The sequence below is a fragment of the Acomys minous genome (genome assembly GCF_964271855.1).
Source record: "Acomys minous genome assembly, chromosome: 13".
Taxonomy (NCBI): Eukaryota; Metazoa; Chordata; class Mammalia; order Rodentia; family Muridae; genus Acomys; species Acomys minous.
In genome coordinates, this window is record NC_140495.1 from 85,038,364 (window position 1) to 85,152,860 (window position 114,497).

At 44.3% G+C, this 114,497-nt stretch overlaps 1 protein-coding gene and 2 long non-coding RNA genes across 3 annotated transcripts; 1 reads left to right on the plus strand and 2 right to left on the minus strand.

The window, feature by feature from the left end:
• The first annotated feature begins 4,607 nt into the window (after positions 1–4,607).
• KAT2B (lysine acetyltransferase 2B) lies at positions 4,608–109,567 on the plus strand. The gene is made up of 18 exons (XM_084753678.1): positions 4,608–5,238; positions 45,161–45,287; positions 59,681–59,826; positions 65,441–65,533; positions 67,289–67,470; positions 72,866–73,057; positions 77,655–77,761; positions 81,141–81,263; positions 83,303–83,439; positions 87,756–87,964; positions 89,402–89,528; positions 94,954–95,064; positions 95,652–95,795; positions 99,000–99,114; positions 101,041–101,077; positions 101,286–101,349; positions 101,447–101,531; positions 107,516–109,567. The coding sequence occupies exons 1-18, from the start codon at positions 4,990–4,992 to the stop codon at positions 107,707–107,709; spliced, it is 2,442 nt and encodes an 813-aa protein (XP_084609804.1). The 5' UTR covers positions 4,608–4,989; the 3' UTR covers positions 107,710–109,567.
• Positions 21,799–28,431, minus strand: LOC311581450. The gene is made up of 3 exons (XR_014773775.1): positions 27,479–28,431; positions 27,287–27,361; positions 21,799–24,860 (listed from the first exon to the last, which is right to left on the minus strand). It is a non-coding gene; the product is annotated as an uncharacterized lncRNA (long non-coding RNA).
• LOC311581449 lies at positions 70,320–77,644 on the minus strand. The gene is made up of 3 exons (XR_014773774.1): positions 77,424–77,644; positions 75,289–75,467; positions 70,320–71,447 (listed from the first exon to the last, which is right to left on the minus strand). It is a non-coding gene; the product is annotated as an uncharacterized lncRNA (long non-coding RNA).
• Positions 109,568–114,497: the final 4,930 nt, after the last annotated feature.

The following is a 114,497-nucleotide window of genomic DNA, read 5'->3' on the forward strand; positions in this document are numbered from 1 at the left end:
GGCTACGGGGCTGTAGCATTGCAGGTATATCGCTTGTAAATCTGTGAGGTTTTCTGACTTATTCATTAAAGTGTAACTTTTTTTCTCTTTTTCTTTTTCTTCCTCTCCCCTTTTCTTTTCTTTCTTTCTTTCTTTCTTCTTTTTTTGAAACAGAATTACTAGTCTGGTTTGACTTGAAACTCCCTATGATAATCAGGCTGGCTTTGAGTGAGAGATCTGCCTGCTTCTGCCTCCTAGTGCTGGGATTAAACACCCCCAGCGTCTGTATCTTGTCTAAGCATGCTTTCCTTAACACTTTAGGCTTTCCCTCAGCATACTGGGGCTTCCTTAACTCTTTCTCTTAAGTCTCCCTTCCTTCCATGTGGTGCTTTGTCCAGCCATGTGTCTGACCTTCATGCCAGCTTCCATGTCAAGGTCTTTTTTTCTTCCTCTTCTATTCTCCAGGTGGGGACCTGATGTTCCACGTATCATCAGGATTGCTGGCATGTATCGCCATGCCTGAGAGAGTCTTCCTTCTTTTAAGAGTTTATTTAGTGGGACTGGAAAGATGGTCCAGTGGTTAAGAGCACTGGATGATCTACCAAAGGACCTGGGTTCAATTCCCAGCACCTACTTGGGAGCTCACAAGTGTGTGTAACTCCAGTTCCAGGGGACCTGACACCCTCACATACAAGCAGGCAGAACACCACTGTACATAAAATAAGAGTAATTAATTAAAAATGAAAAATTACTTAAATGAATATATTTTTGGTTTTTAAACAGGGTTTTGCTATGTAGAGCGAGCTGTCCCAGAACACTCTATGCACAGCAGGCTGGCCTCAAACTCAAACTCAAGCCTTTTGGTTCTCAAGAAAGCCAATTGTTATTGTTTTGAGACAAAGTCTCATTATGTGGTCTGACTGGCCTGGAATTTACTAAGTTGACTAGGCTAGCCTTGAACAGAAAGAGATCCACCTCCCACCTTGGCTTCCCTTACCGGAAAGGCACGCACCACATCTGCCCCTTCATCCCCCAGGCCCCCTTTGAGATAATACTTACATCTAGTGGCACATACAAATCTCAAGTGGGCCTTTCCATCAGTGTCACAAATGGCCAGAGGGTGGAACCCAATACCTTGTCATCCTTTGTTAATGTTGTGATATAAAGTGATATAAGAAGCCTGGTCAAAATAAAAGACAAAAATGTGAAAAAAAGAAGTCTGATGTGAGAACCATTGTCGCTTAGCCATGTTAGGTAGCTGGATGGGCATCAGCAGGCCAGTTCTTAAAGACAGACACCCCACCCCACCCCAATTCCTTGGACTCCATCTTCTATTTACATGGCATCAGGACTTGGCATTTCAATTAAGTAATTTAAAGATAGGATCCCATTATGTAGCACTGCCTGGCTTCATGCTCACCAGGTAACCCACTCTGGCTTGAATTTGCTAGTCTGTCTCTGCTACCAAAATCCTGGGATTGCAATTGTGTGTCGTCCTACTCCCCCACCCCCACCCTCACAACCATTTTGTAGAAAAGGAAGTATCACAATTTAAATCTAAGAATTTAAAATACTCTGCGAAAGAGAGGAAGGCAGAAGTAGAAGAGCTTTGTTGAGGTCCGTTTTGGAAAGGGCTGTCCGTTTTCTCCTAAAGCTTTGCTGGTTAAAAAGGATTGTTTTAGATTTATTGATTTTTATGTGTATGCCTGTTTTGCCCGCATGCATGGTACCCATGGAAGTCAGACGAAGAGTGGGTCCCATGGAGCTAGAGTTAGGATGGTTTTGAACTGCCCTATGTGTGCTGGGAATCGAACCTGAGTTGTCTGCTAAAGCAACAAGTGTTCTGAACTGCTGACCCACCAGCACCAAGCTTGGCTATTTTACATGTTTATTTTTATTGAGACAGAATCTTACTATGTATCCCAGGCTGGCCTGCCCTCCTGAGTGCTGGGATTATAAGGCATGCGCCACCATACCTGGCTACATTACACACACACACACACACACACACACACACACACACACACACACAGAGAGAGAGAGAGAGAAGGGAATTAAGAACTCAGCTGTATCTTTGACTCTGGGTGGAGATAAAACATTTTACTAAAACAAAACACAAAGGTTACAAATAGAAGCTATTGTCCTTTCCCAACTGTCAATCACTACAGGCTACAAAAGCCTTTGGTAATCCTTTCAGAGGCAGGCAGATCTATTTGTGTTTGAGGCCAACCTGGTCTACAGGGTTAGTTCAGGACAGCCAGGCAACACACACACACACACACACACACACACACACACACACAACCCTACCTCAAAAAACAAAAGCAATATCACCCGGTCAGGTGATCTCACAAACACTTTAAGGAGATGGGAAAAATTCTTAAAGGAGATGACGTTCTTTTCTTTCCTTTTCCTTTCTTTCTCCACCTTTCTTCCTACCCCACCCCCACCAGCCTAAGACGAGGTTTCTTCTGTGTAGCCACGGCTATCCTGGACTCACTCTGTAGACCAGGCTGGCCTTGAACAGAGATCTGCCTGCCTCTGCCTCTGCCTCCCTGAGTGCTGAGATCAAAGGTGTATAGGACCACGCCTGGCTGAGCTGCTCTTCTTACAGCTAGCTACCCATGAGCCCTTCTCTCTGTTCAGCTTTTTCGAGATCTGCACTGCTAACCTTGCCTGCATTTCTGACCTAGAAAGTCAAAAGGTTTATCTTTTACTTTCCCACCCGTGTAAGCATACTTCCCTTGACCCTCCGGGGCATTCTCCACTTTTCTCTGAAGGATACACCCTCAACCCACCCTTCATTACAGCTGTTTACACCCCACCCCCACCCGAATTGCAGAACAGGCTTACTTTTCTGGACTCTTAAAAAGGGAGCCAGCTTCTCTCTTCCTCCTCTCAATTCTCCTCTGGGCGGCTGCAAGGATTCCTTCTGAATCCACTTAAAAATTCTTGCCTTTAATCCCAGCACTCTGGAGGCAGAAGCAGGCAGATCTCTGTGAGTTTGAGGCTAGCCTGGTCTACAAAGAGTGTCCAGGACAGCCAAGGCTACACAGAGAAACCCTGTCTGGAAAAACCAAAACCCAAAACCAACCAAAGAAACAAAAACCCTTAGACACTAAGAACATACAAGAGACCCTAGATTCCTCATTACAGCTTACCGTGGTTTAATGACATTACTGTAAAAACTCACAGAACACCAGAGAGCAACCTTAGAGAGGACAGTGCTGTCAAACTTGACATTGCTTTTTTAAAAAAATTTGTTTATTTCTTTGTTTGTTTTTCTGAGACAAGGTTTCACTGTGTAGCCTTGGCTGTCCTGGGCTTGCTTTGTAGACCAGGTTGGCCTCGAACACTCAGCAATCCGCCTGCCTCTGCCTCTGGAGTGCTGGGATTAAAGGCGTGCGCCACCACACCAGGCTTTTATTTGTTTATATACAGGTTCCCACTCTGTATCCTTGGTTGACCTTGAACTCCTTTATGTAGACCAGAATGCCTCAAACTCACAGAGACTTGCCTGTCTGCTTCTGCAGATCTGAGATCATTATGCCTGGCTTTTTGGGGGGTAGAGGGGGGTGGGGATGGGGCAAGAGTCTTACTCTGTTGAGCTTCCATACTGGGCTAAGGCCAAGCTTAGGGAGACACGTTGGTCAGATGCAACCTAGTAAGAGGCTGCCATTTCACGGCGACAGGCTTCACTCCTGAGAGAAGATACTTCCCCGACACCACCACCACCACCCCGCTCTTAGAACCTGAAGGCGCATTCACACGTGAGCCTGAGTTAAAAGGACACAGACGTATCTGGAGAAACGTATCTCGAAAAACAAACTGCAGTTTCCAACAGGACGGGCAAGGGAGTATTTGCAAGGGAAAGCTAATCCTTTATGGCTGAAGTTTGGCAGGGGCAAGCAAGCTTGTGAGGCAACCAACCAATCACAAACTCATTACGCCCCTTGTCCCACTTTATGACTACGCTTGCTCCGCAGAATCAGGGCACTTGCCAGGTGCCGACTGGCAATGCAGAGCTTTTCAAGTCGCTCTGAGAGGGGGGACCCGTGGTGAACAACTTCAGCAAGCGCCTCCTGCCATCAACTATAGGGACAGCAGTTTTGCTTGTGAAGTTTAAGCAAAAATCAGCATTACTCTCCCGGATACTGTCTTTCTGGTTAAATTGCTCGCTGGGGTTTCGCCTTTAAAAAAAACATAACAGACAATAAAGTAGCAGGAGACTGTAATCCTGCCAACCCGGGTAAACCCTGCAGGCAGATTCACTTAAAACTTTTTCCACAAGCTTAGTTTTAGTTTTGCTGACCTGTAACGTTCTCTAACCACATATATGGTTATTACTAATAACCATGTTATTAATATTATATGACAATATTATTATTATTCATTTTAACAGAACACGTTGAGTCTTCTCTTTCTTTGGTCATATTCGGTTCGGAAACTACCAGGGTGAGATGATGGGGAAGAAATCTTAAAAGAAAAAGTTTAATCCAAAGTCTTTAAAAAGAAAGAAAGAAAGAAAAAAAAAAGCAACCCCTCACGCCATGATTTTGGTGAATTAGCAACAAAGAGGAGGATTGGCCGCTGACGGGTACTTCTGGAAAACAATTTTTTCCTCTGGCTCCCGCTAGGGTGGAGGAAGTTGGGTCTCGGAGCGGGAGGGTGTCAGGCCCAGGGACGCCAGCAGCTCAGGGCGGCAGGTGCCTGGGCTGCAGCGGCCGGGCCTCGCGGGTCGCCGGTCACCTACGGGCTCTGGCGCGCCGGGCGGGCGGCCACGCTCGCAGCAGCATGCCGGAGGCCCAGGAAAGCAGAGCGCGGCCAGGGCGCTCCGGGCAGCTAGCGTCCTAGCCGCCCCGGGAGGCGCGGGGGCCTGCGGTCGCTGGCGGCCGAGCGCGGCGGGGGCGGGGAGGGCGCAGGGCGGCGGCCGCGGGGGGAGGGAGGGTCTCGGCTCCGCCACCGGCGCCCGCGGGGACCCTGGCGGCGGCGGGTGACAGTCGGGGCGGCATGGCTGAGGCTGGCGGGGCCGGGCCCCCAGCACTGCCGCCCGCGCCTCCGCACGGCTCCCCCCGAACCCTGGCCACCGCCGCCGGGAGCTCTGCTTCCTGCGGGCCGGCGACCGCGGTGGCCGCGGCAGGCACGGCCGAGGGACCGGGAGGAGGCGGCTCGGCCCGGATCGCCGTGAAGAAGGCGCAGCTGCGCTCCGCTCCGCGGGCGAAGAAACTGGAGAAACTCGGCGTGTACTCCGCCTGCAAGGTACCCGCTGGGACGCGCGCGATCGCGGGGTCACGGGCGGGCCCGGGCCCCCTCCCCTCCCCCACCCCGCTCCGCTCCCTGCCTCCCGCCGGCACCGCGGAAGTGCTGCTTTCGCTGCGCGCGCTCTGCCGCTGCGGCTCGCACGGCGTCTTGCTAGGGCTAGGGGTTGGGGTCTTCCAGATCTGGCCTCCTCCCTCTTCTGGGAAGGATGAGTCTTGGCTTCCGAGCGCTCGGGCTATCTTGGGGCTTTTTTTTTTTTCTTCTCTGTGGGAGCTCGCAGGAGCCCTTTCACAGAAAACATAACTGTGTTTGGTGTGGCGGACCAGTGGCGGCTGGGAAACAGCTTTTTTGGGGGTGGGAGTCGGGGGTGTCTGAGAGTGTCTCCCTGTGCTCGCCCTCCCCCACCGCCTCGCTAGGAGGAGCTGGGTTCCAGAGTGTGCGCGCCGAAGAGTCCTGGAATCCAGGCGCTTTAGGGGAGCGAAGGGGCGGAGCACGGGGTGGAAGGTGGGCACAACCCCAAGCCCGGGTCTTTTGGCGCCTGGCGGCCTCGGCTGTGTGGCGACAGCCCTGTCATTATTGTGTTATTACTTGTTTAGTGAAAGCGCGATCCTGGCCGCTGAGGGTGTAAACAGGGTTTGGCAGAGTGACAGCACAGGCGGCGAGCGCTTCTGCTCAGTTTGTGAACAGTTTTGTTTGTTTATGTGTTTGTTTTTTGTCTTTTCCATTCACACCCCCGCCTCCGAGGGCTCTGGGTACCCCGAGGCCTCCAGTTGTAGACGCACGTGTAGGGGGCTCTGCTCCTCAGGCCGCAGGGGAGAGCGGCCCAGCGTTGTAGACAGGGGCTTTGTTTTGACAGGGTGACAGCAGAAGTGGGCGGAGACTTGGCCTTGTCAGCTCTGGCGGCCTGTGGCTGGGGCCAGGAAGAGAAGCACTCACTCACACCTCCCGTGTTGGTGCTCCCGCTTGCCTCAAAAGGGGTCAAATCACCAGCATCCACGTTCCCACCAACCCCACTGTACAGCGAGGATGGATGACATCCCTTCCGGGGAATGTTGGTTATAGTGTTTACTGGAGCTTCGAGGGAGTTGGATCGTCTCAAGCATGACCTTTCCATGTGGCATCTCCTGTTTATCCATGCCACCATACCATTTAGTACGTGCATCCACTGTGTCTTTCTGAGTGGGCTCCAGTTCAGCGCTTTGTAAACGTTGGTGCGTGCTGGTATCGCTGGTGATAATGCCTATGGTGAGTTAGGAGGTCTGGGGTGGAGTCCGAGGTCCCGCATTTCTAACAAAGCCCTAGGAGATGCCAGTGGCAATTGAGAATGCTTTCCACGAAACAAGCCTATTAGTACTTTTGAAATCTGCAGGGGAGCTGTGAAAATACTAAAGTCACATGGTATATCCTAAGGAGTGCAAAAAAGATGAATCGTGAGTCTGAGTCTCAGAAATGGGAAAGGCTCCACTCCAACACTACACACTAAGGAACTCTGGTGTAGCATGCAGGCACAAGGGCTACAGAGTGGCAGGCACAACTCAGAGCAAGTTCAAGGACTTCATAGGCTTGGCTCCGGCAGCTGCTCTGGGTTCTTTTGAGTGCTGGGATTAAAGGTGTGCATCCCCCCCCCCCCCACGCCCAGCCCCTTCCCGAGGTTGTTGTCCGCATTGCATTCTTTTTAAACTTTCCCCAGGTCTTCCTATAAAATCTAGGATGGCAGCCACGTGTGGTGGTGCACACCTTTAATCCCAGCACCAGGGGAGGCAGAGGCAGGCGGATTACTGCGAGTTCCAGGCCAGCCTGGTCTGCAAAGTGAGTCTAGGACAGCCACACTACACAGAGAGACCCTGTCTTGCAAAAGACAAAAAACAAACAAACAAATTCAGGATGGCCCTGAACTCCTCTCTGCCTAGGATCACAGCCCTACCACCATGCTCCTCCACTGGCCTTGACCTTCCCCCCCCCCCAATGATTTAAACTACTCATTAGTGAAACATAACTTCAAGTGTATAATTCTAGTGTTTCTTGGCCATATTTCCTGACATTCTCATAGGAAAGAAAAAAACCTACCGTTCAAGCCCTTTCTGTTTTTTGAGAAACTCTGAAAATATGGGAGTTCAGTGTGTATGTGGTGTATAGGTGTTGGTAAAGAGGCAGCGATACAGCCACCCCTAAAGGCCCTGATGACCATAGGAAAACATGCCACACCAAAACCACTCCAGAAGCACGTTATTGGAAACACGTTACCGCCAGGCAGGATTCGGGTCCCCTAAGCCACAAATGTGCACCTTCTGCGCATGCGCTTGGTCGACCTATAAAGGGAATCTCCCCCCCAAGTGTACACCTGCACATGCGTGTGCACTTTCTGTGCATGCGACCCTCATGGAGACCCGTCTCCAGAGGCTGTCTCTGCATTCCCTTACTGTAATAAAGCTCTTAAGTGGATATACCACGGGGAGTGATTTCCGTACAGCCCCGCCACATACATCCTAATAGTGGGTATGCGTTTGTCAGAGTACCTATGTTGAGGTCAGTTCTGGGATTTGAGCTCAGGTTGTCAAGCTTTTGACGTGAGCGCTTTACCTCCTGAGCCATCTCACCGGCCTGCAAGTGTGCATTCTTGTTTGCTGATTTATTCAGTCAATGTTATGAGGGATTCTAAACGGGAGCCAGGCATTGAGCCAGGCGCTGGCCTTACCACACCAGGACCTGTTGGGAGTGTGTATGTAAGGGTGCTGAACCAGTTACCATGGAGCCCAGTGACGCCTTCTTGGAGTGTAGTAGGGCTGGGAGTTGGGGAACTCGGGGGACTGTAGTCCGGAAGGTTACTTCCTGGAGGAAGTGTCATCCTGACTTAGAGCTTTTGGCAGACTGGGGCTGGGTGGGGTAAGGGTTTCTAGCTGTGAAGAGAAACTGAAAGCACTTTTGAAGACTTGACGCTGGGCCAGCCAGAGCCCGCCCTCCTTTGCCTGGGGCCTCTGCATTGGGGGAGGGGCGTGTGTGGCCTAGTGGAGACTTGGGATCCCAGAGGAGTGGAAGTGTGTGCCAGGGCTCTCCAGTGTTCAGATTGCTATCTTTTCTTTAAGCTGGCCTAATTGGGTCTGACAAGGCTTCCCACACAATCTGTGGCCTTTTTCTAGCTTGTCTTTATGCTTAATTTGAGCAAGCTACAAAAGACAGATGACTCTACCTTTGCCAATGGCTCCTGAGCCAGTGGGAGGACAGGAAGCTGGGGGGAAAAAAAAGTCTGGGAAGACTTAGTTTCCTGGGGGCCATTGAAAGAAAGCAGTCCTGGGAACTTAGACAAGATCTGGCCTTTACACTTTATGGACCAGTGTAAACTACAGCTACAAAGGAAATGGGGGAAGTCAGTGTGTAACAAACAAACTTGTTTTACAGGATCCAGCCTAGAGTTTTTTGAACTGTGCCTGGTAAGGTTGCATCAGTGCCACTTGGCTTGTGTGACACAGTCAGAGTGATAAGGAAAATACAGTTTTGACCTTGCTGACTTCTTTTTTTTTCTTCTTCTTCTAAGACAGGGTTTCTCTGTGTAGCCTTGATTGTCCTGGACTGGCTTGGTAGACCAGGTTGGCCTCGAACTCACAGTGATTCTCCTGACTCTGCCTCCCGAGTGCTGGGATTAAAGGTGTGGGCCACCAGTACCTGTTTGACCTTGTCAACTTCTGATCCATAAGTTTCCCCTTTCCTGGGTCCATATTCTGTGTCACTGGGCCTTGTTGAACAGGTTTTTGTTGTTGTTTGTTTTGTTTTGTTTTCCATGTCTGGTCTTTGCATGGTTCCTCTGGGATCTGAAACTCTTTTTCTGGTCTTGAAAAATAATTCCCTATCCTGGAGAAATAGCTAGTCACAAGGTACTCTCAGGGTTCAGTATTGATCTCACATGCAAACACACACATCAAACCCCAACAAAACCCAAATAAACACAAGCCTTGATCTTAGATATCTTGTTTTTCCTTTATTTCCCTATCCAACATTTCCATTAGGAATTACCCAGAAGCCTCATTCTAGCTAATTTGATTGTGATCACTGTTAACAATAAGACCACTACCACAGTCTTAAGCCAAATTTGAAGAAAAATTAAATACTGGCCAGGTGGATGGATTCTGGCCAAGTCCATACCTGGGTTCCCAGGAAAATGGCCACAAGTCCTCTTTTGCAGGGGCTTAAAAAGGGCAAATCCTATAATCCATTGCATTTGGCATCAGGTCCAACTGGAAGCAAGCATTTATACTCATGCATTTTCTGCCTACATACCGCCAGTCTATATCCAATCACGGGCAAGTGTATCTCCTGCCCACATGTGATCAAGCACATCTGGTGCAGATGGGTAAAACAACCATAGGACAAACAGATGGGTCTTCTTCTTTTTCTGGATGGTGTCTGTCAGCCAAGCGGAGATCTGCTGAGATCGATAAACACTAGGGATATAAGTTAAAGTTTACGAAAACCGTCAGGCCTACAGACCTAGTCACTGGGTCATAGGAGGAGTTCTATGACAGGATAGCTCCCATCCTTAGGAACAGACAGGGGAAACTTAGGCTGTACTTCTCTGAAGTCCATTTGACCTGTGGGAGCCTGATCTTATTATTTCCTGAAGCTTCCATGATTTTTTTCTTTTTTCTTTTTCCGTTTACAAAAGGAGATACAAGATTTAGATGTATTAGCATTAATCTGTACTGAAATCCACACTGTAGAAAAAGCAGCATTACCAGCTTATCAGAACTCCATTGGTCAATGTTGAAACACTAGTCCTTTGAAATCTTAGTATAACAGTAGCATAGAAAGGGAAAGAAGTCTAAAACATCTACTATTTTTCATATACCATAAATCACTTTAAAAAATTTTTTAAAAATCACTTTCTTATACCTTTACAACTTGCATTTGTACATCTTAAATCATTTTCTTAGACCCTCAGAACTTTCTTAAGCTTTCATATCGTCAGACCTTTATATACCTTTAGAACACTTTCTTAGACCCTCAGAACCTACATAGACTTTACGCTTTTTTCTTTCCATCTAATCATTTACTGAGAACGGTCATTGTGAAGCAAGTTCTTTATAATAAAGGGACAATAAGAGGCTACATCTGAAACCTGTTATAAGGCAAACCTGCCCGCCTTCTCTTAACAAGAGATCTAGTAGCTCTAGAAAAAGCTAGGCTTGATTTTTGCATATGAAATGAACTAATGCAGCCTTGGAGAAGAATCTGGTTGCCTGTTGCTGCTGAGTTGACCAAGCTACAGTTAGCCTAGCCATCAATGCCATCAGAGATAAATCATAGCAGAAAATATAACCCAAATGGACTATGTATCTATTTAAATGACAGAGACTTACCCATTACTTAGACATCCCAGGCACTTGTGCTCTCCTAGGCTTAGCTGGGGACAGAGGTCCCAGGGCAGCATCAATCTTTGGCCTCCAGACCTAGGGGACTTGAGAAACTTCCTGTGGGGGAGGAACTTCAGGAACTGACCCTACTTTGTCTATGCAAAGGGAGCCAATCATCCTGTTTGTCCACAGTTTGAGCATGGTCCTGGTGGCAGGGGAGGCATTTGGGGTACTCTGGTCCCGTGGTTAGTGTTACCACAATCAAGGAGAGTGGTTGCTGTTGTGCCTCATCATCTTCTTTGAGGACTTTGGGGGTCCATGCTATGAGCCAGGGCCTCTGTGATTGTAAACTTTTTCCATTAAATATTTTAAATGTCTTTTTCAGCAGATCTCTGACGAGTTTGAGGACCATTATCTATCTGAGCTAAACAATAGCATTGCTTGTTTTTAGGTACTTGCTTAGACTTTACCTTGAAAATATACAGAAGGCTAAAGAAGGCTAATTTCTGTAATTAATTACATTAGTACTTAGCTCATTAAAGAAGGTGACTGACCAAATAACTTTCATGTCATAATCATCTTTAACAGTTCACAGTAACTTAGTAGCTTTTATAAGATTAGGATTTTATAGCTTTATCTTTGTTAAGTTTGAGCCTTAAAAATATCAATTTCTAGTATCAAAATAAAACCTTAAACTCATCAACACAGTCCACAGATAGACTGGGAACTTTCCTGATCCTTTTATCATATGTCATTACATCACTCTTATATGATTCAGTTTATCAAAATAACTAAAACTTAACAAAGCTTAACAAAGCATGCTAAGACAGGGAGGCCAAACATACATTCTTCTTTTTTTTTTTTTCCCAAACATACATTCTTAAGCCTGAGTAGACCTTAGGTAAGGAGAGACATTCTCCAAGCCACTAGTACTCCACCTTCCCAATGCTGCGACCCTTCCCAATGCTGTAAGCATTCAGCATACTTCTCCATGTTCTGGTGACATGGTCCCTTTAAGATTATCTATGCATAGACCTTTTTATGTCTCAACCCTGTGTTGTGAGTTTTAAATTATCTTTTTTCCACAAATTTAAAAACTATTTATTTATGATCATGTGTACAGTGCTCTGCCTGTACGTATGTATACCTGCAGTCCAGAAGAGCGCATCAGATCACATTATAGATGGCTGTGAGCCACCATGTGGTTGCTGGGAATTCAACTCACGACCTCTTGAAGAGCAGACAGTGCTCTTAACTGCTGAGCCATCTCTCCAGCCCTTTCACAGATTTGTTTGTTTGTTTCTTTTGTTTTGTTTTTCAAGACAGGGTTTTTCTGTGTAGCCTTGCCTGTCCTGGACTCACTTTGTAGACCAGGTTGGCCTCGAACTCACAGCGATCCGCCTGCCTCTGCCTCCGAGTGCTGGGATTAAAGGTGTGCGCCACCACTGCCCGGCATTTCACAGATTTTTTAAAACCATGCACAATAATGTTATAAATCTTGAGGTACAGAGTGTTCATATAAACCGAATATATTATTATTTTGGTTTTTTGAGACAAGGTTTCTCCGTGTAGCTTTGGCTATCCTAGATTCACTCTGTAGACGAGGTTGGCCTAGAACTCACAGTAATCCACCCGCCTCTGCCTCCTGAGGGCTGGATTAAAGCATGCCTGGTGAGGAACTTATTCTTAACTGAAAACAGAACACTTAACCTGCAATATCTTTCTCGTTTTGGTCTCACAATATGCGATTTTATTACTTTCTGAGATAGGGGGCTCTCTCTATGTAGCCCTAACTGTCCTGGAACTGCATTTGTGGACCAGGCTTGCCTTGACCTCACAAAGATCCTCCTGTCTCTGCCTCCTGAGTACTGTAATTGAAGGGGTGCACCACCTTTCCCAGCCTTATTTGTTTGTTTTAATCCAGGCTGACTATGAACTCAAGACCTCACAGTCTCAGCTTGGGAAGTGCTGGCATTAGTGGCTTACCCCAAAGTATAATTTTCTACTATGTTTAGAATGACTGACTGGATTCTGTGAGGAGGTTATAGACGGAGCGAATGAGCTAAAGACGAGAAGGTGGAGGAAATGACCCACTTCAGCCACCGTGGCCTCTCAGCTTGGCTGTATCTTAACAATTTCATGAAGTGGCCCCCTTTCTCCCCATACAGGCCACTTATAGGTACCCACAGGTGTTGATGAGATTTTTTTTAATGTAATGAAAGAGTGCGAGTGTGTGTGTGTGTGTGTGTGTGTGTGTGTGTGTGTGTGTGTGTGTGTGTCTTGGTAATTATAACCCTTGAGGTTAGACACAGGAAGAGCATCATAAGTTTGAGGTGAGCCTAGTCTACATACCAATTGCAAAGCCGGCCTGAGCCACACGGGACCCTACCTGAAGCAAAACAAACCACACCAACAAATTAAAAAGAGAGAAGCTCAAGTGCGTGTAGTATGAAATGCCGAGGCTCCTTAATTAAACATAATAAACCTACTGTAAGACAAAAGCCATTACGGATCCTTCAAAAAATCAGTGTGTGTGTGTGTGTATGTGTGTGTGTGTGTGTGTGTGTGTGTGGTGAAGGACAACTTTGTGGAGCTACTCCTCTTTTACTTTTAGTTTTGCTCGGCAAACATTTTTACCTACTGAGTCATCTTACTGGCCCGTGACTGACCCTTCTTGCAGGAGTGTCATTTACGAATGAGGGGAAGTGCGGGAATTTGATCTTGGGATCCACGTAAAGGTGGAAGAAAATAACTGACTCCATATTTGTGCCCTTGCATATGTGTCCTCCTCCTTAATGCATACACATACAGTCGTGATGATGCTGATGATGGCTGGAGAGATGGCTCAGTGGTTAAGAGCTCCAATTGGCCTTCCAAAGGGCATGAGTTTGGCTCCCAGCAGCCATGCCTTGGGGTTCACAGCTAGCTTGGAACTCCAGCTCCAGAGGATCTGATGCTGCACTCTTTCGGCCCCCAAAGGTGCCTGCACATTCTCATACATACATGGATACAAATTAAAAAGTAAATGTAAAGTAGCACTAACTGTGGGATAGAAAGGGATGTGTCTTCATAGGAGGATATGTGTCTTCCTGTGGCTGAGGCTGGTGGGTGGATCACACCTGAGCAAACCTTGTAGCTTCAGAGAGAGGATTGGGGTGTGTGTGTGTGTGTGTGTGTGTGTGTGTGTGTGTGTGTGTGTGTGTGTGTGTGTGTCTTTTGACTCTTTGAGGTTGGACTCATATATTTCAGATGGCTCTCTTACTCCTGACCTACTTCTGCCTCCCTGCACTGGGGCTCAGGGCACCTCCCCCACACCAGGCTGCAACTTTCTATTTAAAGTATCATCCCTTCCTCTGGGAGGGGGGGGGGTGCATTTAGTTCCTCTCCCTGGTGGCATATGGCGGTGTCCTGAAGTAGAGCCATTTTCTGTCGTTGTCTCTGAGAGGAGGGATGGCTGAAGCCTCCCAGGTAGAGAGCAGAGGACAGCATGACACAACAAAGAATAATCTGGCTCAAAATGTCAACAGACAAGAGCTGAAAATTCTGCTTTGGAGGAAAAAAAAAAGCATATTCAAAAATCTCATAAACACCTTATCAGGGTAGCCCTGTCCTGGAACTCACTGTGTAGGCTTGCCTAGGACTCGGAGATCTACCTGCCTTTGCCACCTTTACCCCTACTGCTGGGATTAAAGGTGTGCCCCAGCACTGCCCAGCTACTCAACTCTTCTTTCTATCGTGAGTGTGTGTGTGTGTGTGTGTGTGTGTGTGTGTGTGTGTGTGTGTGTGTTTGTGTGTGGTGTTTGTGACAGCAAAGGACATCTAGTGTCCATTTTTATCATGCTTTGCCTTAGTTCCTTGGGACAGACTCTCCCTGAACCCGGAGCGAAGCTGTCAGCCAGCCAGCAAGTCTCCAGGAGCCTCCTGTCTCTACCACCCTCAGCCTGGCTTCTGCTTAGGCTTAGGTACTGAGGGTTTGAATGTAGCTCCCCATGCCTGCCCAGCAAACATCTTACCCACTGAGCCATCTCTCAGACCTGTAGACACATTTAAAAACAGCTTTATTTTCCTGTAAATCAAGGATCATTGCAGGTAAGAGGAGGATGTCCACAGTGAATCTAAGTCATAGAGACCTGCCTTTGCCTCCGTAAGGGCTGGGATTAAAGGGCCGTGTCACCACTGCTTAAGGTTTTTGATTTTGAGATAGGGTCTCATTATGTAGCCCTGGTTGGCCTGTAACTCGTAACTTGTAGGGATTTGCCTGCCCTTCTTTTTCCACTGCTACAGGCATATACTATCACGTCCTTTTTATTTCCTTTTGAGGTAGAGTCTCATATAGTGGCTTCAACTTTATTAAGTAGTCCAGGCATTGAACCCTTGACTCTCTCTCTCTTTCTCTCTCTCTCTCTCTTTAATTACTTAATGTGTTTGCATGCTCTATCTGCTTGAACACCTACATGCCAAGAGAGGCCATCAGCTCTCATTATAGATGGGTGTGAGCCACCAGTGTGGTTTCTGGGAATTGAACTCAGGACCTCTCAGAAGAGCAGCCAGTGCTCTTAACCGCTGAGCCATCGCTCCAGCCCAGAACTCTTGACTCTCTTGAAGCCACTTCAGAATGCTGCTGCGGTTATGGGCTTGAACCACCACACCTGGTTTTAGGTAGTACTGTTGATTAAACCCTATGCCACCTGGGTTTGCTTCTTCCTCCTGGCATTCAAGGCTCCTTGAGACCCACTGGTCGAGCTGGCCTGGAGGGAGGGAAGCCTAGCTGGGCATGGGTGAATGAAGTGCAGGATCTAGGTCAGCAAGAATCAGACTTCTCAGAGACAGCTTCAGTGAGACAGCTTGTTTCATTGCGGGGGTGGGGGATAGAGAGGCTATTTGATGTGCTGCTAGAAATTATCTTGTAAGAGGAAAGGAAGTTTAACCTGGTCGCCAGGCTATGGGACCTCCTCAGGAGGACAAAGGCAGAGGCGCAGGGCTATGTGTGCTGGGGCCTGCAGCCTTGGAACACGGAGGGAGCATTCCTACTCCTGCACATCTCAGGGTGAAATTTCTGGGGTTTGGACTTGTCTCGACCCAACTCTTGACCCAGACAGGCTCCCCCCATGGAGGAGTAGCAGCTCCCGTAGCCACACCATCCTTTGACCCACCATGCTGTGCTTTGTGTGAGACAGACGAATAGTTGGGACTTCTTTCTTAGAGGAAAGATCCCAGGATGTGCTGCAGTTCTTCCCCCTCCCCCCCCAGAAGGAGGTAGCTTTTGTTTTGTTTCACATTTTTTATTTGTTTTTGTTTTGAGACTAGACCTCTCTCTACATAGCCCTGTCTGTTCTGGAATTTACTATGTAGGGTATGCTAGCTTTGAACTCACAGAAATCCTCCTGTCTCTGCATCTTTAGTGCTGGGATTAAAGGTTTGTGTCACCAAGGCTGGCCTGTTTTGTGCTTTTCAAGACTGGTTCTTGCTGCTTAGTCCAGAATGAACTCAGACATGCCCAAGCTATACTTATTTTCTTTAAATTATGCTTATTCTTATTATTTGTGTTTTATGGTGTGTGTGTGTGTGTGTGTGTGTGTGTGTGTGTGTGTGTGTGTGTGTGTACACAGGCTGAGTTCAGGGGACAACTGGTAGAGTTAGTGCTCTCCTTTCATCTTTAAGTGGGTTCTGGGTTAGAACTTACCCACACTTTATCTGCTGAGCCTTGTGGGAAAAGGATAAACTTGGTGTTTCCCAAAGGAACAAAGCAAGAGTAACTTTGCAAGGCATTTTCTTTTTACAAAATGGGTTCTCCAGAATCCAAACTGGGCTAGTGAGCACAGTCAGCCAAGATGGTGTCTGTCTTTTATCCCTGTGGTAGGGGGTGACTGCCTCTCATCCCAGGGGTGGGACTTGGATTTTACAACCTGACTCTATTAGCTAATCAGCAAAAAGGGGTTGGGGGGGGGGGTGCAGAGATTTGGGAAATGTGGGCCCTTATGAGCTAAGTAGTTTGGACAGAAAAGAAGAGTTTCTCACCGTCCCTTATTTTATTCTTAAAGGTGTTCAGGCAGCCAAGTGTAGTGGCTTGTACCTGTAATCTAACAACTCAGGAAGTTGAGGCAAAGGGAACTCTGCAAGTTCAGGGCCAATATGAGCCACAGGCCAGCCAGAGTCCTCACTGCAAACAAACAAATGAACAAACAAGGAAGCAACGAACAGAAAGAAAACAAAACAATGAGCCATGTTCCGTTGATGTCAGTGTTTTGCCCTGGCTGTTATCTGTCTTCATTTGATAACCCTGGCTGAGAAGATGTCCAGGAGAGACATTTTGCTGGTGGAGAAACAGACACCCAAAGAGTTCAGAGACCCCTCCAGCTGCTTGACTGCTCTCGAAAGGCTATGCTCACACGGAGTGTCTTTCCTGGGCATCCGTTTGCCTCTTCTTCTAGAACTTTTTCAAGGTGAAGAAGGTCCTTCTTCCTTTAAAGGTTCTTCGAGGCACTCTGCTCTCACCTGGCCTATCTGAAGAGGTGTGGTCCAAGGCTTTTCTGTGCTGTGGATCCTGCCCACACTCGGTATTCTTTATTACTAGAGTGAACCTGTGCACAGTCCTGAAGGCAAGTGAAGACTCCTGGCAGAAGGACATACACCATGGTGCGTTGCAGCACAAACAAAAACAAAACGAAGTCATTGAAAATAATTCCTCCTTCCTCACCCCCAGCCCCCACCCCAATCTCATGTTGCCCAGGTTGGTCCTTTTTTATTATTTTATTTTATTTTTATTTTTTTTTTGTTTTTCACACCCAGCCTAGGTTGGTTTTAATGTATAGTGGAGAGTGGTCTTGCGTTACTGATCCCTGATTCTGCCTCCGAAGTGCTGGGATTATAGGTATATGCCACCAAGTCCTACTTTGGAAAGAGAAAAGGGTTAGACACGGTAGCTCAGACCTTTAATTCCAACACTCAAGAGGCAGAGTCAGGCAGTTTTCTGTGAGTTTAAGGCAAGCCTGGTCTACACAGGGAGTTCTAGGCCAGTCAGATCTACAAAGTGAGCCACAGCCTCTAAACAAATAGGACTTTTACATTTATTATGCGTTCACCATTGTGTTCAAAGCCAGGCACTGGTGGTACGCACCGCAAATCCCAGCACTCGGGAAACAGGTGAATCTCCCTGGGTTTGAGGCCAGCCTTGACTTCAGAGTGAGTTCCAGAAGAGCCAGGGCTATACATAGGAAAAAACAAACAAATAAACAAACAAAAATAATACTGTGTTCAAAACATAAGTTAGTTGTCCAGAGCTTCTTTTGTGTGTGTGTGTGTGTGTGTGTGTGTTGCTGTGACCCAGACCAAGGGCCTTGTTAATTGTAGGCAAGCACTCTACTATTGAGCTAGCACTTACTTTTTTTTTCCTTTTCCTTTTTCTTTTTTTCTTTTGGTTTTCGAGACAGGGTTTCCCTGTGTAGCCTTGGCTGTCCTGGACTCACTTTGCAGACCAGGCTGGCCCCGAACTCACAACGTTCCACCTGCCTCTGCCTCCCTAGTGCTGGGATCCTTTTTCTATTTTTTCTTTTATTTTTTTAATTTTTGTTTTTTTTGGGGTTTTTCAAGACAGGGTTTCTCTGTGTAACCTTGGCTGTCCTGGACTCATTTTGTAGACCAGGCTGGCCTTGAACTCACAGAGATCTGCCTGCCTCTGCCTCCCAGGTGGTGGGATTAAAGGCGTGCGCCACCACCCCTGGCCCCCTTTTTCTATTTTAAAGACTTCTTTATTGTGTTTATACCACATGTGTTTGGTACTTCTTGGAGAAGAAGACACTGAGTCCCCTGGAACTGAACTTACAGATCTGCCTGACTTGGGGGCGGAGGACCAAACTCCGATCCTTTGACACAACAACAGAAAGCACTCTGAATGGCTGAGCAGCCCCTGCATCCTCTCTTTTGAAGACAGGATGTCACTGTGGAGTCCAGCTGTCCTCTGGCCTCTGCCCTCAAAGTGCTGATTGCAGTCACACACTACAACTGAAGTCGTAATATTGACAGGAGGGTCCAACTGTGCATCTGCCCTCAGAGAAAGCTTGCCGATCTTCCCAGACCCTCTGCGGACTCTGCCCCTTCCCACTCCAGTCATCCTGACAGTGACTCTCTTGCCTGAGATGATCTTTGTGTGTTCCTAAAATTCCCACAAAGTGGGATCAGTTGGTAGAGGGCTTGCTTATCGTGTGCATGAAGCCCTTGGATTTCATCCCCAGCACCCTCAGGATCCTGTCAGCTTCTGCTCATAATCCTAGCACTCAGCAGGTGAAGGAAGGAGTATCAGGAGTTCGAGGTCATCCTCCGTTAATTTGAGATCGGCCTAGGATACACATCTCTCTCACACACAAAGGCATCATTTGGTCTGAACGCGCTGTTTGTGAATGCAGCCAGGTTGTCATGTGTAACAGTATCTTAGTTTTCAAGATTTTTTTGTTTCATGTATATGAGTTTTTGCTTAAATATATGCGTACAAAGTATGCGTGGCCTAAAGAGGGGGTCAGGTCCCCTGGAACAGGAGTTATAGAGGTTTGTGAATCTCCATGTGGGTGCCAGGAACCAAACCTGGGTCCTTTTCAAGAGCACTGAGTATTCCTGACTGCTGAGCCATGGTTTACCAGTAGTTTATACTAACGTGTACTTTTTATTGGTTTTATTTTGTTTGTTTGTTCAAGAGAGGGTTTCTCTGTGTAGCCCTGGCTGTCCTGGGACTTGCTGTAGACCAGGCTGGCCTCGAACTCATAGAGATCCGACTTCCTCTGCCTCCCAAGTGCTAAGATGAGAGGGGCGTGGCACCATCACCTAGCTATAATTATACTTCATTATAATAATCATTAGAATATAATTATAATTGCTCTTTTTATTTGTTAATGTTTTGGTTTGTTTTTTGAGACAGGATTTCTCTGTATTAACAGCCCTGGCTGCCCTGGACTCACTTTGTAGACCAGGCTGGCCTCGAACTCACAATGATCTGCCTGCCTTTGCTTCCCAGTGCTGGGATTAAAGGTGTGTGCTACCACACTCACCTTGCTTTTAAGTTAAAAAAAAAAAAGTTAAAATTTCCAGCCATTTCCAAAATGAAAATCAATGGAAAAAGTCAGAGAATTGATTTCATTAAAAAGAAAAAAAACCCTTAATTTTAGTTTGTTTGGTCTTTTGAAGTAGAGTTTTGTTATGAAGCCCAAACTGGGAGTCACAGTCCTTCTGGCCCAGCCGCTGAGATGACAGTTCCGAGTTACCTCCCTCCAGGCACCTAGACTGGAATTTACTTTGGTTTTGAAAGAGCAGATGGAAAATTGACATTCAGCTCTACTGAGAAGGCCTTGTGAGGCAGGAATGTGGACAAGAAATCAAGGTGTGCTTAACCACACTGATGTGAGCAGTAATGGAATGCTGGGAGACAGCTGGGAGGCTGGTGGGTGAGCGAGGTGATGTCACAGTTGGTGGAATGCCAGCTACCAAACTTCCTTCTGCCAGGCATCGTGGTCCCTTGTCCTTGGTAGTGGTGAGTCCTGAAATGTCAACTAGCATGTGTGAAGTCCTACTGCCCCTGGTACCGGAAGCTGACTAGAACTGTTACCCATCACCTTTCAGAAGCTGTGGAGAACATGAGGGTGGCCTGGGGTGGGGGTGGGGGGATGGGGAGGGTGGCGGCTTTCCCGAGAGGCTGCCAGAAGCCAGCACACAAAGCGAGGCGAGCAACAGCACCTCTGTGATGTTGGCCTCCTGGGTGGAGATTCTGGAAAGAGAGCACCCATCCCCACATTCTCTTCAGCTGATGCCAGGCTCCGGGATGCCGCTGTCTCAGGAATGGCACAGAGAAGTGGGATTACTCTACAGCTACTCACAGCCTTTTCCATAATTAAGAGTTAGGTTGAATTAAGATGAGCTTCCTGAATGGCGTCATGTGATTACCCATCCCTTTGTATCTGGCGCTATTCACCAAGTGTGATTTTCAGTGCTGGGCTGACTTAGTGTGTGCACAGTTCTGGCTTTTACTGCTATTGCTGGCATTCATTTAACTCACGTAACTAGCTTCAGTTTCTTTAATTACATATTTTAAATTTATTTTGTGTGTGCGGGTATGTGTCGTGTGTGCAAGCCACAGCCTGCATGTGGAGGCCTAAGGAAAATTTCCTGGAGCAGTTCTTTCCCTCTACTGTGTGGGTCCCATGGATCAAATTCAGGCCCATCAAGAGGCACCCTCATCCACCGAGCCATACACATGGTCCTGAATCCCTTACTTTGAGGTTGCTGCTGTCTCTGACATCAGATTGTACCTGGGTTACATTCTCTTTGCACACAAACAGGCACACTAGCACACATACAGGCACACTAGCACACAAACAGGCACACTAGCACACAAACAGGCACACTAACACACATACAGGCACACTAGCACACAAACAGGCACACTAGCACACATACAGGCACACTAGCACACAAACAGGCACACTAGCACACATACAGGCACACTAGCACACAAACAGGCACACTAGCACACAAACAGGCACACTAGCACACATACAGGCACACTAGCACACAAACAGGCACACTAACACACATACAGGCACACTAGCACACATACAGGCACACTAGCACACAAACAGGCACACTAGCACACAAACAGGCACACTAGCACACATACAGGCACACTAGCACACAAACAGGCACACTAGCACACATACAGGCACACTAGCACACATACAGGCACACTAGCACACATACAGGCACACTAGCACACAAACAGGCACACTAGCACACAAACAGGCACACTAGCACACAAACAGGCACACTAGCACACAAACAGGCACACTAGCACACCTCCCTGCCTCTTCCCTTTGTTTCCTTGCTGGGAATGGAACTCTGAAGGGTCATGTGCATACGAGGCAAGTGTTCTGCCACCGAGCTGTATTGCGTCTTTTTCCTGTGTTTATTTCTGTATCTTGTTCCCAAACTTCCTTCTCATATGTTCTCAAAATTCCAACATCTTAGAAGCCTTTGACTCCTCTTCCCTACTGCCTGTGTAAATGAGGAGCACGCTACCCATCACCACTCTATAATAGTACCTGTCCCCTCATTTTCCCTACAATAGTTGGGGTCATCATATATGTGGATATGTGTAGGTATTCAATAGGTTTGTTATATATTATATATATATTAATATATATATAATCTTGATATATATATATATAATCTTGTTGTGTGGAGGATGGAGCCCAGGACATCTCGAAGGTCAAGGAACTGCTCCCCTCCTGAACTACACCCCTAGAAATCAAAATTCTTGCCCATGTTCTAAGCTCCATGAAGCAGCAGCTTTGGACTTATTTCACATAGCACGAAGACTCTATCTCATACATATGAGGCACCCAAAAATAGCTATTGAATAAAATGACAATTTTATATTCAGAGGCTTTGTGAGACTAGAGGAAAGAAAATGCTTCATTTTTTTTCCCCTGGTTTTTCTTTTCTTTTTTTCTTTTGGTTTTTCGAGACTGGGTCCTAGCTTCACTTTGTAGACCAGGCTGGCCTCAAACTCACAGCTATCTGCCTGCCTCTGCCTCCTGAGTGCTGGGATTAAAGGTGTGTGCTACCACATCCAGCTATTTTCTGGTTTTTTTGGTACAGGATTTTTCTGTGTAATAGTCCTGGCACTTGCTTTGTAGACCAGACTGGCTTTGAACTCACAGAGATCCACCTGTCTCTGCCTTCTGAGTACTTGGACTCAAGGCATATACCAATACGCCTGGCAAAAAAACACTTTTAAAGATGGGGCAGGTAGCCACATATGGTGATGTACACCTGTAATCCTGATAACTCAGTACTGAGGCAGGGGATTGCCCAAAGTTTGAGGCTAACCTGGCCTTCATAGTGAGGTCCAGGCCATTCTGGATTGCAGAGGGAGATTCTGTCTTGAAACAAAACAGAGAGAAATGGAAACTCTAAGAGGCTTTGTAGCTGTGGGTCCAAAACAGAAGAGCTGGCAGCTTGGGCTGAGGTATCTCCCAAGTGTGGTTGTATTTGCTCATGGCTGGCTTTCTTTTGTCTGTTCAGCTAGGATGTCATTATTTAGTCCAGGCCGGGTCTTCAATGCTGGCGGTACAGACTAGTGCCACCTGCCCAGCTTTTTGTTGTTGGTTGTTATTCCGAACATGGTGGGGCTGGAGAGATGGCTCAGCCACTAAAGCCTAGGCTCACACTCAAAAATATAAGAGGACAGGGTCTTCTCTGCGGTGTCTGCTGCCTCTAAACCCACTCTGCCTACTCTGTCATCTGGCCTCAGGTTAGATTCGATAACAATGCTTTTCTCTCATTGCCTGGTTTTCTGCTACAAGGCCAAGCAAAAAGAAGATAGAACCATATTTTAATTCTTCTCAGAACAAATATTGTGAGTTTCTATCAGGTGGGGTGGCACAGCCCTAGAATCCCACCTAGGGCAAGTCAGGGGAATCTCAAGCTTGACGCAAGCCTAGTCCACAAAGGAAGAGTTTATGTCAAAAACAAACAAACAAACAAACAAACAAACACTAAGTTCAACAGCAACAAAAAGATGAATTCATGGGAGTACTGTGTCCTTGTCTGTATATTAGAATCATAGAAAATATGACATCATAACTGTTTTGAAAGGCATGGAGGTACATGCCTTTAATCCCAGCACCCAGAAACAAGGGCGGGTGGATCTCTGGGAATTCCAGCCTGTCAGAACTACATAGAGAAGCCCTGTCTCAGAAAGTCAACCAACCAACCAAAATAAACCTATATACTACGCAAAAGGTTCTTCTAGAAAATTTAAAAGTCTATATACGTTGGCAAAATAGAAACAACAACCATTGTGAATAAAGCTACATTGTATAGCTCCTATTTATACTTTTTTTTTTTGTATATTGCTCTTTTTAAGTAATGTTGTTACTAAGTTGTCTTTGCTTTTGTTTGTTTGTTTGTTTGTTTGTTTAGGAGTCAGCCATTCTTCTTTCATCCCTCCCTCCCTCTGCTCCCCAACTTCTTCTTCACTTTTTGAGGCAAGGTCACATGTGAACCCAGTCAGGCCTCAGACTTTCTATGTAGCCAAGGTTGGCTTTGGGCTTCTGACCCTCTTGCCTCCCTCTTCGTGCATTCTGACATTGCAGACATAGACCGCCATGCCCAGATTTATCATTTCTAAGTCATGAGTATACTGAGTTTGGAAAAAGAGTGAACCATGCATGCCCTTAGAATGAACATCACCTAAAGTCTGAAGGAGGCATAGAACTATCTTTTCAGTTGCCTCGGAGAACAATAGGGTCATGGTGCTAAATTCCATGTAGATCACGTTTCCCAATTTCCATTAGCTACATGCTTTGGTGCAGCCATCTGGGAAAACCGCCCCCCTCCCCTTGCTGTGCAGGAGATTCCAAGACAGAACCCAGACCAAGGAATGTCAGTGACTGTCTCAGTGACGGATGGTGGCAACGCTAATTGTGTCTGCTCCAACAAGCTGGTGTTGAAACAGGCTGGCAGAATGCCAAGGAAGCCAAGGTCAGCATACTTTGAAATAACAAATGATTCATGCAACCCAGGATTGCACCAGCGCCAGGAATGACTACCTGACTCTTCTTGAATCTGAACAGTGCCTAGGCCCAGTATTGCTATGTGTGTAAAAGGAGGCAAAAGCCACAGGAGCCTCTTGCTAGAGGAAGAGAAAAATTAAAGTGAAAAATCAAATTTAAAGTCTTTGCTGAGAGAGCCATCTTGAGTCAGGGGCAGGTGGAAGTGTTGAAGACGGTGAGGTGAATTGACAGAGAAAACAAAGAAAATGAAAAGAGCAAATCCTCAGGGTGGTTAGAACAGAGACCTGGTTCAAAAAAAATTTTTTTAAATTACTACATAGCAGTTTATTAAGTGAGCATGGGGAGAGAAGGAAAGGGAGAGGGGTATCCCAGAGAGAGAGAGAGAGAGAGAGAGAGAGAGAGAGAGAGAGAGAGAGAGAGAGAGAGAGGAAGGGAGGAGGGGAGAGGAAGAGGGAGACAGGTGAGAGACAGATGAGAGAGAAAGAGGGTAAGAGGCAAGAGCCCCGTTCAGATTTTAACGTGCTGCTTTCAATCTGTGTGGCCCAGGGAGGCCGGCTTCTTTGCCTGTTGCCAGACTTGGCTTTCATAGCTGTGGAGCATAGGTAGCGACACCAGCTTTTCCATTCACTCAGCATTGTTACTCAGAGTGCCAGGCATTGATGTAGATCCTGTGGGGGTGTGGTGACAGATGGGTCCTTATTCTTGTAGAGCTTGCTTTCTGGTGGCAGAAGCAGATGGTAAAAAAGAAAATAACAGAACGTGGTAAGTGCCACACAGAAGGAAAACAGAGAAGTTAATAACAGTGCTTAGGGAATTCCTTCCTTCCATACCCAGCAGGGATTGTGCAAAAGAAAAAAAAATTTTTTTTTTAAAGTTGAGTGTGCTGGGGATTGAACCTCGGGCCTTACACATTCTAAGCGAGCTATATTCCAAGGTTGAGGCATGATGCTACTTGTGTGGCTCTTACTGGCTTACTGTATAGAGTATACATAGTTACTCACTATGTAGGGTAGGCTGGTCTTGAACTTGTGGCCATCCTGCCTGAGCCTTGCAGGTGCCTGCATCACTGATGTGCCTCACCAGGCCCAGACGAGGGCATGCCTGTCATTCAGGAGATTTCCCGCCTGCTGCTCTTCAACCCTAGGAAACTGCTTTTGAATTGGCTCTTGAGTTGTGCCACTTGGTGGTGATGACCTCGTCATTCCAGCTGCTCCATTAAGTGGATTAAAAAAAAAATTCCTATTGGAGCCACAGAATGAATTTAAGGCGAGCTGGGGCCCAATTTAGATGTGATTTCAAAGAAAACACAGTAAAAAGAGGTGGGACAACCCTGGGTTCCATTGCTAGTACCACTACCACTGCCATCACTAGAAAAATAGAATCACACAGTACACTTTTAACTTCAATTCAGCAGTGGTTTTGGGGTTCACACTTGTGGCTGCATTCATCACAAGCCACTTTCTTTTGGGGGGTGCAGGGGGAAAATTGAGACAGGGTCTCATGTAGCCTAGATTGACCTCTAACTGCCGGTGTAGCCAGGGTGACCTTGAACCCCTGGTTCTGCTTTGCTTGCTGCCTTTACCTGCTGAATGATGCATTACAGGTTGTATGCCACCCTGCCCGGCTTTGTGTTCTTGCACTTTACGAAGGATGTGCCACAAGACCCTTTTTATTTAATTTTTTTTTTTTTTTTTGGTTTTTCTAGAGAGGTTTTCTCTGTATAGACTGTCCTAGACTTGCTTTGTCGACCAGGCTGGCCTCGAACTCACAGAGATCCACCTGCCTCTGCCTCCCGAGTGCTGGAACTAAAGGCGTGCGCCACCACCGCCCAGCCACAAGACACTTTCAAGTGCCAGAGCTAAGTTCTGGACTTGGTTTTGGCCCCTTGCTCTTTAACACTTATGTAAACTCAGGCCAGCCACACCCTTCTCAATCACTGAGTTGTTCATCTGGCCTTCCTATGGGGATGTTGGAAAAATAAGGTGATTTACACCATAGTTGGTTGTCTACTTGTTGGTTAAGAGGTGTATTTCATTTATATGGGTTTTTTTTTTTTTGCACGTATGTATGCATCAATATACATGCCTGGTGACCATAGAGGCCAGATGAGTGTATCACATCTCTTGAGACTGAAGTTAAAGGTGACTGTGAATCACCATTTGAGTGCTGGGTACTGATCCTCTGTCCCCGGTAAGAACAAGTGCTCTGATCTGCTGAACCAGATTTCCAGTCCCTAATGGGGATTTGTTGTTGTTTTTTGAGACAGAGTTTCTCCGTGTAGCCTTGGCTGTTCTAAAACTTTCTCTGTAGACCAGGCTGTCTTTGAACTCACAAAAAAACCCACCTACCTTGGCTTCCCAAATCTGAGGATTAAAGGCATTCACTATTACTTCCCTGAAGTCTTTCTTTCTTTCTTTCTTTCTTTCTTTCTTTCTTTCTTTCTTTCTCATCTTACTATGCTGGGCATGGTGGCTCATGCCTTTAAAAGCCCAAATTGGGAGGCAGCTGGCAGATTTCTATGGGTTCAAGGCCAGCCTAGTCTATGTAGCCAGTTCCAGGACAGCCAGGGCTATATAGTGAGATCTTGTCTAAAAAGAAAATCACTTTATTCTAATGAACTCCCAAAAACACCACATAGTTGAATCATAGTAGCTAGTTAAGCACCTGCCGAGTCCCAAACTCTGAGTCTCAGTGAACTTCTACACAAAAAGGTCATTCTGAAGAGTTTTAAACTTTCACTATCAATTACATTTTTTATGGATTTCACAAAAAAAAAAAAAAAGAAAAGAAAGAAAGAAAGAAAGAAAGAAAGAAAGAAAGAAAAAAGGAAAAGGCCTGGCATGGTGGCTCATGCCTTTAATCCCAGCACTTGGGAGGCAGAGGCAGGTGAATCGCTGTGAGTTCAAGGACAGCCTGGTCTACAGAGTGAGTCTAGGACAGCCAAGACCACATAGAGAAACCCTGTCTCAAAAAATCAAAACAAACAAACAAAAAACAAAAAACAAAAAAAAGAAAAGAAAAGAAAACAAAACAAAACAAAAACCAACAACACCCCCAATAACAAAAACAAAAACTAAAACAAAAAACTAAAAAAAAAAACAAAACAAAAAAAACCCATCATAGTTGAAATTAGAAAATAATTACCTTTTACTCTCGTTCTTTTGTGTTGCATTCATCCATCATTGTCTGCTACTGCCTTTTGTTGGCCTTTCTTCTTTCCTTTAAAAAAATATTAGTTTGAGACTTTTTAATTAGAGCAAGATTTTTAGTATTTTTTTAATAAAAAAATTGTGTGTGTGTGTGTGTGTGTGTGTGTGTGTACATGTGTGTACGTACGTTTGTCAAGTGGAGGGATGGGGTGGAGGTGTGTGGGCAGAAGGGAGGAAGCATCCTTCCAACCATGGTGGCTTGGAGGAGTCCTTGGCAGCAAAAGTGCCAACCATGGAAGTCTTAGAATCAGACGGTGGTGGGGTGAGGCACTGAGTCACAGTGTTACCGAGCCCTAGAAGCTGCAAGGGGCTGCTGGTGCTGAAGACAAACCCTGCTGCAGAGCTCTGGGCAGAAAGCCGCTGTAGGCTGTTGGCAATGTGGGTTGCGAGATCTGCTTCACGGGTTGGGCTGGTTATGTGGCTTTCATGAGAACTTGAGCTTCCAAAGCAACCACAGGGAAGGCTGGAGTCCACTCACCCCACCGCCCTGGTGTCCAAACATCAGACGCAGGAGGGAGATGGTTCATCAGTCAGTCAGCTGTATGTCTGTCTAAGTGACTGAGCGCCAAGCCGACAGCTGGGGGAAGCTGTTCCCGGAGTTGAAAACTCGGCTGCATGTTTCAGCGTCCTCACAGATAGAAGCCAAGTGTAGCCAAGTGGTGTGTGTGTGTGTGTGTGTGTGTGTGTGTGTGTGTGTGTGTGTGTGTGTGTGTGTTAACTGAAAAGGAATCCCAATTGAAAACTAGCAAGTTTGGAATCACTCTCCATTCGGAGCCCCAAGGCAGGAGGATTGCTGGGTTACATAGTGAGTTCTAGGCCAGACTAAAATACAATATGTGACCCTATGTCAAATTTTCACCCCTCCTCAAAGGGGGGAAAATAAGAATTCCAATGAGAAGGTGAGGCAGGAACATCAGGGGCTAGCCTGGGCTACATAGTGGGACCCTGTGTATATGCTACTGGTGATGAGGCATTGTCTTTGATTCAGTCTCCAGCATACCAGCCACAGCTACATGAGCAAATGTTCATTCTTATGAAAGCCATGTCATGCCCAGAAGTGTTTCGCTGGCCTCATCTCCGTCTCCTGACTTTTTTTTTATTATTTTTTATTAATTTATTCTTGTTACATCTCAATGGTTATCCCATCCCTTGTATCCTTCCATTCTTCCCTCCCTCCCATTTCCTTACTCCCCTCCCCTATGACTGTGCCTGAGGGGGACCTCCTCCCCCTGTATATGCTCATAGGGTATCAAGTCTCTTCTTGGTAGCATCTCCTGATTCTTAACAGTCATCCCACCCCCCCTCTTCCCTGTTGTTCTCTGAGCCTTGGGGGAGGTGATATAGATGTTTAGTTAGGATGGAGCACCCAACAGTTACGCATTCAGGCTACTCTGTACCAGTTCTCAGGGTTCTGCATTAACTGTTGTCTTCTACAAAAAGAAGTTTCTCTGAACAGGCCAAGAACATCACTAATCCATGGTACCAAACATAATATTTATGGTGTTATGTGACTTCATATCCACTTAGGGAAACATCAGGAGCATTGACCTCTCCTAGGTTTTGACAATATTAAATCAAGAAGGAAACTGGGCTTATAGGTCATCCTTGCAATTGAGCAGTTGGGAGGCTAAGCCAAAAGGAACACAAGTGTGAAGCCGGCTTGGGCTACACTATTAAAAAAAAAAAAAGAAAGAAAAGAAAAAGAAAGAAAGAAAAGAAAGAAAAGTGGGAGAAGAGAAGGAAGAAGAAGAAGTAGTTTTTTGGGCTAAAGATGTGGCAAGCTTGAGACCTCCGTCCAATGCCCAGAGAGGGGAGGGATGGGGCGAATGTGATCACAGTACTTGCTATATGGCTGCAATTATCAACAGATATCATACGTGTGACTTGAGACATTTTTTACATGGCAGTCAGTGACACAGAGAAAGTGCTTGCTTTGCAAGCTTGATGACTTGACACATGGTGAAAAGAGAGAACCAACTTCTCAAAGTTGTTCACTGCCTTCCACGTGTATGCTGTGGCATGTATTATTTTACACCTCCCTTTCCCCTCCTAGCCATCGTGGGTTTGTTTGTTTGTTTGTTTGTTTGTTTCTTTCTTTCTTTCTAGACAGGGTCTCACTGTGTTGCTCATGTGGGCCTCTTGCATGCTAGGATTAAAGGCATGTGCCTGCATGCTGGGCAATATATACAATTTTAAAAAGTCCTCATGGGAAAAAAAGTGATTCTTACTAGGAAACTGTCTGCATTGATGGTACTTGGGATTAAATAGAAGGTTCAATCTATATTAGACAAGCTTTCTGCCTCTGGGCCATAGCCACAGTACTGGAGATTTTTTTTTTTAAAAGAAGTTTAAAAGAGAGTTTGAGTGTTTTGCCTTCATGACGATATATGCGCTGCCTGCACACCTAGTGTCCGTGGAGGCCAGACAGGACATTGGATCTCCTGGAACTGAAATTACAGATGATTGTGAGCACCATGTGGGTGCTGGGAACCAAAGTTGGGTTTGCAGCAAGATCAGCACGTACTCATAACCTCTGAACCATCTCTTCAGAACCACAGAGCTTTTTAGAATGTAGAGCCTTAGCATGTTATGAGAGCTTATCCCTGTAATTCCAACACTTGTGGCAATGAGACTTGAGGAGGAAAGGATTTATGGAATCTTAAACACTTTTCAGTCCATCATCCAGGGCAGCGAAGGCAGGACCCCGGAAGCAGGAACTGATGCAGATGCCATGACATCCTCAACCTTCTTTCTTTTCTTTTCTTTTTTAAGTTTTTCTTTTTCGGTTTTTTGAGACAGGGTCTCTCTGTGTAGCCTTGGCTGTCCTGGACTTGCTTTATAGACCAGGGTGGTCTCGAACTGACAACAGTTCCACTGCCTCTGCCTCCTGAGTGCTGGGATTAAAGGCGTGAGCCACCACACCCAACTCAACCTGCTTTCTTATATACCACAGGATCACCTGACCAGGGTTGGCACTACTCACAGTGTGCTGTGTTCTCTCTCATCAGTCTCCGGCAGGAATTAAGAAACCACCTGCCTCTGCCTCCCAAGTGCTGGGATTAAAGGCATGTGCCATGATGCCTGGCCCTGAAACTGCTGTTTTTTTATGCAGACATTTTTTTTTTTCAGTTGTTCTTCCTAGATAACTAGCTTGTATCAAGTTGACAAAAACAAAACAAAACAGAACAAAACAACAACAACAAACTATCCAGGACAAGTGCTGTGAGTTCTAATCTAGCCTGGACTACAGAATGATACTCTTAGAAAACTACCATCATGACCATTTTAAGTCTATAGTTCAGTAACATTAAGGAACGTAAACTGGCCAGGTGGTGGTGGTGCACAACTTTAATCCTAGTACTTCGGGGGCAGAGGCAGGCGGATCTCTCTGAGTTTGAGGCCAACCTGGACTACAGAGTGAATTCCAGGACAGCCAGAGCTGTTACACAGAGAAATCCTGTCTTGAGAAATAAAAACAAAAACAAAACGAAAACAAAAAACCCCAAACAAACAAACACACTGAAAACCCAAAAGAAAGAAAGAGCTGGAGGGATAACTCATTAAGAGAATTGGATGCTCATGCTCTTGCGGAGGACCTATGTTCAGTTCCCAGCATTAGTCAGACCACTCACAACTACCTATAACTCAATATAGGTACTTAGATTAATAGATTGATAGATAGATAGAGCTTACTACTTCAATTTCTTTCCTTTTCCTTCTTTCTTTCTGGTTTTTGTTTTGTTTTGTTTTGTTTTTCGAGACAGGGTCTCTCTGTGTAGCCTTGGCTGTCCTGGACTCACTTTGTAGACCAGGCTGGCCTCGAACTCACAGTGATCCACCTGCCTCTGCCTCCCGAGTGCTGGGACTAAAGGCGTGCGCCACCACGCCCGGCTTCTTTCTGGTTTTTTTGAGACAGGGTTTCTCTGTGTAGACCTGGCTATCCTGTACTTGCTTTGTGGATCAGGCTGGCCTTGAACTCACAGAGATCTGCCTGCTTCTGCCTCCTGAGTGCTGGGATTAAAGGCGTGGGCCGCCACACCCAGCTGGAAATGCCGTTTTTAATTTCTAAGATACTGTTCTATTGTTGTCCACTGACAGTTCCCACCTGAAGTTTTTTTCCACAGCACCTCCAGCTGTGCTCTGGTTTCTCCCTTGCAGCTTGCTGACAGTAGTTTGGGTTTGCATTTCCTAGCTGTTAATGATACTGAGCATGTCTTCATGTTATTTTTTTTAAAGGTTTAATTTTTAATTGTGTGTGTGTGTGTGTCTGAGAATATATGCCATATGTGTGTGGGTGTCTAGCAAGGCCAGACGAGAGCATCAGATCAGGAGCTAGAGATACAGTGGATGAGTTGCCTCCCTGGAGGTACTGAACCCAGATCCTCTGCGTGAGCAGCAAGTGCTCTTATCTGCTGAGCCATCTCTCCAGTCCGCCATGTTGATACTCTTGCCTTAGGCTCCTGCTCCTGGCATGAGTCACCGTGCTTGGCATCTTCTTTTTTTTTTCCTCCCTAGCTCAAGGTTCATCTTTAGACTTCACATGTGCAGCAATTACTGTGACACTGAGGTATATCCTCAACTCCCCCTTCCTTTAAGTTTAAAAAAAAAATTAAAAGAAATGTTTATATGTATTTTGCTGGCATTCCTGTGCACCATGTGTGTTCTGTGCCCATGGAGTCCAGAAGAGGGTATTGCATTCCCAGGAACTGGGGTTACAGACGTTCATGAACTTTCCTGTGGGTGTTGGGGACATACTATTTAAACATCAGATTTGGCCAGTGAGATGGCTCGTGGCTCTGTAGGGTGAAGTAAGAAAGTCGTTGCATTCACTGCATATCCAGGATCCTCTTATGCGGATAAAACGACGTTTTGTCTCAGGCTTCCTTCCGGAGAGCATTTTCTTCTGCTTGGATATGTCTTCTCTGCACAGACTTGCTCTTGGGGAGATGACGTCACCTGGACAGCTAGCTCCTCCCTTGGTGGCAAGGTTGCTGGCTGCTATGGGAATTGGCTTGGCAGAGGGCTCCCTGAAAGGTTGCTCTTCAGCTGTTACTCAGTTAAGGCCACCAGGCTAACCCTGCTAGGAGTTCTCTTAGACAGCAGCCATCATGTTTAATTACCAGGAGCTATAGGAGAGTGTTTCCAAGGGGACCCCTTATCTCTGACAGCAGCGGCTGGCCTGTAACGTTTAGGAGAAGAGATGAAGGCCAAAGTGGAGCGCTTGGCAGCTGTGGCTTAAAGCACAGGTCAGAAATGTTTTCTTGGCAGCCAAGGGCAAGGCATCTCACAGTTTTGTTGTTTTATTTTATTTTATTACTTATTTAATTTCTGGTGCTGGGATTGGAGCACAGGGCCTCATACATTCTAGGCAAATGATGTATCACTGAGAGACACTCCGTCTTGCACTGACTGTTTCTTAAAGGACTTGCTTACCTTTTTCCTTGGTAGACAGTACATTGCACACATTATCAAGTCTGCATGCTCAGGTTGACATTTCCCCGGGCATGTGCAGGTGCCAGAAAGTGCTGTCCATACCTCACCCAGAGAAAGAATCCTTACAAATGAGCATATCTCAAGGAAAACCCTGTTCATCATGGGATGGCCTTAACCACTTAGGGATATTGAAGCTTTCTACCCTAAACTATAACGTCCACAGTGAAGACGAGGAGTCTGAGGTGGTTTTCCTTTATATTCCCCTGCAGTGATTACTTAAAGTTATAATGTGAGCCATGTATGCAATTTGATTATTTTTGGAGCTGAGGGTGGTGTAGAACTCACGATGCAGTCCAAACTGGCCTCAGAGTCATGACAGTCTTCCTGCCTCAGATCCATAAGCATGAAGCATTGTGCCTGAACTTGGTCTAGTTACCTCATGGATCAGTCTCTTAGAGCCACCTCACACATGATCACAAAGTTCGTTGCTTGAAATTATAGCTTCTGCGCTGGCTGAGCAGAGTTAGCAAGGCTGACTGCTTCTGAAGTCTCCTCCCCTTCTAAGGCTCCGCCTCCTCTCCCTAAAGGCCCTCCCCTTTTACAAAGGCCCTCCCCCTCCCTGCGACCCCTTTCTTTCCTCTTTCCTTCCCTAACCTTTTCCTTTTCTTCCTTTTCTCAGCAGGTGGCATCGCTTGGCAATCCTTGGCATGCTTTTGTTTGTCTGGTTTACCACTCCAATCTTTGCCTGTGTCTGCAGTTGCCCTTCTTACCACCTGTGTCTTTGTGTCCAAATCTTTTAGCTTTAGAGGGCACTGTTCAACCCAAAATATCACATTAAAAAAAATGAGAGGACTGGGGTGTGGCCCAGTTGTACAAGCCTTGTCTAACCTGTTGATCACTTGGGTTAATCCCCAGCAGGAGGAGAAGGAGATGTGCACAGGTATAATATAATATAATATAATATAATATAATATAATATAATATAATATAATATAATATAATAATATAACATAATATAATATAATATAATAATATAATATAATATAATATAATATAATATATCTCTCTCTGTGTGTTTATATAAATTTAAATTGGCGAGAGAGAGAAATAGAACTTAAATTTCTTTCTTTCTTTCCTTCTTTCTTTCTTTCTTTCTTTCTTTTTTTCAAGTCAGGGTTTCTCTATGGAGCTCTAGCTGTCCTGGACTCACTTTGTAGACCAGGCTGGACTTGAACTCACAAAGATCCGCCTGCCTCTGCCTCCTCAGGGTTGGGATTAAAGGCGTGTGCCACCAGCCAGCTGTAAAATTATTATTTTAAAATGTTATTTACCACAGCCCACCTGTAAATATGTTATTTATCTGTGTACATGTGGGAGTGTATTATACCACAGTGCACGTGTATAGATGACTTTTGAGAATCTCTCCCTCCACCACATGGGTCCTACAGATGGTACCCAAGTTGTCAGGCTTGGTGGCAGGCACCTTTACCACTAAGCCATCTTGCTGGCCCAATGATTGTTTGTGTTAGACAGAGGCTTGCTGTGTAGTGTAGAGTGGCCTTGAACCCACTGTCATCCTTCCTCAGTCTCCTGAGTGCCAAGATTATATGAGTCACCACGCTCAGTTAAATAAGGTTAAAACATTAAAAATTATATGTTTTTCAAGTAGTGTATATATATATGGCGTGTATGTGTGGCGTGTGTGTATGTATGTATGTATGTATGTATGGTGTGTATGCATGTATGTATGTATGGTGTGTATGCATGTATGTATGGTGTGTATGCATGTATGTATGTATGTACGGTGTGTATGCATGTATGTACATGTCTGCATGTGTACCACAGTGTTTCTGGGGTGACTAGATGAGCACCTGTGTGAGTTAGTTCTCTTCTACTCTGTGGGTTCTAAGGATGAAGCTCAGGCCATCAGGCTTGGTGGCGAGCACGCTTACCCACCGAGCCATCTTGCTGACCCCATATATTTTAATATTCTTTGTGGTAACATCTCCACCAGGATTGCCGTCTCCCCTCCCCCCTTTCCCTTCCTCCTTCCCTTCTTCTTCCCCTCTGTTAAGCTTATTTGTTTTTGCACTGCTAAGGAATTAAGCTCAGGCATGCTACCTAATGCTATGACACTGAGCTATAATCCCAGCGTCCCAGCTCGCTCCCTTTTTTCCTTTCTTATTTTTATTAATTTATTTATCGAGACAGGGTCTTGTTATGAAGCCCCGGTTGTCCTGGAACTCTCTATGTAGACCAGGCTGTCGTTGAACTCTCAGAGATCCACAGGCTTCTGCCTCCATAGTTCTAGGATGAAAGCTGACCACTACCATACTTGGCCTTGTTTGCTTGTTTTCTTGAGGCAGGGTCTCAACCCTCTCAAGTGCTCAGATTATATTTGAGCACTGCCATGCATGCTTTGTTTGTTCTAGGGAGCCAACCCAGGGTCTCACACATGCAAGATAAGACTGTACCACTGAGCCACATCCCCACCAGGCTGTCACTTTTCCAGGATGCCCTAGCCCTGTGGCTCTCTCCTTGCCTTGCACTGGTGAGTGCCACGAGGCCACAAAACCACTGGGCCATCATTGTCCTACCCCTGTGGCTCTCTCTTCTTGCCTTGCACTGGGAAGTGCCACGAGGCCACAAAACCACCGGGCCATCATCGTTCTGTTTTATGCCCTCTCCCTCGTGTCTTCTTTCGCTTTAGGAATTTTCTGTTTATTTAGAAAAAAATTTTACTCATTCTAAACAATAGAAACCAAAACTGACTTTGTGAAAACTACTGGAGTAGAGATATTTGGTAGGGAAGCGCTAGGGTTTGCACGGAAGAATCCCTGGACATGTTTAAGTGCCAGAATTCAGTGTGTGGTAGGATGGATTCAGCATTCTATCACGGCGGCTCAAATAAGTGTGGTTAATATTTGGATGAATAGGAGAATTGTAAGACTTGATTGTTATAAATCCCCCTGCTGTGAGATTTGTGACTCAAGGTTTATGAGCCCTGGTGAACAAGGCTATTATTATTCGTGTAGAGGCGAGTAGAGGTGTAAGCTTGTCTCCCTCGGTTGATTGCACTTTCAGTTCACTGCAGTAATGAAGTGATCTGTGGCTCTGAACGTCTGCAGGGTCTTATCCAAGACTTAAAAAGCTGTGAGTTGTTCACTTGCATTTTAATGAGTAAGGCAAGATTTTTCATTTTGGTTTTTAATTCTTATTTATTTTTACATGCATGAGTGTTTTGCCTACATGTATAATCTGATGCTCACAGAGGCCAAAAAAGATTGTTAGATTCCCCAAGACTGGAGTCACTGAAGGTTGTGAGCCACCATGTGGGTGCTGGGAATTGAACCCAGGACCTCTGGGAGAGCAGCCAGTGCTCCAAACTGCTGAACTATCTCTCCAGCCTCTTAAAATTATTTAATTTGTTTTTATTTATTTTTAATTTTATGAACATGGGCGTTTTATCTGCATGAATGGATGTATATCATGAGTCAGTTGGGCTTTTATAAGCAACCCCACAGAGAGAAAAGTTTTGGATCCTTGAATTATCTCTCCTCTCCTAGTACTGGGGATTAAACCTAGTGTCTCTAATACACTAGGCTAGCGCTGTGCCACTGAGCCAATCTGCCCTTTTAAAATGTTTTTGTCTTGAGAGAGAGACAGCATCACTAAATTACCCAGGCTGGCCTTGAACCCACTCTGCAGCTCTGGTGAGCTTGAATTTACAACCCTCTTGTTCTGTCTGCTTCCCGAGAAGCTAATAATTCAGGCATGTGCAACCAAGCTCAGCCAGGTCCTTAAATTCTTTTTTTGCTATTGTTGGCAACTGAATCATGTGTGTGTATGTGTCTGATATATATATATACACACACACACATACTTATTCAAGGAGGCCAGAGCCTCTGTCACTTTCTGCCTTAATTCCCTTGAGACACTCCTTCACTGAATCTGCAGTAGCTATATGTTTGTTTTGTTTTTTGTTTTTTGTTTTTTGTTTCTCCACATCAACACCTACCTGGCTTTTTATATGGTGCTGCTGGGAATTTGAACTCAGGTACTCCTGTTAGTACCACAAGGGCTCTTACTTGTTAAACCATCTCCCCAGTTCCTGGATCCTTGAATTCTATTTTTATGTGTGCATTTGTTTTTTGTTTTTGTTTTTGTTTGTTTTTGAGACGCTATCTCTCTGTGTACCCCTGGAACTTGCTATGTAGACCAGGTTGGCCACAAAGTTAGAGATCTACCTACCTCTGCCTTTCAAGTGCTGTTATTAAAGAAAGATATGTGGCACCACTCCCGGCTTTGAATCCTTAAGTTTTGTGCTTGACAAGGATACAGCTTCCTCCTTCACCTCTAGCAGGGATGAGTGACAGCTGCTAGTTATGGTTGGTTTTTTTCTTGTCCATCCAAGTTTCTACCAGTTTGCTCTCTGCAAGAAGATACAGGCTATGGCTGCTAGTGTCTGAGAAGCAAAATTGCTAAGCATGTAGAAAGTTAAAGTTATGGGGTGAGGGACTCTACACAGAAGGAAAGCACTTCCTAACATGGGCAAGGTCCTGGGACACCCTACACACTTTGCACAATTTTCAGAATACATGGATGTGGTTCCCATGGGGGGGGAAACTTTCAGTGACATGATTCCTAGGAGTTCAGACTTGTTCCTCCTATTCAGCTAAACCTGAACCCCAAACTAAACTTTAGGTCTAATGACAAAAGCTTTGACTCGAACACTTGCCATCTTTGTGATAGCCCGAGGAGAATTCAGTGACCTCTATTTATTTGGTATGTATGTATGTGTGTGTGTATGTATGTATGTATGTATGTATGTATGTATGTGTTTTTAGTTTTTCAAGACAAGGTTTTTCTATGTGGCTTTGGCTGTTTGGGAACCTGCTCTATAGACCAGGCTGGCTTTGAACTCAGAGATTCACTGGCTTCTGCCTCATGAATGTTGTGAGTAGAAGATTAACGTGTGCCACCACACCCAGCTCCAGCACTTGCTATTTTAAAATTTATCTCACTCACGTTGTGTCTTTCCCGGCCTTGGTCTAAGCACTGGTTTTCCTTCCATATGCCAGAGGGTTTTAATTATCTGTTGGATTGATGGGGGTGTGCTCTCGTTGTCACAGACCTCTCGGTCGATTCTGAACTGAAAGAAAAAGGAAATAAGATGATTCTTCATGGAAATTAGCAACAGAAAAGGTATAGATAGGTTCTTTCAAGCCCCAGTGACTGTTGTCAAAGGAGAGGAAGTGTGGCTGCTGGGTTGGGTGACGATGGGAGAAGGCAGGTGTGGAAGACGGGAAGCTGAAGGGCACCCACCATTTCATACCCTGGCGTTCCGTTTGAGAGGATGCATCGTAGTGAAGGAAGAGGTTGTAGTTGCTCATGCAGCCTCAGAGGGTTCCTTCCTTTTTCCACCTCCCTCCATCTTGTCTTTCCTACCTTCCCGGGCTGCACTGCAGCCCACCAGCTGTGGGGGCACGCCTTCCTCCTTGCGGTCCACCCCACAGTGCGCTATCTCTTTTGCTTTCAACCAGCTCAGCTGAAATTCTCTTTTTCTTTCTTTCTTGACAGCACTAATGCTTTGAAATATAATTTGCTCATTTTGTGCTGTCTGGTGGCTCTGCTGGACCAGAAAGGGCTCTTTGTTTCCTTTCACAGATAGCAAAAATGCTGCAGTTTTCCATTGCAACCTGGGTTTTTTTTTTTTTTTTTTTTTTACTCCCTCTCACAATTGTGGCAACCATGATACCCCGAGTGAGCAGAAACACGAAGTCTGTTCTTAGCCAAGGAAATCAGTGTAAGATGGACTGGAGAGTCAAGGGTAAGAGAAGGAGGGACAGGCGAGGACTATTCATATCGCCTTCCGGGAATGGGCAGAAGATTTCTGGGTGAATTTAAACTTTGCTGTAGATGTAGTTTGTTTGTTTGTTTGTTTGTTTGTTTGTTTGTTTTTAGCTATTTTATTGGGTTCTTATAACTACCACCCTTCTCCACATCAATCTCCTCAAACCCCCCAACACTAGGCAAGCGATAAAGAAAGTTAGAAGGAAATGAGATGTAGACCTTTTTGGACTACTTCCTGCTGAGCAGGGGCATCAGGCTCCTATGGGAAAGCCCAGTCTTCTTTATCAGACTATCCAGAAATCCATCAATAGCAGGTACAGCAGCAGCAGCAGCAGCGGGGCCGGCGGCAGGGGGAGCAACAGCTGCCGCGGGCCCTCTCGAAGCTCTTCCGGTTATACTTTCTCCAGAGTCCCCAGAATTAAACTATCTGCAGCTGGCAAAAATCATGCCCCTACCGGAGCATGAGACAGTCATAGTTAATGGCTGTGGACAATTTGAGGCAGCCCTGTATTCCAAACCTGGGATTAAAACAAAACTGTATTCACAAAACATAATTGAGTTTTAAAAGAAACCAAAATTCTCACTACATTTCCCACGTTTAGTCCTCAAAAAATGGCTTTTTTCTCTAACAATAAGCTATGTACAGTAAGAACAATTATGAGAGCTATCAAGTAAGAATTATATTTACAACTGGGTGGTGGTGGCGCACGCCTTTAATCCCAGCACTTGGGAGGCAGAGGCAGGCGGATCGCTGTGGCTTTGAGTTCGAGGCCAGCCTGGTCTACAAAGTGAGTCCAGGATAGTGAAGCCTATATATATATATATGTCTAATCTATATTTATTTGGCAACCATGGAGAAAACATTTCACTATTTATCCTATCCTGATGAGTCCAAAGTTCTGTACTTAAATCAGTTTATTATCATAACTTGTATTTATCAACCTAAAAACATCTTCTTAGACACAAAATTACTTTATTAGATCCTAAACAACTTAAGCTTTTTATGCTTTTAACCTTTAATAAGGAAAACTATAAGACTATAACTATCTAGTCTTCAATCACATCAAGGACAAGGCTAAATTTTACCTAAATAAACAGAAGTACAGAGCAAGCAGTTTTCACTCCCCTGTATCATTGGCCCATCCATTCTTTGGCCTTCAGGTCCAGATTATTTGACAGACTTATCTTTGAAGCAGGAGTTTTGAAGGACTGGCCTATCTTGTCTTGGCAAAGTTGGACAGCCAATTTTCCAGTGCCCTTCTTGGCCAGAGTTTGGACAGCACGCTGTCAGAAGTCAAGATAAGGGCAGTCCCTCTACCCCCATCCCCCCGCCAGTGTCTAGCTTTGCCAAATTTAAAGCAAATTCCATGAGCATATTCTTTGGTTCCCATCATCTTCTTTGAAGTAGATTGAGGTTACTACCAGGAGCAGATGTGTCTCTCTGTCAGAAAAGCCTTTATTATTATTATTATTATCATTATTATTATTATTATTATTATTATTATATTTTAAAACATTTTTATGTGAATGCCTGTGTGATATAGTATGTCTGTGTAAGGGTGTCAAATCCCATGGAAATGGAGTGACAGACAGTTGTAATTCACCATGTGGGTGCTGGAAGTTGAACTTGGGTTATCTGGGAGAACAGCCAGTATTCTAAGCCACTGAGCTATCTCTCCAGCCCCACCTTTTATTATTAAAATACCTTAAACACCCTATCATATTGATTTCTGAAGTGTTGAAGACCATCTATCTATCTATAGTATATCTGAATAGACAGACATTGTTTGCTTCTAACTAACTATTTGCTTAACTTTGAAAACATATACAGGATGTTAAATAAAGTTTATTTCGGTAGTTAACTAAACTAGCCCCTAACAAGACTGCAAGTAAGATTATTTTTAGATACTAACTACTAACTTGCATTTCTAATTCTCCTAAACATTTTTGCAATAATAGCTTCTATAAGACTAGAATTTTACATTACATTTTAAATGAGTTGCATATGTACAATGCATTAAGCAAAAGTTGAACAAAATAACCTTAAATTACTATCAATATACAATTGTCCATACCAATGTAAAGTACTTGGGACTTGTTGCTTTCTAGTCTAAAAGGAGATACAACAATCTACGTTTTGTTTGATCGTCCCTACATTCTTCCCCTTTAAAAAAAATCTATCTTCTTTCTGCCTCTTTTCTCCTAACACTAGATAGGAGAGAAAGAAGAACAGAGAGGAGAAAAAAGAAAGAGATATAGCTTCCTTTACTTTGTATCCTCCCTAACCATGACTGATAACAAGTTGTAACCAGCCCCGCTAAACAACAACAAACATTTATAACCAATGGAATGATCAGCACCCACCCCACCCCCACTCCAGGGGGGCGGGAATTGGGACATTGTATTCTTAAAATTGCTTCATTATATCTGAGGGCTAAGGCATCTTTTGGGGACCCTAAAAACACTGGGATATTGGCCAAATTCTGTGAGAGCTAGCTGTGCCTTTTGCGGTCCTGTGTGATAGGAGAGCGCAGGGCTTAACTGAAGTTATGACTGAAGTAGTCTGTGAGGCTGGACCATTTGAGCTAGCTGCTTTGGAGATGACTGAGGCAGTCTGTGAGACTGGGTTACCTGGGGTACTTGTTTTGTCTTATAGGTGTCTGGTATTTTTGCTCTGAAGACACACAACTTTTAAAGATAGTATTGTAGGTACATTTTTACATTAACATGTATGGAATGTCCAGTGTGCACAAATAAGCCGATTTTTCTGCTCTGTGTTTGAGTAGGTGGAGGGCATCTGTCGATCTTATAAGTACATTTGAACTGGGTAATCAATCTAACTGTGATATAAATCTCCATCCATGCTATATGATGGGGTGGCATGTAATAATAAATCACGAGGACCAGGTTGCCAATAAGATTCATTGGCCAATCAGAGACATTTATGTATCAGCCAGTAGGAGGTCTCCCTAGGTCAAACCTAGCTTTTATAGGTTTTGATGGTAACCATATTTCCTCATTCCCTGTAGAAGCATAAACAAACCCATGTCTCCAATGCCAAACTATTGTAGACTTCCATTCTGCTGTTAGCACATCTTTGTAGCATATACGTTGATTTAATTCCAGGGTTTTTTTTTTTTTCTTCCTATAACTCAATGTCTCTCAGCTGCTGTTGTTCCTTTTTCATTAACATTAAGAAACTTTAAAGTTAACAAACACTATTTAGTCTCTTCCTTTATTCTTCCTTTTTGTTTTATAAGCATTCCTTTTAAAGTACGATTTGATCTTTCTACACCTGCTTGACTGGCAAGGTTTTGTTGTATGCTTGTAATGTGCTTTATTTTATGATATGCAAATAATTGCTTCATATTATTGGGATCTGTATGTGGGATATTATCACTCTTGTTCAGGTATCTCCATAATTGCCATTATTTCCAATTACTATGTAATTGCAGAGTCAGCCTTCTCAGAACTCAAAGCTGTTGTCCATCGAAGCTCCAAGTGTGTATCAGTGATAACGATGCACAAACTTTAGTTTTCCAAATTCTGCAAAAACGAAACACATGCATCTGCCAAATTTTATTTCTTATATAATTTTTGGTTGTGAGCCTAGCCTTTAACAGCTGAGCCATCTCTCCAGGCTCAGATTTCATTTCTTTTGATATTCCTAGGATTATTTCCGGTGGGTAATGAAGTCTGGTTATATAGAGAACCAGTGGGACATTTTCTTTTAATTTCCTTGGCTTGTTGACAAGTGATAGAATTATTTTTTTCTTTAAACCTTTACTGTTAACATGGTTTTTTTCATGAAGTTTCGAGCACTTCTAACACATTTCCTATTAATAATTGGTCAGCTTCCTTATTGCCTTGTGCCAGTGGACCTGGCAAACCTATGTGAGGCTGAATATGAGTAATATATAATGGATAGTTTCTATTTCTGACTGCAATGGCATAAATAACAAAGTTAATTCTGAATTATCAGGAATAAGTCCAGCAGTTCTGTATACAAAACAATTCTTTCTGCATATTAAGAGTCAGTAATTACATCGAGATTAAGGACTATCTAATGATACCATGAAGACTGCATACAACTCTGATCTTTGAACTGAGGTATATGGACATTGGGTCACTTTGGTTATTTTCTTATGATTTATAACCTGCCAGTTCTAACCTATTTACATCAGTATAGGATGTAGGTGCTTTGGGAATTTGAATTCCCTTTACAATTCGCGGGTGAAACCAATTAGTTATTTTTATAAACTGCAGATGCTTGCTTTTAGGATATTTGCTATTAATGTCTCCCAAATAGTTACTTGTTTTAAAACAAAGTCCAAAATGCTTGATTTTACCAATAAAGACTTAGGTGCCAGATGCTGGGGTGAAAGCTTACTGGCTTAGAGAAATAGAGAAAACACCAGCTGACTTTCCTGCTCAGCCAAACTTTCCTGCTTTCCCAAAAGGAAAAAGCCCTTTCTCCTTCAGGCTGTCTTAAAACACTTCAAACTAAATATCCCTCCTTTGTACTTGCTGTGTGTCTCTCTATTCATCCTCTGAACTTCCTCTTTTTTTTTTTTTTTTTTTTTTTTTTTTCTTTTCAAGACAGGGTTTCTCTGTGTAACAGCTCTGGCTGTCTTGGAACTTGCTCTGTAGCTCAGGCTGGCCTCTGACTCACTGAGATCCACCTGCCTCTGCCTTTCAAGTGCTGGGATTAAAGGAATGTGCCACCACTGCCTAGCTCTTCCTCTTTGTTTTTTTCCTATGTTTACTCCCTGTTACCTGTTCCATGTCTTGACCTACGGTTGACTTTATTTAATCCTGTTTACAGAAAGCTCTTGGATTAGAGGATGTGTGCTCTACACACAATCTTGAGGTTCACAGTGTGATCAAATATCCCGCAACATTTTTCCCTTTTTGTCTAAATAAAGGGCCCTTTCTCTAACATCAATAAACTATATGCTATCTGGTAATAATTACACTCACAATATCTATTCAATTATGAAACAAACAAAACAAAAGCAAAACCACAGGGGAATTCCATGGGCTGGTAGACTTCTATGTGTTGGGTCTCTTTGGACTACCAGTTGCTAATCAGGGCTGTCGGGCTCTGAGGGGCAAGTGTAATCTCCCTTATCAGAATATCCAGCAATCCTGCAAACCAGCAATAGCAAACAGCAGCAGCAGGAACCAGCAGCATCGAGGGGAGCAGTGGCCATCACAGGTCTTCTCAAGGCTTTCCCCATATATAGCTTCTACAGAGTCTTCAGAATTAAACTATCTGCAGCTGGCAAAAATCACACCCCTCCTAGAGCAAGAGACAATCATTGTTAGTGGCTGTGGACAATCTGAAGTAGTCTAACATCCCCCAATTGAGATTAAAACAAAAACCTAGCATGACTGGGTTTTTAAAGAAACCAAAATTTTCACTATACTCTGCCTATAGCCAGGCAGTGGTGACGCACACCTTTAATTCCAGCACTTGAGAGGCAGATTCAGGTGAATCTCTGAGTTCGAGGCCAGCCTGGTGTACAGAGCAAGTTACAGGATGCCCATAGCTATACAGAGAAATACTGTCTCAAAACACCAAAACCAGCCAACCAACCAACAAACCAACCAAAAAAAAAGCCTGAAAAAGAACAAAACTTCTGCTTCTTTTCTCTCCTCTTTTGGACCTTTCTAGTTGTTGCTGTGGCAACTGTCAACTGTTTAGGTTCAGTAGTTTTAGCTTGTCCTGAGAAAGGGATACTGGCCTTCAGGCATCCTGTCCTCAGAGACAAACAAGATTAGGGTCAGTAGAAGTGGATTTAGGGTACTGAGTGGAGGCCAGGGTTAAGTTGAGTGGCTTTGCTCGATCCATCTTTACCTTATTATTGTTTTAAAAAATTGCATGGTATATGTGTGCATATGTGCATATCTGTCTGTCTGTCTGTCTCTGTATGTCTGTGTGTCTCTCTGTGGGTATGTGCACATGAGTGCAGATTCTGGCAGAGTCCAGATGAGGGTGTGTCAGATCTTCTGGAGCTATTCACTTTACTTTTTGAATTGGTCTTTGACTGCAGTTGGAGCCCATGGTTTTGGCTAGTAGACATATTGCGAACATTTGTAAATGATATCAGGGAAGAACCAGGGTTTCCAGGAGTAACAGGGACCATTCAGTTTAAGGTTACTGCCTGAGTGCCTCCCTGTCACACACACGGCAGGGCAAGCCTGGGAGAGTAAATGACGCATCCTTCTTGTTTATAAATTACACTGTGCATGTGCGAGTCCCTGTCTCTCTTTTTTTTTGTTGTTGTTGTTTGTTTTTGTTTTTTTCCCGAGACAGGGTTTCTCTGTGTAGCCTTGGCTGTCCTGGACTCGCTTTGTAGACCAGGCTGGCCTCAAACTCACAGCGATCTGCCTGCCTCTGCCTCCTGAGTGCTAGGATTAAAGGCGTGCGCCACCACGCCCGGCTCCCTGTGTCTTTTTAAAACTGTCTATGGCTGCCCGTTACAGAGTTCTCTGTTTCTCCCTTTGTCTCCTCTTGTAGGCAGAGGAGTCCTGTAAATGCAACGGCTGGAAGAACCCCAATCCGTCTCCTACTCCACCCAGAGCCGACCTTCAGCAAATAATCGTCAGCTTGACGGAATCCTGCCGAAGCTGTAGCCATGCCCTTGGTAAGTTTCCAAAATCTGCCAGGAGCCATTCCACAGTGGCCTGACAGTCACACTACTGGATCCTGGGCAAAGCAAATTTGAGTGCGACTTCACTGACAAGGGCTCAGAGTCTGCCAGGAAGTGCAGCAGGCATGAGGCAAACCCCATCTGTCTGCACTGCCCTCGCCTTTGTCACTTTCACCATATTACAGGAGCTGGAGCACATGGAGGGATCCATCTGAGATGTGACATCAGTGCTTTGCTGTGTAAGATAGATGAGTGATGCTCCTGATTTGTCCTAGTGGGGCGGGGGGGGGGGGGAGGGGGGGGCGGTGCTGTAGGGCTTTGACACCAGACTTGAAACTTATATAATAATTGTAATGACATTAATCATTAATTAATGAATTGAGACAGTGTTTCTCTGTGAAGCACTGGCTGTCCTGGAACTCTATCTATAGGTCAGACTTGACTCAAACTTGGTCATCCCAAGTGCTGGGAGTAAAGGTGTGTGCTACCATGCCTGGCGATATTTATTTATGTTGAGTGTGTGTCTGTGTAGGACATGTTTGTGCTGGAGACTATGGAGGACCGAAGAGGCTGCTAGTTTCTTTGGGACTAGAGTTACAGATGGTTGTGAACTGTCATGCGAGTGTTGGGAATCGAACCCAGGTCTCTGCAAGAGAAGCCAGTAGTGCTTTTAACTGGCTGAGGCCCACTCTAGTTTTCCTAACACGTTTTGGTATTGAGGATGAAGCCCATGGCTTTGCATATACGAAGCACATGCCTGGACACTGAACTCACAAACTTCAGTCCTAGATGATTCATCTCTGTTTTTTCTTACACACACACACACACACACACACACACACACACACACACACACACACAACCCTTGCCTCTCAGGTTTCACTTTATAGCCAGTCTTGTTTCAACTTCATGATGTTGTATTTCACTTCCCAAGTGCTGGCATCACAGGTATGTGCAAACTCTGTTTCAGATCAAGTTCAGCGGGGAACTGGTTGTTCTTAGGTACCAGATTGTCTGACTTAATGACCAGTATGACAAGGACCTCGCACTGGGCAAAATGGGATCACCATTTACTCCTTTTACCCACTATCTGTAAAAGAGTGGCATTTTTGCCTTTGTCTTTCTCTCCAGTTTGCTGTTGGTTCAAATGGTGGAGCCTCACGTCTGAGGCCAGCCCACTCCTTTTAATTTTTTTGGACATAGACAGGCTTTCTCTGTGGGTAGCTTCAGCTGTTCTGGAACTCACTCTGTAGACTCGGCTGGCCTTGCACTCACCGAGCGATCCACTTGTCTCTACCTCCCGAGTGCTGGGATTAATGGAGTGCACCTCCACCACCTGGCATATTTATTAATTTTTAAAATAAATTTATTCATTCACTTTACATCCTGATAGCAGCCCCTCCCTCCTCTCCTCCCAGCCCCACCCCTCCATCCCTCTTCCTCATTTCCCTAGTCCTCAAGAAAGAGAGCCCTCAGCTATCCACCCACCTCTGCTCATCAGGTTGCCTCAGGACTGAGCACATCCTCTTCCCCTGTGGGCTAGCAAGGCACCCCTCTAGTGGGAAGTGGTCATAAAGCAGGCAATAGAGTCCACGTCAGAGAAAGCCCCCGCTCCCATTACTAGGGGACCCACATGAAGCCCAAGCTGCCCATTTGCTGCATCGGTGTAGGGGGCCTAGGTCCAGTCCATGCGTGGTCCTTGGTTGGTGCCTCAGTCTCCACAAGCCTCTGGACCCTGGTTAGTTGGCTCTGTTGGTCTCGTGGAGCTTCTGTCACCTCCAGGTCTTTCTATCCATCCCCCCCATTTTTCCACAAGACTCCCTATGATTCACCCAATGTTTGGTTGTCAGCCTGGCATACTCTTAAACTGAGTCGGATGCTTTCTTTTGTTCTCTGCAAGAGGGTGTTTCAGTATTGACATTTCAATACTTGCAAAGTAAAAGAGCAGACAGTGGTGTGATCTTCCCTGGAAGTGGCTGCACTGGAGCACTCCCCAAAAGGAAACAGAGCCTAGATTTCACAGAAGAAGTCAGCACACTAATAAGTGCGTTATTGTGTTGACTGAACCGGTGTCAAAAATAACTCAAGCTGTGATTAGCAGAAAAATGCTTTCATTACAAAAACATCGTGTTCCAGGCTAAAGGCTGTGGTATTTTTAAGCAGTGCAAAGCAAAGATTCCAAAAGTTCCAGAGATGTCTTAGTTTGTGAAATGCCAATTTTATAACCCATCTGTGAGGTAATGGACTGGGTGCTCTTCAAATTGAGTCACCTGGGAAATATGATGCAGTTAATAATGGAGTTCAAGAAATCTATGCCTGGGCTGAGCTGTGCCCATATTGATTGGGAAATCCTATTATTGCAAATCAATTGCCATTAGAAAACAAAGATCTTTTTTTTTTTCCCTGATGGGAATTGTCTGGTTCTATGCATGAAAGCACACATGCCTGCCAGAAATGGTGCAAGTGACAAAATCCAGCTGTCTTTGTTTCCTTTCATGTTTCTGAACAAACATTGGCAGCAAATACCCTTATTTTTCAATAGATAGTGAAGAAAAATAAATATGCAGTTATTTTATTTTAGGTCTGTTTTATCTTCTTCTTCTCCTTCTTTTTCTTTTCCTTCTCCTTCTCCTCCTCTTCCTCCTCCTCCTCCTTCTCTGCTAGGAATCTAGCTGAGGATATTGTGTCAATTACATAAGTGCTATGCTACTTATCTACACTCCAGCAGTGTGTGTGAGTGTGTGTGAGTGTGTGTGAGTGTGTGTGAGTGTGTGTGCGCGTGTGCACGCACATATATATGTTTGCATGTGTATCTTTATAGCTTCATGTCCTTTATACTTGCAAATTTATACCTGAAATCAACCTGTGCATAAATTAAGATGTACTCTAAGATTAAGTTAAAAGAATTTTGTGAAATGCTTACTTATTTAAGTATGTTTGATTTACTCTGACTGTTTCATATGTGTGTACCTATGTTGGTCATATTCAGTCTCAGCTCTTCTCCTGACTCCTCCCAATTCCCCAGATACTCTACCTCCTACTTCCGTGTCCTCTCCTTCTTTGCTGTGACCTACTGAGTTCAGTTAGTGCTGCGTGCTGGCATGTTGACAAAGTGGTCCTTTACAAAGGCAGGGCAGCTATGCAGTACACCGTGGCCTTTCTGAGCACGTCCCCATTTGATCAATTTAGAGTAGGACACTGTAAACCTTCATAATGCTGTCACCCTTTAATACGGTTCCTCATCTTGTGCAACCCCAACCATAAAAATTATTTTGTTGCTGTGTCATGACTGTAATTTTGCCACTGCTATGAATCATAATGTAAATATCTGATATGCGGGATATGTGACCCCGTGAAAGGGTTGTTGGACCCCCAAAGGGGTCATGCCCCACAGGTTAAGAATAACGGCTATAAAGGAAAGTATAAATTTTTATTCTTTTTTTGGTCAGAGACAGGGTAACTCTGAGGCTACAGTTCTTAGAGTCCCACTCATATCCTCCTCAAAGCCTACCCTGACTTAGGTTTCCAGTTTGTCACAGAGGTGCCCCCACCCACAGATTCTCTTTTCTCTGCAGACCTCCTATCTTCCTGTCTCCACTCTCCCCAGGTCTGATCTCTACCCTCATATCTCTTTGTGCACCCTCTTCTACAATGCACCCTCTCTTCATCCACTACTGATATCTATTCTATTTCTCTTTCCAAATGTGATTTAGGTATCCTCCCTTGGGTCCTCCTTATTACTTATCTTTTTTGGGTCTGTGCATTGTAATATGTTTATCCTGTATTATATGGCTAAAATCGGCTTATAAGTGAGTACATACTATGTGTGTCTTCCTGAGTCTGGGCTACCTCACTCAGGATAATCATTTTTAGTTCCATCCATTTGCCTGAAAATTTTGTGACTTCTTTGCTTTTAATAGCTGAGTAGTATTCCATTGTGTAAATGTACCACAGTTTCGTTTATCTGTTCTTCGGTTGAGGGGCATCTAGGTTGATTACAGGTTCTGGCTATTATGAATAAAGCTGCTATGAACATAGTTGAGCAAATGTTCTTGTTATATGGTGGAACATTTTTTGGATGTATGCCCAGGAGTGGTATAGCTGGGTCTTGAGGTATCACTATTCCCAAATTTCTGGGAAAACACCAGATTGATTTTCAAAGTGGTTGTACAAGTTTGTGCTCCCACCAGCAATGGAGGAGTGCTCCCCTTACTCTGCTTCCTTGCCAGCATGTGTTGTCACTTGAGTTTTTGATCTTAGCCATTCTGACTGGTATAAGATGGAATCTCAGAGTTGTTTTGATTTGCATTTCCCTGATGACTAATGACATTGAGCATTTCTTAAAGTGCTTCTCTGCCATTCAAGATTGCTCTGTTGAGAATTCTGTTTAGCTCTGTACCCCATTTTAAAAACTGGATTATTTTGTTTGTTGGTGTTTAATGTTTTGAGTTATTTATATATTTTGGATATTAGCCCTTTGTCAGATGTAGGATTGGTGAAGATGTTTTCCTAATTTGTAGACTGTCACTTCATTCTAGTGACAACGACTTTTGCCTTACAGAAGCTTTTCAGTTTCATGAGGTCCCATTTATCATTTGTTGCTCTTAGTGCCTGAGCTGTTGGTGTTCTGTTCAGGAAGTTGTCTCCTGTGCCAATGAGTTCAGGGTTCTTCCTCACTTTCTCTTCTGATAGATTTAGTGTATCTGGTTTTATGTAGAGGTCTTTGATCTACTTGAACTTGACTTTTCTGCAGGGTGATAAATATAGATCTTTGTATTTTTCTACATATAGACATCTGGTTAGACAAGGACCATTTATTGAAGATGCTTTCTATTTTCCATTGAATAGTTTTGGCTCCTTTGTCAAAAATCAAGTGCCCATATGTGTGTGGGTTCATTTCTGGGTCTTCTATTTGATTCCATTGATTAATCAGTTTGTTTTTATGCCAGTACCATGCAATTTTTATTACACTTGTTCTGTAGTGTAGCTTGAAGTCAGGAATGGAGATACCTCCAGAAGTTCTTTTATTATATAAGATTGTTTCAGCTATTCTGGGTTTTCTTGTTTTTCTATATGAAGTTTCAAGGTCTGTAAAGAATTGTGTTGGTATTTTGATGGGGATTACATTGAATCTGTAGATTGCTTTTGTTAACACTATGCTAATCTTACCAGTTTATGAGCATGGGGCATCATTCTGCTTCAATTTTTTCTTCAGAGACGTGAAGTTCTTGTCATACAGATCTTTGACTTTTTAGCAAGTTCTTAGGCATTTAATCTTATCTTAGTTTTACAAATTTCTCTCTCTCTCTCTCTCTCTCTCTCTCTCTCTCTCTCTCTCTCTCTCTCTCTGTGTGTGTGTGTGTGTGTATGTGTGTGTGTGTTGGTGTGTGTGTTGGTGTGTATGTGTGTGTTGCTGGGAGTTCCAACACTCCTCATTCTACCCACCTTCAGGGTATTGTTATTGTTTAGCATGGTCTTTGGGCATTTATTCTTATCATAAAATCTTTTGTTCCTTTGGAGGGGGAGGGTCTCATGTAGCTCTGTGTGGCCTTGCATTTCAGGTCTTCCTGACTCCTCCCAAGTTCAGGGAGTAAAAGGGTACCCGGTCACACCCAGCCACCTGGAAGTGCGTCCAGACAGCATGCAGGTTGCAGGGCCCCAGGATCACAGGCTGGATCAGAAAACTTAGTTTTCTTGTCTTCCTGTACAGTGCTTTTCCTGAAGACTACCTACCACCCTCCCTCCCTCCCTCCCTCCCTCCTCCCCAGCTTCATGTCTGATTGCCCACACCCCTTGCCATCCTGTCTTCCTTTTGTTTTCTGCAGGGAATTCTTCTCCTCCCAAGCCTAACAGTGCTAGAGGAAATACAGGTGTTCTTAGAGTCTGCTGGATACCAAGTTTCCCTGTGTGGTTACAAATCCATACCTGTTGTTTTTCTGAACTGTGATTAAAGGCTGACCGTTGCTTGCAGATTAGAATGCGTTTTTAGCTCCGCCTATACTTTCATGTTTGATTGTTGGCTTCTTGTTTGTTGTTTTGTTTTATTTTAGAACAGGGTCTTGTCTAGCTTAGGTTGGCTGCGCTGCCTGAACCTGCTCTGCCTCACACGTGTTGGAGCTAGAGAAGCACTCACCACACCCTTCTTCTTCTACTTCTTCTTCTTTTTTTCTTTTTTTTTAATACCATTTTTCAGAGCAGTTATGGGAACATTTACATCTGAAAGTTAGCTCCCATGGGTTTCCATTGACCACAGTCCTCTAATGGGCTCACTCTTAGACTTCCTTTACTCCATTTCAAATCTATGGTTACACAAGAGAAACACTTTTTATTTGTTTGTTTTTTCGAGACAGGGTTTCTCTGTGTTAGCCTTAGCTGTCCTGAACTTGCTCTGTAGACCAGGCTGGCCTTGAACTCACAGCCACCCGCCTGCCTCTGCCTCCTGAGTGCTGGGGTTAACGGTGTGCACCACCACGCCCAGCTGAGAATGAATTTTTAAATGATCAACTTTTTGCCCATTAGTATGTAACCAGTTTTCATTGCAGGTGTTAATTTTCTAACCTTTGGATAGTGCAGGCATTAATTTTACCTCTTCTAGCTAAAGAGAAAAACCTGATGTGTAGGCAGTGAGGTGGCACATGACTTTAATCCCTGTACTCAGGAGGCAGCAGCAGGTAGGGCTTTGTGAGTTCAAGTCCAGCCCGGCCTTATTATTAAGTTCTAGGGCAGCCAGAGTTACATGATAAGGCCCCGGGGGCTGGGCGTAGTGGCGCACGCCTTTAGTCCCAGCACTCGGGAGGCAGAAGCAGGTGGATCTTTGTGAGTTCGAGGCTGGCCTGGTCTACAAAGTGAGTCCAGGACAGCCAGGGCTACACAGAGAGACCCTGTCTCGGAAAAAAACCAAACCAAACCAAACCAAAACAAAACAAAAAAAACCCAAAACAAAACCAAAAAACAACCCCCCAAAAAACATGATAAGACCCCTTTAAAAAAACAAAACCAGACACATTTGCTTCCAGTTCAGTAGGCCTCAAAAGAATTGACAGGATGGCCTTGAGAGGCAAAGTTGACTATATTTAGTCAGTAGAGCTTAGCAAGGACCATAGCACACAGTGACCATGAGCTATGAGTCCACTGCAAGGCAGCCGCCGCACTGTGATTCTCAGCAGCAGGCACATAGTAGGTACCTCGTGGCTCTCTGGTGTTTGTAATGTCACATAGCATTGAGAGGTGCCAAGGCACACTCATCTGAAGAGCTGTCCCAACATGCCTAGTTCCCCGGTCTCGGAGGTGTTTCCACCTTAGCCCACCTGCACGAAGTGGGGCATGTGGCCACAAGGAGGGAATCCTTTTTAGGAGTTGAGGTGCAGCCAGTCTTGAGTAATTCTTCTTCGGATTTTCAGGTAAGGTATCACTATGTAACATAATGTGAGCTTCGACTCATGAGTCTTCTGTCACAGCCTCCTGCATCCCTGGCCAAAGTGGGATAGTTAGACCCATATTTTGAAACAGGCTTTTGGAAGACTATTTGATTTAAGCAGGGCTCAATAGACTTGACTATTAAGTTCAGATGTATTAAAAATAATTAGCTGAAAGGCTGGAGAGATGGTTCATTGATGAAGAGCACCGGGGCTGATCTTCAAGAGGTTGTGAGTTCAATTCCCAGCAACTACATGGTGGCTCGCAACCATCTGTAATGGAATCTGATTCTCTCTCTCTCTCTCTCTTGTTCCCCATGGCTTGCTCAGCCTATGGTCTTATAGAACCCAGGACCACCAGCTCAGGGATCGCTCCACCCACAATGGTCTGGGGCCCCTCCCATCAATCACTAAATAAGAAAATGCCCTACAGCTGGATCTTACAGAGACATATTTTCAACTGAAGTTTCCTCATTTAAAACAATGTTAGCTTGTCGACATAAAGCTAATAAAACTATCCAGCACAAATACTGTGTGTGTGTTTGTGTGTGTGTGTGTGTGTGTATGTGTGTGTGTGAGAGAGAGACAGAGACAGAGAAAGACAGAGACAGAGAGATACTGTGTGTGTGTGTATGTGTGTGTAAGAGAGAGAGATACTGTGTATGTGAGAGAGACAGAAACAGAGATCCTGTGTGTGTGAGAGACAGAGACAGAGAGATGCTGTATGCATATGAGAGACAGAGAGAGATACTGTGTGTGTGTGTGTGTGTGTAAGAGAGAGAGAGAGAGAGAGAGAGAGAGAGAGAGAGAGAGAGAGAGAGAGAAAGAGAGAGAGAGATACTGTGTATGTGTGAGAAAGACAGACAGAGAGAAAAACAGAGAGATAATCTGTGTGTGTGAGACAGAGAGAGAGACAGAGAAAGATACTGTGTATGAGAAGAGAGAGAGAGAGAGAGAGAGAGAGAGAGAGAGAGAGAGAAAATAAAAATTGAAACAAATAAGACAAAATGTTTCCAACAAGCAATACCTAGGGGAAGGTCATAAGAAATATTCCTCAGCAATGTTCTCAGCTGTTTAAATATTTTATGACTGGTTTTCTCTGTGTAGCCTTGGCTGTCCTGGAACTCAACTCTGTAGACCAGGCTGGCCTCGAACTCTGAGATCTGCCTGCCCCTGCCTCCCGAGTGCTGGGATGAAAGGTGTGCGCAAGCACTGCCCAGCCATGCCTTTACATTTTTCATGTTCAAATATTTAGAGTTACTAAAGAGACAGCTCAGCAACTAAGAGCCCTTGCTGCTCTTGTAGATGACCTAAAGTCAGTCTCCTGCACCAACACCATGGCTCGCGACCTTCTGAACTCTACTTCCAGGGGACCTGATGTAGCTTTCTCACCTCCCTAGGAACCACATGCCTATGACACAAATACATACATACATAAAATTAAAATAAATAAAAACTTTTAAACCATTTTCAGAAGAGTCTGATGGGACACACCCTTAAGTCCAGCACTGGTAGTAACAAGGCAGTAAGCAGCACCTCGCCATGGCCTCTGCCTCAGCTCCTGCCTCCAAGTTCCTGCCTTGCTTGAGTTCCTTCAGTGATAGACTATGCATGTGGTTGTGTAAGGCAAAAATTAACCCTTTCTTCCCCAAGTTGCTTTTGGTGTTGTTTCGTGACAGCAATAGAAACTCTAATTAGGACAACATCTTTATGTAACCTCTGTTCAATTCACAATTGGAGTAAGCTTAACATTAATATAATATGTGTATTAGTTGTCTTGTATTTTCAGTTTTCCTTAATTTAAAACAGTTTCTTTGTCTTTTTAAAAAAGTGATGCTGACAGTTTCACAGAGGCATGTTTTAAAATTTGACGACATACTCATTAAAGCGCTAGGATAGTGGCATATGCCTTTTGTCTAGCACTGCAGAGGTAGAGGCAAGGGGACTGCTGTGAATTTGAGGCCAGCCAGGTTTACACAGGCTACACAGAGAAAGCAACAGAAAGAACATGGTGCTCAGGGTGGTTCCTTCCTCTAAACTCTTGGTTCTTTAAGGAGATACTATTGAAAGGCCTAAAAGGAAGGCCCAACTATAGAGTTGATGTTCTAAACAATAATTTTAAGCTCCTTCCTTCCTTCCTTCCTTCCTTCCTTCCTTCCTTCCTTCCTTTCTTCCTTCCCTCCTACCTTTTTATTTTATTTTATTTATTTTTTATTATGAGACAGGGTTTCTCTGTGTAACAAATCTGCTTGCCCTGAAATGCACTTTGTAGACCAGGCTGACCTCAAATTCACAAACATCCTCTTGCTTCTACCTCCCAAGTGCTGGGATTAAAGGCATATACCACCGTGCCTGGCTTTAATGTTTTTTAAATAAGTGAATAATTTTTTCCCATATTTTATTTTAATTTTTTGCAGGGGTGGTGGGAGGTTCCAAGGGTCAGGGGATTGACCTGGGAGGCCTGGGAAGTGAGTGTGATTGGGTGCATGATGTGAAATCCCCAAATAATCAATAAAATTATTACGTAAAAATCATTCATTTATTTAATCACATGAAAAATTTGCTGGAATATGTGTATGTGCACTGCATACATGGAGACAAGATGGAGGTGTGAGAACAGCATCCCACCTACCCAGACTGGAATAACAAAATGAGCTGCCACATGGGTAGGAACTGAACCCAGGTTCTTTGGAAGAGCAGCCAGGGCTCTTAACCACAGAGCCATCTCTCCAGCCTCCAGATTTAAAATTTCTATACCACCAAATATATTTGGCCAAACACAGGCCCTCACAAACCCCGTAAACCTCTGCCCAGCATATGACAGATAAACCATTAGTGCCTGAGTTATTTTAAGGCACTAGGAAAATGACTAGCATCCTCATAAAGCAATCAGAGGAACGGCAGTCCTAGAGAAGACTGTATCTTGTGGAAAAGCAATGGACAGCACCCAAAGCAGCCAATCAATGCACAGAACACCAGCAGTCATTACTGTTGCACAGTATGAGCTGCTATGAGAGCAAGCCCAGATAAGGGCAGTGGTGAGGGGTCAGGAGATTCTCCTACACTGCTGCTACACTGTACTCATGAAAATTTCTTGAGGAGTTAGGGAACACTCATCAAACCTTAAAATAGCACACCCCAGCCAGGCTCGGCAGGAGTGGGGATCTGGCAGGGCTATAGAGTTGACGGCAGCCAGGACAAAGTCGTACACACGGAGCCATTGTCAGGGGGAAAACCAAACCAAACAGAAGTCTGGGCACCAAGGTACATGCTGGTAATTCTTGCACTTTGGAGACAGAGGCAGGAGAATTGACTCAAATTTGAGGCCAGTAGGTGAGCCTGGTTTACTAGCAAGTTTTAGGGTAGCCAAACCTACACTGTCTCAAGAAAATAAACCAAACAGCAGCCCAGAAAAGGAACTGACTAAATTTCCATTATTTCCAGGACTATACATGGTTTGTATCTGTGTCAAGTTATAAATGTTTATAAACAGAAAAGTTAATGTTCAAAGCTGGGTATGATGGTACATACCTTTAGACACAGAACTTGGGTGTCAGAGGCAGGCAGATCCTGTGAGTTTGAGGCTAGCCTGGTCTACATAGTGAGATTTTTGTCTCAACAAACAAACAAATCCAAAGAAAAATAGTTTGTTGTGATAACATAGCCCTTTAATCCCAGCACTCGGGAGGCAGAGTCAGGCAGATCTCTGAGTTCAAGGCCAGCCTGATCTACAAAGGTAGTTCCAGGACAGCCAGGGCTACACAAGGTGTCCTGTCTTAAAAAAAAAAAAAGTAAAACAAAATTTAGAAATTACATATACATTTTGAAGATTTTATTTTATATTTGACTACAGTATGTGGCCATATCACTTTTGACAATATGCTTAGAATTAGATTTCATTTAAGGGGAACAATGTGATGTCACTTTTTTTTTTTTCTTTTTCCTTCAGGATTTTCCTTGAGGTCAGTTGGAAGCCTTTGAGGACCAGACCTCATTTTGGAGATAACTAGGCTAAAAATTTTATGTCAGTTAATTGTAGAAATAATACTTTGCTTTCCTTCTTTTTCTTTCTTTCTTTTTTCTTTTTCTTTTTGGTCTCTCAGGCTGGCCTGGTGCTTGTCATCCCCTGCCTAAGCCTCTTGGGTTTATAGGTGTGTGCCTTTCAGCTTTCATCACTAGCTAGCTCCTTCAGATGTTCATCTTTGGGAACCTCCAGCCTCCCTATCCACAAAACATAAGGGTACCACCAGCAAGGCAAATTGGGCTCTAAGACAATGTGACAGTTATCTAGAAATGGCAGCTGGCCTGTCTCTGTTTTCACCTTCTTCCCTGTCAGCCACCAGGTTCATTCATTCTTTGTCACCTTCCGAAACCACTGAATTTTCTTAAGTTCCAGACCCGTCCTCTTTGTTTCTAAGGTAGTCTAAACATGGTGCTGCTCAAACAGCCACTTCTCTCCAAGATCCTAAGATCGCTTCCTTGAGTTACTCTCTCCTTCAAAGTGGCTACGGGGAGGGGGTGGGGGTGGGGGGAGGGGTTGTTTCGGTTTGCAAGCACCCAGAAACCATCAGCTGAGGTGGCCGGGATGGGGTGGAGGCGGGGAGGAACGTCACATTTAAACCACACTTCTCATTCTTGGAGACCATTTGCTAGAATTGGACACGATTAAACTTATCTCCGGACTCCAGGCAGTCAGTTATCCCCTCATCATGCATGCCAGCACTCAGGTGTGCCTCCCTCTGACTGCAGGGCAAAACTGTTGACTGACAAGCAACTTGTATTAAGCCCCAAAGAACCACTAATTACAAAAAAAAAAAAAAAAAAAAAAAGGCTTAATCTTTAAGTTTCAGAAAACTTTTTTAGTTTATTTATTTTTATTTATTTTATATTTATGGGTGTTTTGCCATGTATGTCTGTGCACCACCTGTCTCCTGGTGCCTGTGGAGGTCAGATGAGGCCATCAAATCCCCTGGAACTAGGCTTACAGTTGGTTGTGAACCTTCATGTGGGTGCTGGGAATTGAACCTGCGTCCTGGAAGAGCAACTAGTGCTTTTAAGTGCCGAGTCGTCTCTTCTAAAGATTTTTGATGTAAGCAGTCATTCTTCAGTTGTTGTTGTTGTTGTTGTTGTTTGTTTTAAGTCTAGTTTTGTTTTTGTTTGCACGACTGCTGAGGATTGAGCTCAGGGACTCATGCATGCTAGGTGAGTGCTGCAGGAAACCACGCCACTCCTCAGAAGGCATGCTTTTTAAAACCTGGCTCTTGGGGCTGGAGAAATTGCTCAGCCATCGAGAGAACTTTCTACTCTAGTAGAGGACCCAGGTCCAATTCTCAAATTATAAATGTTTGCTAATCCTAGCACCCTCTCTTCTGGACTCCTTGGATAACAGGCAGGTGTATGATATATGCACATATATATGCAGGCAAACACACACACACACACACACACAAAAGAATAAATAAATAAATTTAAAAGTCAAAGAAATGGTTCTTTATGTATTGTGTGCTTGAAAACTGCCAAGAAGCTGGGCGTGGTGGCGCATGCCTTAAATCCCAGCACTCAGGAGGCAGAGGCAGGTGAATTGTCGTGAGTTCAAGACCAGCCTGGTCTACAAAATGAGTCTAGGACAGCCAAGGCTACAGACAGAAACCCTGTCTTGAAAAACCAAAAACCAAACCAAAACAAACCAAACCAAAACAAAAAACTGCCAAGAAAATAGATTTTAAAACTACAAAAACTGGGCAGCCCCCCCCCCCATATGTACAAACATATACCAGGCAAACATGGAAGCAGAGGCAGGCAGATCTCTCAGAGTTTAGAGCCAGAATGGCTTACATAGTGAATTCTTGCCAGTCAGGACTATGTAGTGAGAGACCATGTCTCAAACAAATATAACAACCCCTTCCCCTCCTCACCCCCCAAAGAAAAAACCAAGTAAATTTCAGCATGCAAATTTCTCGTGATTAACCTGATACAAGAGAGCTCAGTGTGTGACACATGAGGTGACATAAGATGGTTCCAAGTGTGAGCTGGGGAAACGCAGAGCCTATGTTGTCCACCACAGCAGCAAACCTCTCACACAGGAGCACCCAAGAGGCTTTTCTTTTTTATAATTTTTATAAAATTATATATCCTTTTTATATAAAATTTTATATAAATACTTTAATATAAATTTTATATAAATACTTTAATATAAATTTTATATAAAATATATATCTTTTATAATTTTATAATTTTTAATAATTTTAACTTAGCCTACAAGTAATGGGTTTCATTATGGGATTTTCATATGTATGTATCAGGACCCCACTGAGTCAGAGTCTTGTTCTGTAATCCAGGCTCTTCCTGAACTCCCCTGCCTCAGGCTCCTCCTCAATTCAATAGTGCAAAAGATGCAATGTCGGTGCTTGAGAGAGAGAGAGAGAGAGAATGGGTGCGCTGCAGTGTGCTTGTGGAAACATCTGTTTGAAGTTGGTTCTCTCCTTCTACAGTGTGAGACAAAGAGATTGAACTGAGGGTGTCAATCTTGACAGTAAATACCTTTACCTCCTGAGCCAGCTCACTGTAAGCCACTGCTCTTTACAGTGTGTGTGTGTGTGTGTGTGTGTGTGTGTGTGTAGGTGTGAGCATGCCAGGGCACATGTGAGGAGTTGGGAGGACAGCTTTTAGGAGTCTGTTCTTTCCTTCCATGGTGAGTTCTGGGGATTGAGCTCGGGTCATCAGGCTTGTGTGGCAAGCATGTTCATCTACTGAGCCATTTTGACGACCTCACTGTTCTATGTTTTTATATTTGGGATCTGGCCTTGTAGTTCATGTTTGCCTGGCATGTGTATCCCAGCTGTCTCAGCCTGCCAAGGCTTGGGGTAACAGGCAAGTGCCAGTACGCTAGCTGATAACCTTCTGCTTTACTGTGGATGATGTTTGTGACTGTCACTTGACTTCTTACACGTCGTCCTTTGGTCTCACCTTAAGCTGCTCACGTTTCCCACTTGGAGAATGTGTCAGAGGAGGAAATGAACAGACTTCTGGGAATCGTGTTGGACGTAGAGTACCTCTTCACCTGTGTCCACAAAGAAGAAGACGCAGATACCAAACAAGTTTATTTCTACCTATTCAAGGTGAGGCTTTAACATTTTATGTATTTATTTTTATTTCGTTTAATTACTTATTTGTGTGTGTGTGTGTGAGTGTATACACATGTACTCACATATGTCATGGAGATCAGTCTGTGGGAGTCATTTTTCTCTTTCACTCACTGGAGTTAACTCAGGTTGTCAGCTTTGATAGCAAGTGCCTTTCCTTGCTGAGCTGTCATGCTGGCCCCTTGTTATTGTTTTTAAAGATTTGTGTGTGTGTGTGTGTGTGTGTGTGTGTGTGTGTGTGTGTGTGTATGTATGTGCACATGAGCATAGGTGCGTACGAAGACCAGAGAGGCTGTTGGATTCCCTGCAGTTATAGGCAATTGTGAATGGTCCAACATAGACGTTGGGAACTGAATCAGGTTCTTTAGAAGAACAGCAAGTGCTCTTAACCACTGAGTCATCTCTCCAGCTCCTATTCATTCATTCATTCATTCACTCACTCATTCATTCACTCACTGTCTTCTGTAGTCCATGCTGGCCACAAACTCCCTTTGTAGCTGAAGTTTGCTTTAAACTCTTTAGTTTCCTGCCTCTACCTAGAATCTAGGTGCTAACATTTCATTTACAGGCCACTGTACTCAGTGTGAAGGGAGAGTCTTGCATTTCTAAAGTCTTTTATTTTCCTGTCATGGTTCAGATGAGCCCAATTCCATGTGCGGTTTGTAGGTAGAGGGCGCTCAGCTCTACTTCTGTGGTGTTACTTCGAGAGCCTGTAAAAGGAGCTGTCTGTGGATGCCCTCACACGCATGTGCAGGATTGAACATGGTGATTCACATAGGCCTATAGATTTCTTTCCACCCACCAATCAGGTGTTTATCACAGTCTGAACCGTAGATGGCCATTGACCATGGTATCTTAGGGTCAGAGCTGTAAGAAGACAGAGTTCCCCCACGTGGAGACACATGTCAGTCAAGGAGATAGATGCTCAGTGAACAGCAGTTCTGCAGTGTGAAAGCCCACGAGGGGGAAAGGAGCCATGATTGCTCTGGGCGCTTTCCAGGTGGAGAGGCTGTGGTGTTTGCAGGCACAGCAGTGAAGCCGTGGAGGTGAAGGCTGGAGAGAGGTGGCAGTGGAAGCAAGCAGAGCTTCTGGAACTTCTGGGGAGGCCAGATTGTCACTGATGACCGCTGCCACTTCCTGGAGCTGATTCTTCCTTGTGTCTTTTCTTTGTTCACATAGCTGTTCATAGGTGCTGACAGGGAACACTTTGCTCCAGCCAGATTCTCAAAGGAGGCAGCAGAAGGACAGTTAAAACAAGAAGCCTGGGGTCTGGAGAGATCACTCAGGGGTTAAGAGCACCTAGTATTCTTTTCAGGGAACCTTGGTTCACTTCCCAGCATCCGTGTTGGGTGGTTCACAGCTGCCTGGAACTCTAGCTCCAGGATGCACTCTTCTGCAGGCACCTGTACATATGTGTGCAAATACATACATGCAGCCAAACATGCATACACATGAACTTTTTAAAAAAGATTTATTTCTTTATTATATATACAGTGTTCTGCTTTCATGTACACCTGCATGCCAGAAGAGGGCACCAGATCTCATTATAGATGGTTGTGAGCCACCATGTGCTTGTTGCTGGGGATTGAACTCAGGACTTTTGGAAGAGCAGCCTGTGCTCTTAACCTCTGAGCCATCTCACCAGCCTGCATACACATAAACATAAAAAAAGATCTCACAAGGAAACACACACACACACACACACACACACACACACACACACACACAAATCTGTTTTTGACTTCTTTGCAGATGACATTGTATTGTGCAATCCTTGTAAAGATGTTAGGAAACACATCAAAACAGAAGGTGTGGCCAGGAAACATGTGCCAAAGTCTGTATTTTCTTTCAGATGTTACTTTTTTGTTTTTTGTTTTAAGATTAGTTTTGTAACAATATCTCCCAGTGTTTCCCAGACTGACTTTAAACTCTTGCCTCCGTCATTCTAGTGCTGGGGTTGCACTGCCAGCAAAGTCCACCATGCGTAATTATTTATATAAATCATTGTGAAACCAACTAACATCCCATCCCTGGTCACTCTCTTTTTCTTTCTCTGTAGTGCTCTTTATGTGTGTGACTGTTTTGCTCTCCTGTACGTCTGTGTATCACATGAGTGCAAGGCACATACCAGACAACTGCTCTACCACTTAGCTATGTCCCCAGCCTGCGAAAGCATTCTTCTTTTAATAAGAACTACGGCACTTAAATTATTTCTAGTTTTAGTTTTTACTCCTTGTGATACTGCGGATTGAAACCAGGGCCAAATTGAACTGCCTTCCAGCCTCAGCTTATTGTTATTTTTTTTTAAAATATATATGATAAAGAGAAGACTGGGTGTGGTGGTACACGCCTTTAATCCCAGCACTTGGGAGGCAGAGGCAGATGGATCGCTGTGAGTTCAATGCCGGCCTGGTCTACAAAGCAAGTCCAGGACAGCCAAGGCTCCACAGAGAAACCCTGTCTTGAAAACAAACAAACAAACAAACACACTGAGAGCTAAGTTATCCACCGAGTTCCCTCACTGTCATGGCTCCTCAGTGGGTTCTCATAGGCCTTGTCTTTATTTGGCCTGTAATTTTCCTTCCTCCCTCCTTCCTTCCCTCTGTCCCTCCATCCTTTTCCTTCTTTCTCTTTTATTAACTGAAGGATTAGAGGTGAATAGAAGACAGAAGGAAGAAGCGGGGATGCATTTTTAAAGGTTTTAAGGTACGAGGGGGATATTCCAGAACGGGATGAGGTGGACGGGCTAGTGACTCATGTTGCATCAGCAGGTTAGGCCACGCAGGTGGCGGCTTCCTGACACAGCTGTGAGGCCTGAGTCATCTGACTGAATCCTGCCAGGCTCTGGTGCTTCTTTGGAGAAGGATCTTAGCTGAGGGAAAACAAGGACTGCATCACTTCAGCTACTGTTTGTCTTGGAGCAAGTGCCCCAGCGGCTTTTGCTGCCCCACAAGTGAAGGTGCTGTCAGGCTTTCCAACCTGTTGGCCATGTGGCCTGCCGCCAGAAGAGCAAGCCAGCAAGCATTGCCCCAGGTCATAGTGCTGTGGCCTTTGCCCTCCCTCCTATTCAAACAATAGCACAGATACATTTGTTTCTAAAATCAGAATCCAAGATAGCCAGTGCTCTCTTTTCTTTTAACCATCCCCTTTTCTTTCTTGTCTTTAGACTAGGTCTTTCTATGTAGTTTAGGCTGATCTTTTTATTGTTGTTTGAAACTGTGTCTTGGTAAGTAGCTGTGGCTAGCCTGGAACTCAAGGTATCACAGACTAGCTTTGACTATGTAGCAGCCCTTATGGCCTCAGTCTCCTGAGTGCTGGGATGGTAGCAGGCGTCATTATGCCCAGTTGCCCGCCCTCTCACTTTATATCTGAGGAAACAGGCTCATTGTCTCCCAGTTTACATCAGTTTACCAGAACATTCCAACGGATCCAGTTCCCAAGTAGCTAAGTGACTAAGAACAAAGCTCTGAAAATAAACACAGGCAACTGGAATTGCTTGTTTTTAAAAATCACGCTAAATCCTGTTTAGTTTTGTTTTAAGATGGAGTCTCGTGTAGCTTCAAGCTCACTCTGTAGTTGAGGATGACCTAAGCATTCTGATCCTCCTGCTGTCACCTCAGAGGTGCTGGGATTCCTCCAGGCAGGCCCACCACAGCTGACACCTGATTGATCTTTATCACAAGCGGAAACAACACAACTCTTACCTTTATTATAATTGTGTGTGTGTGTGTGTGTGTGTGTGTGTGTGTGTGTGTGTGTGTGTGTGTGTGAAGACGGACACAGCACATTGAAAGTACCAGTAACTGGTCCACACTCGTAACTTGTATGGAGCCTCCTAGAAGGTGCTCTGTGGTGACATTGTCCCTTTTCAGTGCCTTTTCCTGTCTGTTTGCTCTTTGGAGGCTTTGGATCTTAGGGCAGAAACCAAGGCAGTGCATTTGGTTTGTGGGCACCGAGAACACATGCCTGCTGCCTATGGATGGAGAAGTTCAGTCTCTTGGATTCCTCAGAGAACAGTTGCCCTCTTTCACTTCTGGCAAGGCGAAAGTGGAGGAAAGGAAAGAGAAAATAAGTGCATGGCCTACACGTGAAGGAAGCTATGGGCGATGTCAGCTAAGATGGAATGGAAAGTCTTTCTTTCTTTCTTTCTTTCTTTCTTTCTTCCTTCCTTCCTTTCTTTCTTTCTTTCTTTCCTTCTTTCAAAGTTGGAATTTATTGAGAAAAGGGGGCTGGCAAGATGGCACACTGGGCGAAGGTGCTTGCAGCCAAGCACAATGACTTGAGTTCAGTCCCCAGGAGTCACACTGTAGAAGGCAAGAATTGACTCTCTCAAGCTGTCCTCTGACTTCCACACATGCAACTGTGGTTCATGCACACACACACACACACACACACACACACACACACACACACACAAATGAATGTAAGAAACATTTTTAGATTTTTAAAAAAATATTTATTTATTTGAAATCTGGCTTTACTCTGTGGCTGGCTTCAAATTCATCATGTAACCAATGAGGACCTTGAATTTTATGGAAATCCTCCGGGCTCAGTCTTCCAAGTCCTGGGATTATAGGTGTGAGTCACCACACTCAGCCTAAGAAAGAGTGTTTAAAATAGACTTAAATATAAGCACCAAGGGAAGGAAAAGAAGGGGCCGTTGTTCACACCCAAGTGTGGGTTTCTTCAGAGTCCTCAGGGTTGAACTAATCTTCAGCTCAGTTCTGAGTAAATGGCTCTGTCCCCTTTCCCTCAGTTTGCTCTTTGGAGACTTGCATCCAAGGGCAGCTATTAAAGGCAGTGTATTTGGTTTGTGGGCACTGAGAACATGCACCTGGGATCTACAGATGGAGGAGAAATGGAAAAAGACAGAAGTAGAGAAAGCTCCCTTCAAGCTTCTGAGCCCATACTTGTAGGCTCCACGGGCTGCACAGCTGCCGCGGATGGCAATTTCATTTGCCTTTATTCCTGCGGAGTGGATCCTGGGTTTTCAATGCTTGAGACTCTCAGACTTCAGCTACGTGTGGTGGCCTCAGTGACTCTCTATGACCTTTAGGGTCCTTAGCAAGCAAAAATCTGAGCAAAGGAGAAACTGAGGGAAGAGTAGAGTGTGGGGATCAGTCCAGGCTCCTCAGAATCGAGGGGTGTCTAGCTCTGTTCAAAGTCATGAAGGCAAGTTTGTGGTATCTAGGAGTTTGCATGTTTGACTTTTAAGCATTAGTTCTCATGTGGTTAAATAGAGTATAGTTGGTGACTTCACTTAAAGACTAGGCAGGCATATGTGGGTTGGGGGCTGGGAAGGAAGGGAGAGACGCAATGTGGTGTGTGTGTTCATGTGCGTGCTTACATGCACGCACACACGTTGGTTTTAAAGACCAGATACGGTGCTACATGCCTGTAATCCCTGTGCTTGGGAAGCTGAGGCTGAGAGAGAAGGGCCCATGACTCTGAAGTCAGCCTGGACTTACATAGGGAGATCCTATCTCAGGAACCCCAAAGCTGAACCACATACCCACAAACATACCAGAAAAAAAAAACTTTTCAAACTAAAGTTTGTTGTTTTTTTTTTTTTTAAATGATTTCTTTGCAGCTCTTGAGAAAGTCAATTTTGCAAAGAGGAAAACCTGTGGTTGAAGGCTCCTTGGAGAAGACGCCCCCATTTGAAAAGCCCAGTATTGAACAGGTAAAAACATTTTGGGGGAGCTCTTTTTACATGAATTTAAGGCTGAAGGCCCTCCCAACTTTTGTTGGCTGGGGCTCAAACCCAGAACCAATAGTCAATATATTCCATTAAGCTACACTCTAACTTGAACTTTTATGTTTCCATCCACATTTCTATATAGTTCACCCATTCCCCCACCCTGCTTCAAGATGTTTACACAAGGACTATAGAAACCACCTCGGACACTCTGGGTCCCATGTTCATGCCAACTTTAATAAATAATCTGGCTTTTGTCTTTTGGGAGTGTTGTGCAGTGAGACTCTGTTTGTAGAGAAAAATGAATAGAATGTGTAGTTGGTAAGAATTTGTAAAATGTGCCCTTTCTTGTTCTTGATGTCTTAAAATTAAGTCCTCCCCCCCCCCTTTTTTTTTAAATTTGGCACTGTCTGAGAAAGCCTATTGAGGAGAGGGAATCCATTAATGATGTGGAAAACATTGTAAATCAAGGGGTGGGGGCTAATTCTGATTCTAGCTTTGTTTCTGTTGCTGTGATTAAAATACCTGATTTTAACAAGCAGTTTTGGAGGAGAAAGAGGTTTGTTCAGCTTACAATCCAGGTTACAGTCCTTCATGTAGGGAAGTGTCGCCATGGTAGGTCACTCCAAGAAGCTAATCATATGACATTCGCAGTCAAGAGCAGAGAGAAATGAATACATGCAGGCTTGCTGTGTTCAGCTTAGTTTCTGTACTCTTGAACAGATCAGGACCTCAGTTATAGGGAATGGTGCCACCTGCAGTGGGCTGGTTCATCAATAAACTGGGTTAAGACCATTTCCTGAAGACATGCCCGAAGGCCAACCAATATAGACAGTCACTCTTGAAGACTCCCTTTCCAGAGGATTCTAGGCCATGTTAAGTTGGCGGAGCTAACTGTCACAGCATGATACTAGAGTTGTTATAAATAAGTGACTTTTTGTAAGTAAGTTTTTTGGGAGAATACATTTTTCTTTTCTTTTTTTTCCCACCTTCTCCTCATCTCCTTTGTTTTGTTTTGTTTTGTTTTGTTTTTGTTGTTTTTTTTGAAACAGGGTTTTTCTGTGTAGCCCTGGCTGTCCTGCCACCCACTTTGCAGACCAGACTTGTCTCAGTTTCAAGAGATCCGTCTGCCTCTGCCCCGCCACCACTTGGCTGAGAATAAGTTTCGTATTGATTCTAAAACTAATAAGAGTTCTTGCTCTTTTATGTGATGAAATGGGAGTATTCTCTAGAAAGTTCAGATTAATCTAACAACTCTCTTGGAAAAGTACATATGTCGGAGCCTTTTTTTCTTCCTCTGATATTCTTGTTAAAACTACAAGAGTGCTAGTAAACTGTACATTTTAGTGTTTAGTTCAATGAAAATTAGGTAGCAAACTTTAAAAAAAAAAGTCACACACAGAAACATTTATCCAAGAACGTCATTTTTCATGTGTTCTTGTTTAAGGGGTTTTTGATCCTTCTAATATATGTCCATAATTTTCTCTTTGACGCTTTGGGATTGAAGTGGGAACAAATCTTAATTCATTTTTGTCATTTCTTCTTCCATTGTGACCAGAGGGGACATTTTTCCTTGGCAGGACTGTTTCTCTTGAAGGAAAGTGAAGACATTTGTTTGTCTGCTGAGAACTGCCTGGTTTTGTTTTTTTGTTTTGCTAATAACCACTGGGGTAACTGGTTGTGTTCAGACTCAGCGTGGCCGTATAGCCGCATGAACACGCTGCCTTCCCATCTTTCCAGGGTGTGAATAACTTCGTACAGTATAAGTTTAGTCACTTGCCGTCGAAAGAGAGGCAGACGACAGTTGAGCTGGCCAAGATGTTTCTGAGCCGCATCAACTACTGGCACCTGGAGGCTCCATCTCAGCGGAGGCTTCGGTCTCCCAACGATGACATCTCTGGATACAAGGAGAACTACACAAGGTAACTGAGTTCCAGTACTATACCCTGGCACCAGAGAGAACCTTCCAGACGTGAAATTACTATTGGCTTCTTCGAGAGGGTTGCCCAGTTATTATCTCCGTCTACTCAGACAGCACGCCTATGGAGCTTAATTTTCAAGTCCTTTTTTTTTTTTAAATCATCTATCTGATGTCTGATTGTCTGTCTGTCTATCTGTCTGTCTGTCTGTCTGTCTGTCTCACCTATCTATCTGCCGTGCCACTTGCATGGAGGTCGGAGAACAACTTGTAGGACTTGGCTCTTTCCTTCCACTATGTAATACAGAGGGATGCTACCTAATCCTTAGGTTCGGTGGCAAGCGCCATTCTGCACTGAGCCTTCTCCTCAGTCCTGATAGTATTTTGGATACATTAAATTAAATAAACTTACTTTAACCTGAATTTATTTATTCAATGTGGCTACTATCTAACTTAAAATAACTACATGAGCTGGTGGCATGTGCCTTTAATCCCAACACCTGGGAGGCAGAAGCAGGTGGATCTCTGAGGAGACTAGTAGGGTTTACATTAGTGAGTTCCAGGTCAACCTGAGCTACATAATGAGACCCTGTCTCAAAGGAAAACAAAAATACAAGCTTGTAGTGTATTGTGTTTGTTTGTTTGTTTTTTCCCGAGACAGGGTGTCTCTGTGTAGCTTTAGCTGTCCTGGACTCACTTTGTAGACCAGGCTAACCTTGAACTCACAGTGACCTGCTTGCTTCCCTGAGTACTGGGATTAACGGTGCATGCCACCACCACCATGCCCATTGATAGGAAAACAGTGGAAGAGTCTTTGGCTGCTCAGCAACCCCAGCCAACAGCTGAAGGTGGAGCCAACCATGCAAAGTGAAACTGCCCAGAGAGGCAGTGGATAAGTCCCTGTAGGCATTGGGACCTGTTCTTTTTCTAGATCAAGAGCCTCTTTTTTATAACAGGAAGTGAAGCGAGGGTGGACGCACTAGACTCCATGCCCTTTGATGAGGAAAGGGAAGAAGAAAGGAGAAGAGCTCCACAAAGTTGGGAGCAGTTAAAAAAAAACCAACATGCTTATGAAACTCACCATTAGCATGAAAATGAGGCAAACTGGATTCTCCGTGGTAAATGCTGGACTCAGAGATGATGGTCCTAATCTCAGAGCAAACCTGCCAAGCTTTATTCAATGGGGGGGCGGTGGGGAGGAAGCAACCCGACATGACACACACTTGTAATCTTAACCCTGGGGGAGGTGTGTGAAGCCAGGAGGGTCAGGAGTTCAAGGCCAGATTGAGCTACAGGAGGGCCCCCCTCAAAATACAAAATAAATGAAGCCTGTTTAACAGCATTGCTTGTTCCTATTATGAATAAAAGACAAAGCATTTTAAGTTTTAAATTACACTTTAGCCAGTTGTGGTGGCCCACCCATTTAATCCCAATAGAGGTAGGTGGATCTCTGAGCTTGAGGCCAGCTTGCTCTACACGGTTAGTTCCAGGCCAGCCAGGACTGCACAGAGAAAGATCTTTAAACAAACAAACAACCCACCATCACCACCACCACCATCACCACCACCACCACCACCAACCAAACCAAACCAAACAAAACAAAACAGGGAATAAAAACTTTTATTAAAACATTAAAAAAAATATTTTATTTATTTTATGTATATGAGTACCCTATCTACATGTACACCTGAATGCCAGAAGAGGACATTAGATTGTATAGATGGTTGTGAGCCACCATGTGGTTGCTGGGAATTGAACTCAGGACCTCAGGAAGAGAAGACAGTGCTCTTAACCTCTGAGCCATTTCTCCAGCCCTATTAAAACATTTTTAAGATATCATTTTTTGTAGTGTAAATGCCACCTTCTTGAGAGTCAGATGCCTGAAAGGCACTTCAGACCTAAGTTAGCACTGCCTAGATAACAGAAACAGATGTGAACCCCACACGGCAGCCCCATGTGAATGAGTGCTTACATTGAAAACAATAACAATGATGGAACATGCTTTTAACCCCAGCACTTGGGCCATTGATGCAGGGAGGCTCTTGTCTTCAAAGCCAGCTTGCGTGAGAGCCAATTTTTTTTACTCTTTATAAAAAATATTGCCACTTATCTAGGTATATCAATGTGGAGACTCCCCAGACACTGTATTAAAAGTGTGCTGGAATTCTGAAGTGCGCTATCAAGTCTGGTTTCTACAGGGTTGAGAATTGAATCATGGGCCTGCATGCAAAGCAAGCACTGTACCCTCTATGGCACAACCCCAGCCCTGCTTTCGTATGTTGTAATGCCAAATCTTACATAGTGTCAGGATAATCAGAGTTGCATGGAGTTGAACTTCTGATTTACTAAGATTCGTGACCAGCTTGCTCACACAATTATATTTTCATGATTGGTTACTGAGCTGGCCTCCTCCCATCTTCAGTTACTCTTCCTACTTTACTATGTGAGCGCACTTAACATCCAATAAGGTTGGCTTCAAAAGAGAAGAATTTTGGAATTACAGAATAAACAATTCTTCTTCTTCTTCTTCTTCTTCTTCTTCTTCTTCTTCTTCTTCTTCTTCTTCTTCTTCTTCTTCTTCTTCAACAGGGTCACTATTTCAATAAATAAGTAAAATTCAAAATTATTACAAAATAATACTTGAACATGAAATAGTAAGAGAGAAAGTTGACCAGCACTCAGGAGCAGAGGATGGATATCGAGTTTAAGGCTAGTCTGGTTTAGTTCTAGGATAGCCAGGGATACACAGAGATGGAGGGAGAGGGAGTTTGTTTGTTATAGGACAGCTGGGGGTGGTGGGGAGAGGGAGAGGAGAGGAGAGGGGAGGGAGGGAGGGAGAGAGGGAGGGAGGGAGGGAGGGAAGAGAAAAGGAAACAGAAGTAGCATAGAGTTTTAAGATCGTGAATCTGCGGAACTACAATGGGGTGTAAAGTGAATAAATTAAAAAAAAAAAAAAGAAACAAAACAAAGATAGTGAATCTGGGAAGGTTGCTGAGTGGTTAGGAGCACATCCTGCTCTTGCAGAGGACCTGCCTTTGGTTCCCAGCATTTGTATTTGGTGGCTCATCACCACCTGTAACTCCATTTCCAAGGGATCTGACACTCTCTCGCTCTTCAGGCACCAGGTACACATGATACATATAACCACATACAGGCAAAACAGCTACACACATAAAATAAAATTTAAAAAGAAAAGATTATGGATCAAGGCAGATACAATAATGCTAACATGTGTCTTCCTAAGCGGTGACTCACGTCTGTAACCCCAGTGCCCAGGCGTCTGAGGTAGCAGGATTGCTGTGAGTTCAAGGCCAGGCTAGACTACAGAGTAAGACTGTCTCAAAGTATAGGGCCTGGGTGGGGAGCAAGCAGAAAGCCTTTTCCTTTTCCTCTACCTGGCTTCTCTCTTTCCCTTCCTCTCTCTCTCTCTCTCTCTCTCTCTCTCTCTCTCTCTCTCTCCCCTTTCCCGCATAGCTCAGATTGGTGTTGGACTTACCAACCTCCTGCCTTAGCTTTCCAAGTAAGGGGAATTATAGGTGTGTGCTGTCATGAAAGTCTTCCTGCAAAGAGAACTCCATCGCCACCCCACATAGGGTAGTATGGGGGTTAGATACAGAATGAGGTTTAAAAAAAAAAAAAAGAGGCCACAGAAATATGCCACAGCATGCTGCTCTTGCCCTCACTTCATCTTACCTGCTAGCATCCTCACCGAAGGCAGGAAGGGCTTTGATGTTTGGAAAGAAGCCCTGTCCTGGAAGAGGATGGTTTGCAAAATGACGCATTCCCACGGGGTTTCCCTAGTTCAGAGCTGCACTCTGGGATGCCCGTGATGTGCACTTGCTGCGGTTCCTGCGACTTTCAGAGCCCACATCTGTAGACTGAAAATCCAGGGCTGTTTCTGAATTTTTTTCATTTTTCTAGCATTAGTGTTGAGAGAAGCTTTCTAACTCAGATGGCCCCTGCTGACAGTTCACTGCAGACCTGTAGACAGATGAAGCCAGCCAAGTTACCCTCCCAGCCCACAGTGCAGAAAGCAGTTTTGACTTTGAGCTGGCAGAGTGGACCCAGGACAGATGGTCAAAGCTTACTTCCTGAACCTAACTAGGTTTTGAACAGTCTTAAGGTTCTTTATCTTCTCCCACAGCCTCAGTGATAAAAGAATGTTATCTACGTAGCTCATTCCCTCCCTCCCTCCCTCACTCACTCATATATCATGAGAGAGAGAGAGAGAGAGAGAGAGAGAGAGAGAGAGAGAGAGAGAGAGAGAGAGAGAGGTGGGGGAGGGGGAAGGAGAGAGTGCATGTGTGTATGTGTGTGTGTCTGGGTCCCAGCGATGGATCTTTAGTTGTTAGGCTTAGCAGCAAGTGACTTCCCTTTTGAGTGATCTCACAAAAAGAAATTGCTTTTTCTTTTTGTTTCTTACTTATATAGTTTATTTATTTTTTTTCCGTTTCAGTTTTGGGAATCAAACCCAGGATCTTGCTAATGCTAAATACGCTTCAGCTCTGAGCTACATCCCAGATCTTGCTTTACATACATCCTTCTTTAAAGTGTTTTTTAGTTTTAAGTATGTTATGCATTGAAACATCTTACACTTACCAAAGAATTTAAAGAAAGAAGTCATTTCCCAACTCTCTATCATAAGATAATGTTTTTTAGGCCACTTAGATGTGATACAAACATTTTTTAGATGCTTACCAATGTTTAAGAATAAGAATAATAGGTTTTCTTATTGCTGTGATCTATTTGAATCTGCCTTTACAAGAACAATGATAGGAATATACCTCACAATGCATCTTATTATGCCACGTTTTGACTTCCCAAGATTCAGCGACCCAGGCAGCCACACTTCCTTGGTGTTCGATGAGTTAGGTACAGATTATTCTCCACGGACCACAGACACTTCCCGGCAGGAATGTTGTGCTCAATCTTCAGTACTCATCCGCTTTAGCAACCTAAGTGCTGGGATTATAGGTCATTGCTCCTGGCCTATAATTTCATATAAACTCAAATTACATTTTGTACCTTATATACATGCTGTCTCATTCCACAGAGAATCCAGTAAAGTAGCTGTCACTTGTCCCTTGTTTTATAGGCAAGAAAGTGGGCAGTGAGCAAAGTAATATTTCCATGTAGGTAGTCAACTGGCCAAGCAGTATTGGATTCCAGGCTCTCTGCATAATGACAGAATAGGAGGAGGCCTGCAGAGAGTCACAGGGCCTGCATGAGGGCCAGCTGGTCTCATCCTGGGCTCACTACTTGGTAGTGATCTTGTTGGATGATCTTGTTGTCTGCCATTGAAGGCCTAGTTCCTTCAACTGAGCCTCGTTGTCTAGAAGGTCACTGTGATGGGCTGTTTTTGATGACCTATGGATGGCACTTGTGTCCTCTTCCTGCAGGTGGTTGTGCTACTGCAATGTACCGCAGTTCTGTGATAGCCTACCTCGGTACGAAACCACAAAGGTATTTGGGAGAACATTGCTTCGCTCGGTCTTCACCATCATGAGACGGCAACTCCTGGAACAAGCCAGACAGGAAAAAGACAAGCTGCCTCTTGAGAAACGCACGCTAATCCTCACACATTTCCCAAAGTAAGGGGGTGTGCTTGTGGGGCTTTGCTTCATTCCAGGGCCTGAAGTTGTGGAGAACATGCCGAAGCCTACTTAAGTACCAAAAATCATGAACATCAGGGAAAGCATCCTGAGAGAAAGAACCCTCAGTTCTCAGGAGATTTCTCTGCATTGCAGACAGTAAACCAGTACTTTGTCTTCTTCTTCTTCTTCTTCTTCTTCTTCTTCTTCTTCTTCTTCTTCTTCTTCTTCTTCTTCTTCTTCTTCTTCTTCTTTCTTTCTTCTTTTTCTTCCTTCTTCTTCTTCTTCTTCCTCTTCTTCTTCTTCCTTCTCCTCCTCCTCCGCTTCCTCCTCTTCTTCCTCTTGTCTTCTTCTTCCTCTTCCTCTTCCTCCTTCATCTCCTCCTCTTCCTCCTCCTTCTCCCCCTTCTCCTTCTCCTTCATCTTCTTTTTCGAGACAGGGCTTCTCCGTAAACCAGGCTGGCTCAGACTCATTGCCTGCCTGATTCTGCTTCCTGAGTGCAAAAAGTGCTCTCACCTCTACTCTTTTATTGTACATCCCCTCTTGCATACTAATTTCTTTTCTATATTCACATATTCCTGTTTCGATGTGTGCCAGGGCTGACTGTGTGGCTAGGGCGTTGAAACTCTTTGCTGGACTCCCCAGTGGGCTCGCAACTGAACACAGTATCTCTTCCCCCCAAGTGTCAATCAGTACCAATAGTTTATTTATCATTAGGGGATAAGCCCAACCCCATCTGAGATTTGCTGTTGAGAGGGCCAGTTTTGTGCAGACCCTGCCATCATTTTGCTCTATGTATTTCATCTTTTAGCCAGGATGATAAAGACGGCCGAGAGAGAGAGCATGTAGGTGCAGTTTCTGTCCGTTCAGGGTGCACAGAAAAAAGCATTTTTCCAGTTCTTTCTGAGACCTGGTAAAGTCCTGGCTCTCATCCTTTCAAAAGCAGGCTGCCAAAGCTGGGGTGAATGCTTCCTTCAGTTCAGCTTTGTATGTCTGAACTGTTGTGTGTAGGATACACACACGTATCTGTGACCCTGGGCTCTTGCTTTGTTGGATACACAGTCTTTCAGAAAATAGAGTGAAGCAATAGGAAGTTGAAGTGCTATATCCGATGCTTGGGGTGAAACCTAGGGCCTCACGTGGTAGGTATGCACTTTGCCACTGAACTGTAGCTGTGAGGTTAAGCTAAGATATTGGCTGCTGGAGGAGGGGCTGAGGATGAGTGAAGGGACAGCGCATGGCTTGTTGAGCAAAGTTAGCAATGCATAAATGAGGTAGGGTTTTCTCTGGGTGGGTGGGTGGAGGTTTTTGTTTTTGTTTTGTTTTCTTAAATTCTGCCTAGATTGGTGCATAGTAAAAAAAAGAGTAAACGTTTAAAAACTACCAGGAGAGATGTAGCTTTTCCTCCCTGTCCCAATGAAAACTGTTGATTTGGGACATACTGGGAGAGGCAGTTTTGTATTCTTTGATCAAAGATTATTGAGATTATGCTTTTGGGAAAACTAAGGTTTATTTTTAATTGTGTGTGTGTGTGTGTGTGTGTGTGTGTGTTTCTGGGCAGGTATGTGTATGTAAGCACTGATGACTGAGAAGGCAAGAGGTTCGGCGGGGGGGTTGGGGGGTGGGGGGGTGGGTTCCGAGAGCTGGAATTTCAGGCAGTTGTGAGCACGCTTGATGTGGGTTCTGGGAATTGAATTTGGGACCTCTCTACAAGAGCAGTGTATGCTCTTAAGTGCTGAGCCATCTCTCCAGCCACAGAAAAAAATCAATTTTTGTTATCAAGATACTATTACTGAATCATCCAATTTGTATATCAGGAAAGGTGTTGCGAATTCCTGTTTTGAGACAAGTTCTGACTCTGTAGTCTAGTCTACCTTTGAACTCATCGTTCCCCCCCCCCCAACTGAGCCTTCCTAATGCTGCGACTGCAGGCGTGGATTACCAAATTTGGCTCTAAACATCGTTTTCACTGCCCCCCTCCATTTATTTATTTAATCACTTTACCATAGTTTTATTTTATTTTTTTTTAAGAATAAGTTAGGTCCAGAGATGGGTGTTAGGGATCAACTAAATTGAAATATGTATCAAAGCTCTATATGGAAACCTGTTTCTTTGTAAGCCAATTTAAAAAGCAAAAGTAAAGTAGGAAAAAAAAAAAAGGTTCAAGGACTAGGGATGTCCCTCAGTGATAGAATTTTTTTGTCTCCCAGGGGTTTTGTCCTCAGCCTTACCTGTGTTTGCGTGAGCACTCAAACCCGCACAATAGCGATTGTTTTCTGATTGAGATTACCGAGCTCTCCTTGGCTGTTTAATCTGAATCCAAAGGTTGACTTAAGAGATGCTGTGGATGACGTTGCGAGGCTTGAACAGAGCAGCCAACATCTGCAGTACCAAGCTTCTCTAAGAAAGTCTGCATATGAGATGGAGGCATGAGCACCAGGGAGCAAGACTCCAGTCATGAAATATATAGGATTCTAGTTAAAGGTAGAGGTCTTAGGCTACCCTGGATAGAAGGGGCACAGTTCCGATGCTGCTGCATCGCACAGGCCACGGTTCAGTCGCTTTAAGCTCCTTTCTTCCATGCTAAAGACGTTTCACACTTAATGTTTCTAATTAGCCACTTAAGGAGAATTTTGCCCTCAGACCATAGCTATTCGTCCCTGTCAAGGGATAAGTAGTGTCCCCGAGCCCCACACCCACTATAGTGCTAATGGAAACTTTTTAATTACTTTGCATAGTGACAGGTTTTTTTTTCTTCCCATAGCAAAATTATTTTGCTCTTTGTAGATAGATATTTGCTAATTACAGTGTGTGGTTCCCCAAGCTTGCAGTTTCCGGCATGCTTGTGCAATGAGCTGAGAAATCAAGCTGCTTTCTTTTCTTCTTTGTTTCTAATGGTAGGTTAAAACTACCATCCACTTTTCTTTTTAGATTCCCCTTTATAGAATATGACAACATTTGAGGCTGTTGGAGCTTGAGACCTAGAGTTTTGGCTACGGAACCACACGTGTTGAAAGTCTGATACGCTCTTTCAGTCTCTGCCTATATGTGTCAGACAGAGCCAGAATCTACTTTATATGCTGCTTTTTCATTCAGTGCTTACCTTCTCTCTCTCTCTCTCTCTCTCTCTCTCTCTCTCTCTCTCTCTCTCCCTCTCCTCTCCTCTCTTACATCCTGAGCACAGTTTTTTTCTCTCTCTACGCTTCCCACTTTCCTTGATCCCCCATATTATTTACTTTGTGAGACAGAGTCTCACTATGCAGCCCTGATTTCTTGATGGTCTGGAAGCTGCTGTGTAGATTAGGCTGCCTTGATTCTCCTGCTTCTGCCTCCAGAGTGCTGTGGTCAAGGAAGTGTCCCCAGCTACATAGGCAGCTGGAATTTGCTGTGAGCCTCACCAAGGGATACATCATCTAATTAGTCCTCTGTAGCAAGTGTCCTACCAAGCTAAGCAGGGTTAAAGGGAGATGCTGGAGAAACACTTTGCTGTATTTGAATACACAGGAGCGTCCATCTGAAATCATCACTCGAGTCCATAGTTCTAATGTATTTTTATAGTTGAAAGTGGGAACCCTATTCTAGGATGGTTGCTACAGATGACTGAGGCTTTTGTTTTCTGGCAATAAATTAAATTAATGGTTTATTTATTTATTTATTTATTTATTATGTATACAGTGCAGTATATCTGCAGACCAGAGAAAGCATCAGATCACATTATAGATGGTTGTGAGCCACCATGTGGTTGCTGGGAATTGAACTCAGGACCTCTGGAAGAGCAGTCAGTGCCCTTAACCTCCGAGCCATCTCTCCAGCCCGGTTTATTTTTTGGACAACTTGGAAAGTTGTTATTTTATTTCTGTGGCTATTTTGCCTGACTATATATCTGTATGCTATGTGCATACCAGGTGCCCAAGGAAGCCAGAAGAGAGCATCAGATCGTCGGGAACTGAAGTTAGAAATGCTTTCGAGCCACCATGAGGGTGCTGTGAATTAAACCTGGGTCTTCTGAAGGAGCTGCCAATGCTCCTGACTGTTCAGCCATTTTTCCTGCCCCAGTTTTTAACTAAAAAAATATTGTTATTAATTCTTTGAGAATTTCATGTATTTTGATCATTTTAATACCCACTAACTCCTCCCAGGGCCACCCCCACCTCTCTACCACCCTTTGTGTCCTCTTTTACTCTTAAATGACCCATCAAGTCTAATTTGTGCTGCCCCTATACTTATCTTTGTGGGGCATCCACTGGAACATGGTTGACCCACCAGGCACCACACCCTAAAACTGACTTTCCCCTACCCAGAAGCCATCAACTGTCAGTAACTCCTCAGCTAGGGTGGGGGCTGTGAGCCCTGCCCCCACTCCTACCTGGAATATTGACGGGCTTGGTTTTGTACAGGTCGTGTATAGGCAGCCACAGATGCTGTGACTTCCTGGGTGTGGTGGTTCTTCCTGTCTGGAGAATGGTGTATCGGTTCAGTCCTTCCTGACAAATGCTTCTTACAGCCTTTTAGTTCCCTCTTCCAAGATGGCCTCCGAGCCTTGGGGAAAACTTAGAGTTTTCAGAAGCTCACTCTTGTGATTTATTTTTGTGCCTAGGTTTCTATCCATGTTGGAAGAAGAAGTGTATAGTCAAAACTCTCCTATCTGGGATCAGGATTTTCTCTCAGCTTCTTCCAGAACCAGCCCACTAGGAATCCAAACAGGTACAATTCGTTTTATATACATTGGAGAGAAACTATGAACGTCAGGCCAGGTTGTTAGTCGTAGTTAAGTTGTCATTTATTTGTATTTCTCATAAGGAAATAGATGCCCGGAACCTCTAAGTTTTGAATCTACATCACTATTAATATATAATATAATAAAATAAATAACAAATACGTACTAAGTCAAATTCTGTGTGTCTGTGCTGATGAGCACTACAAACACAAATCAATCAGGCAAAGCCGCATTAAGGACAGGAAGTCTTAGTTTGCGTAGGACCAAATTCCAGGTAGCTCAGCTCTGTCATGAGATGCTGGCTTTTTGAAGATGCTTCTGTTAGCAATTGTATTCATTTTCTTTTCTGTTGCTGAAATAAAGTACTCTGACAAAAAGCAATCTAGGGGATAAAGGGTTTGTTTTGGCTTGTAATTCCGGAAGACCAGTCTATCATCCCCGGGAAGCCATGGCAGCAGGCAGGGGAAGGCACGGTAGCAGGCACAGGAAGCTGTCTGATCACATTTCATCCTTACACAGAAAGTGGAGAGAGAGAGAGAAAAAACAGGGGTCCGGACATAAAAATCTCAAAGGCTCCCCACAGTCAGTAAGGGTACTTCCTGTAGCAAGTACACTGTACATCTGACTTTTGTTTTCAAATAAAGTGTGTTGGTGGTTTCCATCATACGTTGTAGGATGCTGTTTTTATAGTGATTTTACAACCATCTAGACCAGCCCCACAAGCTGGGTAATTGTTCAGCTCTGTGAGTCTATGGTGGACATTTCGTATTAAAACCACACTAGCAGTCATTGGCAAGCTGTGTCCAGGAGTCAAGCCTCGGTCTGGCTTTTTCAACTGCCAGAACGATGTTGGGATGGCGGGCGAAAGAAGGTGATGACGATTTCAGTATGTGAAGTATTTCTCAACGGGGCCAGGTTGTTCTCGATATTATCTTTACCAGTGCCAAGTCCATCTTTATAATGCTTTGACACACACATCCAGTTGGAGTGACATTGCTGCCTAGTCCTTTGGTGAAAGATCTCTGGAAAATATCTCCTCGTGTGTGTGAAAACTCTTTTTGACCTTTGCCTGATGAAACTCCTCTTCTTCTTCACTTGCGGCCAGGTTACCTGCCATAGCTCAGGACGGACGAGGCAGAGGTTGTCTCTGTGGCTACGATTGTACCTTTAAGCTAGACCATCCGCTCTGGCGTTACGTGAAGCCAGTCAGCAGTGCACTGTCATCTCCTGCTCTACTGTAATTGTGATATGTTCTTTGCTGGCAGAGTAGAGTGTAATCACCTAAATTGCCACGTCTACACGCCAGTGCCTCAGTGACACATGGCTGTCATAACAGTGACTCTGAGGATCTGTCAGCTCTTCCAGTGTCTTCTGGATCCCAGAGCTGCTCTTTGATTGCTTCTTTATACTTGGGGAGTCAGGAGCCTGCACACCAGAAGCCTGTGTGCTACCTTTGCTCTTTAGCGTATTCCGAGCCTTCTTTTAGAGGTGCACGGGCCTTCTTTAAGAGGTGCAGAGGGCAGAATCTCTGCACGCTGCCCAGACCAGCCTTTAACTCTTGGGCTGAAGCAACTTTCTGTCAAGTAGCTAGGACTGCAGGCGCTAGTGTACCCCATTTTTATTGATCCAGTTGACTACAGTTAGAAGTGTCAGAGGCTGGTGGCTCATTGTCAGCTGGCTGGCTGATTCCATCCTCCGACTAGGGTGCTGGGAATATCTACAGACTGACCCACTACTGCCCAAGACACCTCAGGGAATGGTCTCTTTGGGTACCAATGCTGCAGTGTGACTGAGAGTATTCACTACCTACCATTTTTCACCTCTTCAGCTACAAACCAGCGGCACACCCAGCAAGACCCCACCCTACCACGTGCAGTGGAAACCATCAACCCAGTTTATTTGGAAATAAAACTCAGATGTACAGAGCAGTCACAAGCTTAAAACAAGACATCCAGTCTTAGGAATCGACACACTTAAAATAAATAAGAATTTCTCCCTTCCCACCCATCCCTTCCCATTCACTTTGTGTATGTGTCCTCTGTCTCAACACACACACACTACACACACACACACACACTACACACACACACACACACTCACCCCTCCCCAAAACCCTGCTATGTCAACTTTTTTGTTGCTGTGATGAAATACCATGACTAAATGCAACGTATAAAGGAAGAATTTATTTTGGCTTACTCTTCCAGAGGACACGAGTCCATGATTGCTAGAAAGGTGCGGAGGCTGGTGGCTAGCGCAGGACTCTGGCTAGTCACATGTCATTCTTATGGGAAGCAGAGGAGGTGGGAAGGGAAAGGGGTGAGGCTGTAAGCCTTCAAAGCCTGCCTTCAGTGCTGTACTTTCTTCAGCAAAGCTGCACCTTAGTGCTAAATAACGTCGGCAAACAGCACCAGCAACCAGATATAAAAGAGCCTATGGGGAACATCTCTCACTCAAACTACCACACCTACTGTGTGTTGTGTATTTTCTCAGAAAGCAATTCACAATTACAAGTAATCCTACTTATCCTCTCAGAGGAAAGGGCTTTCTCTTACATGGGGATGGTGCTCTTGTTAAGGCCAGTAAGTGTATCTCCATGCAATGTCATCTAATGGATAGGCTGCCTATAATTTTTGCCTCTTTTCTTGGTAAAAACAGCATATTAATAGTTTTCATAACCTCTGGACCCCGGTGATGAGGTTTGTTTATTACTATCGGTATGGGGCTTGATTACTTGTCAAAGTGGATTCCTCTGGCTTTCTTCATTTCAAGGAACATTCTTCAAGGGAACAACTTTTAGGCTCTGTCAACACCCCACCGTTGTCAATTACACTCACAAAGCTCAGCTTCCACACCCAATCTTTCTTTAACTAGTTTTATCATGATGGCTACCATTATTTATTGAATGATTGATTTGATTTTTGTTGTTGTTGTTTTGTTTTGTTTGAGACAGGGTTTCTCTGGGTAGCCTAGGCTGTCCTGGACTCACATCGTAGACCAGGCTAGCCTTGAATTCACAGAGATCTGCCTGCCTCTACCTCCCCAAGTGCTAGGATTACCGGCTTGCGTCACAGTGCCTGGTTGATTTGATTAAAAGAGCAAACATCCATCCTTATTTATTTTATAGCACAAGTCTGTAATGCAAAGAGCTTTACCTTCTTGTTTGCTCACTATTTTGTCAGCACAGGCCTTGATACATCATAATTCTGCTCAGTGAGTTATAATCCGTGGCTGTCTAGTACCTTGATACTCTGTGGTTTTATTTTAGCATGGTGTTGATGGTGTTGGGCGGTCATAGGATCGTCTCATGTGTACTTGTTGTCAAAGAAAGGAGCCACCTAACGCCCTCTTTTCTTTTTCTCGGGGCAGTCATCAGTCCTCCTGTTACTGGGACAGCATCATTCAGTTCAAACTCCACCCCCCACGAGCAGGTCAATGGAGGGAGAACAAGTCCTGGCTGCAGAGGCTCTTCTGGGCTTGAAGCAAACCCAGGTAAGCTACCAAGGGAGGAAGCGGGCAGAGCCCCAGAGCTAGATTCAGACCCACTACCAGTTGTGTTTCCCTAACACATTAACGGCTGGATGTCACTGTGCAGTAGACTTTGGTGGTGTGTTGCTGTGTAGCAAACAGACCCACAGTGCAGCACTCTCACTATAAAAACTTGATATTACAGCACCCATGTGCTGTACGTCTTTTGGTAGTCATCAGGTTTCTGCTAGTTTCACATGGGCTTACAACTCTGCTGTCTTCATTGTGCATGTGGCTTGGCTAAATCGCTTAAGGGGAAGTAGCGTTCTTTGACATGTGTTTCTTCCTCCTCTGGGGACGTTGTGCCGTACACAACATGTTCTTGAGACACTAGTATGATCACCACAGGTCATTCTGAGATGCGCAGTATTGTCTGTAGGTGGCACCCCTTGTTGCTACCCAGCCCACAGCCCTTACAGTGCACTAAATACAGTGCACCTCTTTTCTTTCTGAAAACAAGAGAAATATTCAGTATCTTGGGGGTGGAGAATCTGCTCATTCTGGCATCCACATGTCACATGGTTTCACTTGGACCATCTTGACTGCCCATCCTCCAAGAATAACAGAAACCAAGCTCTAAGTCTGCAAGAAGCACAGGCTATGGCCTGGAAAGATGGCTCAGCTTTTCAGAGCACTGGCTGCTCTTGCAGCAGGCTCTTGTTTGGTTCCTAGTACCCATTTCAGACAGCTCACAGTTGACTGTAGCTCCAGGTCCGTGAGATCTAATGCCTTCATCTGTCCTCTGTGGGCATGCCCTGCCCTGCCCCTCCCCCAGCACATATGCACACATGCAGGCAAACATACACATAAAGAATACCTTTAGAGGACTGGAGAGGTGGGTCAGCGGTTAAGAGCACTGGCTGTACCTTCCAAAGGTCCTGAGTTCAAGTCCCAGCAGCTACATGTTGGCTTACAACCATCTGTAATGAGATCTGGTGCCATCTTCTGGCCTGTACGCATGCATGCATGCAGGCAGAACACTGTATACATACATAATAAATACATAAATACCTTTAGAAACTGAAGAGGTGACTCAGTGGTTAAAAGCCCTGACTGCTCTTCCAGAGAATGCGGGTTCAATTCCCAGCACTGACTCAGTACTGTCTGTAGCTCCAGTTCCAGAAGATTTGACAGTCTGACACAGACATTCATACAGGTAAATCACCAATGCACATGAAATAAAAGTAAATTTAAAAAGAAACATGCTGACTTGTGCTGTTAAAGCACATTTTACTGATTTCGTATGTTCTTTTCTCAGAGGAATAGCTACAAGTCTAGTTTAAATAGCTTTCTCACTGCTGGGTTTGTCAGATTTAAAAATAAAAAAATTTTTATTAAATAATAATAAAAAAGAAACATGCTTTAATAACTCACATGTCCAGTTGAAAACCATCTTTAGGAAACAGGCAATCAAAATAATAAAAAAAAAAAAAAGAAAGAAAAGAAAATAGGCAATCTTTAAAGTGGACCTGGGGGGACTGGTGAGATGGCTCAGCAGTTAAGAGCACTGACTGCTCTTCCAAAGGACCAGGGTTCAATTCCCATCACTCACATGACAGTTCACAATTGTCTGCAACTCCAAGATCTGACACCTTCACACAGACATACATGCCACCAATGCACATAAAATAAAAAAAAGTAAGTAAATTAAAAAAAAATAAAGGTGACCTGGCACTGGAAATGGTGGTGGTCTCTTTTCTCTTATACTACCGTCCTCCCTCCTCCTAAAAGCTGGGGACAGCCATCAGTGCTATTAGAAATTTCGATGTGAGAGCAGTGTGATAGCATACACCTATTACCCCAGCTTTCAGGAGGTGGAAACAGTATTGTCACAAGTTTGAAGATAACCTGAGCCATACGTAGTGCGAGACCAGCCAGGGATACATGGCAAGACCTTGTCTCACCCCTACATCCCCATCCCAAAATGTTAGATTCATCAGTATGTATTCTCCATTTCAAGCCACCCATTTTTTTTTTTTTTGCCTTTATTTTGAACATCACAGGAGAAAAGAGGAAAATGAACAACTCGCATGCTCCAGAGGAGGCCAAGAGATCCCGAGTGATGGGGGATATTCCTGTGGAATTGATCAATGAGGTCATGTCTACCATCACAGACCCTGCAGTGATGCTTGGGCCAGAGGTCAGCACGGGGGGACCAGGCAGGCAGCTGGGAGGGCCGCTGTCAGAGATGAGGGTGGGGTGCTGAGAACACACTGGAGGTCACGGCAGGCAGGGCAGGAATGGCTAACTAAGATGTGCTTCCTCTTGATGAGTATCTACTGTCTCAAGTAGTTGGAAACTTTTCCATATTGAAGAATTTCAAGTCTCCGTCAACAATGGAAAAAAAAAAGTACGACAAAAATCCATGCACTGTGCCGGAAGAGTCATCAGTAATCACGTCCCATTCCCCTTTGTTTACCTTCTGTTCCTTCTCCTGTGAACCCTTTAGAATCATTTCAGAGTTTCAAACAGACGTAATAATACCCAACACCTGGTGCATTTGCCCGGTGCAATTGCACAGTTTTCTTGTCTAATGAACGTGAGTTAGCACCCAGGAAATTTAGCTTTGTGACAAGCTTGTGTGGTTCAGGGTCGGCAGACTGTAGCCGACCAGTCAGAGACACCATTTGGCTTGTGTGCACAGGTAATTCTTTGGCATCCGCCTCCCAACTAGGTAGGAGTAAAGGTGTGTCCCAGCAGGCTAGGCTTGTAACAGTTGTCACGGACTTGTGTTTTCTGTGCACCATTGAACATAGCAGAAAAATTGAGTAGTGGAGGCTTGGAATGTGTGTCTTGCAAAATAAAATGTTCACCACTTGACTTTTTTCTACTGAGAAGTTTGCTGACCGGTGGCCTCACATGCAACCTGTGTCTAAGGACCATCTCGACAATTTATAACACTCATAACATGTATTATTGTTATTGGAGACTCAGTTAAGTACCAAACATAGCATTCAGTTTTTATTTCTTCATCTCTTTCATGTCTTTCTTTTTTTATTTTCTTCCTTCCTTTTTCTTTCATCTTCCTTGACAGGGCTCGTGTTGTCTAGGCTAATCTTGGACTCACTATAGCCAGGATGAATGACAGTGAACCACCACACTAGGCCCATCAAATCCAGGGCTTCCTGTAGGCTGGGCAAGCACCTTACCTCATCCCAGTCTCCTCGGCTCCTTTAACTCAGGACAGCTCTCCAGGCCTTTCCTCTTCTCTTACAGTGCGCTTTTGTTGAGGAGCCTTGTTGACTAGTTTTGCATAGTGTCTCTGACTCTGTGCAATGGTTGAGATCAATTCAGGCAAAACGCTTCTGTTGAAAGATATTGCTTGAATCTTATTGCCAGACATCCGGGAACAGGGAGGCTTAAGACATTTCCAGGAAACGAAGACATGGCCTGAGAAGTGGTTTATAAACAACCTCTCTGTCTCTGTCTCTGTCTGTCTCTGTCTCTGTGTCTCTGTGTCTTTGTCTCTGTCTGTCTGTCTGTCTCTGTCTGTCTCTGTCTCTGTCTCTCTCTCTCTCTCTCTCTCTCTCTCTCTCTCTCTCTCTCTCTCTCTCTCTCTCTCTCTCTCTCTCTCTCTCTCTCTCTGTGTGTGTGTGTTAAGTGTCATTCAGAGAACTGACTGTTGCCACAGAACCATTTCGTCTTCCCCTCTGGACTGTCCAGTCTGTTGGAGACCTAAAGCTGAGTTCCCTCTGCGCATGTGCTGTAGGGTTTTGTAACTTCGGCACGCGCGCAGAGCCTGGTGTGCTCAGTGTCAAGGGGGAGGCCGTCATCCATTTCACAATCTGTGGGGGCAGTTAGTGTAGCAGTGCACCCAGGAAAGCCACTCCAGTTTCAGACGTTTTTTTTGTAAGCTGGTTGTTAAGTAGCTTGGAGCTTGGAATCCACCGCAGGGATTCATAGGGCAGCCAGCAGGAGCCAGAGCCATAGTTAGGACTTTTCTTCCCAGCAGAGCTGTTTGTCAAAGATTTTCTTGGCCAGCATGAGGTGGATTAAAGCATGAGGTGCTGGCGCTAGGCCAGGCAGCCTGCTCTGAGTTAACTCGGGATCAACAGATAATTCCAGACGGAAAACCGTTTTCCAAAAAGCAATGCTAAGAATATCAGTATGACTGCTGCCTTGGGACCTGCTATCTTAATGTCTTTGAGTTTTTAATTATCATTGCCACTGTGTTGTTATTATGCCGTATGAGTGAGTCACTCCTCCGGCGTGGAAGTCTGAGGACACCTTTCAGCAGTCAGTTCTCTCCTTTAGTTGTGGATTCTGGGCATCGAACTGAGGTCCTCAGGCTTGTGCAGTGAACACTTTTGCCTGATAAGCCACTGGTCCTTTTTTAAAAGCTTACATTTATTTATTTAGTGTGTTTGTATGTATGTATATGTGTTTTGTGTGCCTGTGGGAACTCACAGCATGGTGTGAATGTGGAGGCTAGCGGTCAGTTTGAGGGGAGCATCTCTCTCCTTCCATCAGATGGGTCTTGCTTGATCTGGGATTGAAGTTAGATTGTCAGGTTTTACAGCAAGCTGAGCCATCTTACTGCACTCCCCCCTCCCCCCCACCCCTCCCTGACATTTAATTTTTTAATGTTTATTTTTATTTATGTCTATGTGTCTTGAGTATATGCTCTGTATATGTGGCTGCCCACAGAAGCCAGAAAAAGGGCATTGGATCCCCCTGGAGCTGGAGCTGCAGGCTGTTGTGAGCCTCCCAATATGTGTGCTTGGAACCAAGCTTGGGTCCTCTGTAGCACAGCAGGCACTGTTAACTGCTGAGCCCCCTTTCCAGCCCCCCTATCCTCCTTAAAGTTTTATTGGAACATCATGCTAAGTATTCCTTACCCGTATGTCTGCTTTCATGCTACAATAGCAGTTGAGAAGTTAAGAGAGAGACCATATGATTCAAAATGTCTAAAATATTTTTTGTTTTATTGTGCGTGTGTGTGTGTGTGTGTGTGTGTGTGTGTGTGTGTGTGTGTGCTCACGCACTAAGGCAGAAGAATGTTAGTTCAAAGCCAGTACATAGCAAGACCCTGTCTCAGAAAAAAAAAAGTTTTCTGATGCCTAATCCACACAAAATATAAAACATTTGCACATGCTATCTTTTCATAATGCTTTATCTACTTAATCTATTCACTTATTTGTGTGTGTGTGTGTGTGCATGTGTGCATGTGTGTGCGTGTGCGTGCATGCATGCATATGAATGCTGGTGCCCAAGGAAGCCAGAGGAGAGTGTCAGATCCTTTGGACTGGAGTTACAGGCAGTTGGGAGCCACCCAGTGCTCATGCTAGATCCCACACTTGGCTCCTCTCAAAGAGCAGTGCATGTACTTAACCGCTGAGCCATCTTTCTAGTCCCTGAAAATATTGTCTTGAAAATAATTTTTGCATTAATCCTTCTGTTCACATGAGCAAGGTGGCACATCAGTGCGTGTGGCAGATCTCTCTCTCTCTCTCTCTCTCTCTCTCTCCTTCTCTCTCTTAAAATCCAAAAACCAAAAAACCCCACATAACTTGCTCTTTGACTAGCCAGCTTGTTCCTGTGCTGGAATTGCAAGCAGGCCATCAGACCCACTTTACTTCCTAGGTGTGTGGGATCTGAACCTGGCCACCACATTGTGAGGCAAGTGCTTTACACACTATGCCATCTCCCCAGATCTTCTAAAATATTTTCTTTTGGGTTCTCTTAACAACAACAACAACAAAAAAAGATTGCTAACCAGAATTGATATTGATGTCTATACCTCCTACCACTGGGGAAGCTGAGGCAGAAGAATGTTAGTTCAAAGCCAGCACATAAGTTTTCTGATGCCTAATCCATACAAAATAGTCTATCTTTTCATCATGCTTTATCTACTTAATCTGTTCACGTGTGTGTGTGTGTGTGTGTGTGTGTGTGTGTGTGTGTGTGTGTGTGTGTGTTCCCATGCCTGTGTACACACGTAGGCCGGAAGAGTGTCCAGTATCATCTTCTGTAACTTTCCTTCAAGTCTTTTGAGACAGGGTCTCAACCTGGGGCTTGTGCTTGTTTTCTTGGCTAGGTCAGAAGCCAGCAGGGCCCAGTGAGCCTTCTGTTGCTGCCTTCTTTGGAGCTGGGGCTACAGGTGTGCAAAGGATGCACCTGGCTTGTCATATGGATACCAGAATTCAAACTCTGCTCTGCCCAGTTGTACAGTAAACCCTTTTAACTGAGTCACCTACTTGCCCGTGTAATCCACTTTTCTATCTTGTCTTCATAACGTGTGGGGTATGGGGCGTGGATGCACAGGCACACTCATGCACATGTGTGTAAGGCCCTGAAATTCACACCAGGATCTTATTAGAATAGGGGAAGCTTTCGTGTGATCTGGTCCCCTGCCTTCAAAGAAAAGCCTCTTGTAATCAATCAATCTTTCTTTCTTTCTTTCTTTCTTTCTTTCTTTCTTTCTTTCTTTCTTTCTCTCTTTCTTCTGGATTCCAGACCAACTTTCTGTCAGCACATTCAGCCAGGGATGAGGCAGCTAGGCTGGAAGAGCGCAGAGGGGTCATTGAATTCCACGTGGTGGGCAATTCTCTGAACCAGAAACCAAACAAGAAGATCCTGATGTGGCTGGTGGGCCTGCAGAATGTGTTCTCCCACCAGCTGCCCCGCATGCCCAAAGAGTACATCACACGGCTTGTCTTTGACCCGTAAGTTCAACCCATTCTTCCTTATTCCTTCTTTAATATAAGGGAGGGCGGGGTGGGGGTGGGGGTGGGGGTGAGCTATTTAGATCATGACACTTATCCCTTGCCATCCAGCTGCCTCCTGTCCTGCTGTGGATACAGAGGCCACACTGATAGAATTTTCATGTCAAATCACTAGGGTTATTTTGTCAACAATTTTAAAATGTGCTCATCAATGGATGGAAACTTTGTAGTTTAAATTGCTGGGATTGGTGAGATGGCTCAGTGGGTAAAGTCTCTAGCTGCCGCCAAACCTGATGATCTGAGTTCTATCTCTGGGACCCACATGGGAGAGAGAGAGAGAACCAACTCCCACAAAATGTTTTCTGACTTCAGCACATGAGTGGCATTCACTTGTACACAACACACACACACACACACACACACACACACACACACACACACGCTTGATTGCACATACAAACAAATGAATGAACTAAAAAAAAATAAGCTGGTGAAGACTCTTCTGCATCACATTCCTTTTAGACATGAAAGCATAGGAATACTAGGTTGTCTTACGTCACTATCAATGTTTTTGGTTTTGTTGTACTAACCAGGTACCACTGTAGCCCAGTAGCCATAAGTAAGGCTGCACCAAAGCTTTGTGGGATCTTCAGGCAAAGTACACAGCAAAGCACAGTCCATTTATGCAATGTGCTATGGAAACACTAGGGAAATAACTGGGATTTAAGATACATTAACCTAAAAAATCTATTGCTTTAAGGGGGGAAAAAAATCATCCAAGGATGAGGATGTAGCTCAGTGGTAGAGGCCTCACGTAGCATGAACAAAGCCCTAGGTTCAATCTATAATATTACAAAAACAAAAAATGAATTCTACAACAACAACAAGAAGAAAGAATTAAACATCTCCACTTCTGTGTTTTAACCTTGTTAGCCAGACAGCCTATGTGAAATGTGACTTGTACCTGTGGCAAGTTAGCGTGAGACAGTCGGGTGGGGTTCCACACTGCGGGGCTTGCCAGTTCCTACATGAGGATGCTGTACTCTTTGCTGGGATGTTTCTGTCTCTGTAATGCATGTCAGCCTTGCCTACCGTTTTGAGCTTAGAGTTCTGAGCTCTCCTTCCAGCTCCCAGAGGCAGTGCCCAGTCACGGGGCCTGCCACTTTCAGAGCTCCTCCAAGCGCACGCTTTCAGGCTCAGTCACGGGCTCTTCTAAGGGAACGCTTCCTTCGTCTGGATGGGAGCTCTGATGAAGTAGACTTGCCCTAAAGAGTCCAGGGAAGTGACTGCCTGGAGAGCTAGTATCTAGATGAAAGAACCTCCCTATCCGCCCGAAGCCTTCGTAGTCAATAAGGAACATCTGCAGAGGTTTTTTTTTTTTTTTTTTTTTTACGTAACCAAGAAAGAGAATACTCTGACTTAACCTTATTCTTTTAGGAAACACAAAACCCTTGCTTTAATTAAAGATGGCCGTGTCATTGGTGGTATCTGTTTCCGGATGTTTCCATCCCAGGGATTCACAGAGATTGTTTTCTGTGCAGTAACCTCAAATGAACAAGTCAAGGTAAGAGAAACCAGGGACCTTAGCAGAAAAGCAGAGGCAGGGCTTCTTGCTGACGCCGCGGAGCATGGGCATCCCTCAGACGTTCTCTCACTGTTGTTGACTGTGTACACGTGGGGACAGTATCCTGCCCTCTATGTTCTCACTAGGGTTCCGTAGAAGCTTTGTCCAACCTTCAGGCGGAGTGAAGGAGCACACACAAGCCAACGTGTATCCTGAAGCTAATAGATGGACATAGAGTTTTGAAAGTAAATCTATGTTTATTGTTAATTTACATGTAACATGCACAGATAGGCAGGCAGGCACCGGGGCACGACTGAGATTTTGCTACTGGTATGCGTTGTAATGTGACTATCAGATGTGCAGGAGATCTGATTTCTGACCCCAAAGGGTTTGAGAACTGCTGCAAAGGAATATGAAAAAACTTTGTGGTGAGGAGCTGTAAGCAGCTTGGGAGTCAATGGTGGCTGAAAAAAAAAAGTTGCAAGGACTGAGGCTGAGGCAAGTTGTTTAAAAAAAGCATGTGGAAGCTACACGTAGAAGCCATGCATGCACTTAGTACAAACTTTCTAGAAGATCTATTTCAAAAAAGCAAGTGAAAGAAAGCAGGAGAGGTCAATTTTTCAAATGCTGTCCATTTAACTAAAATTCAATATTATGAGGAACTATCAACAACATCTACATTCTCTGTGCGACGCCTTTGAAATCAGTGTGTAGTTTACACTCAGCCTGTCTCAGTTTACAGTGGCCACATTCAAGTATTCAGTGGGCATGAGAGGCCCACTCTCGTGGGCTAAGGACTCTATTGGTTTTTTTCAGGGTCAAAAAAGCACAGTCATTTACAGAAACCAAAAATAAGTCATTGGAATAAATCATTTTCTGTTTGAAGTGTGGTTAGTTTGGGATACTTTTGTGTTCTTTTACTGTTCAACTCCCAACCCCCTTTCCTGTTTGTCTTATAGATAGAGGCTCATGGAATTGATGTTGGTCTCACGTTTGCCATAAAGCTAAGAATGGCCTTGAACTCATGACCTTACTGCCTCTAGTTTTCTCTTTCTCTTCTTAAAAATTATTTATTTATTTATGTATGAGTGCTCTATCTGCATTTACACCTGCAGGCCAGAAGGGGGCACCAGATCACATTATAGATGGCTGTGAGCCACCATGTGGTTGCTGGGACTTGAACTCAGGACCTCTGGAAGAGCAGCCAGTGCTCTTAACCTCTGAGCCATCTCTTCAACCCTTCTCTCTCTCTCTCTTTTCATTAAAGCAGGGTCTCACTCTGTAGCTCATGCTCTCTTGAAACTCTTCATGTAGGTCAGGCTGGCCTTGAACTCGGTATTCTTGTGTTCCTTTTCAGAGTGCTATGGGTTATGCGATTCTAAGCGTGCAGTCTCGCTCTTCATGTTTTTTGTTTATTTGTTTGTTTTGCCTTTTCTTTTATACAGTGTCTCACTACGCAGTGCTAGTAGCCATGGAATCTTTTTGTAGACCAGGCTGGCCTAGAACTCACAGAGGTGTCTACTTATTCTGCCTTCTGGAACAAGTTAGCATTTTAGTTTTGACTCTAACACTCAGAATCAAATTGCAGATGCAGGCCTCCATAATTTGTCTGTAGATGGGAAAGACTGAAAAGAGATAGAAACTGCCCTTTAGTGTTCTTTCAAGAATTCCGAGGAGAGGCCTTTTAGACACTGGTGTCTTTGTTCTCTCTCTTCCTCAATGTGAGAAATGTCCAGATGTCTCCTGAAGTCCAGAATTTAGGACCTCACTCAAAGAAAGGTTTGTTAGCACTACATAGAAACGGTGCCTTGGAAAACACACCAGTGGCTTGCGATTTGGGGTAATTTGTTTTTTTTAAAGGTGGCTTTACAAAGCACTTAGTTTACTAAGGTGGACACAGGAACTTTTACGGATCCCAGAGAGAAACTGAAGATACCCTAACACCGGTGGGAAATGTTTCACGGCTTCCACATGGGCGTTTCTCTCTCCGGCCACAGCACAGCCCATGCAATTTCCTAAAAGCTTGAAGGAAGGTGGCCAAACGTTACCCACTCCGTAGGAATAGCAAGGGGAAGAATATTTTTCAGAGCATGGCAGGAATATGGGTGAAGGGTTACTTCTAGGAGCAGAAACGATTCAAAGACAGCTGCGTTACCAAGGCCCACCCCAGTACGGGTGAGAGCCCCTAAAAGCTGGAGATCCGGAGGACACTGCGCAGCCTGCAGGCAGCTCAACTGGTCGGAGAGGGTTCTTTCAGGTAGTACAGTTGGTGTAAGAGTGTCTCTCAGTAGTCTTTATTGTTTATATAGGTGAGGAACGGAGGAATCCCTGAGTGGGTGAAGTCCGGAGTGAATGTGTGTTGTAGGAACAACTCACCATGGCAAGGACCTTGATTCAGGGGAAGGTGTCAAAGCTTCTCTCCACCCCTCCAGAGCAAGACTCATAAAGATGGCAAAGTGTCCCTCTGGTCCTCATGCCAATTTTGATAGTACGTGCAGAAAATGTCCACCCTAGTTTTTTTCCCCCCTTAATACAGTGGTTCTAAACCTGTGGATCATGACCCCTTGGGGGGAGGTGTCAAGCCAGCCTGTCCCAGGGGTCACCTACGACTCCCAGAAAACACAGGCATTTACATTATGGTTCATAACAGTAGCAAAATTGCAGTTATGAAGTAGCAGTGAAAGCCATTTTATGGTTAATATTTACAACATGAAGACTGTTCCTCTACAGACACTGCTCCGTCTGAGACAGCTGAACCTGGCTTCCTGTTTAGTTGCCTGCACAACTCAGCGTTCTCCATCTTCAACTCTGTATAATAAACATGCTGAGCTGCTGGGGTGTGATGAACCTGGGGTGGGGTGAGGACGCCGTGGCTTCTATTGGATCATGCACACCTCGACAAGTGTGTGTGTGTGTGTGTGTGTGTGTGTGTGTGTGTGCATCCTTTCTTCATTCTTGGTCATCCTGAAGCAATCTTGAGTTTTCTGCTTCTGTGTGTATTGGGAATTGAACACAGGTCCTCCGGAAGAGCAACCCGTGCTCTTAACTGCTGAGCCATCTCAGCCACTTGCTTGACAAACTCTTTTTAAATGCCTGACTTAATACTTTCTAACTCTTCTCCTTTTACGCGTTACACGTGCATTGTTCTGAATCCATGCTGCCAATAGAAATATGAGTTTCATATATACTTCCTTTTCTAAGTCAGGTGTGGTGGCACATGACTTTGATGCCATCAGAGGGGGGCAGAGGCAGGTGACTCTGTGAGTTCCAGGCTAGCCTGTCCCCAAAACACCAAATAAATAAGCGAATAAATAATAAAGAGTTCTAGTTGTCATATTGCAAAGGAAAAAGAAACAAGTAGAGTTAAATGTTTATGCTTTGTATTTAACCCAATATGTCCAACATATTGCCATGTCAACACAAAGGAAGCATAAAATGTATTTTCGTATTTTTTGCTGGTGGACATTTTATGCTTCTAGCACCATCTAATTGGCACTGGTAAGCTGTCATGCTGAACACTGCAGGTCCATACTATAGTTCTGTGTTTTTTTTTTTTCTCTTCCCTATGTCTTTATGAATTCTTCCAGGACAGACAGTGTTTTACTTGTTTTTCTATTCACGTCACATTCAGGCTCATAGTGTCTTGGTATTGTGGTACATGTAGGAAAAATGTCCTTCCAAAAAAGGGAGATGCTGCTGCTGACTTTTATTGGACTGAGCTCCCCACCTGATAGCAGCAAGGCATATTGGAGAAAGTCTTGAAAAAGTGCTTATATTGCTAAGGAGTCCCCAACTCATGCCACACAAAGATACTGCTTGGTTTGAGACGTGAGAAGTGGAGGTGAACAGGAGTGAGGGTCAGATCCTGTGGTCTGTGCTGTGATTCTGTGAAGTGGTGTCCGTGCATGTAGACAGTCTTGTGTGTGGATATTGGCCTCTGGATTCCCTGATTCCTGCTTTTGCCCCTTCCTCCTTCTCTCCTTCCTTCCTTCCTTCCTTTTTTTTTTTTTAATAGGTTCTGAAACACTCACTTTAAATTCATTAGTCTTTCCAGAGCTTTGCATGTCACTGAAAAAAGGTAACACTTGGCATTTTCCCCTTTAAACCACGCATGTTTTGTTGTTTGTTGATTATTTTTGTTTAATCTAGACAGGGCTTCTCTGTGTAGCCCTGGCTGTCATGGAACTCACTCTGTAGACCAGGCTGACCTCGAACTCACAGAGACCCACCTGCCTCTGCCTCTTGAGTGTTGAGATTAAAGGCATGTGCCACCACCACCTGGCCATCAGTTTTCATTTAAATTAATTTTTTAATTTCATGAACATGATCTTATTAATTCTTTGAGAATTTCATACATTTGTATAAACCCTTGCACCAACTCTTATTTTTTGATTTCTTTTTTAAGACAGGGTTTTGCTGTATTGCACAAGACTATATACACCAAATATAAATCCTCCTACCTCAGCATTTTGAATGCTAACTTTACAGATGCACACCAGAACATTGGGCCTGTTTTCCTATATTAAACCATTCATTTATTCAACGTTGTTCACAGTTTTTGTTTCCACTTTTTTTTTCCCCTGACTCAGATTCTGGGTTTCTCAGGTTTTTCTTGGTCTGATAAACCAAGCTGGAAGCCCTGTGTCTGTCTGTGATGCAGGTGCTAGAAGGGTTGTTGGTGCCTGGAACAGGTAAATGCTTAGATCAGAACACACGGTGCCCAGTGAAGATCTGCATGGCTGTTTACCTCCCTCGGATATGCTAATGAGGATCAACACCATCCGTCTGCCTACCTCCTTTCATCTCGGCTTCTCAAATACTTTCAAGATTAAACTCACCATCAGCATTCATTCGAAAAGCTTCTGGCATCAGCAAGGGGGATTTTAGGATTAAGTTTGGAGTCTTTTCAAAGAGCAAGGGACTAGTATTTTCTTTTTTTTTAAATATATTTTATTAATTTATTCATATTACATCTCCATTGTTATCCCATCCCTTGTAGCCTTCCATTCCTCCCTCCTTCCCATTTTCCCCTTACTCCCCTCCCCTATGACTGTGATTGAGGGGGACCTCCTTCCCCTGTATATGCTCATAGGGTATCAAGTCTCTTCTTGGTAGCCTGCTATCCTTCCTCTGAGTGCAACTAGGCCTCCCCATCCAGGGGATGTGGTCAAATATGAGGCACCAGAGTTCGTGTGAAAGTAGGGACTAGTATTTTCGAGTGATCATTTTTGTCTTGGAGCACAGATTTTGAATGTAATTCAGTTTCAGAATTCAGACATGCAAGAAAGGCTTGTTGCCATGATAGATAGTTCCTCCGAGAAAGACCCTGGTTGGTAAACTATTCAAAGCTACAAACTCCTGTATGTTATCATTTCCTGTCCTGTTTTCAGGAATTTCTTTTCTTGAGTATCTTTGCTTCTCCCAGGGCTATGGAACACACCTGATGAACCATCTCAAAGAATACCACATAAAGCACGACATCCTGAACTTCCTCACCTATGCAGATGAGTATGCCATCGGCTACTTCAAGAAGCAGGTTGGTCCCCAACGAAGCCTGGACCCTCAGTCTGTGTGTGTGCATGTGTGTGTGCATGTGTGTGTACATGTGTGTCCGGGTGCATGCACCTATTTGCGCACTCTTGATGGCCAAGGCAAGAGATCTTTCTGCCTTACTGCTTTGCGACGAGACAGGATCTCTCCCTAAATCTGAAGCTCTTTTAAACATTAAAAATTAAAGGGATATTGATTTATTTTTCTGGAGAATGTTCGTTTCTGACAGAGTCTGCAGAGGAGTCTGGTCCTAGGAGCTGGGTTGTCATTTCACTCTGGAATTTATATTCCTCCTGCTGGGATTAGTGGGGTGCATACCGCCACCCTCCCCCCACCCCCAGACACTTTTACATTTAACTTCGCTTCCTGCTGGCACTGTTTGATTTTTTTTTTAATGGTTTTGTTTGTCGTGGGTCTCTCTGGGTGGCTGCTGCTCTGAGCAGTGCAATGACGTTGGGAGGAGTGCTCCCCTTAATCCTTGGCACCAGGCTTGGCCTCCAGCCAGCACTTAGCAGGCAGTTGAACGGTGTTATACAGACAGCATCCTGATGGGTGAACTGATTTTCCTTGCAGGGTTTCTCCAAAGAAATCAAAATACCTAAAACCAAATATGTTGGCTACATCAAGGATTATGAAGGAGCCACTTTGATGGGATGTGAGCTGAACCCTCAGATCCCATACACCGAGTTCTCTGTCATCATTAAAAAGCAGAAGGAGGTGAGATGCCGACTCCTGTTGTGCTCAGGCCAGACTTGGGGTGGGCTGCATTTTCCTGGGTTCCCTTCCCCACCCCTGTGTCTGTGTGTGTGTGTGTGTGTGGGGCACGCGTGGGTACTAAATTGTGAAAATATAACACATATTCAGTACCATGACATCTTATCTTCATTAGGGCCTTTTGCAGCCTGGCCCCTTTGCAGTCTTTTTTGTTTTTTGTTTTTTTTTGAGACAGGGTTTCTCTGTGTAGCCTTGGCTGCCCTGGACTCCCTTTGTAGACCAGGCTGGCCTCAAACTCACATCAATCCATCTGCCTCTGCCTCCTGAGTGCTAGGATTACAGGCGTGCGCCATCATGCCTGGCTTCCCTTTGCAGTCTTATCTTTTTTTTTTTTATCCCCCAAAGGATCCTCAAAGGCCATTGCTAATGCTTCAGCCTTCTGGCTCACATTACCCTGTTCTCTGTCACTCAGGCAAGTGACATTTTTTTTCAGGTTCTGTTCCAGGCTGCCTTTGAACTTCTACAATGTTAGTCTGACCCACTTACTTGGAGTTAACTATTTATTATGCAGAGACATTTGTTCTAGTGTCTGTTACTGTCCTTTATACTTCGAGCTCTGAAGTCTTATCTTTCCAGGTAATAGCTGGTTTGTTATCTGTATTGGTATGGCATTCCTTATGCTGACAAATGAGGAGTAGTAATATCAGAGAAGACTCCAGATATGAGTATACAGTGATTTAATACATTTTAAAGGACAGAATGGCATCAAAGAGATCCACCAGCACTGTTTAAGAAGTTAATGACCTCTGGAATAGTGGAGACCATGACCTGGGAGTTGGGATGTGGGTGACATCAATTTCACCCACTACTTCTGTTACTTAATCTGCTGTGTTCTTCCCTGACAAACTACTGAAGAAAAACATCTGCCTTAAACCCATCTGCTTTCTATTGATATCCTTAATCCCAATCCTTTTGCTTACTAGATGTGGCCCGAGCGTACGTAATGCCTAGTGACATCAGTCACTCACTGAGTAGTTTACTTAAAGTAGGCCAGGCATGTGCTCCTGCAGAGGAGCAAAAGACATTTTATTTTAAGTTAGAAAATCAAAATACCTTTTGTTGCACGGTCAAAGATGTCTGCCCAATATGGGAGTCCCAAAAAAGGGCTGTGGAAGGATGCCTTAATACAAGAGGTGCCTCTGGCCTGCTTTCTGGAGAGCTGCCTTTCCTCACTATTCTTTAAGTTCTAACGAGCAGGTCTAGACTTGGCAGCTCTTTGGTGCTTTGGTGGCTGCTGACCAGTTGACAACTGGCACCGAGCTATCAGTTGCTCATTGTGTAACCCTCTACTACCCACTAAGAGTCATCCCCGGAAGTCTTAGGGTCCCCCTGGAAGTTTTACGGTCCCCATCGAGAATGATTCATCCCCGGAAGTCTTAGGGTCCCCTGGAAGTCTTACGATTCCCCACTGAGAGTGATCTGTTTGCTCTTACTACTTAGGGGGAAAGCTGGAAGGACAGAGATGTTTCAGATAGTTAAAATTTCTCTTTTAACTTCCACTTTTTACAAGGCTTTCTCACTCTCTCCTCTATTCTGCTCCTCCTTGCCTCCCCATTTTCTCTTTTAGCCTTCCTCCTTTGTCTCTAGTTGTTTCTCCCACATTGGATGGACAAGTGTTTGGAGTCTTAGCCTAGTTTTGTGTTTTTGTTTTGTTTTTTCCACACACATCCTCCCTCCCTCCAGCATCACCTCCATATATCTTACATATGCCTCCTAACTGTATACCTTAAAAAATACCCCCCCCACCCCTGCCAAGTCACTAAGCCCTATTAGCGCTGCCCACGTACACGCAATCATGGGATCATCCACTGAGGCACTGACAACCTATTAATGGCGTCAGTTCCGTTGCTTATCATCTGAGGGTCATCTGGAGTTTTTAACCTCCTCCGTGATGCAATTTTTAGGTCTCGGTGTGCAGACAGCCGCAGTGTCTGTGAGTTCATGGGTGTGTGCATCAGCTAGGTAGTGTCCTGAAGCCGTCCCTTTGAAACGTTCCTCCCTGTCTGCTGCATTTACAGTCTTCCTGCCCTCTCTCCCATGCCGTTCTTGGAGCCTCTGGGGAGGAGTGTGTTGACGGAGATGCTCCATCTGTGGTTGTGCCCTCATAGCCTTACAGTCAGTGTTTTGAACTAGATTATTGAAAGGGAGGCACAATCATTACCATAATACAATAATTATTTTCTTGTAGAGACATGCTAAGTATCTCTTATCCAAAATGTTCCTGACCCAAGTATTTTAGAGTCTGGTTGGGTTTTGTTTTTTGTTTTTTGTTTTTTGTTTTTCTCCCCTTCCCTTCTTCAGTATTTCCATTGGCTTACTGACTGAGCATCTTTAATGAGAAAATCCAAAATCTGAAATACTCTACAATGTCAGACTCCACTTGTGGAAAGTTCACCGAATAATATCAGCAGTGAATAAGCTATGTGTGTTGAGAGCTTTTCCAGTCCCTGAATGCATACTTGATCAGGGTCAGCTGAAGGTGGAGAATGAGATAGCTTCGTAGGATACCTGTGTGAACTGGGGTGGCACAGAGAAAGATCAGGTCAGTGTCCAACATGGAAGATGATGGACTCAAGAATAGCTGGGGCCTTGTAGCATGTGAGGAAAAAAGGGATTAATACACACACACACACACACACACACACACACACACACACACACACATATACATATACTCATATACACACATATTTATATATATGTAGACTGCTGCAGAGAGAATGATTTTCTTACATCTCAGTCCACATGTGAAACTACAAGACGCTGGGCCTGGAGGGCCCCTGCTCACCTCTCTATCCAGCCTCTCGCCTTCCTTCTCTTTGATGGTCCATTCCTTAGTGGCAAGAGGTTGTGTGAATGTTACTATATGGGTGTGGTATAAAAGAATACTTCTTTTTAAGAGATATTTAACTTTTATATTATATTTATATATGTGGGATGCGTGTGCACCTTTCCCGCTGATTCATGTCACTGGTCCTAGAACACGTCTGTCTAATTGTACCTGCTAATTTGTATTCAGTCTTCCCTCCCTTTGGTCTTATGAAAATGCGTACAGCATCAGGAGCACCGTCTCCTTAGTGTGCCTGACTTGCCTTGGTTTGTGGTGTGGCTTCTTTGCCTAAACACACTTCACCCCCTGCCTTTCAGATCATTAAAAAGCTGATAGAAAGAAAACAAGCGCAGATTCGAAAAGTCTACCCGGGACTTTCATGTTTCAAAGACGGAATTCGGCAGATTCCTATAGAAAACATTCCTGGAATCAGTATGTATAGACACTTTTAAAAAAAAACAAAACCTTCCATTGCTCGTGTGAGATATGTTTGAAATGATTTGCAGAGTGAAGTCATTTGAAAAGCTTTCGCCTGTCCATTTCCATGTGTGGTGTTTCTGGTCTTTGAAGTGGGCAGCAAGCTGGTTGTGGGGGTGCTCGCCTGTAATCCCAGCATTGGGGGCCTAAGTTAGGAGGATGCAGGCTAACCGAGGCTACAGTGAGACACTGCCTGGGGTGGGGAGGGCAGTAATAAAGTCTTTTTCATGTCTTTTTCCTCCTAACTCAACCCAGACAGCATACCTTTAAAAAAAAGTTAATATCCATAATTTATTCGGGCCTGGCACTTGCCCACAATGCTTGGCAACAGGAATATGGATTAAATAGCATGGAAACTGTGGGTTTTTATATTTACAAACGGAGGAGCTGGTCTTCAAATGGTGTATAAATTACCATGCAGGTCAGAGCATGCTCTCCATATGGCCTGCTGTGGGCAACCTGCCTTGGCACCACCGTGCCCTGCATGAAGCCATTGCCTGACTTCTCTTTTCCCCTGCTCTCCAAGTGTGACAAAGGGCATGCCAGTTGTTTCAAGTTTCTACTTTACAGTAGCTTTCCTAGGAATTCTTTTTCGTTCTCTAAAAATGAACTGTAGTGGGTTAGACCATACAAAGTGAGTGGGATTTGTAGATTAGAAGCTAATAACTATCATTTGGCGATCTCACTTGGTTTGAACCTAAGTGCTTATAATGACTCAGTTATCCTCCTCCACCCCACCCCCACCCCCACCAGAAACACAAAACTACAATTCTCCAGGGAAGAGACAGGATGTCTGCTTCATTGCCCCTGCCTTGTCTCAGAACTGCCCCCCACCCCAGGGTTTCTCTGTGTAGCCTTGGCTGCCCTGGAGTTACATTGTAGACCAGGCTGGCCTCTAACTCACAGAGATCTGCCTGCCTCTGCCTCCCGAGTGCTGGGATTAAAGGCGTGCGCCACCACGCCTAGCCTGTCTCAGCACGCTTGATGCTGAGCTCCAGGTCTCACTCTCCTGTGTTGCCACTGTTTTATAAGTGCTGCGCGCTAACCGATTGTGCCACTGGAGCACTCTGTGTTGCCACTATTAATGGCTGAGTAGTTACCCCACTGTTGAATGCCTAACGGTGCTAGGTGTTCTTCTGTTTTTATTTTCTTTGTTTCCCAATTATTGCTTTTCCCTCTTTTGTCAAACGTTTAGTTATTTGGACCTAAAAAAAAATTTATTAGTTGATGTCACAGGGCTAACACCTCCTAGTTTCTGTAGCTCTGCTTCTTAGGAAGACAAGCCAAAGAAGAGGTAAAGTGGCCTTTTTAAGGATAAGGGAAGAAATAAAATGCAGCTTCCCCAGACACCATGTCTCTGTTACCCAGATATATGCACTGCAAGCAGGGGCCAGGGCAAACAAAACAGGGAGCAGACTATTAGTCTGAAATAAAAATAATCGCAGCACTTTGTTGTGTGCTAATAAAATATTAGACTTGAAGTTTACAAATGGAGCAGTAGTGATTTCTTCACCCCCTTTTCTTCTTTCTCTTGAAGAGTTGAATGCAATTCTTGCCTTGGCAGACACTAACCTCAGGGTTAGAGCTTTCGCCTCAGTAGTGGCGTGAGGTGTTGGCTTCAGTCCTCAGCACTACACAGGAAATTAACAAATCAGAAGAGAACAAAATATGTTAATGTAGCTTCCAGTCTGGGAAAACATTTTATGTTGTAAGCTGTTATGAGAAAGAAAGTATATGCCACCAATTTCAGCGTTGTTTCCCCAAATGAGACATTTCTTAAGACGTGACTGTCATGTGTGATGCTTCTGATAAGTACTAAGTATGCTATTCGCTTGACCCAAAAGCAGTTCTCACTTAGTGTTTAATTTTGTTGACATATAGGAGAGACAGGCTGGAAACCAAGTGGAAAAGAGAAAAGGTAAGCAAGCTGGGCTAGAGGATGTTAATGGAAGTGCTTTCCCCCCACCGCTTCCAGCACTTAGAGGAGAAGGGCCAGGCCATGTAACTGGTACACAGCAGTTGGTGGGCTTCAGTTCCGAGGCTGGGACCTGTGAGGCTGAGCTGAGTGCCCATAAGGCCCGGAGCGCGAACACTAATCCTCCCTCCTTGCTCTCTGTTCTTTCAAGTAAAGAGCCCAAAGACCCCGAGCAGCTTTACAGCACCCTCAAGAACATCCTGCAGCAGGTGAAGGTGAGTGTGTTTGTCCTTCATCTCACGTTGGCATGTCCATGGGAGACACCTTGTTTGTTTGTTTGCTTATTTACTTATTTATTTTCTTTCACTCAAGAGCCATCAAAGTGCTTGGCCCTTCATGGAACCAGTGAAGAGAACAGAAGCTCCGGGATATTATGAAGTTATACGGTTCCCCATGGGTAATGCTATTACAATTTTCTTAGTATAGATAAAGAGCTGGATGGTGGTGTGGGAGACAGATGTTGGCAAAGGTGGACTTCATTGCCCTCCGTGGTAATGAGTGGGGTCCATATAGTGATGTTGGGACATACCGGGAAGTGGGGTGTCAGCCAGGGACATTCTGCACGTTTTCTGCACACTGGTTGCGGAGTGCAGGTAGGGACCTTACTGTAGCCAGTTCTGGATTACAAACCGGCTGTTTGGATGCTTACAGATGGAAAGAAACCAGGTTTATACTTTCTCGTTGTATATGGCTTGAGTCTGCCAAAAGTGGTTTTTATTTTTTAAGAAATGTTCAAGATAGAGAGTTGGAGAAATGGCTCAATATCACGTTCAATTCACAGAACCCATGTGGTAGCTCCTAACTGTTTGAAACTCCAGTCCCGGGGGGATTTGACTTTCTTAAGCGTTGCATGCATGTAGTATGCAGGGTATTTGACTTTTTCTTAAGCATTGCATGCATGTAGTATGCAGACATACATGCAGGCAAAAACGGCTTAGCTACTGTTCTATGGCTGTGAAGATACCATGATCAAGGGAATTCTTATGAAAGAACACATTTAACTTGGGGCTGGCTTACAGTTTCAAGATTTCATCCATCATGGTGGGAGCATGGTGACATGCAGGCAGGTGTTAGATTCCGTCCATTATGGTCATGGTGGAGCATGGTGACATGCAGGCAGGCGTTAGATTCTGTCCATTATGGTCATGGTGGAGCATGGTGACATGCAGGCAGGCGTTAGATTCCGTCCATTATGGTCATGGTGGAGCATGGTGACATGCAGGCAGGTGTTAGATTCCGTCCATTATGGTCATGGTGGAGCATGGTGACATGCAGGCAGGTGTTAGATTCCGTCCATTATGGTCATGGTGGAGCATGGTGACATGCAGGCAGGCGTTAGATTCCGTCCATTATGGTCATGGTGGAGCATGGTGACATGCAGGCAGGCATTAGATTCCGTCCATTATGGTCGTGGTGGAGCATGGTGACATGCAGGCAGGCGTTAGATTCCGTCCATTATGGTCATGGTGGAGCATGGTGACATGCAGGCAGGCATTAGATTCCGTCCATTATGGTCATGGTGGAGCATGGTGACATGCAGGCAGGCGTTAGATTCCGTCCATTATGGTCATGGTGGAGCATGGTAACATGCAGGCAGGCGTTAGATTCCGTCCATTATGGTCATGGTGGAGCATGGTGACATGCAGGCAGGCGTTAGATTCCGTCCATTATGGTCATGGTGGAGCATGGTGACATGCAGGCAGGCGTTAGATTCTGTCCATTATGGTCATGGTGGAGCATGGTGACATGCATGCAGGTGTTAGATTCCGTCCATTATGGTCGTGGTGGAGCATGGTGACATGCAGGCAGGTGTTAGATTCCATCCATTATGGTCATGGTGGAGCATGGTGACATGCAGGCAGGCATTAGATTCCGTCCATTATGGTCGTGGTGGAGCATGGTGACATGCAGGCAGGCGTTAGATTCCGTCCATTATGGTCATGGTGGAGCATGGTGACATGCAGGCAGGCATTAGATTCCGTCCATTATGGTCATGGTGGAGCATGGTGACATGCAGGCAGGTGTTAGATTCCGTCCATTATGGTCATGGTGGAGCATGGTGACATGCAGGCAGGCGTTAGATTCTGTCCATTATGGTCATGGTGGAGCATGGTGACATGCAGGCAGGCGTTAGATTCCGTCCATTATGGTCATGGTGGAGCATGGTGACATGCAGGCAGGCGTTAGAACAGAAGCAGAGCACCACACCTGGATTCACAGGCACAGGGAAAGACTGGGCCTGATTTGGGCTTTTGGAACCTCAAAGGCCGCCCAACGAGATTCTTCTTCCAACAAGGCCACATCTCCTAATCCTTCTGTCCTTTCAAATAGCGCCACTCCAAGTGACTGAGCAGTCAAGGACGTAAGCCGATGAAAGCCATTCTAGGTCAAACCACCACACCATACACATAAAGGTTATTTTTTTGTCCCTCCCTCCCTCCCTCCCTCCCTCTCTCTCTCCCTTCCTTCCTTCCATTTTCTTTCAAGTCAGCCTCTCTCTTTGTAACCCTGTCTGACCTGGAGCTCACTATGTAGACCAGACTGGTCTTAGAGAAGATATACCCGATTCAGCTTTCCAGGACTGGGAGTAAGGGTATATTCCACCATGTTTGGCAACATAAAGCTGTTTTTAAAAAGAAAATTTGAAGGTAACAGAATGAGGGATTAAGCATCTTTATGGCTGTGCTTTCAGAGGGAAAAGCTCTAGTAAATAATTTTTCCCATACTGTGGATGTCATATGCATATTTCCTTTAAAAAAAACCAAACTTTTAAAAACCATGTTTTTTGTGTGTACATGATGTGTGTGTGTGTGTGTGTGTGTGTAGTCAAGTGTCATAGCACACAAGTGAAGGAGAGATAACAGCTTTGTGGAGTCAAACTCAGGCTGTCAGGTTCATCTCTATCTGTCAAGCCATTTTACCATCTTCTGTATATTTCTTATTTAATCTTTTTCCAAATCCACAAACTATAAAATAGGTGCTTCACTTGTACTGTGGAAACAGGAAAAATCAGTTGAGAATCCTCAAGTTAAATAAGGTTTTCAGTGTGCTGTGACAAGTAGCTGAAGCAGAAGACAGAGGATGTGTCCCCTTTTTGTATTCTCTCTCTCTCTCTCTCTCTCTCTCTCTCTCTCTTTTCTCAGATTTATTTATTTATTTTATGTTGAGTGCTCTATCTGCATTTATACCTACATGGCAGAAGAGGGCATCAGGTCCCAGTAGAGATGGTTGTGAGCCACCATATGGTAGCTGGGAAATGAACTCACGACCGCTGGAAGAGCAGCCAATGCTCTTAACCACTGAGCCATCTCTCCAGCCCCCCCACCCTTTCCCTTTGTAATTTCTTCCCAGTGTTAGAATGGGGGAGGAAAGAGGGGGGACCCACTGCTTCCTGAGTGATGAGTACTTACAAGTGTCTTCATGGCAGTCATTTTAATGCAGATATTATCTGTGGTTATTACAGATTTTGGTAGAGTGTGAAAGTTTGTATTTGTGTCATTTCCCCCTTTCTTGCTACAATATATTTTAATGTAAGAAAACCAAGGAGAGATGTGGCCTAGTATAGAATTCTGATTGGAAACATCATCTGGGAAGCAGTGTTTTCTGCTTCAAACCTGTTAGCATTTTTTTTTGTCCCTTTCCAACCTTAAGTGATTGTTGCACTCTGGTCGTTTGGACCATCTTACCTTCCTTTTAGAAAAATATATTATTTTAAAATCTAGCCTCCCTCTGCGCGCGCGCGTGCGTGTGTATGAGGACCCTTTCAACCTCCTTTTTTGTAAGGACACTCCTCTGGCCTGTTTTAACTCCCTTGGGAAATTGTAGTGGAAATATGTTGAGCTTAGGGAAACTAATAACTTCCTTTGTCAGAACCCATCCGCCATTGCGTTGACAGTACTAGCAGAATCCACCTGTAGACTGTAGTCACTGCCTGCTTCATGGACATTGCTTGCTTGTTTCCACTTTACAAGGTTTTGGGCTTCTCCACTCAGGGACTACTTGTGTGCACAGCTGAGTGAGGAGAAAACTGATTCTACTGAGTGAGGCCAGGAGTAACTGAGACGTGCCTAGACAAAATGAACTGAAACAGCCAACGTTGCTCTGTAAGAATGGAGGAATATTGCCCCCCTCTCTCCATTGGGATGTAAAATGCCTAATCCTTTCCTGGCATGAGACAGGGGTCTCATTATGTCAATATTTACTTTATCCCTGTGGCCTCTGAATATTTCTGAAAGCACTTTCTCTTTTCTTCACGTTCTAAAACACCTTCTCCCATATGGATGGCGTCTGCCTTGTCTTGGGGACACAGACAGTGGACATTGTCTGAGTACTCTGCCACAAGTATGACTTTTCCTATCCATGTTTATCTGTTTACATAGAGTTCCCAGGGTGGCTCTCTACTTCTATCATGTGGTTTCTGAGCAGTGAATTCAGGCCAACCAGGACTGGTACCCATTCCATCAGCCATCCATATGTATTTTTAGCCTTAAGAAGTCTGGAAGAAGGCTGTTAACCCTTTATAAGAGCAAGTGTGGAAAGGAGGGACCAGTTGTACTTGGCTGAAGCCTTCTGTGACTCTAGCTTTGTTTCTGCTAGAAACACTTTAGATTTATTACCAGTCCCATTCCAAAAAAGTGCTTAAAAAAGCCTTTAATCACAGCACTTGGGAGGCCGAGGCAGGCGGATTGCTGTGAATTCAAGGCCGTCCTGGCCTACAATGTGAGTCTAGGACAGCCAGGACCATTACACAAAGAAACCTTGTCTCAAACAACAACAACAAAACAAAACATCCCTCTCCCAAAAAGAGCCTTGAGCCAACTTCTTGGCATTTTTTTGTTGTTAAAATTTATTAATTCATCATTATCATCATCACTGTGAAGATAGGGCTTCTCTGTGTAGCCCTGGCTGTCCTGCAACTTGCTTTGTAGACCAGGCTGGCCTTAAATTCAGAGCTCTTATCTGCCTCTGCAGATAGATCTGAGTGAGTGCTGGAAGTTCTGATTATCCTGATCTGATTTTTTTTTTTTTAAATTTAATTTTGGGTGTATAGTGTTTGCCAGCGTGAATGCATGTGAACTATATATTGGTAGTCCCTGTGGAGGTTGGAAGACGTATAGGCTCTGTGGAACTGGACTTTACAGATGGGAGTTACCATCATGAGCCACGTGCAGATGCTGAGAACTAAACCCGTGTTCTCAGCGAGGGCAGCGAGTGCTCTTCCCTCCCAGCCACCTCTCTAGCCCCTAACCTTGTATCAAATTCTGTTTTGACTTTTTACTTTGAGGTGTAGTATCACTGGGCAGACCTCAAGTTCACTGTCCTTCTTCTGCTCCAGCTTCCTGGATGCTGGATTAACTCACGTTCCATTCTTTTTGTCACTTAACTCTTGATCATTCCCTGAGTGTTTTCTAAAGCACCCTAAATAAACACTATATTGGCAACTTATCTGAGGTAGTAGGTGTTAGGTGAGACTGTCCACAGACAGGCTTACCCAGGGGCCTAGATTCCTTCCTTCCTTCTCTTTCCTCAGTGAGAACTGCCCCACAGAGGCAGTGGGAATGAAACTCAGGCCCCCTGCACAAACAATATGTAGTATGAACTTCAGTGAGGGGAAATAGGTTATTTAAGCCGGAGAAATGGCTCAGCATTTAGAGCCCTGGATGCTCTTCCAGAGGATCTGGGTTTGATTCCCAGCACCCACATGGCCGCTTACAACCCTCTTTAATTATAGTTGTAGGGGGTTCCATGCCCTTGTCAGACTTCAGAGAGCACCAGGTATGCACGTGGCACACAGACATACCTTGAAACAAGAGATCTATAAAATTAAAATAACAATAAGTAGATTATTTGGTAAAGTTGGGTCATTTTGACTTCATTGATTGAGCCTGGAACAAAATTCATTTGCTTTGCTTTTAGTATTTTATGTGCAGGTCATTGATGTATTTGCAGAGACGATATTAGTTTATTTGTATCACGCCAGAACAACTGTGATTTTAGTAAGCTGAGCTCAGCCTGATAATTTTAGTGGTCAAAGACTCTGTGCCAGTGTTCTGCCTGCCCCACTCAGCACCCATAGGTCCTTCACTGTCTCTTAGCCTCCTGGGATAAGAGACGGGAGTAGATGACTACTAATGGTCCTTTTAATGTTAGTGTCAGTGCAGTGTTAGATACAAATGCTTCTCACAAGAATAAAGACTAAAGAATTGTTTTGCTTAATCCCAAGAGTTTTTCTTTTCTCCCCCGACAGGAGTTTTTCTTAAGTATAGCTTCAGAGTGATAAAAATGTAAGCAAAGCAACAGTGTAGGTTTCTTCCCAACTCAGCCTTGTCAGCTGTTGAATAGGAGTAGTCAGCAGTCGCTAATGTTGTCGTTTCCTTGCAGATCTGAAAACCATGAGCGAACGCCTCAGGAACAGGTACTATGTGTCTAAGAAATTATTCATGGCGGACTTGCAGCGAGTGTTCACCAACTGTAAGGAGTACAACCCTCCCGAGAGCGAGTACTACAAATGTGCCAGCATCCTGGAGAAGTTCTTCTTCAGTAAAATTAAGGAAGCAGGGTTGATTGACAAGTGATTTCTTTTCCTTAGACACTCCTCAGCAGTGTGCCTAAAGCAGGTGATTTAGGTTTTGGTTTTTGTCTTTTTTTTTTTTTTTTAAGAATTGTACATCATGTATTGAAGAGACTTGTAATAATTAGCACTTTTGAAAAACAAACAAAACCTCCTTTTAGCTTTTCAGAGATGTATTTAAATGAAAATCATAGAATTTTTTTTTTTGTGGAATAGATTTTAATCTATTTACTACTATCATGTAGATTTTCTCTGGCACGCCCAGTAGCTGACTCTTGCATGGTAGATGATCAGAGGCTTCCTCAGACCCTGGATGCGAGGAAATTGCACACAGTACCAAGATTTGGGGGAATCTAGGGAAAATTTTGACCATGAATGTCTCCATTTTTTTTTCTAATGGAACATGAGAGTTTATTTTATTCTGAAGGACTTTAAGAAAGTGTCCATGATATGCCTGTCAAGGTGAACTATGTAATGTTGAGGTCTCAATGTAGACTTTTTATAAATATATATTTTTAAAACACTCATTTAGATGAGGTGCTTTGAGCAGTTCTGAAAAAAAAATATGCAGCTTCCACAGCAGCAGCTGCTTTGATTCCTAAGGAAGGGACTTTTTATAAGCGCCTGGGGCTTTGCTCATTCTGCCTCCCTATCACAGACTTGAGAGTGCACAACCACTATTTAACAATTCTTGGCAGACGTGTTTCCATCTCATATTTGAATTTGCTTGTGCAGGGCCCAAGTTCTAAAAAGGTCCTTTTCCAGGCCACAAAGGTGTCAACTTGAAAACATTTGAGGCTGAGTCAATGTTAAGACATGTGACTTAAAAAATGAACCCAGAGAGGCCTTGCTCCAGTATGGAAGGATTCTTTGTGTTTTCTGGTACACTTAACCTTACAGCAATATCTATGTGAACATTTCCCGTTTGCACTTCCACATTTATGTGTGTCTGAGGTGAACTGAATTCTCACCAAAGTTTAGGCCAGTATTTTAACACCTACATTGTTTCATTGGTCCAGGGTTATATCCCACTAACATCTACTGTACAATCTTATTTACCAATTTGTCTTGGGACTCCAGTTTAGTGCTTGGATTTATTTCCTAATTACACTACATAGAAAAGTGGGACACCTGCCATCCCAACTCTGGGAAAAACCAACTAATCTACAACCATATTAAACGAAGGCCACCTTAATGGTCTTGACACTAATTTTTATGATGCAAATTTATAAACTGATTTTTTTTGTAAAGGCTGAGGTTTTAAAAAAATGTATTTAATGTATGTTTTCTATCAGCATAAGTTATACTGGGTCACTAATAGTCATTATAAACAGCTTGCAGAGGTAGTGTGCTGGAGGGCAGAGTGCCTGGCATAGCTACTGAATGCTGCTTCTGACACGAAGGCATTCTATGTGTTCAGAGTGTTCACTGAAGATCACACTCACCTGACGATCCCTCCACTTTTTGAAGTGTAAGGAACACTCTGAGCGGTGTCTAGACCTTTAATGAAGAATGATAATACAGGTTGCATTAAGTATCTCAGACTGGTTTTTAAAACAGCTTTGTACCAATTTTGCTGAAGCGTCTGTCCAGCTTGGTATCCTGTGAAAGTTTGTTATTTCCTGGGTAGACATTCTTAATAGAGTATTGTCTCTAAAAATCAGATGGTCTCTTCTATATTGAAAGCATTTTTATGTTTTCTAATTTAAAAATTAATATTTTCTTATAGATATTGTGCAATAAAGCAGAAGTAGAATGTGTGGTTTTTGCAAATGCTTTAACAGCCAACAAAAACTTTACATTTGTAAAATTAATATATTGTACTGGTACAAAATAGTTTTAAATTATATTTTGAAAAATTCTATCTGGTGTTATGTTTTATTTCTCTAACAGTTGGAAGCTGATAGGACAGTATGCCAGCTGGTAGGATTGATTGTGCCCTTAGTTCTCAGCCCTTAAGCTTTTGTGAACATGTCAAGAATTGCTGCAGTTGTAGGAGTTTTATAAACCAAACCAAACCAAACCAATGCTGTATGTAGGGCTGGAGAAACGGTTTGGGATTAAGAGCACTTCCAGAGGACAGCAGGTTGATTGGTAGCACCCACATCTGATGCCTCATAACCAACTGCCTGAACTCTAGCTCCAGATCTGATGCTATCCTGTTCCCCTATGCTCATGTGCAAACACACACACACACACACACACACACACACACACACACACACAAATAGATAAATAAATAAAAATTAAAAATCCAGTCTTCTGGGATGTCAGGAGGAAGACGACTCATTGACTTTTGTCACTTACTAGCCCACTACCATTGAAAAAAATTTCATTCACCTAAGAGTGGTATGTTAGGAATTGTAAAGTGAAAATTATATATTTCATCTATCAAATATATATCTATATTTTTTTTAATGTCAGAGAAATGAGGAGAGGGGAGTTGCATGTGATTTAAACACGTCTACCATCCTCAGAACTCTCTCTAGGAATTATACACTCTTTGGGTGAGAGGACCCAGTAGTAGCTTTGGTGTTCAGTGTTTTCTTGAGCCAGAAGCAGGGCTTTGGCCTGTACACTTTCTGCAGTATCAAATTTCAGTGCTTGGGAGCCAGAGGCAGACAGATCTCTTAAGTGTGAGGGCACAAATAGAGTTCCAGGACACCCAGGATTCCAGAGAGAGACCTTGTCTTAAAACAAAGCAAAACCAAAAATAGTCAAACAACAACAACAACAACAACAAAATCCGAACATGAGCCAGCACATGCCTTTAATCCGAGCACTTAGGGAGGCAGAGGCAGGCAGGCAGGCAGATCTCCATGAATTCAAGGCCAGCCTGGTCTACAAAGTCAGTCCAGGACAGCCAAGGCTACACAGAAAAACCTGGTCTGGAACAAAACAACCTCCCCGTCCCTGTCCCCTGGAAGGCCTCAACCCAAACCAACCAACCAATCAACCAACCAAAGGGCCAAAATCTAAAGTGGCCACATTAGAACCAAGTGATGAAATGACTGGGTTTTTCCTGTTTCCAGTTACAGACTCTAAGAAGCAGATAAAAGGTTAGACTGAGGTTGGGTGAAGAGGCTGACAATCTGTAACTGTTTAGAAGCTGATGGTCTTCACAGCAGCACTCCCTTTAACTTAGGAGATTCTAAACCTGGTTGCAGGCCTTGGCCTTTCCATATTGTTCTGAGCTCAACCAGCTTCCTCTAGACAAACAAACAAACAAAAAACATCTGAGAGAAAAAGAATGCATTTAGGCCTGAACAGGGGGGGGTCTAGGTTTACTGCAATGCATTGTCCTTGGTTGGTGCGACAGTTTGTGCAGAGCCCCCTGGGTCCAGATCTGCGATCCTTGATGGTCTCCTTGTGGGGCTCCTGAATCCTCTGGATCCTTCCATCCACCCATTCTTCCATACCAGTCTCACCAGGAGTCCAGCAGCAAGTCCTAGCATCTGTCCCGATTCCCCTGCTGGGTGGACCTCCATGTCGGACTAATATCCACTTATAAGTGAGTATATATCATGTGTGTCATTCTGGGTTGGGTTACCCCTCACTCAGGATGACGATTTTTAGTTCCACTCATTTGCCTGCAAATTTTAAGATTTCCAGCTCATTCTCCATGGTTGTGGACATGAACTCCACAATTTGGTGCCCCAATTTGATCACTTCCCATTGGTGGGGAGGCCTAGTACACACAGGAAGGGGAAGCAGGCTATCTGGACAAGATCTGATAGGCTGTGGTCAGATGGTTGGTCAGGGAAGAAGAGGTCCCCTTCTGTCAGAGGTCTAGGGGTGGGGAACAGGGAAGAGGGAGGGAAAGTGGGAATGGGAGAGGGGATAACAATCAGGATGTAATCTGAATAAATTATAATACATTAAAAAAAGATAATTGGGGGGCTGGAGAGATGGTTCAGAGGTTAAGAGCACTGACTGCTCTTCCAGAGGTCCTGAGTTCAATTCCCAGCAACCACATGGTGCCTTCCAACCATCTATGAGATCTGGTGTCCTGTTCTGGTGTGCAGGCAGAACACTATATATGTAATTAATAAATAAATCTTTAAAAAAAAGAATGTGTAGACTCTGGAATACCAAAAAGCATGGCATGTTCTTTTTGTTTTATTATTATTAATAATTAATAAAGCTACCCCCCCCCCAAGACAGGGTTTTCTCTGTATAGCTCTGGCTGTCCTAGAACTTACTCTGTAGACCAGGCTGGTCTTGAACTCATAGGGATCCACCTGCCTCTGCCTCCCGAGTGCTGGGATTAAAGGCATGTGCCACCATGCCCAGCTTCTTATTTTTTGAGACAGAGTTTCTGTGTGTAGCCTTGGCTGTCCTGGAACTTGTTCTGTAGACCAGGCTGGCCTTAAACTCAAGAGTTCTGTTTGCCTCTGCCTTCCATGTGCTGGGGTTAAAGGTGTGTGCCTCCCCACCAGGGTACACAAGTTCTTATTTAAGGTATGGGAATCTGTTTGACATTGTCTTTTATCTGTTGGAACATTTAGATTGCTTGAAAATCAACTCACTCGCCCTAAAACTCAGTCTTTAAACCTCAGCCTCTCAAGTGCTGGGGTTAGAGATGTGTGTGCTACCACAGCGGCTTCAAGAGGAAAGCACCGCATGTATGTTTTAGCTTACGTGTGCAGAGGGTGCACGGGGCGTGCGGTGGCAGGAATGTACAGAATCACTGCTGCTCCTTGGGTCTTAGGGTTCCTGGTAGCGCACACTGTGTTTGTGTTGGTTAAAGAGGTAAAGGTGAATTTGAACTTTGATGGTTTTATGAAGTTTTAAATGAGATGTTATGTGTGTCTGGCTTGCATGTATGTCTGTGGACCAAGTGCATGCAGTGCATGGACACAAGGCAGGCACCCAATCCCCTGGAAGTGGAGTCACCTCCATCTTGGTACTGAGAGTTGAACCTGGAACCTTTGGAAGAGCAGGCAGAGAGCTCGTGTTTCTCTCTCTCTCTTTCCCTCTCCCTCTCTCCATAAGAGAGGGCAGAGGAGCAGGCAAGCAGCAGGCATAGGTACACTCATTTTTCTTTGCTCTCAACTATGGATGTGATATGACCAGCTGCTTGACTTTCTCCCTTGACTTCCTCTCGGCAATGGACTGTCACCCGGACTCGTAAGCTGAATAAGCCCTTGCTCTCCTAAGCGGCTTCTAGTCAGGATGTTTTATTACAGCTCAGACAAGAACCTAGGACAAAGGGCGGATGAAGGTTTCCAGGCTATGTCTGCAGGAAGGAGTCAATAATGCAAACAAAAAGATGCTTAAAGGTGATAAGAACACAAACTACAAAGGAAGTCACCTTTAATGTACTCATGGAACTTCATTTTGACTGATTAAAACAGCTGCCATCTTTATCAGATTGGCTGTTGCATGCTCCCAAGAGTCTATATAACATGGGCTTGTTGACTGCTGACATTCCTTCACAGATGGGGATGCAACAGGTGTCATTGGGTCCTTGCCTGAGTACTCAGGCCCTTCTCCCAGCCATTTGTGGTCCACTTTCCCCTAACTGTACCTTGGTGGGGAGTGTCTCTGGAGGGGCTAGCTTTCAGAGGCTAGGAAGGCTAGTGGAAAGGCCAAGATCCATGCAGGCTTCCCCAGCGCAGCTGCTTTGAAGGCAGTTGCATTCTTGCCCTTTAACCTATCCTTGGTAAGTAAACCTAGTACTCACGGCTCCTTAGGGTGAATTATGTGGTAACAGATGATACCACTCCACGCAGCCAGATCTTGCAGGCTGAACCGGGCCAACACTCCTTGCAGCAGCTCTTTCTGGGACAGAGTTAAGAAGCAGAGTGTGTTGTGACTTGACAGTTGTCATTTTGTCACCCATCTCTCTCTCATGGTGGGCCTCACATTCTCACTCCTGCTGTTCCTCTTGAGGCTTTAAATGGAAGCTGACTCTCAACCTGCGAGTTGCAACCCCCAAAGGCCACGGAAAACACAGATATTTATATTACAGTTCCTAACAGTAGCAAAATTACAGTTATGAAATAGAACCACTAATGACAACATAAGGAACTGTATTGAAGGGTCACAGTATAGGGAAGGTTGAGAGCCACTGCCATCGATAACATTTGACAGCTAGGTCCAACCCAGTATCAATGACTCTAAAGGAGTCAGGTGAGAATTCTTTCATGGCCCTTCTTAGTCCACAGGTGAGTCCTGTCTGCTCTTTGATTTTATGAGACCATGAAATTTGTATTCTTTGGTCTGGACCATCTATGGGTAGCATGTTTATCTATATTTGAGACAGAGATGTATTGTACAGTGTAAGCCAGTCTAAAACTTAGTTCCTCCTGGCTCATGTTTTGAATATTGTAATTAAGACATGAACCACAGTCACCAAGCCTGGCTTTTTGTTTTGTTTTTCTACATATTTTGTGTGTGCCAGAGGACAGCTTTCAGGTGGGTCTCCCTTCCACCGTATGTCCTGTGATCAGTCCTGGTGACGAGCGCTGTTACCAAGCCATCTCACTGGCTTGAGTCGAATCCCAGTGCTCGCTGTCTCCCATTCCTCTTTAGTCTCAGTTTGTTATTCATTTTATGTATTTATCTGTAAATTATCTGTATCTTCATCTCCATATTACTTTTGTAGTGTGGTGTTGGGTGCTGAAGCCAGAGTCTCACATGCCCTACCACTCTGTATCTTTGGCAGATAGTCCTTATTGATCAACTAGTGAACAGGATTTGATGCCAAGAGCCAGAGTGCTTTCGTGTGGCTGCAGCACACCTGCTGATCTTCCATAAGCCACAGCTCTCCATCTCTTCTAGAAATGT

What these genes read in the sequence shown, in the direction of transcription:
- KAT2B (XM_084753678.1), top strand. Translation starts at nt 4,990, where the DNA reads ATGGCTGAGGCTGGCGGGGCCGGGCCCCCAGCACTGCCGCCCGCGCCT. An exon ending in TACAAGGAGAACTACACAAG is followed by an intron (nt 67,471 to 72,865) that starts GTAACTGAGTTC and finishes CTCTTCCTGCAG; the next exon opens with GTGGTTGTGCTACTGCAATG. An exon ending in CCAAGTGGAAAAGAGAAAAG is followed by an intron (nt 101,078 to 101,285) that starts GTAAGCAAGCTG and finishes TGTTCTTTCAAG; the next exon opens with TAAAGAGCCCAAAGACCCCG.